Source organism: Peromyscus maniculatus, chromosome 13 (assembly GCF_049852395.1).
Source record: "Peromyscus maniculatus bairdii isolate BWxNUB_F1_BW_parent chromosome 13, HU_Pman_BW_mat_3.1, whole genome shotgun sequence".
Classification (NCBI taxonomy): Eukaryota; Metazoa; Chordata; class Mammalia; order Rodentia; family Cricetidae; genus Peromyscus; species Peromyscus maniculatus.
The window spans coordinates 6,938,402-7,080,901 of NC_134864.1; the positions used below are offsets into that span (position 1 = coordinate 6,938,402).

General features: G+C 50.2%; 1 protein-coding gene and 1 long non-coding RNA gene across 4 annotated transcripts; one reads left to right on the forward strand and one right to left on the reverse strand.

Moving 5' to 3' along the window:
• The first annotated feature begins 12,650 nt into the window (after positions 1-12,650).
• Positions 12,651-93,601, forward strand: Sh3bp4 (SH3 domain binding protein 4). Of its 2 annotated transcripts, none has more exons than XM_006988647.4 (6): positions 12,651-12,909; positions 45,022-45,100; positions 76,330-76,574; positions 82,164-84,517; positions 90,798-90,986; positions 91,682-93,601. In XM_006988647.4, exons 3-6 carry the CDS (start codon positions 76,457-76,459, stop codon positions 91,904-91,906), a joined length of 2,886 nt encoding a protein of 961 aa, XP_006988709.2. In that variant the 5' UTR covers positions 12,651-12,909; positions 45,022-45,100; positions 76,330-76,456; the 3' UTR covers positions 91,907-93,601. The 2 variants fall into 2 exon arrangements, with proteins under 2 accessions (XP_006988709.2, XP_076405675.1); XM_076549560.1 differs by lacking the exon at positions 12,651-12,909 and adding an exon at positions 13,002-13,285.
• A 9,291-nt stretch (positions 93,602-102,892) lies between these two features.
• Positions 102,893-118,532, reverse strand: LOC143268347 (uncharacterized). 2 transcript variants are annotated; one of them, XR_013044202.1, is made up of 4 exons: positions 118,398-118,525; positions 117,249-117,394; positions 106,136-106,234; positions 102,893-104,003 (listed from the first exon to the last, which is right to left on the reverse strand). It is a non-coding gene; the product is annotated as an uncharacterized LOC143268347 (long non-coding RNA). The 2 variants fall into 2 exon arrangements; XR_013044201.1 differs by lacking the exon at positions 117,249-117,394 and having other exon boundaries at positions 118,398-118,532.
• Between the last annotated feature and the right edge of the window lie 23,968 nt (positions 118,533-142,500).

Below are 142,500 nucleotides of genomic sequence, written 5' to 3' on the forward strand. Positions count from 1 at the left end.
ACCCTCACTTCCAGATGTGTGCATCACTGAGCCCCGTGCACCCTCACTTCCAGATGTGTGCATCACTGAGCCCCGTGCACCCTCACTTCCAGATGTGTGCATCACTGAGCCCTGTGCACTTCACTTCCAGATGCATGCATCACTGAGCCCCGTGCACCCTCACTTCCAGATGTGTGCATCACTGAGCCCCATGCACCCTCACTTCCAGATGTGTGTGTCACTGAGCCCCATGCACCCTCACTTCCAGATGTGTGTGTCACTGAGCCCTGTGCACCTTCACTTCCAGATGTGTGCATCACTGAGCCCTGTGCAGTGAGTGTCACAGGCAGGGCAGTTACACCCGGGGTAGTCTCTGGAAAATTGAGAATGATGTGATCAACACATGCGCATGACTCCTGCTCATTAGAAGCCCTGTGGAGCTGTGAGCGAGACTGGCCACAGTGTTTGCACAGAGTGTGCTGTTACGTGGCACTGGTGGCCTCACGCCACTTTCAATTCTCCAGGGATTTGTTCCTGGTGAGAAAACACTTTTGCCCAAGATCACAATAGCGAGGAAGTGCTACTCTGAAAAGTATGTATGTCCCCTGAGACAATGGGGTGGGGGCTGGAGAGACGGCTCCGGAGTTAAGAGCATATACTGCTCTTGCAGAGAATTGGAGTTTGATTCCCAGTTCCCACATCAGGCAGCCCATAGTCACCTGTAACTCCAGCTCCAGGGGATCTGAGGCCTCCAGCCTCCCCAGGCACCAGCAGTCAAGTACACATACTCACACAGACACACACAGACACATTTAATAAAAGTAATAAAATAAATCTTTTTTAAGTCATTTTTAAAAAGGGGGGTGGGGAGCCTGTACATAATGACTTTGTCCTCAGGGGCCTGAGAAGCTGGATCCAGAGGGGACAAACAGCCAGGTAGCTCAGGCTGAGTGGTCCAGCCTCAAGGTACTGGGTACAGTGTCAGAAAGAGGTTTCTGTGGGAACTCCTGAGGGAGACTTGGAGTGCAGAGGCGCCAAGCGTTTAAAACAAGTGTCTCAACAGAGCGTTAGTCAATGGGGCCCTGGGAGCTCTCAGCTGAGAGGTGCAGGTAACCAGGAGAAGAAGACACCCAGAAACTAGCTTCCTACACTTCCACTCCACTGGCCCTACCACGGGGAACTGCAAACCAGCAGCGGACACCTTTTTGTTTGTTTTTGTTTTGTTTTTCGAGACAGGGTTTCTCTGTGTAGCTTTGCGCCTTTCCTGGAACTCACTCTCTAGCCCAGACTGGCCTTGAACTCACAGAGATTTGCCTGCCTCTGCCTCCTGAGTGCTGGGATTAAAGGCCACCATCACCACCCGGCAGCAGACACCTTTTGCTAGGCACACCGATGCACGCTTGTAATCTCAGCACTCAAACGCCAAGACAGGAACATGGCAAGTTTGAGGCAAGCCTGCACTTTGTAGCATGTTCGATGCCAGCTTGTGCTACATTGAAACTGACGAAAAGAAGGCAAGAAAGATTAGCCTTTAAAAACACGCAGTGTGTAATTACATGCTTTTGACACAGTTGTTGTTCGTACTTTGGGAATATAAATTTCTGTTGGTGACTAAAAGATCTTCTCACATGTTAGCTGCACCCCTACTCTATAAGAGTCTAAATTCTGGAATGTCCATCCCGTTTGCCTGGAGTTGGATGTTGTCAGCCTCTCAGAAACACACTCACTAGAATACTTTCTTAATGAGTAATGAGAATAATAACCTGAAAAAAAAGGTTTCTATCAAGGGTGAGACACCCACACCCACCAGAGCCCAGGAGTGCACAGCACCCTTAACTTTTTAGATGTTAAAAAACCACTGGAGGAGTCATGTGTGTGGTAGCTATAATCCTAACACTTGGGAAATGGAGGCAGGAGGATCATTAATTCAAGGTCATCTTTGGATGCAGAGTGGAGGCCAGTCTCAAAAACACAGACTTCTAAACACACACACACACACACACACACACACACACACACACACACACACACACCAAACCAAAGCAATAAGAACAAAACCCACATGCGCTCCAGAATCACCCACAAGAAATGGTCCATTTAACACTAATCTCACATCTGTCTCCCCAAGACTCCACCCAGAATGGGAAATGAAAATATAAACATGGTTTAGGTGGCTGAAAGGTAGAGAAACCTCTTATCACATGAGGGAAAAGGAGGAGGGGCTGCAGGAAAGAGGACCAGTGGGAAGGAGAGGGGGAGCCAGGGATTATGAATATGCGCTTTACAGCGTCATGAGCAGCACCCGTGGAGGGAAGAGCTCCGCCCACCGGGAGGTGGGACAGCAAAACAGAAGAAAACCCTACAGATGGTGTTTGCAGCTCTTTCCTCTGAATTGAAACATTCTCTCCCGGGGGAGGAGAGAGGTTTGTAAGACTGGGGAAGTAAAGAAAACGTGCAAGGCTAGAGAAGCCTCCAAAGCCTCAAGATTCCCAGGCTCCTCTGGGAAGGTGCAGCTGCCTGAAGCTGGTCAGGGAGCTCCAGAGAGGAAGCTTTTGGGAGTGGTCACTCATACTGGGGAGCTTTTCGGAGATGAGCTGCCTTTGAGACACCTGTGCTCCTGGATATAGTTTCAGCAAATTCTTTGGCTCACCAAGCTAGACCTCACTGAATCGCTTCTTTGGCCTGTAATTGGTGCTCTACCTAGGGTGAAAACACGTTTATTTCTCCCAGGGAAAAGCAATTCAACAAGAGGGGGCTGGAGAGATGGCTCAGTGATTATGCACACATGGCTCCTGCAGAAGATTCAAGTTCAGTTCCCAGCACCCACATTGGAAAGTTCACACCTACATGTAACTCCAGCTCCAGGAGATCTAACGCCGTCCTCTGGTCTCTGAAGGTACTGCATCCACATGCATAGGCACACACATACACACACTTTTTTTTTTAATTTGCAGGGGGAAAAAAGTAATGCACCAAGTGAGTTTCTTAAAGAAATTGCATCCAGAGACGTCTGTAGTACTTAATAATGCAAATGGTCTTCCAGTCACAGACAACTACCATTTTAATATAAACTGACAAATTATAATTATATGTATTTATGAGTTACAGATGGATTGCTGGTTGATATATGGATACATATGCAATGAAATCAAGCTAGTTATCATGTTCATCCCAAATTCCCAAATGCTCCTGTGTGTGTGTGTGTGTGTGTGTGTGTGTGTGTGTGTGTGTGTGTGTGGTGAGAATATTTGAAATTGTACTCAGTGATTTTGAAATAGACTAGACAGTGTTATTTACCATCTCTTAGTTACTTTTCCTGTTACAATGACGGAACACTTGGCAAGACCAACTCAAGGGAAGAAGGAGTATTACTGGCTCACACTGAGAGGTGCAGTCCATCATGGCGGGAAAATCTGGGTGGCAGGAACTTGAAGAGGCAGCTTGTCTGTAGTGGGTGGTCATTCCAGCTTTGATCTGGAAGTTCCAACCCGCATTGAGGCTTTGGTAACTGTCACGCCTACAAGTCGGGCCAAGAGAGGACCCTGAAGACCCAAGATCTGGATACCCAAGATCTTTTGGTTCCTGGTCCCTGGACGCTGGAGGTAGACCGAGCAGAGTTCTCCAGAGAACAATGCTGGACTGCGACACACCTTTCCCAGACCCTGTTACCTATCCCTTCACTTGTAAGTTACCCCACAAAATAAACCTCCCTTTTAACTACGTGGAGTGGCCTTAATAATTTCGCCAATACTGGTCCCCATCAAATCTGCACCAAGGAAGCAGAGAGAAGTGAACGCCTTCTGTTCAGCTAGTTTTCTCCTCTTTCCACAGAACAAAATCCCAGGCCAAGGAATAGTGCTGTCTACTTTTAGAGTGGGTCTTCTCACCTCTAACCTAATCAAGATAAATCCAATGGGACATGACCAGAGGCTAACCTAATTAAGAGGTTAGTTAATTACTTACTTAATCACGGGAGGGTTATCTCCTGGGTGTTTTGAGATCAGTCCAAGTTGACAATCAGCTCTAGCCATCAGCAGGGCTGTATTTGCCACACTGTGCAATAGAGCTCGGAAAAGAAAAGCAGCTCAGTGTATTTCTCCAGCCTGAGGTGAGGCTCTCTATCCCTCACATCTCCCTACCCCCACTCCAGTTCCCTAACTGCCATTTTAATCTCTGCGTCTGTTGTTTGGAATTCCATAGATGAGTGAACGCATGTGGTATTTGTCTTTCTGTGCCTGCTTTATTTCACTTAGCATAATCGTGCTCCAGTTTCATCCAGATTGCCAGAAATGACAGAATTTCCTTCTCTGCTAGACCTGGGTAGCGTTCGAGCTGCGCACGTGCCTCTCTCTCCTGCGCTTCGTTTACCTGTAATGAGAACTTGGGCGCCATGGCTCTTCTCACACTGTTTGGCACATGGTAAGCACTCCAGATACAGCCATTGATTGCTAAGTGAATAAAGGAGAGATGTAATAAATATTTAGTTACTTCTAGAAGTTTCCTTAAAGCCTGCATCTTTTCTAGATTTTGTATGGACCTTCTGGATTCTGCATTGAGAGTCTGGTGCTTCATACCCCTCCCCTTTCTCTGTGGTGTGTGTGTGTGTGTGTGTGTGTGTGTGTGTGTGTGTGTGTGTGTGTGTAAGGACAGCCACCAGGACAGATGGACCCTCTATTTTAGAGTTTGAAGAATAAACATTTCCCAGAACGGGAAGCAGGTAACCCATTGTTTTCTGACTAAATCAAATGTTCTTTCCTATAGAAGTGTCCTATGACCGTCTTGGTGAAGTGGTGTTCTCTGAGCTGGTGAGGAAGTGGCGAAGAATGAAGAAGTGTCTGGAGGCCCCACGACTCTTGGTCCCCTTAGAACCTCTCCGACTTCTCATCCTCTCCCACTGTGCTGGTTTCTTTTCGGTTCTGTAATGGTGCACAGTTCTTTCCGGCCTCAGGGTCTCTGCATTTACTGCCCCTGCGTGCCACCCCCTTCCCCACTGTATCTGACCTCACTTCTCTAGGACCTGCTGCAGTTCCAATGCCCAGAACAGTCTCTTTGTTCGTCACAGGTCCTTGGGCTTTCTTTAAAGCATCCACCACGGGTTCTTTCCCTCTCCATCCTAAAATCCCAGTGGTATGAGCCGATCTGCCTGCCTCTCTGGGGCTTGTCCCCTCTCAGGGTCTTGCCCAGGGGTCAGCACATGGTAGGGGGTAAATAAATACTTCCTCAATAGCCCTTGCTGCTCTTTAGAGGGTAGTATTCAGCTGCCCAAGTAAGACATTTTTTTTTTTTCTGGTTTTGTGGAATTTTTTTTTTTTAGAAGGGAGGATATATTTACTTGATTCTGAAATATGCATTTTCCCTTGCATCCCTGGAGTGTAAATAGAATGAGCAAATGTTAAAATCTAATTTACAGGTCAGTGTCTTACTGTTTAATCTGAGAATAAACATACAAAGGAGGGTTCTGGAGGTAGCTCAGTGGTGGAAGGGTTTCTTAGCATGTTGGAGGTCCTGGGTTTGATCCCCAGCGCACACACAATGTGAGAGCGAGAGATTTAAGAAATGAACACATAGTCATAGCAACTTGTTACAAACAGTATGTCTTAGTCTTTCATCCCATGACAATAAAGTATGTAACGTTTTAGGCTGAATTTCATATTGGATTCGTGTTTAAAATATTTATAAAATTTGTTTCCAAAGCGAGAAAAGTTAAGTAGTGTGGGGTAGTGCAGTTTCAGTTCTGAAGTCTGGGAATTCAGCTCTGTTCCTTGGAGTCATATATACGGTTGACCTCACTGCTGTGGCTATTACTTTTTTAGAATCACAGCTGACTTTCATTGTTTTATTTTTGGAAGTGAAGTAGAAGTTTATTAAGAAAAGTTTAGCACAGATTTAAGCGTGGGTGTTGAGAGAGAGAGAGAACGGCTTTTTAAAACACTTTTTTTTTTTTTTTTTTTGAGATAGGGTTTTTCTGTGTAGCCCTGTCTGTCCTAGAACTTGCTCTGTAGACCAAGCTGGTCTCGAACTCAAAGATCTGCCTGCCTTTGCCTCCTGAGTGCTGGGATACAAGGCAGGAGCCACATGCCAATTTCAAAATATTAATGTTTTAATTTTGTCAGCTATTTGCTTATTTATTTATTTATCCCTGCCTGAGATTACAGGCTCCTAGTTTATATGGTGCTGGGAATTGAACCTATGGCTTTGTGCATGTCAGTACTTTACCAACTGAGTTATGTCTCCTAGTCCGTTTACTTGCTTATTTTGTTGAATTTTTAAGGCAAGGACTTGCTGTATAATCCAGGCTGGCCTCAGACTTGAGGTTCTCCAGCTTCAACCCCTGAGTGTTAAGATTACATATGAACTCCAACACACCTAGCTCACAGCTGACTCTTTACAGTAATTAACAAAGGATAAACTACAAACATTAGACTGTCATAAATCTAACTTTCTACTTAAAATATTAAACCTAAGAGTCATGTAGATGCATTTTCAGTTTGAAACAAGCACAAATGAAATAGATGGGATTTCTTGCAGATTCAGTTAAACAGACAGTCTCTTAAAGGTGAATTTTAGGCGGAGGGACATTTGTTACCAATGAAAAGCCAGAGTTTTTAAAAAGAACACTTTGTCTGAAGTGTTCCTTCCCCATGCTGGCTGCAGAATGGATGTGGGGTTCTGCTTGGTGTTCTGGGGTTTTTGAAGGCGGCAATCTCTCTTCACACTCAAAGCCAGAGGCAACAGCTTTGAATTTTTATTTTTTTCAAACACAAAAAACAAAAACAATATTTCTTTTATTTTTAATTATGTGTGTGCACGTGCGCACTTGTGTGAATGTGCATGTTTGTGGGGGGTGCCCATGGAGGCCACATATGTTGGATCCCCTTGAAGCTGGAGTTACAGAGGTTGTGGTCTGTGTGTGTGTGTGTGTGTGTGTGTGTGTGTGTGTGTGTGTGTGTGTGCGCCAGCGCACGCGCACGCTGGTGTGCACATTTGTGGGGGTACCTGTGGAGGAGTTGTAGGGGTTGCATCTGCCTGCTGTGGGTTCTTGGAACTGAACTGTAGTCCTCTGGGAGAGCAGAACATGCTCATGATTGTTGAACCATCTCTCTATCCCCGAATTTGAAGTTCTTTCCATTAATTCAGGTGAATCAATTTATTTTATATGATGGATAACAACTGTAGGCTGTTGTACATATAACTCTCTCCCCAGATATTATTCTACGACTCGTAGTTTCCACTGGAAAAGGATCAGATACTATGTGCCTTCAGCCCATCTTTAATTAGGTTATATATGCATATTTTTATTTATTCTTTGAGAATTTCATACATGTATATAAGGAAATATGATCATATCCATCTCCCATTCCCGTTAACTCTCCTCAGATCTCCCTCCCAACTTCATGCCCTCTGCTTTTGCATTTTCACAAACTCATTAAGTCCAGTGTACAGTACGGTACGGGGTCATCCAGTGAGAAAGGGGCAACCTACCAGCGGTTAGGTAACTCCCCCCAAGCAGAATGACTGACTCATCCTTCCCTAGCAGCTCTCAATACCCTGTTTTCTGTTACCCTGTTTTCTGATACCCTGTTTTCTCCTCCCCAGCACTGTTTTGGTCCTTATCGATTTCGGTCCTCTAAGGAAATATTATCCTTTTTATTTCATGGCTGAGCATGTCTCCTAGTAGATGGAGAGATGCTTTATTGATGGGCCTGCTTCTGATTCCTGAGCAGTCGGTCCTTTGTGTGAAGTGCGTTTTACAGGTGGCCAGAGTGTGATGGCATCCTAGAGTGTCTGCAGAGTTCAGGGCAGGAAGAGCCGCTTAGCGCTGCCCTTGTCTGAGCAGGCGTTCCTGGGAGTGCATTAGTTGCTTTGCCGATTGCTGAGTACTTAGCATGGGGCACAGACAGCCGTGTCTGGAGCAGATGGGACACTGCTGGGCTAGTAATAGGCATTCTATGTCGAGTGTCTTTTCTCCGCATCTCACTTCCCTGGACCCAGAAGTCAGAAGCCAGTTACTTGCTAATCCAAAACACCTAATGGGGAGAATGAGTGATTAGGGGAAAGGTTAAGTTTGACTCACTGTTTCAGAGGGTTTCAGTTCAAAAAGGGGGTGCAGCTTAGCTCCTGGTGGAGGGTCTATGGGAGAGGCTTGTTAACATCATGTGTGGTCAGGAACCAGAGCAGAAGACGAGAACGTGGGGCCAGGCTCTCATAGGGAAAGCCCCATCCTTAATGACCTACTTCTACCAGCTAGACCATAGCTCTTAAAGATTCCATAGCTTTCCAAAAATAGTACCAGTAAGCCTGAGAACAAGGGCTCAAAATGTGATTCTGTGGGGTAAATTTCAGACTCAAAACTTAACGACATATGAGACATCCCTGAAAGGCAGTTTTCTCAGCACACCGAGTACGTGTCTGCAGGAACCCATGCAGAACTCACTCAAGTCACTGTCTTGGACAGTGGCACTGACTTGTTTCCTAAAAGCAACAAGGGCATCCCTTTGAAAAGGACATTTCTGTTTGGAGTTTATTTAAGAACAAGACTCATTCACTTGGATTTAGTGTGAACCAAAGAATCATTTGTCAGAATACATGTATGCAAATAAGAGGCTGTATCTGTAAGTGATGTACTGTGTGTCTGCACTGTGCTAAGCGATATCCACACGTTATCTCAATTAGTCCTTTCAAGCATCACTATCTACACTCTGTCATCGATCTCTATTTTTCTCAATTACTTATTTATTTATGGGAAGAGCGCTATGGAGGTGTCACAGCATAAGTATAGAGGTCAGAGGTCAGCTCCTTCCGCCATGTGGGTTCCTGGGATTGAACTCAAGCTGTCAAGCTTTGCATAACAAGTGTTTCTCTCTGCTGAGCCATTTCCCTGCCCAATGGCGCCTATCCTAAGATAAGAAAATGGGCACAGGATGGCACGGCTTCATGGTACCAAGGCATCAGGCGGTCAAGTTGGCGTTTGAGTCCAGACAATCAGATTTTTCAGTCCACCACTCTGTCATTCAGTACATGTTTTATGAATACATCTGTGTAATATTCCTTTACACTGTGTGAATATATGCCACTAACTGGCCAATAACTGGGCAGGATAAGGTTAGGTGGGAGATCCAGACTTAAGGACACTGGGAAGAAGACAAGCAGAGTCAGAAGAGTTGCCAGCAAGGAAGCACAGAGAGGAAACAGGAGGTGCGAGATGAAAGAGAGGTAATTCCACGTGATGGAATGAAGATTAATAAGGATGGGCTAATTTAAGTTGTAAGAGCTAATTAATGACAAGCCTAAGCTATTGGATAAGCATTTATAATTAATATTAAGTCTATGTGCATTTGTTTTGGAGCCAGTGGTCCCAACAAAAACTCTGCCTACACACATCTATAAATATAAGTAAATATATCAAATTCATATATATGCATGTATATGCATGTGCAAAGTCTTAATCCACATCCAAAGCTTACAATGAGCTTCTACAGACAAGCAATTCACCTCCATCACGAGACTTTAAGAGATTTCGGATCAATGATTACATTTATGCCACACTGCTCTCTAATGCTTTTTGCTTTTGTTTGTGTTTTGAGAAAAGGTCTCATGAAGTCCAAGCTGGCCCGGAACCCACTCTTTAAGAGAAGCTGACCTTGAACTCTTCTTGATCCTCCCGGCTCTATCTTCCAACTGATGGGACTATAGGTGTTTGGCATTGTGCCCAGCTCTTGAAATTCTCTAATTCATGAGACAAACAATCACTATTCTTGTACTGAGACACTCAAGTTACCGACTCGTGCGGTTCCATTTGCACCAGTAACGCTCGACGAACACTTGAACATGGTGACTGCTCAGGGTAGCTCATTCTCCCTTCCATTTGTCTTAGAGATCTTAAAATAAGGGCAAGTCACAAAAAATGGCGGAAGCACAAAGCATCAGTCCAGCAGGAAGCATATCTTGAGGCCTCATTCCTTCCAGAACACACAATGCTTCACAGATGACTTGACCTAAACACAGTGTTCCCTCTCCCAGGTTTAAGTCTCCCAAAGTCAAATCTAATTCATGGCAGGAAGAAACGCGCTTCTCTCTCTCTCTTCCTTATTTTGCCTCAAGACCCTGGATTCAGTCCACTCCTCACCCAGGAGGCTGGCAGGCTGGAAGTCTGTCCACATACTCTGTCTGGACGGACGGACACACACGCTCTGCAGTGTTCAGTTCATTCATGTTGCAGTGTGAATTTCCGCCCAGCTCCATCCTCTGGCGGTGTATCTCGGACCTTCGTTCCCAGTGGCAGAGCACTGCCCGGGTCACACTTGGGCTTCCTCACCTCACTGCTCCTTCGGACCCACTGAGCTTTTTCATCACGAACCTGAGGGGCCTTTCACATGTTGGAACATTTGCAGCGTTTCAGGACTCATCTTTTTATACCTTTGATCATTTACAGCTCCCCTGTGTTTCTCAATGTTTTTATAAGCATTTCTTCTTTGGAAACAGAGTCAGTCTTGCTATGGATCCTAAGCTGTCTTTGAATTCACAATCTTCCTGCCTCACCTTTTCAAATACTGGGATACCAGTTAGGTATGTGACACCTACCCCAAAAGATCTCTCCCCCCAAGACAGGATCTTTTTTTTTTTTTTTTAAGATTTATTTATTTTCATTTTATGTAAATGATGTTTTACCTGAATGTATGTCTGCGTACCACTCCTGTGCCTGGTGCCCATGGAAACCAGAAGAGGGCATCGGAGCCTCTGGAACTCCAGTTACATATGGTTCTAAGCAAGCACGAGGGGGCTGGGAATTGAAGCTCAGCCCTCTGGAGGAGCAACCCGTGTTCTTAACCTCTGATCCATCTTTCCAGCCCCCAAGACAGGCTCTGATGCGCCACAGAGTGACCTTGAGTTTACTATTTGTGGAGTATGACCTTCAGCTTTTGATCCTCCTGCCTCCACCTTCCTTGAACTTCAATCCTTGAGTGCAGCCTTGATCCACCACACCATCCCTGTTTATTTAGTGTCGAGGATGAATGCAGGGCTTTGCGCATGTTGGGCCAGCGCTCTAACTGAGCTTTATCCCCAGCCCACATTCATTCATATCCTCCCTCCCTTAGTCATTTGGAGTAGCAGCAATGCAAGTGGCTAACATTTAGTGACTGCTGCTTGAGATTTGTGCTCTGTGTTTAATTTTCACACTCATATAGGTGAGTCACAGAGAAGCCTAACCTTACCGGCATAGCAGGCTGGTTCCTGACATGCCCTCCACAGTCTGGATGCTTTTGTCCCCTCCCCCTCCATCCAGGCTAAGCTAGGCTTTATCTGAACCTTCAGGAGACTGCTTCCTTTTAAGGTCTACGGCTACATTTCAGGAGTAATTGTAATCATTTCCATGTTCTAACAGAATACTAAATTCCACCCTCTGAGCCCTAGATTGACCCGTCTGTCTATCCGAATCCACCAGGACTGTACCTGGAGTGGGAAAGGACTTAATTCCTCTCAAGGGAGGCTTCCAGATCCGAGTGCAAGGGCTGAGAGTAAGGGGAGCATAAAGAGCATGGATGAGATGCAAAACTCCTGCCTGGAATTCCCGGCTCCGATGCACCCCATGTGATCTTGACAGATACGACAATCTGCGTTAACATCTGAAGTGGCTAGCCTGGTCTACAGAGCGAGATCCAGGACAGGCACCAAAACTACACAGGGAAACCCTGTCTTGAAAAAACAAAACAAACAAACAACCCAGTATCTGTCGCCGGCGATGGATTCAGTGGGTTACTGAATTTGGATTTGTGGCATTTAAGACGTGCTTGCTCAAGGCCTCCAAGTTGCAGCTTCCAATCCCTGCCACTGATCACTGCGACCAAAGGCTGGTTCGACCTCACTGAGGCAACCAATTCTACAAGCCACTGTCCACTCTCGTGAGATGACTCACGAGAGCAGCCAAGCGTTGGCTTTTGCTCTGTTGCCTCGCAGTGCGTTCATTCACTGAGCTCGCATCGTGCGTCTACTTCTGCGCCAGGGGAGCCTGGGCAGAGGAAGTGTAAATATGCTGACACGAAGTTTGCAGTAAGCCTAGCGGGCAGCTCTCCTCCCTTTGTGGTTGTTCCCTAAGCCGAGTTTTTTCTCCGTCTAACTGCTTAACCACTGCCTTCAATAAGCGTGATTCTGGGCTGGAGGATTGGAGGCTCCCCCAAAACCGAGCACCGAATGTCTCCATCAGAAAGTCGTTTGGGCATCCTCTGGGTCCAGGGGCAAAGCCCCCTGAAGCCCCAACCCCGTTTCCTTAGCTGGCGTTGTTAAGGAGGAAGACAAGGAAGAGCGTTGGCGGGAAGCGCACCCGGGCAGTGGAGGCGCCAAGCCGCCAAGGCGCCTCTCTCAGCGATCAGCGGCTCGGTTGGCCCCGCCCCTCCACGATGCCCCGCCCCCTGGAGCCAGGCCCCGCCTTTGCGAAATACCGCCCTCCCCCCAGCTCCAGGCTCAGCCCCTACTCGCTCCAGCCTCGCATTGGCCACGCCCCTCCCAGCACGCCCCGCCCACGTCAGCTCCAGCTTCACCTAGGCCCCGCCCCTCCGCCCGAGACTCGCCCCTAGCGTGAAGTTCCGCCCCGGGTCTTCTACGCCCCAGCCTGGGCTTGATCCCGCCTCTCGCTCCCGCTCCGCCCCCAGCCTTGGCCCCAACCCTCCCGCGGTCTCGGCTTGCGCTCCGCCCTCCTCGCGCCCGCTGTCTGCGACCAGGACCCGCCCGCACTCGCGCCCCGCCCCGGCCCAGACCACCTCTGCGCCCGCAGGCGGGGTCCAAGCGCTCGGAGCTGTCGCGGCGTCCGGGCACCTCACCACCTCCGCCCCTCGATCTCCACCGCCGTGGTTCCCGGAGTCGCGCGCGCCCCCGGCCGGGCGAGCCCCACACGACGAGGGAGCCGCAGGACCCGCCGGGCGCCATGCGAGCCAGGTAGGCGCGGCGAGAAGCCCGGGGCCGGACGGAGCACCCTACCCCAGCGCGCGGGGTGGCTTCGGGCTGCATCCCAGGCGCAGGGGCTTGGCCAGCCCTGAGCAGCTCCGAACCCCTAGAGCTCCGTGGGTCCTGCCCTCTGTGGTCTCGGCCCGGCCCGGGCTGCCGACTGTGGTCGCTAGGGCCTGGGGCACAGGGAGGGCTGAGAGGGGTCGCGGCGCCACCCGCGCAGTTCTGGGGAGGAGCGAAGGGCGCGCGGCTCCCGGTTAAACTTGGTGACAATGCACATTTCAACTACTTCGGAGAGTCCTCCCGGAGGATGAAATTGAAAACTCCGATTTCTGTCTTGGAGATCGAGTGACCGAGCACCCTCGAGGTGACAGCGCCAGGGTGCACGGGTGGGAGCGGCTCGGATAGAGGAGCGTTGTTCTGCAAGTACTGTTTACCGGGAAGCCGCCCTGCGCCCCCGAGTGTTTCTTTCTAGAGGGTCCCAGTTTAGGTGCCAGGAGGCTCCTAGCTGGGATTGGAAGTGCAGTGTACAGGTTTGGGGGGCTTCGCGGTGTGGACTGGGGGGCTGACTGGTGCTGGCCCTTTTCGGGTGTGTGGGGCGCCAGCAGATGCCGCACGGGAGGAGCAGTGGAGAGCTGGCTGGCTGGCCGCTCTGTGTGCGCAGAAGGTTGTGGAGCCTCGTGGATCAATGAGATTTGAAAGGGAATACCGTGCTGGGTTTGATTCATGTTTATTCTTCCCTTGCTAGCGCAGCTGATTGGTGTTCTGTGATTTAGCAGCAGAAATAAAGTTCGCATAACTTTTGCTCTGATTATAAAAGCAATGAGTGTCCAGAGCAGAAATAAACAAACAAGAGACCCACGCTGATCTCATGTTCGGGGGTGGGGGTGTCACAGCCTTGTAGATTTAATCATTGAATTATACCTGGCACCTTCTTGCATAATCCCGAAAAAACCCTTGTAGGAAACCATCCCCTTCCCACCCTTCTGATTGTCTCTCCAGTGTCCAAAGTTTAGATTTTTTTGGCGTGCCTCACCACAGAGGTTGTTTGTGATAGTCACGAGTCCCCCTTTTGATGTGCTGGGGTTTTCCATGAGATGGTGGGTCCAGATGGAGAGAAGGGGAGACCCGGTACCTCAGCCCTGTCTGTGGTTTTGGTGCCGAGCCTTGTAAAAATGATAGTAATGATTCTCAATCTGCTTCCTAGGCCACCATAAAAAATAATGGGTGGTTTGCGGAGCGTTTTGGCATCCTTAGATGGACAGCGGCTGTATTTCAATGTGCTGGGGAGCATTTAGCTGTTCCACGATGTCATCCAGTAAAACAGGCTACCTAGAGCTTGGCTACCCTGCCCTGGAAGCAAGATCCAGGCAGGCCCCAGGGATCCCAGAACACACTCCTATTTCCCTGTTGGTGCAGGCCAAGTCCTTCAAAGTGGGAAGCTTGGGAGTAGCTGGGGTTCTCCAGGCTGCTTCCCTGCAGCTCCTTCTGGACTTGGGAGGACGGGTGGGTGTCCTGAAGTCAGGGGGCATTGGTGCCTGGTGCATGCCCAGGGCATCCTCCAAGAGAGAACAGTTGGTTCTGGGAGGACGCATGAAGTGAACAACCTGGTTTCCCAGCGATTTGTTTCATGTCTCACGTGTTTACCGACTGAACAATGACCAGCTCCGAGGCTGGCTGCAGAAATGCCAGCGAGGTCTCTGAGGACTTTCCTTTCTTTCCTGTTGTCCCCAGGTCCTGGCACCAGGCTTTAATGTTCTTAAAGAACAATTACTAGGGACCCAGACAGAGAGGTGAGGCACAGGCTGCCTTTTGTCCTCACCCTGTCTCCCCGCCAAGAGCCGGGCTGGAAGCTTCTCTTCATGTTACTGGTGACCCTCTGATAGTTTCGTTTTTAATGGTTGCTCCCCCTAGCACTTTGATGTGGCCTGGGTCTGGTTGCAGATGGGAGCTCAGGCGGGGGCTTGGAAGGGTCCAGAAACCTGGCTGGATTAAATTGTTGATAAGACATCCTCCATTCCTGCCATTGTTAATAGAAGTTGTGCTGTTAATTTTCTGGGCAGAGGTAGAAGTGGGGGGGGGGGCACGGCGAAGCGGGGGTCCTCCTGGAATTTCTCCTTTGCTGTTTGCTAATCCAGCAGCAGGCTGGAATTATTCCCCTCCAGGCTGTTTGCATAGACTTTCTTTTTATTCTCGTGTTGGTTTCTAGTCTGATAATGAGGAAAGGAGAATGAATGATGAATGGGGTTTACGCCCTTGATTCCTGGGAGGCCTCCTGGGTTTGAGTCCTCTGTTCCCAGCCAATTAAGAGCCCTTGGCTCTCTGAAACCATGTGGGAGGGTGTGTGTGTGTGTGTGTGTGTGTGTGTGTGTGTGTGTGTGCACGTGCACCTCCTGGGGGAGAAGGCCATTGGTGTTTCTCTGAGAGCCCTTGACCGGAAGGAGGCCAGAGCCACTGTGTTCCAGGGCACCGTAACTCGCTGTTGGAATCAGCAAGCGGACAGCCTTCCTCCCCACTGCTCTGTTATGTGCAGGCTTGACACCTGCATGGGTCTGTGTCACCGGCTTTCTCCTGAGACTTGGAACCAGATCTCTGGGACATTTCCCAGGGCCCTAGAGATAAGCCCCAAGGTTCCCTTGCCCCAAGGTTACAATCTGACAGCCAGGGATGAGGATAACCAGCACATAGCCGTGCTCACCACAAGTGGACTGGCTCCCGCAGCCCTGGGCCACCCCACTTCCAGCACAGCTTCTGGTGGCTTCAGGTAGGTCCTGGCTCCGCAAAGATTTGCACAACACACGCTGCCCCTCTTTGAGAAGTGACGGGGAAAATTATTGACCAAACCCCAAGACACCCAGGGAACAATGCATGTGCTTTCAGTGTCCTCCAAGAAGCCTTGGCCAGCTACTCAGCAGGCCCCAGGACATCTGTGTTGCATAACTCCACACCCCAGGCTTGGAGGCCAGCTCCTGGGAGAAGAAGTGAGCCTCTAGAGGACAGAGATTGCACAGTGTTTCAGAAGTGAAGCGTTTGGGGTTGAGTTTTAAGGAGGGAGAGGTGACATCCTGTAGACCATCTGGTCTCTTGGCCACCTACCAGGTACTCTGCCCTTTCAACTGTCACTGAGCTATGATGCCACTCAAGAGAACTAGACATCTGTTGTGTTAAGTTTCCTCCATTGCATCCTGCAGGGAAGCTCCTTAAACACGAAGGTAAGCAACTCCAAATAGCTTCAGGAAGTCCCTGAAACTGATCAGATTTACTAGACCCTTTCCAGACTAAGCAGTAAAAGGTGAGGGTCACAAAGGAGATCAGACCAGCTGCTTGGAAGAAATAGAAACCACCCTCGCTGCCTGGAAGAGGTTTAGACCAACTGAGTCACTTAGAAAGGACACTCTCCAGCCTGCTGAGCTGCCTGCGGGCTGTGCAGTGTGCTCCAGGTCCCCAGCTTTTGTGAGCTTCACCCGTGCTGGGACGGACTTTGGTGATGCAGCTGTCTTTGAATCATTTCTTCTCTTGCAAGTAATCCTACACCCACACTCCTGTAAGCAGCCCCAATAAAACTCATTGGTTTGCCAAGTCGGACTTTGGTGGTATTTGTACTTTGGTCTCTTGTGGGCTTCCTATCTGGGGTGAGTGGACGTGTGTAGTGTCTCCCCAGGAAAAGTCTTGTCACACAACAACATCACACTGAGAACTCCAGTGACACTTCCTGTGTCTTTTTGGAGTCTTCCTGTATGCACTCCAGGGAGCCTGCACAAATAACCTTTGTTGACTGGAAGGCTGGCCACAGAGTTTTGCTAACTCTTCCACATGCATGCCTGATGTGTGATTGAGCTGGGATTTGAACCTGGATCTGTGTATCCCAGAGGCTTCCATCACCCCCACAGAGTCCTGAAATTAAAGAAGCAAACACTCCCAGTCATGCATTCAGGGAGTGTTAAGAAACAGGCATGGAAATAGCTGGATGCTGTTTTTCTTACACAGTTACAAACTAGCTCACACTCTGAAGGTGGTGAAAGCTCAGCCTCATGGAAGGCAGCCAGTGTACACCTTCACTTCTGTAGCGGATGTCCTCACTGCCTGTCTGCAGGGCAGAGCTTGATGTATCTGGAAGATCTGGGTTCTGCAGTTGAGCTAAGTCAGAGTCGACCAGAAGCCTGCCCTTGTACCACTGAGAGAGGTGTTCTGGGATGATGGTGTCACCAGAATTAAGTTTATAGGAAGGCTGTTAAGCAAACGTAAGATAAGGATTCCACCTTCCTTTTTACAGCCAAGTAAATGACACACTAATGAGATTATTCTTATCTGCTCAGTAGATACTTGTCCCAGGAGAACTTTGTGGATGTCGGTTAGCCCAACTCTTCTGAACTGATTGAGCAAAAAAAGAAAGAAGGGAGGGAGGGAGGGAGGGGGGGAGGGAGGGAGGGAGGAAGGAAAAAGAAAAAATCCTTTCTTTGAGAGATTTTTTTTCCCCCCACACAGAGTTTCTCTGTGTCGCAGCTCTGGCTGTCCTGGAACCCACTTTGTAGATCCGCCTGCCTCTGCCTCCCAAGTGCTGAGATTAAAGGTATTTGCCACCACAAGAGAATTTTATGATTCCAAACTCCTCCAGTCTTCTCCTGGCCACCCTGAAGATGTCAGCTCTCAGGACCCTCCTGAAATCTGAGGGCCTGTTTACCCAGCCTCCGATGTAGGAGGCTGGGAGCCAGGTGTGTGCTGGGAACCTGCTCCAGGGGAGAAAACAAAGGATTTGGATGGCACCATCTGCCAATTTGTGTGGTGTAAACACTCCCACCCTGGCTGATTTTAAGCTCCCAGCGTGGGCTGGCAAAATTCCTACACATTTAACCATATGTAGGAGCCGGAGGGGAAAAAAAAGAAAGAAAGAAAGAAAGAAAGAAAGAAAGAAAGAAAGAAAGAAAGAAAGAAAGAAAGAAAGAAAGAAAGAAAGAAAGAAAAAGAAAAGCCCGGTTCCAGCTCACCTTGCATGTGCCGAACCCCCCACCAACCCTTTTAGCGAGGTGACATAGTTGCCCAGCTTGGGCAGGGTCTGCCTAGAAGCAAACATTGCAAAGGGTTTTGGGGGACACTGTGCAACCTAATTTGACCAGCAAGGGGGCTTCAAAACCCAGACTGCCTTAAAGTCACTTGGGAGCTTAAAAATTTTCTTTCCACTCCCACCACTAAACCCAGTAGTTACCTCTCTGGGTGTGGGCCTCCAGGCCTCCAGAGTTTGGTGTGTGTGTATGTACACGTGTGTGCATGTTTGTGAGTGTGCACATGTGAGTATTATACAAGTGGAGGCCAGGCAGAGATCAACCTTGCTGTAATTTGAAGGAGTTACCCGCTTTTTAAAAATTGTAAATTATTAATTTTGCCTGCATGCATGTATGTGCACCACATGTGTGCCTGGTTCCCAAGGATGTCAGGAGAGAGGGTGTCTGATTCTCTCAAGAGTGGAGCTACAGGTGGAACCACCCCGTGGATGCTGGGAAGTGAACCCAGGTCCTCTGCAAGAGCAACAGGTGCTCTTACTGCTGAGCCATCTCTCCAGTTCTCCTCCTTACATCTTAAGACAGGGTCTCTCGCTGGCCTCAGACTCACCAAGTAGGCTGGCCTGGTTGGCCAGTGGGCTTCCCTGGCCCTGGGATTGTGAACGTGCACCACTGTGATGCTCTTTTTTGTGGGTTGTGAGGACTGAATCCAGGTCCTCCTGCTTTCCAAGGCAAGCACTTTACCTCCTGAGCCGTCTCCCCCACCCATCTGTAGCTTTCAGAAACTCCCAGGTGATGCTCACATGAACCCAGGCCTCGGCACCACTGATGTAATACAATGAGGAATTTGTGGGAGAAGAGAATTGAGCAGGAAGCTTAGGGTGAGGCATGGCCAAAACCCTGAATTTGCGTTGTCTGTGTGCGTGGGGTGGGGCAAGTTGATGTTTCCCCTGGTGTAGAAGATTATTCAGGGAAGGGCTGTGGTCTTGCGGGAGGCAGGCAGAGGCCAGTTTCCCCAGCTGCCTCTTGCTGTCTCAAGTGGCCGTTCACAACCCGGTAATGGTAGACCTTCTTGTTTGGTCTTGGTTGCTTCTTCTGGCTTGGAAGAAGAAGAAGACTGGAAGATTGGGTCTTTGGGTGTGTGTGATGAGGGGATCTTGCACGTGAAAGCAGAGGCAGAGAGACTCAGCAGCCTTCCCTGGGCCATGTTGGTAAAGGAGAAAGCCCAAGGGTCTTTTTTGAATTGTTGGGCTTAGCACATATGTAAGGGGCCTATATTTTCTCCACCACCATTAACAGTATAATTATTGTAAAACCTAATAGCTTTCTTTAGTAACATTATGTACACGGGAGAGAAGTGTCCTTCAACCTCGGCTAGCTATGGTTAGCAAGACATCTTCAGCCCCTGCCAGCTGTGATTAGCAAGACATCTTCAGCCCCAGCCAGCTAAGGTTAGCAGGTCTGGTTGGGAAGAGGCATTGGAGTCCCCTGGGTGTAGTAGTGAAGGAGACACCAGGTCACAAGCAGGGGAGAGAAGGACACAGGAGAGGGGACAGGCCGGGGCTCTTCTCTGCTTTGTAGGAAGAAGGGCTCAGGAGACTTACTTATAAAGCTGCTGCCTTGGGTCACTGGTGAAGGTGGACAGGTAGGCTAAGGGTATGCGTATGCAGAAGCAGGTGGGGATCAGGTGCTATGTGGGAAAAGGGGACTGAGAGTCCCAGGATGAAGGCCTGGAAGTGTCTGGGTTAGGCCTGAAGGAGCTGTGCTAGTTAGATAGACTGGAAACTTACAGCACAAAGGAGAACAATACTAGCCTTAAGAGAAGCAGGACCATCATCACTCCAGGGTGAGCTGATGGACGGAATGGCAGGAGCCAGAGGTGGGCCAAAGGGCTCTCAGATGTTCAGGGGCTGGCATCACAGGGGTGCTAGGATTGAGGGCCCCAGGGAAGGAGGGAGAGATGCTCTTTGGGAGCAGCAGGCTAAGAACAACCCCCCAGTACCGGCGCAGGTATTACATCTGCAGCTTTTTTTGCATAACCTTTTGTGGGGGGCTGGCAGGGAGCTCCTGTTCTAAAGACATCATTCATGGGATACCTCCGTCCCCAAGGTCCAGTCCAGCTTCCTTGAAGAGAGCTCCCCTGGCTTCCTGAGGTCAAGAGCTGCCCTGTACTGTTACCTGCCTCTGTCCAGTGTCCTTTTGCCTTCATGTGTATGTGACTTGGGGGGGCGGGGAGTAACGTACCTATGTGTGGGTGGGTGCACATCTCTGTACAAGTGACCATGCATGTGTATGTGGAAGCCAGAAGACAGTCTTGGGTATTATTCCTTGGTTTTAGTTTTCTGAGACATTATTACCTCTCACCAGCCTGGAACTCAGCAGTAGGCTCACTCTGCCTCTGGCTGCCCAGTACTGCCATTACGAGTGTGTCCTTGACGGACGGAGCTTCTTCCTTGCCCTCCTTACCTCTTCCGTGTACAGTAGGTTTTCAGTCACAGTGTGTGTGTGTGTGTGTGTGTGTGTGTGTGTGTGTGTGTGTGTGTGTGTGTGTGTGTACTGGCCAAGTGAAGCACAGTGGTGATTTTGTCCCACCAGGCAGTGACAAGCCTAATTTTCTCTTCTTAGGCATCTTGGCACTCTAAAACTTAGAATATATGACCAGAGTAATTTCTGGCTTTAGTATTCCAGCTTATGAATAATAGCTTACTTATAAATGCTGTCGAGTAGTGGTCCCAAAGTTGTATGCAATTTAATTTTTAATCCAGACAGGCGTACCTTGCCTTTGTTTACCCGTGTTACATTGTTGCTCTTTCGTAAAGTGATCTGACTGTTCAGTCGCTTTAGGATACAAAGCGGTCAGAGGAATACCCTAAAAAAATCCAAGTGCATTTGATCATTTGAAATTCACCAAGAATTATGTCCGGAGAGGCAGCCTCGTCAAGAGTTAACATGTGGCCCGCGCATAACAGGAAAGTCAAGGTACTATGTAACGATCTGGCAGAAAACAATTCATGAGTGCCAATGTAGTGCATATAAAAAATTCATGCAGCGTGCTGGCCCACAGCGTCCCCGTGCAGTCCAGTGGTGCTTAGAGGGTGAGCAGGACACAGCCCTGGAGTCCTGGCTACTACAGTTTGCCCTTAGCCTCGTTTCTCTCTGGCATCCTCTCACAAAACTGGTGTTTTCTTGTTGCTGTGTTTCATTTCAGAAATCTGTCCGTAAGGCCTTTGCAAGAACAGCTCTATTCCTGGCAGGTGCTGGGGAGCCATACCTTTAAGGGGGTGGTGCCAGGAAATGCCATTTTTGAATTTGTTACCTCTCCAAGCCCATAGTGGAGGTAAGGCTGTGGACAACATCAGGACCCATCCCCGACAGCCATCAGCCACTGCAGATCCTCGCTGTTCACGCCTGCACACCTAGTTTCTCTCATGTTTTTATCAGAGTTGTTCGGATAGAAGCAGAGGATATGTCACTGTTTGGCGACACCATTACACCCACTTGAAATAACTGTGTGTTTCAACATAAGAGTTTTTCTGTGGTTTCAGATTCTTCTGAATTTATTGGGCTTTTCCCTCTGCTGGGCATTGCGACATGTCAGTCAGTAGCTGTTTCTTTGTGGTCAGTCAAACCTGAAACAGGCTAGTTTGCATCACCTGAAGTCATCCAGGAAGATCCCAAAGATCCCGGCTGGGCTGGGAATTCAGTAACTGACTACCTATCAGGTTCCCCTCGCAGGCGGCGTTTGCACCAGGCCATTGTGGCAAACAATAGCTGAAGCGAGACGTTGGTGAGCTAGAATTTGAGAAGTTCCTTTTCCCGAGGGGCCTCTCCAGTGGCCTTTCGCGGGGCCTGTTTCATTTTGAGGAGTGTCACAGCGCAGAAGAACCTGGGCTTTGGCCCCATCACAAACCTGCAGGCTTCCTTTTGTCTGTAAGTGGTGACCTCAAGTGCTGACCTCCTGCTGTTGGGATTTTTGAATGAGATCACGAGAAATGTCCACACACTATCTGAGGTAGATTTGGGGTTCCTTCTGGTTTAGAGGAGGGGGGGTCTCTCGTGAGTCTTGTGTGCACACTGGAGTTGGTTCATAAATATTGAGTGAATAGAGTGTCTTTTTTTTTTTTTTTTTTTTTTTTTTTGGTTTTTCGAGACAGGGTTTCTCTGTGTAGCTTTGCGCCTTTCCTGGAACTCACTTGGTAGCCCAGGCTGGCCTCGAACTCACAGAGATCCGCCTGGCTCTGCCTCCCGAGTGCTGGGATTAAAGGCGTGCGCCACCACCGCCCGGCTCGAGTGAATAGAGTGTCTTATGGCCAGGGAAGTGACTTGGTTCAGGGTGACTTGGTCAGGGATGTCCCGTCATCAAAACTGAGTGCTGGGTTTTGATTCTTTGGGCATTCCGTCTGACCTTTAAAGAGCAATCATGTTTGCCTTGCCCTTTGTTCAATGTTCTGGGAGGAGGAGGAAGAGAAGGAGCAGGGTCGAGGTAGAGGAGGGGATAGGAAGAGGAAGAAGAGAGATGAGATACTGCAGCTTGCAGCTTGCTCTCCGGGCCCTAGCCAATAGGTGGGTCTGGTCAGATAGTAAGAGCCCAGGAAGAGGGAAGCACCTTGCTAGAGGCTTCTGTGCTTTGTTGGGTGGGGGGTTGGGAAGCATCCTGTGCCACTGTGAATATGTTATGAGTTGTTGACAAAATAGATGATTTACTTTTCTAAAGATTATCACAAAAAAACAAAACCTGTTTCTGCATTGAATTACTCAACAATTGCATGCTCCCGTTAGGATAAAGTATTCAAGGGGAGGGTGTCAGGTTAGCACGGTCACACACCCGATGATGGAGCCATTCACGTTTTTATGTGAGTGATAGGCTGGGGGGGGCACTCCATGGTGCATCTGGCACACAGGGATTTTAAAAAACAAACACTTAAAAAAAAACTGCTTGTCTGAAGTTGATGTTTTCAGGTTAATAAACAGGATTTGTATTCCTGCTTTTGACATCAGGTCTGTATTGAGTTTACCGTATACATTTTGTTTTATTTTATCGAGACAGCCCTGGCTCTAGCCTAAAATTTGCTGGATAGACCAAGTTGGTCTTGAACTCATGGGAGATCGTCTTGCCACAGTCTCCAGAGTACTGAGTGCTGGTATTAAAGGCACGCTTACCATGTGACCACACGGTTCATAGTTGCCCTGATTATAAGCTGCATTTCAAGGAACATCTCATAAACATAATGTAAGCATGTGTCTCTCAGTATAAACCTCTCTTAGGATGACTTTTATTTTGTTCAAAGTCTACAAAGTACTTCTCAGCCATCTTGACTGTTGGTGACTGTCAACCCTGTACAGTAAGCCCCTCAGCAGGTAATGCCACTGGGGGCAGTTTCTGGTTGCTCTAAAAGCAGCCTCCCTCCTCCTCTCAGGGGTTAATTCCCAAGGTGCATTGCTCTTAGAAGTAAGTTGTGCTTTTGTTGGAACCTAGGGGTGGGGTTGGGGGGGCACTGCACCTAGGAAGGGGCCAGGTGACTTCCATGTGTTCAGTCAGCTTCGAGAGCCGAGGCCCTGGGCTCTTCAGGTCATGCCCTCGTGTCTGGGGGCGTTTATGGGCTTTTGATTGGAGACTGCATCATGAATGGTGCTGACTTGACTTTGGGAGCCTCTGAGTTCATTGAGAGAAGTTCCTTGCAGCCTACAGTTCTGCCTCCAGACTGCGGTCTGGTGTCACAGGACTGCTCCAGTCTGGCAAGACAGGAAAACCAATTTATAGGTGGAATATTTTTTTGGCCTGTCTCCTGAAAGTGGTTTTGGCACTGCCTGTCTGTGTGACTCATCTACCTATTGGTAACATGAAGCAGCATTTTGGGGGCCTTGGAAAACCCTAAGGAGGGTCACGGACTGACTTGGCTGGCAGTCCGGAACGCTCAGGGCTCATTAGCTTTGTTATTTGGTTCTGAGTGCCAGGTGCTCCCTCCACGGCTGGGTTTGACATTAACTCACTCACTGCCTGACTAGGTAGGTGGAGGAGGTGTCCGGACCCCAGAGACGGCTCTCACTGGGTGTCTACCCATCACTGGAGAGTGCGTTAAAGTACACAGTGGGGCTCACAGTTTAAAGCTGGGGCAGGAGAAGATTCCCAAAGGACGTTTGTGACAAGAAGGAATGAGTAGGCAGGATAGGCATCTCGGGGGCAGTGGATAGTCAGGTTCCAGGCTTGGAGAATCCAAAGAACGGAGAGGGATACAGCGGTGACAGGGTTTCCAGAGTACCTGGGAAGGATGCCAGAGGAAGGTGCCTGGCCAGAGAGTCCCTTCTGGACTTCCATCCCCTTTGGATTTTATTTGAGGACACTGGGGAAATTTGATTAGATGTGTGAGCGTGATTTGAAAGGGCAGAGGGCAAGCTGCCCAGGAGGTAAGCAGTCCAGGGGGCGACATAGCTTCGGAGGTGACCTGGCAAAGGACTGAGCCCATCGGTCCCTTCTCACCCTGGGTCCCTGCACCACAGCCTGTGTTACGGAGGAGTTTGGCTCCCTGACTGCAACCTCACATGGATGCCACACAAGTGGTACATTTCCCTCCAGCCCAGTTCCCTTGTGAGATTTTCATAAAATGACCCTCTGTTGAGGAAGAGCCTTTCCCGACAGTTCTACATTTTATAGCCCGATTGCCTCTGCTGACAGGAATAGCTTCGCTGAGTCTGTGTGAACTGGCCTATGTGAAGTTGATCAGGCAGATGGCCAGTCTGGTAGAAAGAACATCTTTTCTACACCCAACTTTACCGTTCACTGGTAGTTCACGGACTACCGGAGTATTATCTGTTTAATACACATACACCTAGATACTCTTGAGTCTTGTTTGGGAATCTCGAATACAGCCTGCTCCAAGAAAGCCGTGGTCTTACGCATCCCTGGGGTAAAATTGTAATGTTTCTAGGGTTCAGGGGATGCTGCCATGAAACCGGAGAAAGATGTCATAAAAGCCTTTTTAAAAACTCATCTGGAAATTGACTGCTTGCTGAGCGTGAGTTTGATTCTCACAGTGGAGAGAAGGAATGATTTCCTCTGAGCAGGACGGGAATGAGAATGGCGGCGATTAGTTCTACAGTCAGGGCTGTGCCTGGAGGCTGAGCAACAAACAGGTGACTGACACAGACGAGCAAAATACCGATTGACTGCTTAGCAGAGGATGGGAAGCTGGGCATCATGGGAAACTCTTGGGCGCCCGAGACTTTGAGATTGTTCATTTGTTTGCGGTTGTCTTTTGCCTCAGTTGGTGCTGCTGGCACCACAGAGCTCGCAAACATGGCCTGGAAAGGAACATGCAAAACATGGGTTTGGTGTGAGCTTTGACATGGAGGCATTGGGTCGCTCCTCCTGCTATTTAAGGAAACAAAGCAAAGCGTGCCATTGAAATGGGAGCAGAGAGGGTCAGGGAAGCGCTGGCTGGTATTTGCAAGGTCTTGCCAGGCCGTGACTACAGCCGGATCTTTGATTTATTCAGTCTCCAGGGACACTCACAGGGCTAACTGGTCCTGACCCTGGTTTATTGAGAAAGAACTGAAGCCAGATGATGATGCAGGAACCTAGAGCGTTGTGCCTGAAAACACCAGGCAGTCATGGCTAACCTCGGTGCCTGCATCTTGTGCCTAACCTCCCTGCCGTTCTCTGCCTCTCACAACCGGCTTCTGAGGTGCCCTGAGCTGTGGTACTGTTTGAATTTCTTGTCTTCCATTGGATTTCAAGGTTCAGCGGAAACTTTAGACATTAAGTCATTTGCGTGGATGGCAGGGTCTTTGATACCGACCAGTGTATCAGAGAATACGAAGCTTTGCTTCGCTAAGTTAGCTTTCCACTTGAGAGCAGAACCGTTGGAAACCGTGGTCCCACTGTGCTGCGAGGCCAAGCTTGTGTGTCTTCCCCTCCTGATTCTTGGGTGTTTGTGACCTCCTTGTCTCTACTGTGCCTGGATAACTGTAGTGACAGACAGGGCCCCTGACGTTTCTGACAGGCTGTCCAGTGTCTTCGGTGTTTTGCTTGGAAACTATTTTTCTGACCCAGTTGAGGGAGTGGAGGCTCTTAACTGCATTTGTATAACGGAGAAGGTAAGTCACAGGGTCAAGGGAGCTAATCGTTGGAGCTGAGGTGTGCAGAAGCCAGCAGTGAAGGCCAGGCTGTCCTCATCCGATTTGTCTGCCCGGTCTGGGCACCACCCCTCCAGATTCCAGGGTGAACAGGCCATTACTGGAACCAGCCTGAGGAGCACTGTCTGAGTGAGGGTTACTATTGCTGTGAAGACACACTATGGCCATGATGACTCTTATACGGGGAAACATTTATTTGTGGTGGCTCGCTTACAGTTCAGAGGTTCAGCCCATTATCATCAGTGTGGGTGACCCCAGCCACCTGCTTCTCTTCACCAGTCTTCAGTGGAAGGAGTGAAGAGTGGGGCCTGTTTGGACTGTGGCCTACCAGAGACTCGCTCTCAACTTAGCCAAATGATAATAGTGATGCCTGACAGAATGTTCTAGAATGACCTTTCTTCTTCTACCCCAATGGTGATGGCTGGTGGAATGTTCTGGATATTTTTTTAAACTCTGCTCAGAGAGGGTATTTGGGGTTGACGATGTTTGTGGTTATTCTTGGGCACATGTAAAGCAGTTGCGTTGCCTCTGTGATGGGTAACAGCGTAGAGCAGTTGAATTGGTGCTGTGCTGCATGTTGTGTGCTGAGCATCCTTGTCGGGCACCCCCCCCCCCCCAGTATTGACAGAGGGGCCTGTGTGGCTGGTAGCTGTATTTCACACCTTGGTGGCAGTTTCCTCCCTCGTTCTTTTGAAAGGTAGACCAGATGCCCTGGTGCTAGTCTGTGTAGTCCAGGGATAGTTTTCTAGTCTCCTTTGTGTTGGTGTGATAAGCAGTGTGACCAAATGCAGCACGGGGGAGGGAAGGCTGTTTCTTTTCATACTTCCAGATCCCAGTCCATCATCGAGGGAAACCAGCACAGGAGCTCAAAGTAGGAACCGGGAAGCGGAGACTGGAGGATGCTGTTTGTTGGCTTGCTCTCCGACTTACTCTCAGCTAGTTTTCTCATATAGCCCAGACCACCTCTTCGTAGGGATTGTGATGCCCCCGGTGGGCTGGGCCTTCCCACATCAATCAATCAAGATGGTGTCTCCCAGACAAGGCCACAGGCCGATCTGATCTGGGTAATTACTTGAGGTTCCGTCTTCCCAGATGACTCTAGGTTGTGTCAGACCGACAATGAAAAACGAGCCAGGATAGGAGTGACGCTTGCTGCAGCCCAGGGTTGCACCCCGGACCCCTTCCCCTCTTCCCAGTGGCCCTTGCGGGTAGTTTTCATTTGATAGTGTTGTGTCTGCTAGTGTCGGGAGGTGTTTTCTTGTTAGAAACATCTAGTTTGCCGTGTTTTGTGTGTGGTTTTCATGTTGTGTGTTCATTCTTGATCCGTGAGTGCCTCTGGAGTATGACAGTCTTCCTACCTCCGTGCACCTCTGTCTTCACTGAAGCTTGGAGATGGCGTCTTAGCACAATTGCTGATGGCTTTGCTAGGGCCTTGCAGCCCTGCTCCAACCTCCTGTGAGCCGCAGTGTGACCAGCGAGAGAGTCGGGTGTCTCTGAGCCGCAGCTGCAGCTGCTTTTACTTCCTGGATTCACCCAGCAGACACTCAGTACCCTCCCCATGTGGACATTTCGTGGCGGTCTTCGCCCTTTTCCAAGAGCCAAGAAGATGGATCCGGTAGTGTCTCCTCCTGACCTGCAGGTGGCTGAGGGCCTCCTAGTGTCTCAAGTGAGCCCAGACTTCTAGGCTGGCATGCCGAGTCTGCAGCTGGCTTTCCAGCTCTAGCCTGCCTTCCCTGCAGCCTCCATATAGACACAACGTTCCATGGAAGGTTGGAACAAACTTCCTTCCAGACCACCTGGAACCCTTGCACATTGGGGTTTTGTTGTTGTTTGTTGATACAGGAGCTCATGTAGCCCAACTCACCATGTGGCTGAGGATGACTTTGAACTCCTGAGCCTTCAGCATCTCCCTCGAAAGTGCTGGAATTTCAGGCCTGAGCCATTGTTCAGGGCCAACATGGATGGTGTGGTGGACAGCACGTAGGACATATAGACATGGGCGCTCAGACCCAAGATCTGAGAACACGAGGCTCTGGGTGGTGTGAAGCACAGCGACACGCTGTGTTTGTTTGAGTGATCTAAACTCACTGTAGAAGATTTACAAAACACAAGTTGGCAGAAGGAATTGAAAATCTATAACTATTGCCGCGAGATAAATCACATAGGCATTATTTTCAAAATGGAGTCCTTTGTGATCAGTTTTACAACCTGCTATTTTTTCTGGCCAGGGTACAAGGACAGTATCCACTAGGGACACTGAGGTCACCTGCAGGCCATCCAGCTGTGCAGCTGTTGGGGGGGGTCATCTTCTGAGCACCACCAAGGCTCTTCATTTGGCTTAGAACACCAGGTTGCCTTGCCCCTGTATGCTCTGGGTAGTGTCAGTTTCAGCCCTTCCTTCCTCTTCAGGGTTGGAATAGGCACAGAGCTGCACCACTCTGCCTGGTCGCTTTCACAGAGGCAGAATTGTGACCAAAGCCTCTTCATTTCTGGGGAAGATGGACAGACACCCCTGCCCTTGATTGGACAACAGAGCTCTTCACGCCTTCTCACTGTCCTACCCGCCTTTCTCCAGCCTGGGGTCTGGGGACCACATTGCAGACAGGGACTACATCCCTGAGTGGTTTCCCAGGTCGGCTGGGGCTTCAGATTTTCAGCAGCTTCTCGCCGGCCTAGGGGACACAGCCCTAGGATAAAGAAGAACATTCAAAGTCCCATCCCCTGTTGTGTGGGACCCTTATAGAAACCCAGGGAACTATGTGGGATTTTAGCTTCTGACTTAGAGATGGGCTCGTGCAGCCCCACGGGGACTTACTTTATGATTTGGTGATCTGGGGTGTGGATAGGGGCTCTATTCCTTGTGTTTTTTTACAGTATCACTTAGCTGCTGCCCACAGCCCATGGCAAGCTTCATAACGTGGGGAAAGTATGGGGTCCATCCTCGGACTGTTCCCTGGCTAGGACTGAGGAGAGGGAGGAATCTGAGCCGGTGTGCCTCTCACACTGAGGTGGAGTTTTATGACAACAGGCCCTGCCTGCTCATGGCATGAGGCAGTTTGTCATGGGGATGGTGATTTGTAACGGGGATCATAAGAAAGCACCCGGATTAGAAGTGGTGTGGGGTGTGCCTAGCACGAGCCCTAGTCCTGCCCCTGGGAGCTCGCTGTGCCCAATCGCTCAAGCAGCTGCCTTTTTTCCAGGAGCTCAGGAACTGGCAAGAGAAGGTGGTGGCCAGGGAGTCTCAGCAGTCAGTGTGTGCGGGAATGGAGTATTCCTGGGGTGTGTGTGTGTGTGTGTGTGTGTGTGTGTGTGTGTGTGTGTGTGCGCGTGCGTGCATATTCCTGGGTGTGTGTGTGTGTGCATATTTCTGGGGGGGGGGGTGTGTGCATATTCCTGGGTGTGTGTGTGTGTGCATTCGAGAGCTCCTTAGAAGGCAGGTGTTACTGTGGGTTGGATTGTTATCATGAAATGGAATTGGTTCCCTGCCTCTAAAACCCCCGCGGCAGCTGCCAGGCGACTTGAAGGCCTCTGGACGCTGCCTCACTGCCTCACTACCCCTTCCGCAAGGCCCAGCGCCTTTCAGCCCCCACTGAAGTCACAGCAGCAGCACATGGAGCCCAGAACCCTGGCTGCACCTGAGTGCGGTGTCCTTTACCTCCCCCACCTGGAACCCACTGTCACTGGTCTCTCGCTGACTGCCCGGGGTCTCTCCTAATTCTAAAGTCTGACATGCAAGGCATCTGCATCACGTAGCATGGGGAGAAACTGAGACCCTAGGCAGTTTGCCCACGCCTTGACAGTCAGCAGCTGGATGCAGGACGTTTGCCCTGGACCCGGGAGATCCTGCTACCTGAGTCTTCCTAGCTGCGGTGTGTGGGAGAGTGTGTGGTCTGTTCTGCTCCTCACTCCGTCGTCGTCTTCATCCTCAGCACAGTCCATCCCCAGAGGAGCTGCTCTCTGAACCCTGAACCTTGTTCCCACAGCCCAGGGGCCTTCAGCAGAGTCCAGGGCCCCAGAGGGTCGGTGGTTGGCAGTGTCTTCTAGTGGTTAGGGTCCCAGTTTACCCCTGTAAAGGTTACCTGCAGATTTAAAGCTCCACTAATGACCGTCTCAGGCTGAGCAGGTATCAGGGAACGGCTAGTTTAATTGTCAGTGCTGCACAATCATCAGAGAAGAGAATCTCAGTGGGGACTCCTCTAGATCTGTTGGCCTGTGGGCATGGCTGTGGGTGATGCCTCGATTGCCTTAGCCGATAGGGGAAGGCCAGCCTGGGCTGGAACTCTAGACTTTAAAAGAGTAGGGGAAGCTAGGTGAGCCCCAAGCACGCATGTGTCGATTGCTCTCTGCTCTCGATGGTTGAGGTGATGATGTGACTCACCACTTCAAGTCCCTGCTGCTTCGACCTCACCGCTAGGATGGACCGTAACCTGGAACTGTGAGCTAAAATAGACCCCTTCTACCCTGAGTGACGTGTTGTCAGGGCATTTTTATCAGCAGCAGGAATGAAATGAGAACACCCCCATATTACCCACTTGGTTAGGTTGATGTGAACGGGTCTGGTGAAGGCAGGTGGTGTTCAAGCCCCTCTTCCAGAAGTTGTCTTGTGATCAGCACAGGCCAGATTGTCTCCTTTAGCCATTTCCCCCACCACTTCCACTGAGGTGACAGTGAGCTCGCAGCCCACTCCAATGTACTGAGTAGCTACCTCCAGTGCATCCAGATGTCAGGGCAGGTGCGCGGGAACTAAAGGTCTCACATATATTACGCCTGCGGTTCAGCCAGGGCTTCCACCCTCTGGGTTTGTGCTTCCTGCTGCATAATCCACGTGAGACCTGGGACTTGGGCCCCTCGGGCTGGCAGTGGCCCAGGGACGTCTGTGAGCACAGAGGAGTAGGAGCCAGAGAGGGACAGGGGCTTGGAGAAGGGGTTGAGAGACGCTGGGCAGGTGTCCACAGTCCGCCTAGCAGTGCTAAATCCTGCCGACCGTCCGAGATGACAGTGGAGATGACAGTGGACGCCTCCCCTGGGGGATGATGATCCTGCCGATGACACATAACCTTTGAAGAAAACACAAGACGAGTCCCAGCTGCAAAGAGGCTTCTAAAGCACCCTGCTGGTCCTCAGACCTGTCAAGGTCACCTAGCAGCAGTGTGTGAGGGAAATTCCAGTCAAGAGGAACCTAAAAAGATGTGACAGCAAGATGGTGTGTGGTATCCCGGATGAGACCCTGGAGCAGACCAAGGGACAGTGGGGAGGTCCAGCGTCTCCTCTGCAGAGCCGTGCTCAGTCAGCCTGGCCCCTCCATGCTGGGCCTCAGGCCTCTTCCCATCGGAAGCTTCTTTGTCTCCCCCTGACCTGGACATTTAGGGGTGGGCACTCTTCTCAGCAATGATGGGGCCTCTGAAGCAGCAACGCACAGGTTATCTGTTTGCAGAGCGAACTTGAGAAAGGCAGAGGGGTGGTGAAGACAATAGCCATTAATAAACTGCTCGGAAATTCGGAGCCCGGGGCACCAGGCCTCGGAGTGCATTGGTGGGTGTATTGGGAATCTGTCAGGTTCTCACAAATCCTACCAGGGTTAGGGGTGGGAGGATGGAGAGCGAGCCGGATGGGATTAGCTCTCCTGCAGAGTCGATCGGCTAAACTTTGCCCAGATACTGAGGCACATCGAGGCACCTGTTGAGTTAAATGGGGTTGGTCAGTGTACAGAGTGAGCTCAGGTCTTGGGAGTGTTGGTGAGCTGTGTGCGTGCGTGTATGAGACAGGACCTTGCACTTCAGGTCCTGGTCTCAGGAAGACTGCTTCCTTTAGGACCCAGCTCACACATGCTGGAATCCTCCAGCCCAGCACTTTTCACTCTTGCCTGCCCAGAAATGACCTAGGTGATATTGTCAAAATGCAGCATCTAGCCCAGCAGGTCTTGGATGGGGGACAGCAAAAAACACTTACATGCGCTGACTGTGGACTGTGCAGAGTTCTGAGTACCTCTCAGGTGTTCCCCATCCATAGTAACCTTGCAAGGTGAGATAGTGTCTGCGCTTTTAGGAGCTGAAGAATTGCTGGGCAGGCCTGTGGCTTGTGGGAGGTTCCCTAGGGAGGGAGAGGTGGTACTGGGTTCTGATCCTGGACAGATCTGTTCTGACCTCCACATCTGAAGCTTCTCAGATGGGACAGGCAGCAGACAGCCCATAGCTCCCATGGTCACACTGACATCTTTGCTGGGTGAGAACAAGTCAGGATGGTTAGCCACCTGTCTTGGGCCTTTCAGATGTTGCAGTTGGGGTGCGGGGATCAGTAGATAGACACCCCAGTGGCCTTCCTGTGACTCCTCGGTGTATACTGGGCGCTGGCCTTGCTAGAGGAGAGCCCACAGAATAGAATGTCACACAAAGGGGAGCTGACTGCAGTTCCGTCATTGGGTTCCCCAGAGGCACTGTGACAGATGTGCATCTGGACTTGTCAACCCCTGGTCTTCCTTCTTTTCCAGGCTGGAGCCCCAGGCATTGTTGTCCCGGGACCACTGTTGTACTGGCTGCACCCCAACTTCTCATTCACCCCACCCCTGAAGGCTCCTCTCAGAGCCCTCACATCACATTTCATCTCTCCTGCCGACACACTGCTCTCTGAGCTTACGTTTACATTTGAGGTCCCGTCAGTTAGAATTCCTGTTCCCACCCCACTTACCTGCTGTGCCCTTTAGGGACAGCCTGGAGGTTGTGGAGCACTTTTTAAGAGAAGGATGGGGTGTAGGGGTGGGGACCCCCGGGGGTTTCCACTCCCTGGGCTGCCATGCACCGTGGTCCCAGAGGTTTAGTGCTCCAGCTCCCCACAGCAGTTCCTTCTCTGGTCTGTGTGTACACCACCCTCTTCAGCCACCCAGAGAAGGACCACATTCATCTGCTTGTTGGCTCGGCTGGTATCTGATGATGCCGAGGTGTGGAGCAGGCAGGCACAATTGCCCCTCAGTGCAGGGACCAAACCCTCTGTCCTTTCACAGTAGAGAGTCCCAAGCCCATCACCGGGTTCATAGTCCTCACTGGTGAACCCTGCATCTCCTTCCTCGATGCAGACTGGTGTCTCTCCTCAAGCCTGTTTTGGGAGGCAGTACGGGCATGATTGACTCCATACTCTTCCAAACAGATGCAGCCTTGTGTGACTCCAGCTTCCGACAGTTGCCAGAGAGGTACATACACTCCAGCAGTAGAATGCTTCAGGGTCTCGGGGTAGCCCTGAACCAATGAAAAGCTGAGTTTTAAAGCTATGGCACCTGTATTTAATAGACAGTCAAAAGCTGGGGTGATCTTTGAGTACCCTAATCCTGCATGGGAGGAGCAACCTCACCTCAGAGTAGAATCTGAGGCCACTGTTGAGGGGGCAAAGAGGATTTCCAGGCAGTGCCATGGGCTAGAGCTGGCTTGATTCTTTTCTGAGCAATATGAACAGGAATCAGCTGGCTTGATTCTTTTCTGAGCAAAATGAACAGGAATCAGGGATGCCCAGCAGGGGCAAGCTGAGTTTTTTGAGGCTCTCAGTGTGCTCAGTACCTGTTGTCACTTCCATGGGGTTCAAGGGACCAAGACAGGTGATTCCTTAAACTGTGTGTGTGTGTGTGTGTGTGTGTGTGTGTGTGTGTAAATATTGGCATGGTCATTGAAGACTCACAACAAAGAACTCCTGTGGCCACTGCCAGGCCAGACCGAGAACTTCAAGCCTAACTTTGACAGGCCCCATTGTCCTCCCGGTCTCAGCTGTTTTATTTGTTTATTTTCAAAACAGTTTAAAAATTTTTAATTTCTTTTATGCCTATGAGTGTTTTTGCCTGCATGTATGTATGCCATGTGTGTGCCTGGTGTCCATGGAGGCCAAAAGGGGTGTCAGATTACCTGAAGTGAGCATTACAGATGCCATGTAGGTCCCGGGAGTTGAACCCTGGTCCCCTGGAACAGCATCAAGTGCTCTTAACCACTGAGCCATCTCCCCAGCCTCAGTCAGTTTCTAACCTGGTGGATCTTAAGTTAGCGCCGAGCTCTCCCTTCCTGGGCTGTGTGACTCTCCTCTGCTTGTTCGCAGTTGTACCACGTGGAGTTCAGTCTGCTGTTTCGTCCTGTTTCTGGCTGGCCTCCATTCTGCCTCTAATAAAGTTCACCAGAGTGATAATGCTCCACACTGCAGCTCTGCTGGTGGAGTACTCGCCCAGCATGGGCAAGTCCTGGGTTCCATCTTGAACCATTAGGCCAAGCACGGTGGTGCATGCCCGTAATCCCAGCACCCTGGGTAAAAGTGGGAAGAATAGTTCAAGGTCATCCTAAGCCATATAGGGAGTTTGAGGCCAGCCTGGGCTATATGAATCTCTGTCTCAGCTAAAACAAAGGACAAAAGGTCTATGTCCCTTCTGTGATTAGGTGTGTCAGCTTGCTTGATAACGTGTTGGCTTTGTTCACAAACTGCCCTGTGTTTGGGATGAGGGTGGCCTCACCCTATCAGCCAGCAGGGAAGCCACTAGCCATGGTCTGCTCCAACCAGGTGATCTGGGAAGTTAACTCCTCCCTGTTGATCCTTGATGAGACCTTGGCCTTGATTGAGAGGCTGAGACCCCAAAAGCAGAGGGTCTCTTCACTCAGCTGAACCAGCCCTGACTCCCGAGCCGTTGAAAGAGAGACGATCAGCCTGTTGTCCGTGGTCCTTTGCTCTGTTGGGTTCCTTTTGGCCCACCAGCCTGCCCGTGGGGTTCACATGTGCATAACTGAGTTTCCACCTTCACTGCGGGTGCTTTTGTGACGCACCTGGTCCCTGATTGACTTCTCCTAAAGGATGGGGGGCTTTGTCCCGTCTTCCACTGCAGCATGCAAACTGCCAGTGGAAATCGGATCCTCCGCGCCCCACCCCCAACCCCCAGCCGCTCCTCTGCACAGAGCTGCACACTGACCACCTTGTGATACTAGAGCTGGTCTGCCCAGGGCGATGTGTATCTGATAGGCTTTCAATGCAGGTACACCTGCCACCCCTCCCCCAAACTCAGGTTATTATTCTGGCTTTTTCCAACCAGAAGGTTCTTTGCGTGTTTTTTGGCCCACTTGTCTCATTGAACCCTACAAAGCCTTAGAATTTTCTAGAACATGGCAAATACTGGCTCTTCATCTGTCTTTCACTGGAGGGATCCCCACCCCACCCCCACCCCCTATGGAGGGCTTTAAAACTGACTGACGCTCATTGGAATCCTCTCCCAGGGGACAGTTGGCAGGATTGTTTTTCCTGAGTGCTCAGGTCCTGGACTCCGCTTTCTGAGCACAGCTCTGTCGTGGGGTTTGTGGCACCCCCGCCCCTCAGAGCTCTGCTTGAGAGCTGCTTTTTCTCTGGGCTCTCTGGAGGTGGCTGCAAAGGAATGTGCGCCCCTGGCTGAGTGTTCAGAACACACACATTCCTGGAGCGAGTTAAAATTAGAAAAAAACCTGCCACATTTCCTGCCATTCAGGCACGGTCTCTGGTGTTTGTTTGCACAAAGGTTCTTCGGTAACAATCTGGAGTGGCTTTGGGAGGAATGGGAGGTGAAGTCATGATTTTCAGGAGGGAGGTGAGCGGTTTCCATGGCGACTTTTGTTGTGGGCGTCTCCCGCTTTGAGCCCTTGCAGAATGATACTGGAATGGAAAAATGCTGTCAACTCCTTTTGATAGGTCCCAAGAAAAATTCAATTTTTTTTTCTAGAAGGTAGCTATAAAGGGAAGTGATTGTAGCAGAGCGCCTCTCTTTTAAAATGACTCTTTAAGTCTGACTACTGACCTCCACTTTCTACCTATTCTAAGAGGGGGCCACCCCTAACACACTCATCAGCCAGAGTTCTCAGGTACCAGGTGGAGTGGAGGACTTCTCAGTCTGTTGTCCATATATGTGCATTGTGAATAGTCTAGAATCATCCATACAACACAGAGTTACTGAGTCCCTGCCAGGACCCAGGAGGTTCCCAGTGCTCAAGTGAACAGGCAGGACAAAGGTCTTGTCTTCATAGAGCGTTTATTCTGGAGATGGGGGAGGGGGCAGGGGAAGATGTGTGTACCAGGAGAGGCAGACGAAGCTGGGTGGGGGTGGGGCAGGTAAAGTATACAGTGTTTGATAGAGTGTGTGTCCCGAAAGATACCCAGACCCTGGTATACATGATTGTAACCTGAAAGGGCAAAGGGGCCTCTGCAGATCGAAGGAGCCTGAAGTTTCAGGATTTCTTGGTGTTTTACTTGGTAAAGAAGAGATTCAAGAGCCCCCACACACACACTAGCATCTACGGCACAGTTTGGAGCATGGCACCACGATAGGACCTTGTGAGGTGGTGAGATCACTGGGAGAGACAGGAAACTAGGGAGTCTAGGATAGGATGAGGCTTGTTCTTTTTAGGGGTGCCCCTACCGCTCCATGGCCTTCTGTTAGGCCCTGTCTCTTAATGCTTTTACCGTTTCTCAGCATCTCCAGTCTGGGAGACTAGGGTTTCAGGACTCAAACTGTACCCAAACCATAGCATGTGGGGTTCCTACCTCCGTCTTAAATGCAAACACACACGTGTCTTTGTAAGAGGTGGTGCCCAGAGGTGTGACCACAGGCACTGATGACAGACACAGGCTAAACTGGGATGCTTTGGGTACGGAGGCAGTGACACCGGCAAATACTGGGAACTGAAAAGAGGCGTTGCTAGCTCCAGCCTGCTGACCCCAGCTCCTTGGCTTTAACCCAGGGCCTGGGTTTCTAGCCCCTGGAACGGCATCAAATCCATCTGTGCCTTAAGCTGTGATCTGTAGAACTGTGTTGCAGCTGTAAGAGGAGAGATGGTATCTGGGAACCCAAGGAAGTGACCTCTGAACAGAGCCCTGCTGTCTTTCAGCCCAGGGCGGGCTTCCCTGCTGACTGGCCTGGGACCAGGGCACCTGCATTAGTACCCAGCCCCAGCCGAGAGCCCCAGTCCCATGACCTCTGTTCAGCCTGGGAGCAATCCATAGCGATTTTATGTAGTACTGATGCAAAACCCTCTCCTGGAGGACAAATGTCCTTTGCCCTCCTCTTCAGATGTAGCTGGGTGTCAGTGCATCATGGTGATGGGACAGAATGTTTGCTTGGCTTTCTAAACTGGAATTTTCTGTGCCCACAATGCCAAGTCGCCCTCCAGCTCTGACCAGAACCAACCAGGAGTAGAGGCCCCTGTCTGTCCTTCAGCCTCCTGTTAGCGTCTCGGCAAAAGGCCAAGCCAGTGACCGAGAGCCACCTATACATGGTCCCATCTGTTCCGCGCTGTGACCCCCAAAGGCAGAGCCTTCATTTTAGATGGTGACTGCTCTCAGGAGCAGGATTTGGGGTACCAGGTGGAGAGCTGAGGAGAGAAAAAAACCAGCAATGGGTGAACTGTAGAAGGGACGACATTGGTGACTACTGAGGCTGCGCAGTATGGGGGACCTTCTTGAGGTGTGGTGGTATTGTGTTCCCCAAAATATTGTGTACCCTAATAAATTTATCTGGGGTCAGAGAACAGCCATTAGATACAAAGGCTAAAAAATGATGGCACTCACACCTTTAATCCTAGTACTCCAGTGGTAGAAATCCCTCTGGATCTCTGAGTTCAAGGCCACATTGGAAACAGCCAAGCATGGTGACACATGCCTTTAATCCCAGAGAATGGTGGTAGAAAGCAGAAAGATATATAAGGCGTGAGGACCAGAAACTAGAAGCATTTGGCTGGCTAAACTTCTAGCTGGTTAAGCTTCAGGCTTTTGAGCAGCAGTTCAGCTGAGAGCCATTGGGATGAGGACACAGAAGCTTCCAGTCTGAGGAAACAAGACCAGCTGAGAAGTTGACCAGGTGAGGTTAGCTGTGGCTTGTTCTCTGATCTTCCAGTGTTCACCCCAATACCTGGCTCCAGGTTTGATTTTATTAATAAGAACTTTTAGATTCCTTCTACATTGAGGAGCTATGAGAACATGCCTTGGAATTGTCCCTAGGGGCAAAGAGCATGGATCCTAGGGTTGCCTTGGGGTATCTACCGAGACTGGTGTGCTGCAGTGGGGAGCACCTTTTATAGGGAGCACCCAGCATCTGGAATTATCCTGGCAGCCCCCTGAAAGGGATCTGTCTTTTATAGTGTGGTATCTATTATAGCATGGTGTCTCTTGTAGCATGGACTTCTGTAAGGCTTTTTTTTTTCTTTCTAATCTCTGAGGGTTACAAGAAAGGGAAGTGTAATTAGTCAGGGTTTTCTAGAGAAACAGAACTGATAGAATGAATATGGGATTTATTAGAGTGGCTTATAGGTTATAGTCTGACTCTTCCAACAATGGCTGTCTCCCGATGCAAAGTCCAAGAACCCAGGGATTTTTCATTCCATGAGGCTGGATGTCTCATCTGGTCTTCAGTATACTCTGGAATCCCAAAGAAGTAGGCTCTAATGCCAGTGAAGGGATGGACCTGCTGTCGAGAGTGAGGGCAAGCCGGTAAAGAGAGTGCACCTTCTTCCATGTTCTTTAGATAGGCTGCCAGCAGAATGTGTGGTCCAGATTGAAGGAAGAGCTTCCCACCTCAAAGGATCCAGATTTAGGGTGGGTCTTCCCACTTCAAACAATTCAATCCAGAAGAACCCCTTACAGTAGTACCCAGGTACTTGGGTTTTAGTTAATTCCAGATGTAGTCAAGTTGACAACCTAGAATCGCCAGCACAGGACATATTTCTGCTCCATCCAATAAGCTTGGAGACAGGTGACTACAAACTACCGCTGTGACAATATTGAGAAGAACATGGGGAGAGTTGAAGTGTGCCGAGGCTCACAGGAGCCTGCTGGTCACATGGTCCTTGTCAGGCCAGGCTGGGGTGCCATTCTGCCTTGTGCTAACGCATGCAGGCAACTCTCATCTTCTATGTTCAGCCTCATCTCTCCCTGATTTCTAGCTCGCTTCTTTATCTTGCCAAATTGCTGCTTCACGGAGGCAAGGAGGAAAGCGAGCTGATGGGGACGGCGAGGTGACACGGAGAGCTGATGGCATCCTAACGTCACATGAGCCCTAGCTATGGAGGGCGGGAACTGGGTTTACAGCTTGCTAACCTTTCATGCCTAATTAATGGGGTTAGTGAGGGAGGAAGACGGGAATGAACAGATGCGTACAACAGTAGAACAGCCGTGGGATGGAGATTGAGGCAGAGTCCATCTTCATATCTACACAGCCTCTCTGGGCAGATGTGTGCTGGATGAGACCCTGTCTGTGTTTGCTTCACCTTGACCAAAGCCAGGAGGCTGTGAGATCAAGACCACCCGGCACAGCCTTGTGTCACAGATTGAAAGACCTCCTCAAATGCATTACAGTCCGACAGAGTGGCAGTCATATTGACTGTGTTTCAAGTTTGCGTTATTTTTTTATTTAAAACTATGTGTGCTTAAAAATAAGACATTGCCCGGTACGTTGGCACACACCTCTAATCCCAACACTCCAGAGGGTGGAGATAAGGAAGATTTCAAATATGAGGTTAAAAAAAATACAAATGAAAACAAGGTATTTTCTACAGACTGGAGGGACAGTTTAGTCTTTAAAATACATAGACTATAAGTCTGGGAACCTGAGTAGAGTCCACAGCACCCATGTTTAAAAGGTGGGTGTGGTGTGTGGGGAGGTGGAGATCCACAGATATCTGGGGCTCACTGGCCAGTCAGCCTGTCCTCATTGATGGGCCTCAGGTCCCTGTGAGAAACCCTGCCTCAAAGGGTGGATTTCTGAGGGTTGACCTCTGACCTCCACACACACAGGCACACACACATAATAAACAAGTAAATGAAAGGTGTTTCTTGCGATGGGGGCATTGCTTCATGTTCTGGGTAACGCTGTGGTCATCTCCGAGGGATTTAGACACTGGAGTTTCATTTGGGAGAAATATTGAACACACAGACTAGTGCTATATAAGTTGATGCAGGTTTGGGGTTCCAGCGAACATCCCCCCACTGGCTTTCCTTTCTCGGTTTCCGTATCTGTTGGGGGGGGGGCGTGGTGGATTTGAAAGGAGTGGTCTGAGATAACCCCTCGAATTAGTGAACCACAAGTCCCTAAGAAGTGGGCACCTTCCCCCTACCCGCTCTGCTCGGCTGTCTGTCGGGGCTTTCTCAACTGTGGCTGTCACCCCAGCCCTCTGCCCACCCCCACCCCCACACACAAAGCCGAAGCTGGAAGAGGGCTCTTGGTCCGCAGTGAGTCAGGCATGGAAAGAATTTGGATCTCGTTGAAAGGCTCGGGCCTCTGGCTGCATTTCTCTCTCCTTTGCCTCTTAGACTGTTGCCAAGGTGAGAGGTTGCCAAGGAGTAGGTTTGACCTGTAGGAAGGGGCGCTCGCCCGAGAGGTCAGCTGGCAGCCCCATGCTGGTGGCCCTTGGTCAGCAGGGACAGCTCTCTCTCCCTGTGCCCTGCTGTGCTGCTGGAGGGGGAGCTGTGAAAGGTGGGGCCAGGACTCTGAAGACTGGCTACTGCCGGACGACCAGTGATGTTATCTGACTGCCCCGCCCAGCGTCCGGGAGGCAGGATTTCTCTGTATTCCATGGCAGAGCTGGGATTTGAGTCCCTGTTCGTGGAAAAGCCAAGTCTTCAGCTCCTTCACCTTTTCTCGGTCTCTGCAGCCCCCTCCATGGTCTGTGGAGGCAGGAATTCTCTCAAGACCCCGCCACGGCTGCCTTCATCTGCGGGATATTTAACTTTATCCAACGTTTAGACTTGGGGGGTTTTGTCACCTGTAAGGGACAGAGAAGGAAGGAAGTACAGCATGGGACTGCATTATGTCCCTGCTTGCAGACATCCGGTCTCTACAGCCTGCTTTGTCTAGGGCTGTTGCCTTTACGTTTCGCTCCTCTAATTATCGAGGCTACAGATGCTTGTTTTGTACAGCATTGTACACCATCCCAGCTCTGCTCTTCCCCATCCTGCTCGAGGGGATGAGGTCACTGAGACCTCTCTGGTCTGCCTCCAGTCCTCTTCTGCTCCGTGTGCTGGGGACACCTGTCAAGCTGCCTCTCAGGCTTGCCGAGGACAGTAACTGAGATGACGGATGGAAAAACACAGTTCGGGTTCACTATGCCAGTGACTTCCAAAATGTTGGCTGGGACCCTGTGAGCAGTGTTCATTCTCAGGCTTGCCCTAGACTGCAGAACCAGGAACCTGGGCAGGCTGGGAACAGGAACTGGTCTGTGGTAATCAGTTCCCTGATAGACGCCAGTGTTTGGGAACCCCAGCCTTACTCAGAGGTAAGAAATGATGTTCTAAACACGGGGAGGTTTCTGCTGTGTACTTGGTGCTGTGCTGAGTATTTTCTGTTTCCAAGAAATAAAAGACAAGGTTCATTCTCCCAAGTGGTCTGTGTGGGCCTGTTGAAAAGCCGGGAGGAAACGACTCACGTAGGAGTTTTTCACATGCAATGGAGAGCCTTGTTTTAACAGGCAGGGAAATGGAGGTCCAGAGAAACGAGGTGATGCTAACTAAACCCATCAGGCTTACCTGAATGCACACATACATGTGTGACTGACAGTCACCAGTCCTCTGTCCCAGGTTGTTTACACATGCACACATCAAGTCCTGCAAATGCTCATTCCCGTGGTCCTCATGGGTGGTCCTTCATTGGCTCCCCAGGAAGGTTCCCAGCTCATAATCAGAGCACAAGCTGCACCCTGCCTGAGGAAGTGGCTTTTAGATGGTGGTCACAGATAAAGCAGGTTAAAGACTTCAGTCCCAGGGGAAGGCAGGAAGATTGGGGGTTCAAAACCACCCTTGGCTATATAGCAAACGTAAGACCACCCTGGGATACATGAGCCCCTGTCTCAAGAAACCAAAGATAAATAAGAATTCTGCTAGTAGCATCCAGAGTGGACCAGGGCTTAAGTGCACAGCCAGGCCCTGAGATCTCAAGTCACTCCTGGATGCCACAGGGGCTGGTGGCACTGATCTATCTGCCCTTGGAGGCTTTGGGAGGCACCAGGCCACCGAAGGAGCCAGGACTGCCCGTCTGCTTTGTGAAGGAACCCTGGGGTGCTTTTCCTCTTTCCAGGGTGGAACCAGCTCTTGATAATAACTTTGAAGTTGGACTGGGTCGGTTCTTGTTTCCCTCTGTGGCCACATCCTCATCCTTGCACCTCTCCTGCCCTCCTCGCTGCGCTGGCTGCCCCTGGCACCGCTCCTGGCCTCCAGCCCGCACCTGTGGGTGGGGGCCCACTTGCCTCTGGCTTGAGCCTGCAGCCGCCTGGCTCTGTGCCCGTTGCGCAAGTAGCCTGGCATGGAACGGGGGCTTGTAAACATCTCTGAAAAGCCAGGAAACAGGTCTTTCAGCTTTGTGGGCCAGAAGGTCTCTGAAGCTGCCTCGTGGTTTAGCCCAGCAGCCCTAGAGGAGACATTAGCTGACACGTTGGCTTATTCAGTAAGACGTCAGAGTAAGGACACGGAGATTTGAATTTCATGTAATGCCCACCCACCTCATGAGATGCTGGTCTTTCGATTTATTCCACTCCATCCCCCAACTATTTAAACACACAGAAACTCTGCTTTTGTGGGTCCTACAGAGGCAGATGACCACACTGGGTTCAGCCCACAGGCTAATCGTTTGCTTCTGGTGTAGGGCAAGGATTCACCTGTTTCTGTCTTGTGTGTTCACTCTGGAATCTCAGCACTTGCCCATGGGAGGGCTGGATGCGCAGGTATGAGACTTACTTGGATCCATAGCTGTCTGCTGGAGCGCTATCTCAGAGTGTTGAGACAGAGTACAGACTTTGGGGTATTGGCTGGAATAGAGAGCCCTGTGGGGCCTTTTCTGAAGACTTGTAATAGGTAAGGTGGGTGGGGACATTAGCCATCTCAAGTCTGTCTCCCTCAGCAGCATCCAGAATGGCAAGGCCCTGAGACTCACTCTCCTTTTTTGGCAGATTAGAGTGTGAGATGTAGTGGATTATTTGATGGGCAGTTCTAACACAGAACCACAATTATGTTTCTTGCAGTTCTGGTACCTGGAGTCCAGCATGGGTGTGGAGTGGAGGCAGAGGAGGTTCCCTCAGGGGTCACTGTAGGGGGGCTGCCCCCTGGCCCCGCCCCAGCCCTGGTGGCTACTGGAGGCCTTTGGCCATTCCCGGCATCACGACTATCTGTTGTAATGGTCGCAGGGCCTCTCCATATTATCCATTTTAGCAAATCACCTGGTTTTACTAGATTTGAGCCTTAATCTCTTTTTACCTCCTTAGAGATTCTCCCTCCAGATGAGGTCATGTTCTGAGATACTGAAGCCTATGAATTTGGTGGGGAGGTCATCTAAGAACGTTGGAAACAGGGACTTGCTAAGCGTCCTGGAATGGGGTGTGGACAGTCTGTCTCTCTGTAGTTTACTGTTTGAAATTGGTGGGATGGTGGACATGAGTCTTTACCCAGCTTTCTAGCACTCAGCTAGGGTCAAGCTGTGAGATTTCATGTCCTCCAGGACCATGAGAGATGACCAGGGTGGCCCAGACACCCTCTTGTTCAGCAGCTTAAGGAAATACTGATCCTTTGAGACTGCTGAAAACAAGGTAATGTTGTCCTCTCTGCACTGGATTTATAGGGAGTTCCCCAGATTCTTCCCGAGGATGACAATGGTGTTTCTTGAGTCTACTGGAGATATAGAATCTTCTGGATTTTATGATGACTCCATCCACTCAGTATGGTTATCCTTGAGTCATGACTACTGATGGGCCCTGGCTCCCTAGTCACACCTTCTCTTTCATTATGCAGAGACCTTGGGAGAGTTAGAGCAGGAAGATGGACGGGTCACCTGGTCCTGTCAGATTGGCGCCCAGCACAGCCACCTCTCCCCGCTTTCCTCAGCACCACAATGGCAGATGGTTAGTGGAGTACCTGAGTCAGCCTGGTTCTGCTGTGCTCACGGTCTTTTTCCCCTTTTGACACGAGCTTCCGGATTGTGGAGTCCTGTAAGCACTCTGACAGGGTTCACCCAGTTCTGAGGACTTGTGTGACCTAAGAACAGTATGGCTGGCTGTTCTCCAGCAAGCCTGATGGCTGGATCGTGGTGCCTGCTCCGGGGCCTGCATGGCCCTTCCCGTGGGTCCCCTTTAGGATTGCGGTCTCTCTTGTTTATGAACACGTCTTCTTACACTGTCCTTTGTGAGTGATATTTTTCTGGTGCCGCCATGTCAAACACTGCCTGTGTGTTTACATGGCCCATCTGTTTCCGCGCATGGCATTTTTCTGGGGTGCTTTAGCTTTCCTCTGCTTCCTACCTTTTGGAACATCTGGGGTTTGTATTTCTGTTGAAGCCCTCATGGGTGAGGTCTGTGCTCTGAAATCTCAGCATGTGCCCTGGCTACATAGGGAGGGGTTGTATGTTACATAGATGTGGGTCAGGGACACAGATGCTAGTCCGTTAAGGTATGGGGCATGGATATGAGTCTGTATGCGTGAGCGCTGTTGCAGATGGAGTAGCTTTTGAAGTAGGAAGTAGGTGTCCAGAATGGACTCTTCTCTTCCTGCCCTGCCCAGGCCTGCATTCCTATAAATGCCCACAGCAGTACAACCACCTCAGGTCTTGAACGTTGCCCTGGGGTGGATGGCGCCAGGGACTCGAGCCTTTAGCCCCCCCACTGTATCTTACTGGTGGTCAAGTCTACTCTTGCTGGTGGTCATTCTGTGGCTGTCTCACTGTGTCACCAAGATGCCCCCTCCTCTCCACTATGTCAGGAGGGACCACACTGCTCCATTGGGTTAGAATCTGCCTGGGTTTGACTGCTGATAATAGCCAGTGGCTAGAGCAGAAGCAAGGGCAGGCTAGCCCAGAGGCAGGCTAGCCCAGAGGGGGCTGCTGTGATCTTCCAGCAGGGCAGCTCTGGGAGGCCCACAGGGAAGGATCTGCAGTCTAAGTGTCTATCTCCCCATCTCACCCCTGCAAAGATGCTTACAACAGAGCCCACCCTCAGAACCTTCTCACACAGCCCTTTCTGTCTTGCAGGGCATCCCTCTTCTCGGGAATGGAAGGTCAGGTCTCGGAGTTCTTCCTCTGACATCAGGAGGCCAACATCCCCCAGCAGGTAAGCAGGCCCTGGATGAAGTTGCTACCTTTCCCCCGCTGCCCAGCAGCAGCATTTGGTGCCTGAGATGCCCAGACCAGTGAGTGTATGTCAGGGGTAGAGAGGCAGGAAGGCTCCCAGCACACAAAGCCTCACCAGAGCAAGGAGCAATAACTTCCAGAAGTTACCGTCAGCTCACAGCGTGGCCAGCTGGGAAAGGTCAGGTGTCTGAAGCTGGCATCTGTGTGTTTCCAGGATGGCCACGTTCCCGTTTACTTTCTGTGAATTCCCATTCATGTCCTGTGGACGGACCAGTGGAGCAACTTTTTCCCTGGTGACAGACAGCAGAGGGCGGGGCCGGTCGCCTGTCCTGCCTTTGCACAAAGGGGCTGTTATTCTGACAGGAGTTTCCTAAGCCCAGGGTGAGCAGTTGGTTCCACTGGCCCTCAGGTTATAGATCACCCCTCCACCCCCTTTCCAGGGGTGTCAGGAGGAAGAGGATTAGTGGGTGCTTGGATTAGTTCCTGTTTGTTCACATCTTTCCCTTCTGGCTCTCAGTAGGACCGCTGCCCCCAGTAGAGTCGGGGGAGGGGGGGATTTCCATAGGATACGGAGGTACCTTGTGTCTTCTTGCCCGGTGGGAAACATTGGCTACCACTGAGCACAAGACTGCTGCCCTGAAGACTGAAAAGGGAGCTTGAGGAACAGCTGCTGGGTCATGTCATCTTCCATTCGGGAGCATGTATGGGTTTAAATAAAGCCTCCCGCTGACCACAGGGCTTGGTCGGGGGCTCTCTTTAAATCCACAGTGCCTCTGTGATGGAGCCAAGTAAGCTGCTGGGTTTTTTCTGGGTTTCTCCCTGTCATTTTTGTCTTATCTCTGTTCAAGTCCGCAAGTGCACTAGAGCAAGGAGACTGCCTGGGCGTCCCGGGATACCACAAAGTATGCAGGCGCCGTCAGTCCCAGGGTCAGTGTTCAGGCTCCTGAGGCCTGAGGTTTTAATGCCCAGGAAGTGGCCGGCAGCAAGACTTTTCCTTATAAGTGCAGCTCCTTGCCCTGTAGGCGTTGATCTGTTTGGGTTGTGGAAACAAGCTGAGAGCCATCCACATTCCACACGTTCTTTTGGCCTGGCATTGGCCAGAGGGGGGCCAGAGCTTGAAATTACTATCGGTCGCTGCCCCGTGATTCTCTGTGGATGAACCTTGGGGATTCCAGGGGGTTGTGCAGCAGGAAATGGGGGAGGGGGCTGCCTCTCTCCTCCTCCACCTCAGACTGACTGGTCTTGGCTATAGGGAAGAGCTTGGCTGAGCAGGCCCCATCCTGATCTGTGTTAGAGGAGATGAAAGAGACTGCTCTTTGGCCGCCTTGTGAGAGGCCGACACCATAGCACCCAGCTCTGCCCTGGGTGGCATTTGTATGGTTTGCTTTTTCTGGCACTCTGCCAGATTCACTGGGCCAGCAAGATGTCAGGGAAGAGGAAATTGGAGGAGCAGTGCCCTAGGGTGGCTTTGCCATCTCAAATGAGCCACAGGGACTTGGTGTCTCCCACCTGGGAACTCAGTGAGGTGAGGCGGGCTCTCTTTGCTCACCCTGAGGTCATACATCTTTGGGTGAAGTTCAGGGACTAGATGCCAGTTGTCACATCACTCAAAGAGCCCAGCACCTGGTGGCTGTGATACCTTGGGGTCAGTTCCTGTGATTTTTTTTTTCCAGGAAAACAAATGTCCCATATCCGTGGTCTTTAAATTCATAACATGATCAGCCTGGAGGTCGCTGTGATAGAGAGCTTCCCAGGATTTCTATGTCCAGAGCTCTGCTGGTGGCCATTTCTGTGGTTTGCTTGGAGCACCTGAAATATAGTTTCAAAAGCTTAGCCTGGAAATATTATGCCCTATTCCCATGCGTGTTGCTATTCAAAATGATGGACCGTGTGAGGGCGTGCAGGGGTCTGGTCATCTTTGAGACCAGTGTGACTGGCCCGTGTACCTGTGATACAGTGTAGGGGTCTTGCTTGATAAGTGCTCTACCAGTTAAAGAACTAAAAGGCAGGAAAAGTCTTGAGCACCACAAGTTGCATGGGAGAAATCTCAAGCACCAAAAACAGGAGCAGACAGAATCAACAGTTGAAAGGCGTTTGTTGAGGGTTTGAACACACCCAGACACACAGGGAAAAGGGCCCTCTGCGAAGCATAGGCAAAGGTGGGTCTTTTTAGGGCTGGGTTGTTTTTTGTTTGTTTGTTTGTTTGTTGTTGTTGTTTTTTTAGTCTCTGAATTTTTTCTCCCCTGATTTCGAGTTAGTCAGTTTGAAGAAAGCTAGCGTGGTTTATAGGTCCACAGCTGTTGTGTAGCATGTCCTGATCCAGCCTTGGACTTGTTGAGCCAGACCATCAGCAGGGGGCCCAGGGAGACAAAAGCCCGCCAGGCCTTTGTTTTAGGCTGCCAGGCCCTTGTCTCAAGTCAGGAGGGGGAGGAAGAAGCCAGAGATTCACCACCTTTATTACCTACCAGGGTCCCTCCCCCGTCTGTCCACAGGGCGTCTGTTGAACTCCTAGTCTCTCACCTAAGACAGTTAAGAGTGCAGCCCAGCAGCTAAGAGGGAGCCCGAGGTCACCGCGAGCCTGAGCTCTTTGTCCTGAGTGTCCTGCCCCCAGGCTCCAAGCCTGAGAGGGCTCCAGCACACAGCAGTGTCCACAATCACCAACTGTTCTCACGTTGTCCTAGGGCCCGGGAGCACTCTGTAGCCTCTGAGAGGACCTCATTCAGATTTAGCCCAGAGGCTTATTATAGGACAGCAAAGCCAAGGCCTAGAATTCCACCAGGTTTGTGTGCCCTCCGATCCACCTCCTGCTGACTCATTCCTCAGCTGGTACCTGGGAGGGCACATGAGCCAATGGGCATGTGCCATATCCCCGATCCCTTCACTGACCTCTAGGGAGAACCACAAACATGAGCCGCAAAGTAGAAATTAATGGGCAAACTTCATGTTAGGGTGATGAGTTTCTTTCAAAATCAAATATACAATTAACAAATTAAATGGTCTAAAAGGAGGGTTTTATCAATCTGTGGTGGTGAGACATTTTCTTTAGGGGGCCAGGTGGAGCCATTCTGTGCAGTTACCACCTGCCTGGGTACTGTAGGGTGTCACTAACACATTTAGGCTGCGTTACCTTAGATCTTGAATACCCCTGAGAGGCCATCATCCTGGGGTGCCACTGGAAGGCAACAGAACTTTTAGGAGGCTTTATGGGAGGAAGTTAGGGGCCCACTATTGAGCGGTGAATTAGGATCAAGTCACACACAGGACCACAGACACTGGCTTGCAGACTGAGTCATGGTAACTAATGCCCACAGCCTGACTAGCCTGGAACCCCTGCTGCCTAGGAGACATTCAAGTGCTGAGTCTCTCCCTGGGTGCCTGTGGGTCTGCCTGTCTGGGCTCAAGTGTTATCTCATAGTTTCTGGCCGGTGATTGAGGAGGCTAATGGCCCACAGTGGCTACAAGAGGCTGTTCTTGGCATCTTCCGAAACCTCTGCCTTGAAATAGCCATGAAGTCTGTGCATCTTCATTCAAGAAAGGGCTTCAGCCGAAGTTCAGGGCAAGTTCAGCAGCAGTGAAGGGGGCCTGGGGAGCCAGGACAGAGAAAGGAAGGAGCCTGAACCTGCTCATGGTTTTTAAGTGGCCTCTTTATCTTCCTTCAAGCGGGTGTGGCCCTGGGGACAGGTAAGACATTCTCATCATACTTGAGGCTTTGTGGGGGCGGGGGCAGGTTGTAAATGAAGAAAAATTCCAGCGTTGTTTATATTGAGGGCTTCAGAATGCCTTAATGAAATACACTTGGATTTGGAAGACCCTTCCTGTCCAATCAGAAGCTCACTCACTCCCCAGCCCCGTGCCTAGAGTCCCCTCAAGCAGACTGACATTTAGGAAAAGCACATGGACAGTATGCACAGCTCCCCTGGTAGTCACAGGGATGGGGAATGAGACCCAGGATCCCCTCAGGCTATCCAGTCCTGTACCTCAGTACCATATTTACTATATAACCTACCCACATCTGCCTACGTACTCCACAGCAGCCGTGCGTGGCTGATGCAGGCTGATGCCGTCTGGTTTACACAGTGTATTCTCGAGGGAGCAACAGTGAAGACAAACTCTGTACGTGTTTGGTGCAGACATGATTTTTAAAAAGGATTTATTTTACTTTGAATTATAGTAAATAATTGTGTGTAGGTAGATACAAATGTGAGTGCAGGTGCCTTTGGAATCCAGAAGAGGATGCTGGCTGGGTTCCCCTGGAGCTGCAGCTGTAAGGGGTTATGAGCCATCTGGCCTGTGTGTTGGGAACTGAACTCAGGTCTTATGGGCTCCTAACCACTCTCTAGCCCCTGACATACTTTTAAAATATTTCATTTGTTCTCTGAGAACTGTGTGTGTGTGTATAGTGTATTTTGATCACCTCTACTCCTTCCAGGTCCCCTTGGACCACCAACACCACATCCTCTTTCCAACGTCAAGTCCTCTTCTTTTTTTTTATAACCTACTGAGCCCAGTTAGTGCTGCCCTATATGCACGTGAGTGTGAGGCCAGCCCCTGGGGCACGTCCAGCCTATCAGTAGAGGTAACCGTAACTTCTGTGAACCCCTGGGTGCACTGAGTGATGCCCCGAAAGCAGCATTTCGCGGTACCCCACTCCATTCCCCTCCTCCTACATTCTTTCCGCCCCTCTCTTCGGTGCTTTTTCCGGACTTGGGCAAGACTGATCGAAGTGGGTGTTTCTCGTAGCCAGTTACTCTCAGCCCATTGACCAGTTATGAGTCACTGAATTAACCTCCGCCCCAGACATTATTTTTTGTCTAAATATTTTTATCTGTGGTTGTTTGGATTCATGGATGCGGGAGCTCCGGTAAGAAAGACAGACTGTATTTATTTGCTTAGATAGGGCCTCACATAGTTCAGGTTAGCTCTGAACTGGCTGTGTAGCCAAGGATGACTTCGAACTCCCCATTCTCCTGCCTCCACCCCCAGCATGCTGTGTTGATAGTCATGTGGGTCTGTGATTGAACCCAGGGCTTTGTGCATGCAAGACAAACACTCCACCTGCTGAGCTCATACTCAGCCCTGTGTCTCATTCATGAGCTCTTAAAATTATTGATGTAAAGAGTTTATAATTGATCTTCTCAAAGCTGGGTGTGATGGCACGTACCTATGCTCTCAGCACTTAGTAGACTGAGGCAGGAGGATCGCTACAAATTCAGGCCAGGTATGGTTACGTAATAAGACTCTGTCTCCAAAACAGAACAAAACAAACTATCCTCTAAGCACAGGCATTTTTTGGTTCTAGCCACAATAGCATTTGCATAAATTAGTATGGATTTACGTAGATTAATTTAGCATTTGCATAGACTAGTTTCCATACACATTTGTTTCCACATCAGTAAACATGAAGCCAGGGTCTCGGAAGATTCTCAAGGACTTCAGGGGGATTGAATGTGTGCTCAGACTTGATGGAGAAGAAAGAGACTAGGCAATTGGTATGATCCAGTCTTAACATAGCAGGTCCTGGGCACCAGACCTTGAGAAGGGAGTTTGACCTTCAGGAATTGCAGAATCCTATGTCCACCCTTGCCTGTGCATCCTGCCTGTCCCCACATCTCTCTTCTCACTCAAGGAACGCCTGACCCAGGGATGGATGGCTGCCAGCCCTTGCACAGCAATTCTTTGTGGGACGTGGCCCTGGCCACTGGGGATTTCCCGGTTCCCTGAGGAAGCTGCGGAGGCTTATAAGTAAGGGACAAACTTGGACCGTCTGTCCCTGCGGTGTAGTCTGCTGTCCTGGTGTGCGGCACCCGGGTGTGACTGGCATGTTCCCTTGGGCAGAGGCAGGTCGTGGAGCCCGGCGTGAGATGTGCTGCAGAGGCCACAGAGCCACACTGCACTTGGCAGTGGAAGGAGCAGAGATTTGGAGATTGGTGGCTTGTCCACAGTCTCACTGCGGGGTCACCTCTCCTGTCCCTGTCCAGTGTTGCCAGCAGCCCTGGATTGTACACTCAGTGAACACACCTTGGGTCTGTTCCTTCTCCCTTGACATTGCCCACACTGTCCACGCAGAGAACATGCGGTGTGCCCTGGGCTCAGGACCCCCTAGGGTGGTTCACAGAGGGTTCGAAACATTGCTGTTCCTGCACACCGTCACAGGTACAGTGATTTCCTACACACCTTTACAAGATTCTTTAAAAAAACAGTTTAAACTTGTATTTTATTATTTGTGTGTGTGTGTGTGGCTGTTTTGCCTGAATGTGTGTCTGCACAGCATGTAAGTGCAGAACCCCGTGGCCAGATGAGGATGTCAAACAGATCTCCTTGGACTGGAGGAGTTACAGATGGTTGTGAGCTGCCATGTGGTGCTGGAAACTAAACCTGGGCCCTCTGGAAGAGCAGCCAGTACTCTTAGCTACTGAGCCATCTCTCCGGCCCCCTTTACCAGATTCTTGAAGGATTGGCTGTAAAAGTAGCTAAAAGCCTGGTCTCGGAAGGAGGCCTCCCAGGCAGGACTATGGAACTTAGCTGAGCATGATCCAGCCCCCTCGAAGGGATTGCATGTCTCCAGAAGCCACCGACAGAAGCCCTCACCAAGCTTGTGTCCTTGGTAGATTTTATGTCTTTGGCATTTTAAAGCGCACATGTTAATTTGCTCACTTTTGGAACCACCTGCCTTGTGCATCCCTGTGGAGAGCTGTTGAACTTAGTTGTACTCGAATGTGGAGGTGCTTGCCAGTGATGAATGCAGACCCGGGGAGCAGGTCCGGGAGCCGCTGCTTACTAGAAGGTGGCTCCTGGACAGGTGACAGGCAGAGGTTCCTCTGAGCTGACTGAGCTCTTGGTGCTGAGGTGGTGGGGTGTCATTTGAGGAGTTGTGAGGAGACTTGCCAAGGAGGTGAGTTTAAGTGATGCCCTCTACAGACTGACAGGCGGAACGTGGAAGGCCAGCCTGGGTCTGTTCAGGGTTGGGAAAGTCCTCTGCCGCTGGTTTATGATTAAGCTTGCCACTGTGCTTTCCAATAGATTGTCTCCCTTGGTCTTCTCCAGGCCGGGTGGCTTGGATCTAGCATTCATTCATTCATTTGGCATAGGAGGAACTTGTTCCTTCGGGTTGAACAGCAAGCAGTTAGACCAAGGTCAGCGGCTGAGAGAGATCCATCCAGACTGAGTCATCAGAGCTCAGCACCGTTACCCAGGATCCCCCAAATAGCCGTGACCTCAGATGTTACAGAGCCAGAGAAGGTTCTAGAATGGCCCAGCACAGGAAGAAATTGTCTGCCGATAGCAGAATGCAGAGAGGGTGTGCACCAGCCCCTGACTGTGGTGGGATGCTGACACCTCACTCTTGCGTGTCTTTGATCCTTGGTCTCAGAAGAGCTTGGCATCCTCTGCAGGGCAGGCTGCATACAAGTCACTGCGGAGTCCTTGACCCAACCTAGGCGCTAAGTTTCGGTGGATTGTTGAACTTGGCCTTACTCCAGATAACACCTGGAAATTCTTCGGGTGCTACATATGGGTGGGCTTCAAATTGAGCACCCCAAGGGTCTTTTGAACACCCACCTCCCTCTGGACAGCCCGAGGCTGCCCCGTGGTCTTGCTCTGTCTTCAGTAGTGGTCCAGGAAGCACCCGGGGGCCAAGGATAGCTGACTAGCCTAACTGTGCTCTGGCTGGGACCTTCAGAGCCTGGCATTCTACAGACTCGGGCCACAGAGGTCAGAGTATTACCTGATGGACGGGGCAGAATCCCCACTGAGCAGCTGGGTGCGTGGTACATGCCGTCTTTATCTGCTGAGAAAGACCCCTCCCCTCCAACCCCACTTCCCACGACTATTTTATGAGGACCTTTCTCCTACCCACCGAGTGGTTCTGGGGGTGAGGCCTAGGTCTGAATTCAGATCTTGGCCTCCGACACTGAGTGGTCCCACTGACTTGCTCTGCCTTCATTTGCTCCTCTAGTACAGGAGCGAGAAGCTCAGCTCAGAGCCCAGGTGAGATGAACCTCGAGTAAAAAGACATTGAACCCCCAGTGGGGTAACAAGACGCTAGAGGCTGCCACTCTTAAATGTCTGTGTCCAGGTGGCTCTGGGCCAGATTCTGGTCCTTCTCTTAGCTGGGTCAGGGTTTGCTCAGCCTTGGAATTGGTTGTGTAGGATCCTGGAAAGCAAGTGCAGAAACTGCGGGAATCTGCCTCTCTTCATAGTGTGTTGTTCCGCGGACACCGCTAGACCCTGTGGCTCCTGGTCAGTGTCTCTCACCAGTTGCTGCTTGCTGGGGACACCCTAGGGACACTTGCCTTGACCTCTCGCATCCAGCATTTTCTCTTTGTAGGACCTGTTAGGATTCTGCCACTCCAGCTGTAAGACTGCACATGCGCAGTTCAGTAGCTGAGCAGGGGGTCTTATGTCTCACGTCATCAGTGCGCTGCGTGATTGCGCAGTTGTGTGCGGCACGGTCACGCAATCAGTGCATGCGTGGCGTAGCTCCGTAAGCCCACCTGCGCATGTGCGGGGGGGAATCCTTAAAAAGCCGGACACAGACCCCTCCCTCCTCTTCTGCTCGTCCTCCTTCCCTCCCCCACCATTCTCTCTCCCCTGCACGCGTCTCTGCCCAGGCCTGGCCACGCTCTCTTCTGCCCCCCCCCCCCCCAATAAAGCTCTGTTACTGGGTTTTGTCGTGCCTTGTGCCTAGTGACCTTTCTCGACAGTGTATTTTTTAAAACCAACAGGGCCCACCTCTGTATCTGGCCACAGGTTTTCTTTCTGCCCATGGGTGCCTCAAATCCTGATCTCTCACGGCACACGCTTCTCATTCCCGGCGACTTTTCAGACCGTTCTTCGTGTGTGTGCCTCGTGGACAGACAGTCGCTAACCCATCACCGTCCTGGTGGCACTGTACCTCCTGAGAGTCACAGAGTCGCCCCTGCCTCAGTTTCCCCCCAACGCGTTTTCCATGCACTCCTGAAGGGGGTGCGGTAGGCGCTCGCACTCTTCGGGATCCTGCTTGGTCTGATGAGCCCCATCTCACCACGTTGTGTTAGGACTTCTCAGCTCCGTGATGTGTTTATGGTACTCACCCCCTTGTAAGCTGCTAAAGGTGTATAGCTTTAGAACGGTTCGCTCCTGTTTGCAGCCCACACTGGGTGTTTCAGGACAGCCTAGGTCCAGGGACATATGAGAATATGTTCTGCCACAGCCTGCAACTTTGGGTGAGTGGATTCTTCCACTTAGCCTGACTTTTCGGGGTTCAGTTATATTGTGGTGTGCGTGAACGCTCCATTTCTTTCCGCAGCTGTATGATAGAGTTGTTGGTCTGTTCGTTCTGCCGTGGTCAGCGGGTCGTTTTCAGCTAATGGCAGTGGCGAATGATGTGGAATATGTTGTTTTCATTTTCTTTTTGAAGAGCTGACTTCTCACGTCCAAGGTCTCTCAGATCCTTAGCCATTGACCCTTGTGTCCTCCCCCTCCCCCAGGCCTGACCCTAGTCTGTCCTGAATCCCCAGGTCCTAAGGCTTGGTCTGCTGGTCCAGCTGTCCTGTGACCCACGTGGGTCAGTCACACATCCTTCACCGTTGTCCTCAGTGTACTGTGTGCGTCACAGTAGTGTCCAGCCATCTCCTACTGAGCCTGGGGGGGAGGGGGTGTCAGGACAACCCGAGACCAGGTGTGCCATCAAGGTGAATCACACAGGAAGCTGCGAGGAAAATTTCCTGGACATCCTTTGAGCTGTGACATCTGAGTCTACCCTGCTCCGGCTGTGGGCCCATTTGAGAAGACTTCCCAGGCTGCTCAGTGGGTAGAGGGAGGAAGGGATGAAGGAATCTGGTGGCCTCCCTTCAGGCACACCAGGGGCTACCCAGGTTTCTCTCCTGGGGGTCCCTGTCTCCTGTAGCTAATTCCCCTTCTCCCTGTCCCTTCCATGGTCCCCCTCCCACAGCTCCTTCCACCCCACCCACAGCTTGTTGTAAGTCATTCCTGTTGGGCCTCGATGATGGCTGTCCTTATCCTTACTGGATAAAGTCCCCCAAGGTGGCGCTGAGAGTCTGTCTGCCACCCTGGGCTCCTCAGCAGGCCAGGCCAGCCTTCTGCCTAAGTGTTGAGGCTTCAGAGGTTGACACACACTTTCTAGCAGGGAGGAAGAAGAGAGGGTGAGTGTGTTATGGGGGGAAAGATGAGCCCATCTCTGGTACCGGTCGGCACGGGACATCTAGGACCTCCCGACAGGGTCCTCTCATGCAGACATCCCACTTCTTCGCAGCGTCTGTTGCCGGAATCCCACCGTCGTCTGCCCACCCTGTGCTCCTGGCCGTCGAGGCGCCTCCGGTGCCGGAGAAGCAGACTCCAGCCTTTGCAGCTGTTTAGCTCTGGACTCCCGGCTCCATGGCTAATCCTGGCTGCAGCCACCTGTCCTGGCCCTGGGCTAGGCCGGCTGGTGCGCAGGAAAGCCGAATGTGGTGCTGTGTCTGTGCCCAGAGCACGTGCTGGCCCCAGCCTATCCTGTTTATATGTATGGTGCAAAAGAGAAAAAGGACAGCGGGAACAGATGGGTGGGGAGCCCCCCGGTGTCCCGCCTGACCTCCAGGGCACGCGCCTGTGTTCAGGAAACCTTAGGGCTGCTTGCTTCCCAGCTGTGATCCAGCCCCCAGTGAGGAGACAGGCTGGACCAGGATGGACATGGGTTTGGAACTCTTGAAGGCAGGCAGGAGAGGGAAGTCACCAAAGGCAGATGAGGGGTCCCCAGGAAGGGTCCTGGGGAGACACTTGTGAGATGAACTCTCAAAACAACAGCGAGAGGAGCAGAGGGAGGCCACTGCATGGCTTGGAGGTCATGTGGGCCCCAGGAAGCGCACCGGGAAGATGTCCTTGAACTTCCAAATGTCCCCTGACTCTCCTCTCCAGTCTCATGAGGCCTGAGGTGGACACTTGGTTCAGAAAGGCAGGAAAGAGGATGTTTGTGAGCCCGGAGGAAGGAGATTTCCAGTCAGTGTGCTAGACTACAGGGCCAGGCCGGCCAGCCCAGCCGGTGAGAGGGAGGCCCGCAGGAGCTGGCAAGCTTCCAGCTACAGCTACCCCGAGGGCCCAAGGGGAGGGTCCAAAGGACGGAGGAGCAGCCGCCAGGGGTGGAGCCACTTCTAAGTGTTGCTCCTTTGGGGACTGCATCTCTGCTGGACCCATTGCCGCCCCTCTTGTGGATATCCCTGTTCCTCAGGCACTTTAAAGCTATAAAGAAGCTTCCCTGTGCCCTCTGGCTCTGGGTCACCCTGGCCCTAGTCCCGGGAACCTCTCCCCTTGTTCCTTTCCATAAGAGTTGTAAGAAAACAAGTCAGGATTCCCAGAAGGCCCCGGGCCTGGCTGGGCCCATTGTCCCGGGAAAACCTGTCGGATAGGTTGCCCATTGCTTACCTCTGCTGGGTTCCAGCCGGTGGCAGAGGTTCCCCTGAAAAGCAGGCAGTTTCCCACAGGGATCACTTTGTGCCTTGACTCTAAGGAGAGAAGATAAGGCAGGAAGGTATCTGTCTGTTTACCAAGTGTCTTGTTAGCGCCCCTGTACCAACACAGCCCTGGGGTCCCAGTCCTGGTCGCAACAAAGCCCTTCACCCAGTGAGGTAGGGACCGTTGGATGGAGCAGCTTGAATTTATCCTCCAGGACTGGAAGCCATCCGATTTGCATGAGATTTTCGTTCCCATAGCTGAGAGCTCAAGTCTTCACAACTGACCTTTTGCTGCGTTTGTTTAAACAGCAGCGGATACGGTTCCTTTACCATCTCTAGAGTGTTTTAAGACCTGAGCCTGCTTGTGGGAGAGGGGAGGGGACAGGCGGACGGACGGACGGACGGACGGACCCGTAGAGGGTTGCCTGGCCCTTCAACCACAATGGCCCTTCAGCCACATGACATGGAATGCTCCTGTAGGCTGCCCTTTCTGTGGAGGCAGCCACCAGGCCAGGCTCCCTGCTTGCTATTGCTCAGCATGGCCTGCTGCTGTACGAATGGGATGGGGGAGCGGGGTCCCAGTAGTGGGTCCTGCAGTGCCTTGTCCATGCCTCACTGAGGCTGCCAGACCTTGGCCAGGTGGCCTGGCTCTTCTGCACCTCCATTTCCTCATCTGTGGATGTGGAGTGAGTCTGTGGTATAGGGTGGCCGTGGTGTTTATGCAAATTAGCACACAGCAGCAGGTCGGGGAGAGTCCAATGCACACCCACCCTGCAGGTGGTTGCTCCAGCAGTTAGTTGTAGTTGGAGTGCGGATCAGTTGTAGGATGCTTGAGCTAGTAGTAAATGCAAGGTGCTAGGTTCCATCTCTAGTTCTAGAAAAAAAAAATTACTCTCCTGTTTTATTCTAGTCTGTAGATCCAGTTGACCTCAGAGTAAATATTCTGGGAAAAAAATTATACTGTGCTGAGTTTTAGCCTGGTCATTATTCCCTGAATAATATAACATAACAACATTTAAAGGGTACTAGAAGATATGTAGAGCTTGTATGTAAACATTATGTTCTTTTATATACCCTTTTATAGAGGGGCCTTGAGTGTCTGACAGGTCCTGAGACCGGTACCCTAGGATGCCAAGGGAAGACTTAAGCCACGGCAGAAATGCATTCTCTCATCATCTAGTGCCTGGACATATACATTGGAGATGTTGACAGGGTCCCCCTCCCTCTCAGGAATCCTGGGGAGCCTCTGTACCTCTGCCTCTTCCTGGCTTCTGCTGGCGGCAGGTGATGGCCCCAGTGGCCTCCAGGTCTTGTGGCTGCATCCCTCCAATTCCTGTCTCCACCCTCACATTGTGATCCCCTTTCTCTCTCTCTCTGCATCTCAGCCTCTTTTCCTTAAAGGGGTGTCCATGAGTGGATGGAGGTTCCACCCTGACTCGGTATGCGCTTGCCTGAATTTGACCAAGACATGATTCCAAGTAGGCTCACGTGCACAGCCCACAGAGGACTTGGGCCTGTTGGTGAGAGGCACAGAGCAGCTTCTGAGCATGACCCTGCTCCTTGGTATCACCTGTATTGTGGCTTCTACCAAGAGGGGAGAAGTCACAGCTTTGCTTCTCTCTGTGTGTCTGGTGGATGCCCAGCCCAACTGCTGTGACTTCAGTGAGCCCCCGACAGCCTTTGTGTCTTTAGATCTGGAGCCTGTACCACACAGGAGCCTGTCAGCTGGGCACACAAGCACTCCTGATCTGAGCAGGTGTTAGGATCACCCACGGCGCCAGACTTGCATGTGCTGTTGACTGGCAGATTACGCTGAGTCCCAGTTGCTGTGGTGGGTGCTAGAGACGGGAGAGCAGACATATCCTGCTGTGGCCAGAGAGACCTGGAGTGAAATCAGCAGGTCCAATGAGCTTCACAGCAGAGCACAGGGCCCTGGGGCAGGTGACCACAGCCTCAGTGTCAACCCAGAGCAGCTTGAAAGATGTTCCATGCACCCTGGCACTTTCCCCTCCGCTGCAGTGAGAGTGTCACGGGGTGCTGACTGCTGCTTGGAGCACTCTGGGGACAGCTGGCCAGGAGGAGGTATGAATGGCCCTGGACCTTCTCGGACAGGTTCCCAGGGTTCCTCTTATATTCAGCGGCGGTCAGCGGTAGACGGTCCCGCTGAGCACTCTGCATGCACGGTAGAGAACACCGGGGAGAACTAGCTCTGTTCCGCCAAGTGCTGTGAGGGGGAGCAGAGCCGCCGCCACTTCCCTCCTCGTGATTGTTTCCTCACGCACTCATGTCTACCAAGAGACAGCCTGGGAGAGTCCACACCTCAGTGTGTGAGAGGAGACCATATCCCTGAGCATGGTGACGGAGCACCTGTGAGTCCACAGCCTTGCTCTTACCAGTTTCCTCCGCCCCCCTGGCTCACTGGGATGTGTTCACACGCAAGTCAACTCCCAACTCCCACACTTCTTTTTCTTACCAAGCCACCTCTCCACCTTGGTCCCCACTAGAGCCTGAGGAAGACCCTAGTGGTAGTTTACATCCCACTGGCCATCAGGTGAAGAAGCCAAGGACCATGCAAAAAGACCGTGCTGGCCTTGGGACAGAATGGACCCTGATGGGTCTAGACCATGATGCTGGGGGGGCCGGGCTGAGTATGTAGGGTCTTGCCTTTTTCTTAGAGTGGTGGTGACGTAGTCTGCTTGTCACACAGGAGGCTTCAGACACAACCAGACAAGAGGTGTATGCTTGTAGCCAGCTCCCCCATTCTCTGGTCTCCCCGAATTTCTGTCTCTCGAACAGTAGTGAGACTCAGTTTATACCAGGAGGCATATGTTAAGACCCTGAGTGTCCACTGTAGGACATGACTAGCCAGGTTGGGATGGGACGAGTTTTTCCCTGTCCATGTGGCTTCTTCTCCAGCCTGTGCATTGGTTCCTTTTGTGGGTCTGTCTGTACATGCTCCAGTGCAGCACCTATGTGGGAGTCCCTTTACATGGCTCTGTTGGTCAGCGACTGCCCTGCTACAGCTGGCTGGGACCTACAGGACTTCTGGTAAAAGAATACCTTCTAGCTATTCCTGCAGGGTTTGGGGAACCTCATTCTCTAGTCCTATTACTCCCCCTTCCATCCTAATTTCTAGTAGAGTGGTATGTTCCTAATGAATCACCGCATGCAGCCAATATCTTCCCATAGCCATCCTCAGAGGCCCAGTTAACTTGCTTACCATCACATGCCTTCTGTGACTCTTGAGGTAACATAGCAAGATATTTTAAATCCTACTCCAAGCCTAGAAGTGTAATTACTGGATCCCTTCCTGTGTGAGACTCATCCCTCAAGAATGTGCCAAGCAGGACCAGGCAGTGGCTGGTGGTTTTGGAAAATATACTCAGAAAGTATGGGCAAGGAGAAGTTTTACTCTCCACGTGGGGGTTATGTGTCTGGGAGACTCTGCTGAATTAATCGTGACTGACAGAGAGGAGCTTGCTGGGGAGCAGGGCCACCCAGGGTCCCAGAAATGGAATATGGAATGTAGTTCTGCAGACACGTTATAGATTTTAGCCCTGAGCAGGCTGTGCTGGCTCCCTGAACTGCACAGGAATAGCCAGGCACAGGTTGCTTAACAAGGAGGTGGTTCTGCAAAGTGTAACAACTTGTGTGAATGTGGTCGAGTGTGTGTCCATGAATTAGGCCATCTATGTATAGGTAATATGTTTTTTCTTTCTTTGTTTAAATTTTTTTTTAATATGTGAGTGCTCTGTCTGCATGTACATCTGCATACCAGAAGAGTGTACCAGTTCCCATTACAGATGGTTGTGAGCCACATGTGGTTGCTGGGAATTGAACTCAGGACCTCTGGAAGAGCAGTCGGTGCTCTTCACCACCAAGCCATCTCACCAGCCCTTATGAGATCACTATCACATGTGCAGTCCTTCATTGACCCCAAAATGTTGCATGACGTGTGGTCATAGCACATGATGGCTTTTAACCAGTACAAGAGTGTTCTCTGAATCCAGGGGCCTCAGAAGTTCAAAGCCCAGTGCCAGCAAAGTTGGTTGCCTGGCAACTGAGGAAGAGAGCCTTCCCACATCTCCAGCTCTAGTATCGTGGCATCATTGGCACTCGGAGGGAGGTTTCCTGACTCAACTGGATTTTTTTTCTCTTCCTCCTTGTGTGTGTCCACATCTGCCTCTTTTTTATAAACAAGGATTGCCCATCATACTGGATTAGGGCCACCCTGATGACATCGTCACTTGGTTCTCACAAGGAAGCTTGTGTTAGGCCTCAGAACAATGTGCGGTTGCTAGTCTCTCCACACTTGCTCTGGAGTTTAGATTTTGGCCAGAGCTGCTGTTTCTGTTAAATCTGAAGCCCTCTCAGCCAGTTCTTAAACATCCCAAGCAGCTAAGAAGAGGGCGGGCACACTGAGTATCTTTAAACCCTCAGTGCATGCAGCCTGCCCTGGCAGAAAGGCCACAGGAGGTCACACTTAGAAAGTGACTAATGCTTTATGAAGTCAGTCTGCCTGTTTAATGGAAGCATCCAGAAACCCCAGTCAGTTTAAATCCTTTGTGTTCAAACCACAGTGGGGCGAGGCCGTTGGGAGGTAGCAGGACCCTGCAAAGCAGTCCACAGCACCCGGGAATACCCTGTAAAGCAGTCCTCAGCACCTGGGGGTACCCTGTAAAGCAGTCTACAACACCTGGAGATACCCTGTAAAGCAGTCCTCACCACCTGGGGGTACCCTGTAAAGCAGTCTACAACACCTGGGGGTACCCTGTAAAGCAGTCCACAGCACCCGGGAATACCCTGTAAAGCAGTCCTCAGCACCTGGGGGTACCCTGTAAAGCAGTCCACAGCACCTGGAGGTACCCTGTAAAGCAGTCTACAACACCTGGGGGTACCCTGTAAAGCAGTCTGCAGCACTTGGGCATGGGAGAAAGCAAAAGGCCCATCCATAATTTTTGTCCTACTGACGGGCCCTGCCCTCTGCAGAGGCTCACGGTCCTGGCCTGAGCTTAACTCCAGGCTCCGTTTTCAGGTGTTGAACCTGTCTTCTCTTGTTCCACCCATGGCTCATATGAGACCCTGGGGCACTGGGGTCTGCCTGTCTCTCGGGCCACACAGCTAAGACTTAAAGAGCATGAACTTGGCCTGAGTTTGTAGTAAATGTGATGCATCCTGGGGGTTCTTTCTGGGGTACTCCAGGGGATGAGGGGGTGATTTGAAGCCCATCTCAAGCTGCAGCACTTCCCGTGAGCCTCTCTTGAGTCCCTGGGCCCAGGCAGACCTCCTGAAGAGTGCTGCAAGGAGAGACCACGCCATGGAACCTCATGGTGTCATTTTGGCAGAGCTCAGGGCTGTGGGAGATGCAGGCGGGCAGCTTCATGGGCTTCTCACACTGGCAAGCATCAGTCCTGGTTTTATTGAGGACACTTGTCGGGCTTAGAATTTACTTTTGCAACACTGGTGTCCTCACACCTAGAGGTGAGGGGGGAAGATTGCTGGCATCTGGAGGGTGGGGAGCAAAGGTGTGGCAGAGCTCCCTAGCTGCTGAGGCTAGCCCCTGGCAGAAGCCCCGAATGTGGGGGTCGTTTCAAGGTAGGGCAGCCTGGACCCTCGAGGTTGCAGGCCTGGGAGGAAGCCAGTAAGGAGGAATGCACATGCCCTGACATGTCTTGGGAGCTGGAGATAAGATTTGCCCTGGATGTTGCTTTGTGTCTTAGAAGTCAAGGTCATTCGTGAGGATAAGAGAGTTTTCCTGCTAAGAGTAGGAGCAGCTTGTTCTGACCCAAGGTTCCAGGAGGGCTGCAGACCTTGTGGGGCCAAGGCTGGCCTGTCCGCAGCCCCCCAGCAGACATTGCCATTTCAGCACGACCACAAACAGCACTTGTGATTCTGGGGAGCGGCACATGGGCCTCTTCCTAGAGTAAAGCACAAGGATGTGGACTTGGGGGACACAGAGAAATGACAGTCACCCGGAGCCCACTTCTGTGGCCTTCTCTGTCTTCCATTGGATAAAATGCACAAGAAGGAAATACAGACCATCTTAGATAAGATAGCCGACATCTAAATTCTTAACATATCTCACGTGGGAAAGGGGGAGAGAAAACTCAGGCCGTCTGTCTGGATGCTTTGGTACCAAACCCTAGGGGTAGAGATGGGAATGGATAAAAGATAATCGTGCAGTGGGGGTCTTCCACAAGAAGCCGTGGGGGCTTTCATGAACAAGGCGTGCATCTAGGAGTTAGGGTGGGAATGCAGAATCGACAACATGCCCTCCTGATTCTGTCAGAGAATGAGCTACAACCTCCCAGGTTCCTCCTCTGCACTGGTGGGGACACTTCCAGAAACTGTTGCTGCCCTGAACTGTCACTTGACAAGAATTTCCTCCTCCAACCTCTCATGGTCTTGGCAAGGAAAAGCTCCTGGGGTTTGTGAGCCATGCTCTTAATGGGAGTGGCTCGGGTACCTTTCCAAGTTTCTACCACAGAGTACCTCCAGGCCGCAGAGGCTCTGGCGTCCCCAGGTTGGGGGTAGGGCGCTGTCTTCAGGTGGAGGAACCTGGAGGTTATAGCTTGTTCTCGGGCACTGGACTGCATGTTGTCGTTCCCCGCCCCCCCGCCCCCCCCCCCCCACCTTCGTTAGCTTGTTCTCTTGAGTGGCGGGTAACTCGGCACCGTTCTGGGAGGCAGGGGTATCAGGAGCAGGGGTTGCTCCAAGCACTCTGGGGGAGCTAGGAAACAAGCCAGACTGACGAAGGTGATAGAAAGGAAACACCCAAGTGGAGTGAGCGAGCGCAGCTGCCTTGGCGGGAGGTTGAGGGATCTTCCTAGATGAGCATCGAATTGAGGTTCATACACAGAAACTGAGGCGAGTGAGTTTGTGTGAGGCAGAGCTTGCCTGCCAGAGGGAACTGCCAGTGCGTAGTTCCCGGGGCAGAAAGAAGTTAAACTGCACCAAGGAGAGCATGGGGTGTTGTGGCCGGGTGGGGGAGGGGTAGCGGTCTCCGTTCAAAGCACAGCGAGGTGTCTCTGTGCTCAAAGGAGACTGGTTTCGAAGTGAGTCCGAGGACAGGGGATTGGCGGAGAGAGAGCAGATGAGAGGTCCCGACTGTGAGGCCAGGTAGAGCCGGGTACTTTGTCAGGTTCAGGGATCCATAGAAAGCAGGTCAGGTGGAGGTTGCAGCCTGACCAGGGCTGTATCTGAGGCCCCGGAGAGGGAGGAACTCGGGGAATTGTTGGAGCACGTGGCGCTGCCGGCAGGCAGGGCAGAACTTACTGTCACCCCCCCCAGACCTACTGTTGCCAGTAGGAAGAGGCTGGTCCCCAAGTGTGCCGGGAATCACATCCTGCAGAATTGTGTTCCAGGTGAGCAGTCTGAGGCCCAGGCTGCATCCCTGCTCCCTAGGGAAGAGGGGCTGCCCTGAGTCTAAAGATTTAGTGTTAGAAGGAGGTCAGCCCTGCCCCTCCTCCACTCACCCAGTGTTCAACAACACATTACTCCTGGGGGTCAGAGGACACGGTGCCGGAGTTGCCTCCGTCCTTTACCCTGTGAACCCGGGATCTATCTCAGGTTGTCCACTGAGACATCTCACTGGCCTAAGAATGAGAGTCTCAGTTTTTGGTTTTGCCGTTGTTTTAATATGTAAGCATATATGGGCCTGTGTGTGTATATGTGCACCGTGTGTGTGCAGTGTCTGTGGAGGCCAGAGAAGGCAACACAGCCTTTAAAACTAGAGTCACAGCTGATTGTGAGCTGCCACGTGGGCCCTGGGAGCCAGACCACACCCAAACCCACGTTCTCTGGAAGAGCGGTGAGCTCTCCTCAACTCTAAGTCATTTCTGCAGCCCCAAGGGAATTTTCAAAAGAAAGAATGGCAAATTAAAGTTTCTGTTTAGAAATGTGGGACATGATACCCGGACATGCATATATTTTGTTTGTTTGCGCTGGGTTTTGAGACAGGGAAACGGGAACTCACCGTGTAACCCCAGCTGATAACACACTCGCCCTGCCTCATCTCCCAAGTGCTAGCGTTCCATTCATGAGTCACCACCCCCAGCTTCAAATGTAACATTTTAAATCAGTTATTGACTAGACTATGAGAGAGAAAGCTGAGGTGAATCAGTGTGCCTGGGAAGAGGCTGACTGTGATGGATGAGGAAATAAAGGGAGGGTGGCCATGCCATTCGGGACAGGCGGGCAGGCCAGGGCACCGAGCCTGGGTCTGCAAAAGTTGCTCCTGTACACCGGTTTCTCTAAAGCAGGGTTTCAGCTAGAGCATTCAAAGTGGGTAGATATAGAAGTCAGTGACTTTCCAGAAACACCCCCCAGAATATACAAGAGAAAAGAACTGTGCTCAACAGTGGCAAACACACCAGAACCCAGTTTAAACTGTTCCTGAGATGTTTTCTGGACAGGTCTCGTGTAGCTCAGGCTAGCCCCACTTGCTGTTCAGGCAAGGCTGGCCTTGATTTCTAGACCCTTTAACACACCCAGCCAAGGACTGATGTCTGGTGAGTACCAGGCTCTGAAGCCTGACTTTAGCAGAGAACACACTGTGACCTGCCGTGTATGTATTAGTAATAAGACTTTATTGGAACAGAGTCACAGATGTTTGCTTTGTGTTGTTTGTGATTCTTTTTGGACCCAAAGAGCAGAATTGAGTCTTTGTAACAATATGTGGTCCCCAAAGTTCAATTTATGCTCTGCCCCTTTACAGAAAATTAAATAAATGGAGACCCACTGCACCTTTAGATGAAAAGATGAAATACAGAAAGATGTTAATTCTCATCAGTGTAATGTCAAGCAAATCCTGCTGGGTTTCTCTTTTTGAGGGAATTAAGTGGTAAAGAAACATTTTATTAAATTATTCTGAAGTTCATAGGAGGAAAAAATAGGTTTAAAAAAACAAACATAGGATTTTGCAGGAGGATGGCCCCTGGAAGTGCCATCACAATTACATCAGAGGGAATTATCACAAAAATTGGCAGGCTGCTGACACACAAGGGCTCCAGTGCAGACCTTCATGTCTGTGTGCATTAAAGTGTGTGACGGTGACATTGGATTAGTCAGTAGGGGACATGTTGTTCAGGAACACCATGTAGAAGTAATTACTCGGTTCTTTGCTAATTAATTTTGTGACATTCCTCACCGAGAAGCAAAATAAATTCTTTGTACATTAATGTCAGTACACAAACCAATTTTTTAAGTAAAGGGAAGTAGATGGAAGTGCTCATCAAATTTTTCATTAAGAGGGGCCGTGCAGTGCATCCAGGGAAAGATTGATATGTTTGCATAATTCAGACTTCAAGCCAGCCAACGGGTGAAGCTCGAGTGAGCAGGAGGGAGAGTGGGAGAGATATCGGCAACAGACTGAGCAAAGGATTGTGAGAGAGCCCTTGGGGCGGGAAATAGGTTCAGAGAGATGGCTCAGAGGCTAAGAGGCTGTTCTTACAGAGGACCTGGGTTCAGTTCACAGCACCATGTGGCAGATCTCTGTAATTCCAGTTCTGAGTATCTGACACCCTCTTCTGGATTCCTCAGGTACTGCATGCATGGGATGCACATACATACATACATACATACATACATACGTGCAGGCAAACACACACATAAATAAATCTTAGAAAGGGGAGGCTGCCACATGACAGGGTCTGTTCTGAGACATACAACATAAGACTAACCTGTCACTGTTCAAACAGAACAGTGACAGAAACCTGATGTTATAGTGTCACCAGATGCCACTGTCACAGGTCGTGACACTGAGTTCTGGGGGGTGGTGAAGGAAAGTGGCTCAAACTTGAATATTCTGTTCCTACTTAGTAAGTCACAGTGTCTCTTCAACTGCTGCAGAAGGGCAAGAAATGAACTCCCACTGCCGTTGAGAGGTTGAATTTCCAGAACCTTCCAGCGAAGCAAGTCTTCGTTGTTCTTATCTAGAAAATTGTCCTAAGGAAATCATTTAGAAGCCGGGTGTGCTGGTACACAACTGTCATCCCAGCAATAGGGAAGTGGAGGCAGGAGGATGACCATGTGTTCAAGAACAGCTGGGGCTACAGAATGGGATCCTGTAAACCCCCCCCCCCACACACACACACACACACAGAGGAAGAAAATAATTCAGAATGGAGTAAGATTAGTTGTCGGGGCCACTGCAGGAGTTGGAGGTGAGTGGAAGGTTCATGGCCACGAGAGCCAGGCCTCTGCAGACCCGGAGAGGAGGCTGTGGGCCTGGTCAGCCTGGCTTGTTTCTGACACTTTTGTCAGCGTTGGCTTTAACCTTGCCCTCTTCTCTCAGGGAGCCCCGCCACCTGAGTAGTGGGTCTGCAAGGAAAAGGGAGTGGAAACAAAATGTCGTACTGACTCACCCCTGGTCACAGGGTCGGAACTGGGTACCTCAGGTTCCCGCCACTGGGCTCAGCTCCCTCCACACGTGTCAGGAGAGTTTGAAATGCTGTGGGCCCACTCACTGGTCAGACTGCCGTCCTCTCTGTTGAGAGAGTGGCTTGGCCAAGTTACAGAAGGCCTGCAGAAGCCAAGGCTTGATAAAGCGGCTGGGAGTGGGACTTAATAAAGTGTGTCTTTAAATGATCAAAAACAAGAAAACAGGGACGTTTAACATTGTAAAAGGAAAAGGTCCCTTACTGCCAAAGGTCAACATTTTCCTTTTCTGTCAAACGTACGCCTCTGAAAATGAAGTGGATTAGGATCTTACCATTAAATTGACTGATTTGGTTTATTTCCAAATCCATTGTATGGATTTTCTGTTCTTTGAGCAATCCTAAGGAGATGCAGGCTAAGGGTGCCTTTAAAGAGATATGCTACCCCCTAGTTCTGTTTCCACAGCATCATGGACATTTTGTCTGTATCCTTAATTTCCTGAGGACAAATAGGCAGGAAGAACAGTAGAATGTCTGGAGGGACAAGAGCTCTGTGCTCCTCAGTTTCCCCCAGTAAGCCTTGGCAAAGCTGTTTCTGATTGGTACATTGCTCTAGCTATCTGGTCAGTGATTCATGGGCACTTGTTCTCCGGGAAAGAAATGTGCTTTCATCCCAGGAATTTTAAATGTCTTTCTCAGACAGGGTCTTACTCTGTATCACAGGCTGACCTCTGCACTTGAGGTAATTCTCCTGCCTCAGCCTCCCTGGTGCTGTAAATTCAGGCATAGAGACCTAGCTCGGTATTAGCTACTTAGTAAAGCTGGTAGGTGACATGTTGGCTGGAGGCCTTCTGGCCAGGAGGCCGACACTAATTTAGGAATAACTGAGACTAAGGAGGGAGCCCTTGGGCATTCTCTGGCCTTGCCGGAGCAGCATCTTAGTGGGCATGCTGTTAAGCACTGGGCAGTGTGGCCCATGTTGAATGGTTCTCATACTCTGTTTGGTGGGCACAGCTCTGCTGTCTGCCCTGGTTTTTTGCAGGGACTGTAAGGGGCTGCTGTGAATCTGCTTGGGTTGTAGTGACTTTGTGTCCCTGGAATTAAATGTCTATCCTGAACCTGAGTCTCAAACATGGCACATGTGGACCTCTCTTGAAGACACGCAGGAGACTGAGGGCTGCTTAAAGTAGCTGCCGTTAGCTTCAGGGACATCCTTTCCAATATGGCCGAGCCTGGGCTCCCTCACTTGTGGAGTGAACAGACTGGCCATTCCTGAGCTTTCAAGAGTAATGTCCAAGACTGTCCTAAGAATCCCACGACCAATGGGTAGTAGGAAAGATGCTTTCAGTCTGCCTTGGTAGACTCAGAAAGTGTCCTTAAAACAAAGCCAGCTGTCGGGTGGGTTTTTGTTTTGTTTTGTTTTGTTTTAATTTTAACATTTTTAAAAAATTTTTATTTATGTGTATGTGCATGGTCTGTGAGAGAATACCACATGTGTGTGGTTGCCCACAGAGGCCTGAAGGAGGTGTTACAGGTTGAAGCTGACATTACAGGTGCTTATAGGTGAACTGAACCCGGGTCCTCTGCTAGAGCAGCAAGCTCTCTAACCACTGAGCCACTCCTCTAGCCCAAGTGGATCGATGTATTTAAAGAGTGCTATTAAATTACACATATGGGGTGGGCTGTCTGATTTTTTGTTTTTGCAGCAAAAAAGGCTGAGGTCAACCTTGGACTTGAAATCCTGTCTCAGCCTCCCAATGTCTTTAATCCAGCTATTTCGTTTGTTTGGTTGGCTCATTGATTGGCTTTTCACTTGTTTTCCAGTATGTGACTAGTGTTGGAAATCATACATCCTGCTGGCTTGCGGTCTTTAGTAATGTGTCCGATGGAGTCTGGACTCAAGTTAGATGAATGAACCTCTTTCTTTCTGGATGCTGTAGCCACATTTCAGAGATAATTGTGCCTTTTCTTCCTTGTCACTGAATGGAGATCAGAGCTTGGAAGTATACGCAGTCTTCCTCATCCCCCATCAGCTACACCACACTCCGGCTTGGTCTCCCGAGTGGTACAGTAGAGCAGACCACAGACTTGGTTATGATGAGTGGCTCTGAGGTTATAGGAGACAGGCATTGCCGTATTCTCATTGGCTGGGCTCCAAACTCTGAGGTTTTCAGCAGCATGGGGCACAGGGAGTGCTCTGTCCACTGTAGAACAATCAATGTGACTAGAAAGCACTCTTGATCCCTACCACAGCCCTCTGCTCTCCCAACTCAATTTTCTGTATTTTTGTCACTGACCCAGCTCATTCTTGCCTGCTTGATCTCCATTGCTGTGAGCAAGCAAGACTTCCCAGCTGTCGCTGGTCCCTGGGCTCCCCTTCAAGTCTCTGGTGAATCCTACAGCATTGCAGGAGTGATCCTTTGCTGTGAAATGTTATTTTAAGATGTGTTACATATGTTTATGCTGTGGAATAGTTGTTTAATGGTGCAAAGATGTGTTGTATTCTTTTGTGTTGCATTTGTTTAACTCTGGGAAGCTATGTTACTGTCCCTGTTTAAAACACCTGATGGTCTAATAAAGGGCTGAATGGCCAATAGCAAGGCAAGAGAAAGGATAAGTGGGGCTACCAGGCAGAGAGAATAAATAGGGGGAGAAACCTGGGGAAAAAAGGATCAAGGAACGAGAAGAGGAGGAAGAGAGGAGGACTCCAGGGGCCAGCCACCCAACCAGCAACTAAGAAAGAAAGAAAAAAATACAGAAATAGAGAAAGGTAAAAGCCCAGAGGCAAAAGGTAGATGGGGTAATTTAAGAAAAGCTGGCAAGAAACAAGCCAAGCTAAGGCCAGGCATTTATAAGTAAGAATTAAGTCTCCATGTATGATTTATTTGGGAGCTGGTTGGCAGGCCCCCCAAAGAGCTAAGAAAGTAAAAGAGTAAAAACAGCTAATTACAGTCCTTGAGTGTTTTCAAGTTACTACCTCATCCCCAAGGGACACAGTTCTCCTCTGAGTCTTAGGACCCTTTTTTCTAGAAGCTGATGCTGAGTGGTGTCTACTGTGGTGACTTTGTGCCATGGTTGAGGAGGACACGAGAAGGACATCCCATCTTTAGATCTTGAGACAGAGTCTGTTTGGCGTACGTGCCTCGCTCTTTCGACCCGTCCCCTCTCCCTCGGTGGCAGAGCGCAGGCTTCCTGGAGCTGCTGTCTACTGCACTGACTCACGTGTTCCTAAAACACAGCACACAGGCGCTGGCACAGGAGTCCAATCCTCGGATCCCCGTTGGAAGCCACAGAGCAGCGCTTTGCTTTATCTACAGGTAGCAGGTGGGAACAGAAGCCTGTCTGCCAAGCTGTAGGCAGAGTTTCCATCCTCCTGGGCAGAGCTGAACCCCTCCGGAGTCAGGAGGAGACGTCTGAGTATGTTCTCCTCACCTGCTGCCATCGGAAGCCCTTCCTTGGAGGCTTGCTGTCTCTACTTGGGACAGTGCCTAGGCCAGTCTGCTCGAGGCTTGCGGGCAAATTCCCATGGCTTGCCTTCCTTGTGAGTTCAGGTGCTAGGGTACTAAGGCCGTAGTAGTCTTCTAGTCTCAGGGTGACTCCTAGGAAACCAAGCGACCTCCCAGTACAACTGTTTCTTGGGGGAACCAGAACGGGGGCCAATGAGACCTTTGTATGCAGGCTGGGGATGGGAGTCACAGGGACAGGTCAGAACTCTTACGTTTGTTGTTGTTTAAACCTGGAAGAAATAGATAAAAACCAGTCCAGTACTCCACAGACTGTGGGTAGATGTCAAAGGTGGGTCGCCTCAATCCAACCGGAATTGGTAAGGGAGGTGCCTCTAGCATTCACGCCCTGGTCTCCTCTGGCCTTGACTCCCTCTCTCTTCGACTCCTGGTTCCTGCCCAAGTCACACACAGTTCTATGAACCCAAGACACTCCCCATCTTGGTGCCTTTTTCTGGATTGGGTTGTTTCATTGTTCCTGGAGGCAGGGTGTTGGCAGAAAGAACGCCACATGCTAATCCCGTGACTGGGAGGTGCAGGGAAGCAGGCTGGCAGCAGCAGGGAGGGCAGCGAGCGCCTGAGGCTGCCAGCGGCATCTGTCAGCGGGTCTGTCTGTGCAGAGTGCTCGCCAGCCTCCCAGCTCCCGGGGTCTTGTCTCTGAACAAGTCAGCCTTGACACACAGAAAAGGAAAACTCTTTTAGGAGTGAGACTCACCAAGGGGTGGATGCCTCCTTGCCCAAGCACTGCCTGCCCCTCTCAATGTCCTGAGACTCACCTAGAGGGTAGGCAGCCACAGGCTGCCCTGGAGAAGGATGGCTGGGAGCCTGGGAAACGGAGGCCTCTTTCTTTGGAGAAATGTGGATGTCTTCTTTTGCTCAGCCTGGTTGCCTGAGTATGTCTGAGGTGCCCACCCAGGCAGTCTGCCAGTGTTTAGGGGGAAAGTCAACAGGGTGGTACAGGGTGGAACAGGTGGGTTCCCCAAGTTCAACATGCTGTGTGTCATCAAATCACAGCAGCCTCTGGGCTCTAGAAAGATCATTCAGGATACCTATCAAATACCTCTGACCCATCATCTCAGAAATCCCTAACTTCCTGCCTTCTTGCACAGCAGGAACAGGAAGAGGCTGAGTAAGCTTATGTTCCATGGGCATCTTGCTTTGAGAGAGTAGAACTTTAGTGGTGATGAGAAAAGTCCAGGACAAGTGTGCGGTGAAGATGTCCCTCTTGCTATGCATCGGATGTTACACATGAGTGGGTGGGTGGGTGGATGGATTCGTGGGTGGGTGGGTGGGTGGATGGATTCGTGGGTGGGTGGGTGGGTGGGTGGGTGGGTGGATGGATGGATGGATGGATGGATGGATGGATGCGTGGGTGGGTGGGTGGATGGATGCATGGGTGAGTGGGTGGATGGATGCATGGGTGAGTGGGTGGATGGGTGGGTGGATGGATGGGGGGGGATAGAGTCTAGTGAATGCCTGGGAGAACCCTCCAGGCCACCCACCAAAACAGCACATGCTGGCGTGCTGGGTCCTGTTGTGGGAAGGACTGTGGAGGCAGGTGGGAGGAGAGCAAGACATACAGGAAACTGACCCGAGAGACAGCAGGGCGGGTAGTACAGTGCCTGGAGGTAGTGTAAACACTCCCGAGAGTGCAGAAGGGTGGGTGGAGAGGCCTGGCAGCCTCCCACTGCTGATTGAGGTGTGGACTACAGGATGCGAGCAGCCTGGCGGGAAGGCGCCAATTTCTGTAATTGAGCTGAGCTGAGGTGATGTGCTGAGAAAGGTCAGGTGGAGGTGAGTCTGATGGTGGAGGGGTGTGTGTGTGTGCGCGTGAGTGTGTGTGTGAGTGGTGTGTGTGTGTGTGTGTGTGTTCGAGAGAGAGAGAGAGAGAGAGAGAGAGAGAGAGAGAGAGAGAGAGAGAGAGAGAGAGAGAGAGATATTAAGGGATATAGGGGGCCCTCTGGATGTTTGGCTGGTCGAATGGAGCTGCCTGCCTTTCTCTCTCTCTCTCTGTTTGTGGGGGGGGGGAGGTGTTGGGTTGGATTTAGACCCGGGAAACCCTGGCACCTTTGTGGTCCTGTATCCAAGATGGGTGGGTATTGAATGGGAGCCTAGCCGTGTCCACCTGAGCCTTGAGGGACCCAGAGTGCAATAAACAGTTCAAAAACATGCTAGTAACTGGGGATGAGAGTTCTGGAGACATTGGTTAACCGAGTTGATCTGATGAGAGCTAGAGCCCATGAGTCACCTAGAACTTGCAGAACCCCGGGAAGTGGGTGGAGCCGAGAGGGAGGGGATGCTGAGAAGCCTGGCTTCTCGGAAGCCCAGGTGAGCCTTTATGGTTTTCATTTGGGCCTGGAATGAAAAATGAAATTGCAGGCCTGAGAATCAGCAGTGCAAATGTAGTCGTCGGGACGGGCAGGCACGCAGCAGAGGGAGACGGGGCCACGCACCTGGAGGCGAGGCGGAGCTCAGCCACGAGGGCTCCGCACACATGCGGGGCTCGGAAAGCTGACTTGGCCTCCTTAGAGACTAGAAATAACCCCCAGCAGTTCGAGGGAACGAGATGGTGTGACCTTGGAGAAAACGAGGCGCTCACCAGCCGATAGTGGAAGAATCGGTGAGCTCACAGCACTGGCTGCGAGGTTCGGGAAGAAAGGGTCAGCCTCGAGGCTGTCACACGGCCTCCCGAGACCAGTGGCCTCCACAAGGTGGCTGAGAGCCTGGGGGTTGGTACCCGTGCCTTGTCAGCAGAGTTGGAGGGTCAGGCCAGGCCAGTGAGAGGCCCAGGTAAGGGGAAGCCTTCTGGGTGAGGGTACAGAGTGCGGGGCACCGGGCACAGAGCGATGGAGCATCCGTAGGTGGTGATTTACTTGTCTCTTGAATGTCGCCTCTGAGGGTGTCCTTATTTATCCTGCTGGTCTCTGTGTAACCCCGCCACCCCATTTGTCCCTCCCCTGGCTCAGGGCAGTAGCTGTGTCCCCTCCACAAGAGACAACCGTGTTTCATCTTCTTAGAGTTAATTCTGTGCCCACTCCTGAGGCCTGGATCCGACCTAGGTCTCGTGGTCATGAGAGGGTCCGGGACCACCTTTCTATATTGATGGCTTGTGTTCCCCACGACCTCTGAGTCCTTTGTGGTGATTATGGGGAAGCTGCAGAGCCTCAGTCCTGCAGATGGTACGCACCGGTGTCCACCCCTGGCCCGCCCCGATAAAGCTGCCCACTTAGAAATCTCCCAGTACCTCTGCGTGAGTTGGCCCTCTGTTGAAGATTTGAGGGGAGGAGAAGTCATTCGGCTGGTCCCTCAATATTGTCATCTGCCCCTGCACCTGGCCAGCAGCATCCAGCTTTCCTACCCCCCCCCCCCCCCCAGTAACCATTCTCAAAGGAAAGAGTGTTTTTCTCAACTACATCACGTGATGGTTCCCAGCCAGGAGTATTAGTTACTTTTCTGTGACTGTGATAAAACACCACAAGCAAAAGCAGCAAATGGAAGAAATGATGTATTTGGACTTACGGTTCCAGAGGGATGAGAGTTCATCGCGGCAGGGAGGCAGGACAGTAAACATCAGGCATGGTAGCAGGTGCTCACACACTGAACCAGAAGCACCGAGGCAGAGAGTGACCCGGATGTATCATGATCCTTTTAATCTCAAACCCACCCTTGGTGATTGATGTACTCCTGCGGCAAAACTGCACCACCTAAAACTCCCCAAACATGGCCACCGACTGGGGACCAAGTATTCATGTACCGGGGCCTATGGGAGACATTTCTCATTCAAACCCCAAAAGTCCTCGGGGAAAGATGTAACTGACCCGTCCAGCCCCGGTCCCCAGTCACTAGGCTCTCCAGGACCTACCCCTGTTACAGTACCAGGCTCAGGTACCTTGAGCGGGGCTGTACTGAACTCCAGCTCCTGTGGTCCATCACATCCCAGGCCGTTTACGTGGAAGCCTGGACAAGGCTCTGCCCATAGCTTTCCAAAGCCAAGAGGTTGCCTCGGAGCTCAGCACTAATGCCCCCTTTTCATGCCTTTTGGGCTTTGGCTCTTTTACCTTCTATAAAGTCCTTGTGGCTAAGAGTGGAACAGTCCATCAGACGCCTTCCTTGAAGGAGTAAGCGGGGAGGGATGGCAGAGGTGACTGATTCATTTCTGTTGTTGGAGGGACACATTAGACACAAGAGGAAGGCGGGCACAGTAGTGAATAGCTGTGTCCCCAGAGCAGATGGAGAACCAAAGCAGACCCTTCCTTTGCATGGGGTCCCCAGAGCAGCTCTGGGCAGCACCAGCAGTAGACATCCCCGGACCTCACCTTCCCTTCCACATCGGCTGCACAATCTGCTGCCTGGCCTTGGGCACCCCAGCCTTAGAGTCTCAGGGCACACTTGGCGTTGCGCGGTTGGAAACCCCCCACCCCCCCACCCCACACCGCAAGCTCAGGTTATGTATGTATGGGCTCCAAACCATGCCTGGGGTGACATTCCCCCTTCCACTCTCAAGCCTGTGTTTGCTCTGCCATGATTCTCCCCGTGTCCATAAATGACAGAGTCGTTGGCGTAGAGAGCTTGCAGAGAGTGATCCTCTGGAGTCTTAAGATGGGTGGGTAGGAAGCCTTTCTTGGACCTCTTCCCACTGGTCACTGGAGCCGGGACTGGCCTCTGATGCTTGGTGGTGATAACTGTTGTTCATGGAAACCTCGCCTCATGTTCTAGCTCATTCCATGTGAAGCATCATGCATATGCCTTAAAAAGAGAAAAAAAATCAAGTCTAGTTAATGGGGTTTTAACCCCAGGTGATAGACACAAACACTAGGGCTGCATAGGATTCAGGTTGTCATCAGGAGATAGGTGCGGAGCCTGCTCATTTACTGCATGGGACCTTTGAGCTGGGGATGCAGAGCCTGGGGCTAGTGAGCATGAGGTACCACCCTCTCATAGAGAGTGGTGTGAGGACCTCACACACCTGCGTCAGAGGCCACATTCCCACTCATGTTCTAGATGGAGTGTTGAGCCATAAGGAACTCAGGTCATGTTATAAGAGCCCGGTTGTGTGGGGATGAAATCTGGCTATCGCCTCTTCCAGTATGGTAGGCCAGCTGTGGCTGATGGCGACCAGCGGAGGCAGTGTCTATTGGTTTCTACTGCGAAATTCACACGCTGAAACCAACGCTTTGCTGTTGCTATTTCTTGTCCGTCAGTCCCGGGTTGGGGTCTGCTCCAAACCAATGACACCCACCCCCATCTCACCACAGGTGCTTAAGCCCTGCCTCTCTCCCTCCCTCCCCACGCAGAGCAAACCTCATTCACGGTAACGTCCTCCACGCCTGCCTAGTTGTAGCAGTTCAGTAGTGGGCCCAGTTTCACATGGATTACATCAAATCCCTGGTGGCCCCCGAGGGCTGGTTTATGATGTCTGTTCGCGGTCCAGTGGGGACTATGGATATGCGCAGGTGGGGAGCAGCCCCCCAAGCCACCGTGGAAAGGCCTCGAGAACAAACGGTGCCCCTGGCTCACTGTTGCCTCTGCCAAGGCTCCCACAGTTGCCCCTCCCCCAGTGGGCTGTCCCCCACTCTGGGCAGACAGAGGCCGTTTTCTTCCTGAGTCCTGGAAGTGGCAGTGTGCTCCACAGACCCAGGCTGGCCTCTCTGACTGCACTGAATAGCCATCCAGGTGCTGGGACACATTTCACAGACCCCATTGTGCCCTAGGAAGAGCGTCTCTGCGTGCTCGCTGGGCACAGAGTCCGGGCAGCATGCCGCTTCTGCCCCCAAGCCAGAGCGATGAATTGCTCCTCTCTTCCCTGGAATGATCTGGAAGAAAGAGGATTCCCTCCTCCTGTCAGATTGCCCTCAAAGCCATGCTCCACTTGCTCTGAGGAAATGATTTCTTCTCTCTGTCCAGGAAGAAGCACACTGCCAAGTTGACCCTCCCGTGCAGCGTGACTGTATGAGACAGCAGCTGCTGTCCCTGCTGGAACTGGGGGAGAAGACATGAGACCATAGGGCCACATCCACCCAACAGTTTCAACATGGCGGCCCAGCGCATCCGGGCGGCCAACTCCAGTGGCCTCCCTCGGTGCAAGTCAGAGGGGACTCTGATTGACCTGAGCGAGGGCTTCTCAGAGACAAGCTTTAATGATGTCAAAGGTAAGATCCTAGCCAATCCCTGGCTGAGGGGACAGTGGGATATTGATGTCGCCCTAACCCTGGAGCTTCTTGGGTGTACGGGCAGCCAGTTTTGTATCCGGCCCTCCAACCCTTACCATGCTATTGGTTCCTCCCCGAAACAATGTCATTTATCTGGATTTTGGGTGTATAGGAAGAAGGTTGTGTGCGCACCCATGCACATACTTATTTATAGGGGCAGGGATGCACATGGGTCGGGATACACATGGACGCAAGTTCACTTGGAGGCCACATGACACTCAGCTGCCACCCACCTTGGTTTCTGAGACAGGGTATCTTCCTGAGCCTGGAACTTACCACGTGCACCAGGCTGGCTGGCTAGCTCACAGAATCAGGCTGGTGAGATACACACATGGAGACCAGGATGCCATGTGATTCCTGAAAATCTACTCAGACCTTGCTGGACCAAAGCTAGTCACTTGTGCCTTGGGGTGCATCACGGTCCGCTGTGTCGCTGCGGTCAGCCTTCTTATAGCATTGGCAGTTCACTGCTGGTGTCACACACACACACACACACACACACACACACACACACACCTTCTTATAGCATTGGCAGTTCACTGCTGGTGTCACACACACACACACACACACACACACACACACACACACACACACACACCATCTTATAGCATTGGCAGTTCACTGCTGGTGTCACACACACACACACACACACACACGCACGCACGCGCATGCACGCACGTCCTTGGAGATAACAGTGACAGCCTACTCTGAAGTCACTCCTTGTCCCCTCTCAGGCTGGGCACTCACAACTTTATCTCTGTTCCTTCTCCCTTGGCAAACTCAGAACTAAGTGATGCTGGACTGAAGCCACAGGCCCCGAGTCTTCTTCCTTTGTATCAGTCACCTGCTCCCCAGCCCTGGCTTATGCCCTGGGCTCCATTACACGTGTTCTTTGAAAGAAAGGGAACGAACTGGAAGGTGTTATAGCAACAGAGTTAGTGGGTATTGCTATAAATAACAGAACATTTTTTTTTCCAGTCGGGTAATGGGCAACATGTTCTTATTTCTAGCTTTGTGGGGCGGGGAGGTGGGGGGTGGGGGGTGGGGGCTGGAAGAGGTGAGCAGAACCTGCGTGGTTTGTGCTCAAAACACAGACATGAGAACTGAGTGCTTAAAAATAACAGTAATGACCCGAAAGCAAACAAGCTTGAAGAGCGTGCAGAGCCAGTGTGGTTCAGAGAGGGCGTCTGAGAATCCAGAGTCACGCAGGACTGAGGAGTCTCAGTCTGGTCTGCACAGGTGATCCCTGGGCCTCGGTGCTGGACTGCCCCGGCCGGCCGGCAGCATCACACTCGGTTTCTGACTGTGCATCAGAGGGCAAGTGGGTCTCGTCCCAACCCCCACTGCAGACTCTTCTACTGTTTGCACAGAGTCTTAGGCCAGGGGATAGCAAATGTACTGTTCAGAACCCCGAGGTTGCAGACACCCAGGGAATGTTTTTCTTTTTGTTGTAACCAAGGTGGTTGTCAGTCTGGACAGAACTCCCCATATCTCATTAGGAGCAGATTCGATGAAGATTTGGTGAGGTAGATCTCTGTCCCCACCCCACCTCTTGTTCCCTCCCCGTGCTTGGTGTCACCAGTTGAGGAGATGATGTAGACTTGTCCTCCTGAAGGGAATTGATGACACACTCCACCATGGTGGATCCCCAAGGGATGGAAGACTGCTGCCCCTTGGAGGAGGCAGATCTTCAAGTGAAATATATCTTCATATCTCCTCGAAGGAGGGTGCTCAGAATGTTAAGTAAAACTGTTCTTATTCTTCAGCCTGGTAAACCTAAAGTGATAATTTGTGTGGATGTGTTTCAGACTGTATACAAAGCATCCTTCAGTGCTTTGGCTTTTTTTAAAGCTTAAAATATTGCTGTACAGGAGTTAATTATTTGAAGGGAACACAACAGCAAATAACTTGGGAGGGATTTCGACAAGGTTTTAACGCTGGCACACGCTATTTAATTTTCACTTGGTTTTGGTTTGGGGGGTTTCTTTTTGTGGTTATTTGGTTTTGTCTTTTATTTTTGTATATGCGTCGGAGAAGAAAATGTGTGTTCTGTGACTAGAGGACATGCCTGGCCACAGAGGTGGGGGAGCAGGGCTTCTGTGACTTCTAACCCTGCCCGGCTCACCTTTCCTTTCCCCACTTCTCCTCCAGAGCTTCTTGGGGTCCAGAACGAGTCCTCAGAAGCACAGTGTGACCTGCTCTCCTGTCTCCACCCCTCCTTGACACATCAAGGAAAGACTTCCTCCCAGATGGCCAGGGAAAGCTCTGAGCCGGCCAGAACGCCAACTGTCCCACCTAAGCTCCCTGAGTCCCTGCTTCTAGTCAGTGAGGGAATTCAGACACTTGTTCCAGAGCAGCCTTGCCCCACCCCTCAGGGAGAGGGGAAACCCAGAAGTTAGGAAGAACAGGAACAGACGGGCCTTGCTAGGGCCTAGCCCTCTCTGGCTCATACCCTTCTCGTCCTGTGGCATCTCTCAGCGTGGCCACCCAGGGTTATGCAGTTATTGTTTCCCTGGGGCGGGGGCTCTTCAGCCTGACGGCTTTGTGTGATTTCTCATCTTCATGTGGAACGGTGCACTCCCGTCCTGCTCGCCTGCCCTTTGCCTGTGGCCTGCCGCACTCACCTAGCACACCTCCAGAGAGGAAGCTGGCCTGTCCCTGCCGCGCCTTTATTCATTCCCGTCCTTCCAGTGGCAGGATTTGTGTGGTGGTTAATATTTTCAGCTTGACAGAGCCAAGACTCAACCTAGGAGACAGATTTAGCCAGGGAGGCAGTTCCCAGACTGGGTTAATTGAGTTAGATGTGAGGAGCCCCGTCCCAGGGACTGGATAATGCAGGAGAAAAGGAGGAAGCCAGCCCAGCCTCAGCATTCGCCTCTCCCTGCTTCCTGGGGGCAGACCAGCCTCCTCACACTCTGCTAGCCCTGCGATCTCTGCCATGCTTCCCTCAAACTGTGAGCCGAACCCCCCCCCCCCCCCCCCCCGCTTTGCTTAGGCGTCAGAGGCCTTGTCACTGTTGTGATTTGGTGGCAGAAGGGCACAGGCGGGGGAATTGTGACGCATCAGCCAGCTCCGTGGTTCGGTGGTTCTAGTCCCAATGTGTGACTGTCAGCTCATGAGCATCCCCTGCCCACTTACTGTGTGCCAGGCTCCTGCGGCACTTACCATTCCTCTGAGGGGTGAAGACTTCCACCCTTGCAGACGTGGCCTCTTTAACAAAGACAGATTAACAAGCAGAATGCACACAGGCCGATCGCATGTATGCCGTCATGACACGGGAGCCTTTTGAAAGGAAGTGAAGACCCCAAATTCAAGGCTAAACTTGAATGTTCCTAGGCAGGTTTGACGATGCGTGAGGAGTCGTAGGGAAAGGCAGCAGGTATGAGCTAAGTGTACTGAAGCCCAACTGCGTGAGTCCCCTGTCTCCCGCCACATTTGCCTCAGGCACAAGGAGGACGCCTCCTGGGACTCGACACCTGATGCTCTCTCCTTACATTCCTGACTTCAGATGGTACACCATCAGGCCTCACCACAGCCTACTAAGAAAGATGCCTTTTCTCCATGGGGAAGAATAGGCGGCCCCATGCTTACATGGCTCCAAAAGGCGATTCAGCATAGGTCTGGCCCGCCCGCAGCAGCGGGGTACCACAGCAGGGCTTTGCATCTTTTTAAACAAGGGGGAGCGTGGGTTCCAGGACCCGAGGAGGCCAAGAGCTCCTCTGCCAGCTGTGAGTGTAAATGAAGCGATTCCTTGTCTGCTTCCCAAGCTTGGCCAAGGACATAGACTTTGAGCTGCCGTGTCCCCTTTCAAAGAGAAAGGAGCCTGGCAGGAAATGGTGTCTGTGTAGCCAGTGTGATAGATGATGACCCAGTGGCCGTAGGTTTCATCCTGTATTGAGCGGCTGTCAAGCGGGTTTAGCTGGGAAGTTTTTAGTCCTTTTGCTTGTTCCTGCGTACACTTGGTTTTGGAAATAGTTTTTATTTGAGCTGGCAAGATGATTCTGTGGATAAGAAAGCTTGTTCCTTAAGCCTGAGAACATGAGATCAATTTCTGGATCTCACAGTGGAAGGAGAGAACCTAGTCCTAAAAGTGACTGTCTGTTCTCCACATCTATGCTGTGCACACCAGTGTGTATGTGTGTGTACACTCGTGCAAGCATGCACGGTTTAATTTCATTTAAAAGGAAAGAATGTTTCTTTCTGTTTGCTACAGAGACATGATATCTACAGACTAAATAAGCAAGGCCATGGTGGAGGGCTTGCCCAGGGGATGTACCATGTCTGCCTCCATCAGGAAGAGTGTTCTCTCCCTTGACAATTGTCTCGCCGGGGGCTGGCTCATGTGGGAGCTGAACACATCCATTATTTTTCCAAGCGTACTCTGCTTAGATGACTTATTTTGTCTGTTCCAGGTATTGTCTGTGGTACTCACAGGCATGTGATGTGATGGGGAGAATCATGCTTGACCCTGATTTGTTTTTAAAGTGATGGCTTTTCAAGCTGTGTTCAAATAATTATTGGGTAGTAACACAATGCATGGCTAGACAAACCTTTGATTATCAAGGTGTGGGGGTTCTATGCTTCAAATAATATTTAAAATGGTTCAACACACACACACACATCACTGTCAGCTGAAGAGGAGTGAGGAATGGGTTGGATTTTGAAACTGAACTAGTCCTGGTTATCAACGACCTGTCCCTCCTTTTCTGTCTTCCATACCAAAAGAGAACAAGGACTCCATGATCTATCGCTGGAATCTGAGCGTTCCTCATTCCCAGTTATACATGCAGCATGCCACTGTCTAGCCCATAGCATCCCTGGGCCACTGTCTAGCCTGTAGCATCCCTGAGCCACTGCCTAGCCTATAGTCTCAGTATGCTCTCCAGCATTTTACATTTGTCCTCCCTTTCATAACAGTGACAGAGCCAGGCGGTGGTGGTGCACGCCTTTAATCCCAGCACTCGGGAGGCAGAGGCAGGCGGATCTCTGTGAGTTCGAGGCCAGCCTGGTCTACAAAGCAAGTTCCAGGAAAGGTGCAAAGCTGCACAGAGAAACCCTGTCTCGGGGAAAAAGAAAAGAAAAGAAAAGAAAAGAAAACATAACAGTGACAGTCCTGGTCAGAAATTAGATTTAAAAATTTTTTTATCAAAATGAGGTGTTCAGAACACAGCGGCATGTCCACTTCCTATCATGTGATCTGCCTTTCTAGGGTGGTTTCGGGACATTCTTCTGGGTCCTTTGCCTCAGTTAGAAGGTTGAATTGGAAAGTGGCCGAGTGGCAGAGCACCTGAGCACTCCTGAGTCAATGCATGGGCTACGTGGGTCTCACATGAATCTGTACCCGGATAGTTTCTGTTGTTTCCTGGCTGGGTTGGTAGCCACCCAACTGGGATGGTACATCATGGCACCATCCATTTCTAACCCACCCCACTCCTCATCCACCCACCCTACCCTCAGTTTGGAAGTGTCTCCTGGGCCTGTAGGCCTGCCCTCACACACTCTCTCTCTTTCTCTCTGTGTTTTGCGCAGTGCCTTCCCCCAGTGCCTTGCTGGTAGACAACCCCACGCCTTTTGGAAACGCAAAGGAGGTGATCGCGATCAAAGACTATTGCCCAAACAACTTCACCACCCTCAAGTTCTCCAAGGGCGACCACCTCTACGTCCTGGACACGTCTGGCGGAGAGTGGTGGTATGCCCACAACACCACTGAGATGGGCTACATCCCGTCCTCCTACGTGCAGCCACTCAACTACCGGAATTCTACCCTGAGTGACAGTGGCATGATCGACAATCTCCCAGATAGCCCCGAGGAGGTCGCCAAGGAGCTGGATCTGCTAGGGGGCTGGACAGATGACCAGAAAGAATCTGGCAGGCCCTATAGTAACAACCCTTTCTGGAATGGAGTCCGAACGAACCCATTTCTGAACGGGAACGCACAGCCCAGCCTGGATGAGCTGAACCCCAAGAGCACTGTGGATTTGCTCCTCTTTGATACGGGCACATCTTCCTTCACTGAATCCAGCTCGGCAACCACCAACAGCACCGGCAACATCTTTGACGAGCTCCCAGCCACCAACGGACTCCACATGGAGCAGCCGGTTAAGCGGGACAATCCCTTCTTCAGAAGTAAGCGTTCCTACAGCCTTTCGGAACTCTCCGTCCTACAAGCCAAATCGGATGCTCCCACGACATCCAGTTTCTTCACAGGCTTGAAGTCACCTGCCCCAGAACAGTTTCAAAGCCGCGAAGATTTCCGAACCGCCTGGCTGAATCACCGGAAGCTGGCCCGATCCTGCCATGACTTGGACCTGCTCGGCCAAAGCCCAGGTTGGGGCCAGACCCAAGCAGTGGAAACAAACATCGTGTGCAAGCTGGATAGTTCCGGGGGCTCTGTGCAGCTCCCTGACACCAACATCAGCATCCACGTGCCCGAGGGCCATGTAGCCCCTGGGGAGACACAGCAGATCTCCATGAAAGCCCTGCTGGACCCTCCACTGGAGCTCAACAGTGATAGATCCAGCAGCATCAGCCCCGTGGTAGAGGTGAAGCTGAGCAACCTGGAGGTGAGTACCTTTATCATCCTGGAGATGAAGGTCTCTGCCGAGGTGAAGGCCGACATCTTCAGCAAAAGTACAGTGGTCCTGCAGTGCCTCAGAAGTGACTCCAAGGAGGGGCCTTATGTCCCCATCCCCCTCGCCTACAGCTATGGGGACACGATACAGGTACAGCTGGACAACCTAGAACCCTGCATGTACCTAGCTATTGTTGCCCAGGGCCCCAACATCCTCTACCCTTCCACCGTGTGGGACTTCATCAATAAGAGGGTCACTGTGGGTCTCTATGGTCCCAAACACATCCATCCATCCTTCAAGACAGTGGTGACCATATTTGGACATGATTGTGCCCCCAAGACCCTCTTGGTCAGCGAGGTTACTCGGCAGGCTCCTGGTCCTGCCCCGGTGGCCCTCCAGCTCTGGGGCAAGCACCAGTTCGTCTTGTCCAGACCCCAGGATCTCAAAGTGTGTATGTTCTCTAATATGACCAACTATGAGGTCAAGGCCAGCGAGCAAGCCAAGGTGGTGAGAGGCTTCCAGATGAAACTCGGGAAGGTTAGCCGCCTCATCTACTCCGTCATCTCCCAGAACCCCAACGAGCTGTCCGACTTCACACTGAGGGTACAGGTCAAGGACGATCAGGACACCATCCTCACCCAGTTTTGTGTCCAGACTCCGCAGCCACCCCCCAAAAGCGCCATTAAGCCGTCTGGGCAGAGGCGGTTCCTTAAGAAGAACGAGGTCGGGAAGATCATCTTGTCCCCGTTCGTGGTCACCACCAAGTACCCGACGTTCCAGGACCGCCCCGTGTCCAGTCTCAAGTTCGGCAAGCTGCTGAAGACCGTGGTGCGGCAGAACAAGAGCCATTACCTGCTGGAGTACAAGAAGGGGGACGCCGTGGCGCTGCTCAGTGAGGAGCGCATCCGCCTCAAGGGACAGCTGTGGACCAAGGAGTGGTACATCGGCTACTATCAGGGCAAGGTGGGCTTGGTGCACACCAAGAACGTGCTGGTCGTGGGCAAAGCCCGGCCCAGCCTGCTCTCGGGGCCCGAGCTGAGCACGTCGGTGCTGCTGGAGCAGATCCTCCGGCCCTGCAAGTTCCTCACCTACATCTACGCTTCGGTGCGGACCTTGCTGATGGAGAACATCAGCAGCTGGCGGGCCTTCGCCGACGCCCTGGGGTACGGGAACCTGCCGCTCACCTTCTTCTGCCGGGCAGAGCTGGACAGCGAGGCGGAGCGGGTGGCGTCTGTTCTGGAAAAGCTGAAGGAAGACTGTAACAACCCTGACAACAAGGACCGGAAGTCCTTCCAGAAGGAGCTGGTCATGGTGAGTGCTCGGCAGGTGCCCAAGCCTGGGGGTGAGCTTCCTGAGGCAGACAAGCGTGGGTCGAATGGGGGGGGCAGCTCACGGCGGGGGGGGGGCAGTGTTGGAAGGGTAGCTGTCCACTTAAGGAGCCCCAAGGAAGGTGTCTCTCCCCTCTTGTACATGTATGAGCCTCTCCGTGGTCTTGGGTGGACCTGTGTTCGCTGATCAGTTTTTGCCAACCTGACACCAACTGGAGTCCCCCAGGAAGAGGAAGCCTCAATTGAGAAATCGCCTCCATCAGATTGGCTTCAGAGCAAGTCTATGGGGGCATTTCCTTGATTAATGATTGGTGTGGGAGGGCCTGGCCTACTGTGGGGAGCGCTCCTCCTGTCCGTCTGTCCTGGGTTGTATGAGAAAGCCAACTGAGCAAGCCCATGAGCAGCACTGCTCCGTGGTTCCCAACTCTGCTCCCGCTTGAGTTCCTGCCCTGACTTCCTTCAGTGATGGCTGTGATCAGGATGTGTAAGCCAAATAAACCCTTTCTCCCTTCCCCCGCCCCTCTGGGGCGGGTGTGTGTGTGTGTGTGTGTGTGTGTGTGTGTGTGTGTGATGTGCTTTCGGTCATGAGGTTTATCACAGCAGTGGAAAGCAAACCAGGACACCGAGGGGAGAAGGCAGCAGGGCTGTGATCCAGAAGCCTCTGTTTGCATCTTTGGAGGGGACCCGTGTGTCCTTGGGTCCGCAGCAAGCTCTGGGACTTAGTGGCAAAAGCCTGGTCTGCTTTGATGTGAGTTCTTGCTCTGTATTACCTGGCGCCTCCGACATCTGTCTCTACTGCGATACCTGCTCCCTGCCTGGGGTTCATTTGAGTCCACAGGGGACAGGCTCTTGACCGCTATAAAACGAACAGGCATTCTAAGAAATGCTTGGGAAAGAAGTTCAATGTTGGTTCTGAGGCACACTGATCACAGGCCAGCTAGGAACATTTTTTGAGGCCTTCCGGTTCTTCCAACAACCTGGGCTTTGGAGGATAAGGCAGTGGAACAGGCCCATGGTTTCCCACAGGCAACCCACCCCAGTTGTGTGGTTCTGGTGATCACTGTTGCCAATGGAAACCCTTGGTGACCTCTTCCTGACCCCTCCTGCTCCTCCTGTCCTCAGCTCTTTGGCTCCTACTTCACATCCCATCCCCACCTACCCCTCTGGATGACATTGTCCAGCATCTCTCTGAGTAACATGCTGGCACAGCATGGGACCGACAGGCCTGAGACCCCCCAGAAAGGGAGATGGCAGTGTGAATTGCAGTGTGAATTAGGAGGGCCCTTGACAGTTAGGCCCCAGTAGGCCTTGGTGGCTGTTTCCCTGGGAAAGAAGCCAGAAGTGAGTGGGACGATGCGGGCCCTGCATGTAGGTCACCCCCAGGGGTCAAACAGGTCTCCCCCCTCAGCTGTCGCCATGTGAAACAGGTCTCCTGAAGGTCATGGAGAGCCTGCTTGCCCTGGCCTTCCTGGATGACTGGAGCTCCCCAGGGCAGGAGCATGTGTTTCCTGGAAGCCCTCCGTCAGCATCCTTCATTGACTGCAGAACCAGAGGCTTCCATGGAACGTAAACCGCATGGTTTGTCCCTTCCATGGACTGTCCCTCCGACGACCGCTGAAGGACGCTTACCTGGACCAGGCTCAGCTCCTTCCTCTGTGGGCAAACCTCTTGAATGGGGGCTTCATGCCCGTTTCCTATTTACTGTTCACGGTCAGGTTCTTATTCAGCATGGCAAGTTTGGAGAGGAGTTTTGTTTCTTTGGTCCGTGGGAGGGGTCAGGAGGGTCCTGTGTACCTCTGGGTCCCCTCTGCCTTCCTGTCTGGAGGAGATGCAGTTGGACCTTGGCTGAGAGTTGGCCCTGGGGCAAAGGCAATGTTGTAATAAAAAAGAAAACAGGTTCCTCCGTGTTCTGTTCTCCCCAGCTATCTTGGGCATTGCCTCCTGAATAGCTGAATTTTAATGGCTGGCCAACCCTCAAAAACCCACGGCTGGCTAACCCCAGCATCGGCAACCTGCTTCGTTTTCATGGATTCATGACCGAGGGTCAGTGGGGTTTCTTCTAGCCTTGGCCCCAGCTTTCCCCTGCCTCACCTAGCAGGGCACGGCTAGACCAGCGCCCCCTTCTGTTTGCAAGCTGCCTTTGCACCATCAACATCCCTGCTCTGGCAACTATAACTGGAGGAAGTGGGGAGGTTTGAGACAGCCACTGTGCAGATTGGAAGGGAAGGGTCTCGCGAAGGTCTGGGGCTCCTCCCCTGCACCTCAGGCCTGTGGCAGGTGCCTCTGCCTGTGGGCTTTTCTCTGTGTCCTGCATGCACCAGCTGCCCCCTCGCCATGTCCCACAGCTGGTGCCCCTCCTGCCCGGAGCTCCTGGTGATGCGTTCTCTCAGATGCCCATTCTGATGTCGCTTCCAGCCCTTGATGAAACAAGCTTGTGCTCCTGGACCTCCACAGTGCTTGCTCGAGTCAGGATTGGCGCACACTTGCTTCTTATGACTGTCCTCCATTAGATCTACACTCCATGGTGGAAGGAGGGCATGGAGGAGACCCTAGAAGAAGGAGGGGGGAGGGAGGGAGGAAGGGAGGGAAGGGGGATGCGGAGGAAGTGGGGAGAGAGAGGTGAATGAATGAATGAATGGGTGTGTGAGCAATGGCCTGAGCTCATAAGATCTGAGCCTTCTGTGCTCTCGGGGGTCACACTATTATTTCTTTCTCTGCTGCCGTCCATTCTCTCCCTGTGTGTGACAAGATCTAGCAGCCTATGCCACTCAGGGCCTCCTGTGTCCCTCTTGCCAATGGGTAGGATTTTATGGTGGGTGTTTCACAGTTGGCTTTTCTGGGGCAGCCTGCACTCTGGTACCTTTGCTTATTTGATTGGCGGCACTGGCGGTTTTGATGACCACTGAAGTTCGAGACCCTCGGTAAAACCTGTCTGTCATACTCACAGGCTCTTTCCAGAGAGCAGGAAGTACCATTGGACACACAGATAGCGAGTGTCGCTTTGGGTCAGCTGACTGCAGGGTGACAGGAGACATGCACTGTCCCTGAAGCCATTGGCCCAGTGCCTGCAGGGGTGGGGGACTTGATTTGTAGCCTGGGGTTTGGTGTGGATGTGTGTGGGGTGGGGGTGGGGGGTCCTGAAGGGGAGGAATTGCAGAATGTGTTCTGGTTTTGGGGCCTTGGAATCCTGTGCATCTTCTGTTGTGCTGTGTGGGCCGTGGAAGGAGGATGTTCTAAGTGTATTTGAAAGCTCGGGTGGAAACATGGTCATATATAGTCTGACTTACAGAAACACCGAGTGAGGGGAAGGATCTGACTGCAGGTCCGTGTGCGCCTTCTAAATCTGTCGTCTCGTGAGCATACGTTTGAAGTGGCCTAGGGAGAAAGAGTCATAGGCAGGACCCCACGGAACCAGCTCTTTAGGGACTGTGATGGGTTTAACCCAGTCATATGCTTTTTAGCTTAAGTCAGTACACTTAAAAAAAAGAATAGATTTTTTTTTTTACCACATGCTCTGGTATCCCTCGAGGCCAAAGGAGGGCCTCAAATCCATCGGAGATGGAGTGACAGGCGTTTGCGAGCGACCTGATGTGGGTGCTGGGATCTGAAGTCTGCTCTTCGTGACAGAGCTGCAATGTTCTCAGCTACCGAGCCGTCTCTTCAGTCCCAGACAGCAGCACGCCATTGGTGTAAGACGCTGTTTCCCGATTTGAGGACCCCACCCTGAATGGGCCCTGTGGTCTCTGTTCCTGTGGGGAGGGAGAAGTCATTGGCTGGAAATGAAAGAGCAAAAGAGATTTTTAGAAACAGCCATGGGAGCCTCACTAAATCACTGGGAAGACTGTGAAAGCCCCGCCCAGCTGTCTCTTCTGGTCCTGGAGCTACCACAAGAACCAGGCCTCCAATAGTCCCCTGGGTCACAGCGTGGGACTTACGGAACGTGGGCTACAGTGGGCCCCTTGGAGGAGTCTGCATGAGAAAGAAGGGAAGTGGGGTTTGTAGGGTGCAAGCCAGGAAGGCAGCTGTCTCTAGGAGGGGAGTGGATCGAGGTGCCCCCAAGACACCAAGGTGGGCGGCCAGCAAGAAGACAGAAGAGTCTAGACTGGAAGGGTGGCAAGGGGGCTCAGAACGGATCAGGAGAAAACCCACCTTATCCCACAGGCCAGGAGACCACAGCGAGAGAGCCGCCACAACAGCAAAAGCCCAAATACTAGCTTACTGTATTTTCCTAAGAGCTTGTAAAAACGGGTTAGCAGCCACACAGCCTGTTACTGGCCACCTGTCACTGTAAATAGGGACACAGCCATGTCCCTTCACCTCCCGGTTGTCTACAGTTGCTGTGACGGTTAATTTTAAAGTCAGCTTACCATAACCTAAAATTACCTATAAAGAAGATTTCAACTGAAGAATTGTTTGGATCAGGTTGGCCTGATCATGTCTGCAGGGGACTGTCTTGATGATAATATAGGAAGACCCAGCCCACTGTGGGTGGTGCCACTCTCTAGGCACGGGACCCCGAACTTTGTAAAACAGTAGAAAGCAGCAAGCAGACAGGATGGGCACATCTGATTCTCTCTGCTGTTGACTGTGTGATGTCACTAGCCGGCTGAGCGCCTCCCTTGACTTCCCAACTCAATGATGGGCTGTAACCTGGAGTTGTAATCCCCCTTTCCTCCCATGTGGCTTTTGCTCGGGGTGCTTATCACAGCAACAGGAATAAAACCAGAAGAGCTGCCTTTAGGCAGGGTCTTTCTCCCCTCGCACCCCTACCTTCCACCCCCACCCGAGAAGTTGGGACAGAAACCATGTAACCTACAAGCCACAATTTAAATCTGTCCTTTCACATGTATTAGTAAGATTCTATCTGAAATCTGGATTGTGTTTTATTTCCTTCAGTATTTTCCAGTACACCTGTATATCCCTGAGTAAGCTGTCTACACAAGGGTTGGGAATCCCCAGAGCTGGAATCCTGAGGTGTACTTCCCGTTGCTAGAACTTACATGTATCCAAAGTTCACCCTTTTGGAGAAGGCGCTGTGTGCTCATACTCTGTGTGGTATGAGCAGCTGGGTAACAGACAGAGCCAGTGCTGGGCTCAGAAGTGGTGTGAGGAAGCTGAGTGGAGCGCAGGAGAGATGAGACTCCTTTGTTCCTGGCATCAGCAGTCCCAGAAATGGACCCTCAGCTGCCCTGGACCTGGCCATGTGCTCTCCTGGTCAGCAGTGGCCCATCAGAGGCCAGAGAGTGGCCTGAATGTCCCAGGACCTTTGTAGTCTATGCCTGGGGCCCCTGGGGAGAGAACGGATTAGCTGACTCCTGCCAAGAGTGACTTGAATCCAAAGCAGGTGATTTTGACGCACACTGTTACCTAGAACACGAGGCCACCTCAGAGCCAGGCAGCCAAGTGCACAGACACCAGGGTTTGTTTGCTATGATTGAGTGACTCGCTGTTAAACCCTGTGCTCATTCACATTCTCATCCAGGACAACACATAGAGCTGAGGGGACCCTTCCTGCCTCAGTTTATCCCTAAGCTCACAGCACATCAAACAAAGCTTAAACCTGACACCCGCTCCCACACACACATGACTACCTACATGATCATGTCTTTTTCTTCTGCCACATAAACACATATTTAGCTTTCTTAAAAACTAAAGTTTCTTTCCTCATATCAAAATCCAAATTATAACCAACCACTTTGTGAATGAAATCCGTTAAGTAGTTGAAATGACACTGTGTTTGGTTCAACTCCTGGAGCCGTGTGCCCAGCAGCATGGGAAGAGCCTCCAGAAGCTGGGGCTACCTCTGTCTCTGCCGTCTCTGGCCGAGGGGCTCTGGACATAGCTGCTCCGTGTCTCCCAGTGTGTGTTGCTGTCTGTGCAACAGATGTGCTTGGCCAGCTTGAGCTAGGCCTTCCCTGGCTGGGAGCACCACTCACCTTCCCTCAGGAGAGACTATCAGTCCAGCCCTGCTCCGTAAGTGGGTGGCCTGCCACGGCCTTGCTTGTCATGGTACATGTGAAAAGGTCCCTTTCCGAGCTAGGTCACTTCTGGGGTCCTGGACATGGGTTTTAGAGATGGTGCCAACGCATCCGCCCTGTCAGCCATCTCTTTCCTCTTGTGCATGGATGGTGCTAGCGTGCTAGGTAAGGGGCCCTGGACACTGCGTAGGCCCTGAACTCATGGGGTAAAGAGCATCACCTGCAGGTTGACCTCCCCCAAAAGCCGAGCCTACCCTGGCCTCACACTCTGCCTCATCTTCCCAGGCTTTGCTGAAAATGGACTGTCAGGGCCTGGTGGTCAGACTCATCCAGGACTTTGTGCTCCTGACCACCGCTGTTGAGGTGGCCCAGCGCTGGAGGGAACTGGCTGAGAAGCTGGCCAAGGTCTCCAAGCAACAGATGGACGCGTATGAGTCTCCCCACCGAGACAGGAATGGGGTGGTGGACAGTGAGGTGAGTGGGGCTCCAACCCCTTGGTTACTGAAATTACTTTGCCCCTCGGTTCCTGGGACCCGTGGGGTACAGTAATAAACCATGGACATTCTAGCACTCTAGGAGGGTAAGGATCCTGCCTTGAGAACCTGCGGGAGAAGTCATCAGGGCCGCTCTGCAACAAGCTGGGAAGGGTGGCTGCCCTCCCTTGCTAATTTGACTTTAAAATGGCCTCTTGTAAGGTCAATAAATGTATCAACAGAACCGGGGGGGGGGGGGGGAGCAGGGGCTCCCTGTATCGTCCGCTGGGCTACCTAACTTAGGCCAAGGTGGGTCTGGTGGAGTCCTGCCCAAGGACTGGCTGCCTACTTGTGGAGGATGACTGTGGTGTGTGTTCCTGGAAGCTGATTCAGACTCACAAGACAGGGAAGGCCCAAGCATGAAGGTGTTCTTTCTTTGCATGATCAGTTTCTAATACACGGCGGCGGTGGCATGGGTGAAAGCGGGTGCTGTAAGGAAGGAGAGCTTCTGTTCGGTGACCCAGAATCACGAGGACACTACACTGTTTGCCCACTGTAGGCTGACCAACGCAGCTGGCTCCACCTGCTGCTGTGACTGTAACCTGAGCGTCACAGGACTGACTGACTGACTGACTGACTGACGGAGCTCGCGGTCCTCTGACCTTACCTTCTCTTTTTGGTAACTCCATCACCCAGGCCATGTGGAAACCCGCCTATGACTTCTTACTCACCTGGAGCCACCAGATTGGGGACAGCTACCGAGATGTCATCCAGGAGCTGCACATAGGCCTGGACAAGATGAAGAACCCCATCACCAGGCGCTGGAAGCACCTCACGGGGACCCTGATCCTGGTGAACTCGCTGGACATCCTGAGGGCAGCGGCCTTCAGCCCCGCGGACCATGATGACTTTGTGATCTGAGTGGGGGGCCCCTGCCCGACGGCTTGCCAGAGCTGGACCCCCCCACACACCATCTCTCCACAGTGGGGGCCGAGCCATCACGGGGGGGGGGGGGGATGCAGGAGGGATGGCTGCTCAGGTAGAGGCCCATCTGCCAGCCACGCCCAGGAGGGACTGAGGACCTTTCCTCTCCGCCCCTCCCCTCATCCAGGGGCAGGCCCCAGGGACTTTCTACTTCTGGTTGTTGCCAATGGTGTTACCTTCTCTTTGTTGAAATGTATGTTTAAATTTAAAATCACTTTTTTAACAAAGGACTAGAGAGGACATAAGAAAGGTGGTATCTAATTTTTTAATGGACTGTAAAAGTTATTTAAAAAAAAATCTCCTTGGTAAAGGCAAATGCTGTTGAGGTTTTTATGTTCTCTAAAGGCCTTTTTAAATTATGTTCCAGGTGTATATAGATATTTAAAGGCCACCGGTGTTTCTGAGTCCCAGGCACACTTTGCATTTAGACGCAAGGAGTTTGCTCCATGCGGACATTTTCCACTCGTCGCCTGTGAGAAGGCGAGTCCATGGGCCTGGTGGCTTTCAGTAGATGGACCCTGGGGAGGCCCACAGTCCCAGCCTTCCTTTCTTCTCCTACCTTGCTGTCATCAGTGGCCATCCACAGGATCTGTTGGTCTGTGTGCTTTGGTGAACAGTGAAGCCCCGGTGTGGCAGCTCAGTGCCATTGAGATTCTGCCAACAAACAAGAAATCCCTGGGGGTCCCTGTCACCCCTGGGTGTATGCGGTCACCATTCAGAAAACCAGTGCTCCCTTGAGAATAAGGTGGTCCCTGCCACGCCGGGCACTGAGTGCTGTCTCCCTCAGGGTGGCTCTGCTGCCTCCGTTGTAGGTGGGAGGAAAGCCACACCACCCAGCCAGAGCCTGGTGGCCCATGACTCTTCCTATGCCCATCACGGTCACCTTCCCGGCGATGTCACGTGCTGGCGTGCCAAAGTGCCATCTGCGGTTGCCAAACTCCACACTTCACCTCTCACATTTAACCTTCTCCTCCCTGGGGCGCTCCGTCTCCTTGGGAATGGGGACTAACTGGTTATCCGACAGCATAAATATTAGCACGGGCAGCGTTTCCCTAAGTGATGCCCTGTGGAAAGGTGGGAGTTTCCAGAGGACTGAATTCAGCTTCAGGGTGGTGGGTCACACAGTAGTGGTGGCCTTTGGGGAGGAAACAGGAAATAGAACTCATGCCAGATAGATCAGCGGTTAAGTGAGCCCGGCAATGGGCGGCACTCAGGCCGTCTGTCTCCAGGGGCAGTTCCAGACCCTGGGGCAGCCCTCCATCTGCTTTCCTGGCACAGTTAATGACTTCATTTGTGACCAATGTACCAACCCTGCATTGAGCTGAAATGTCCCCTGGCTTCTGACTCAGACACTGCAGACCAACAGACTTAAAAGTAAACAGTAGGTACTCACGCCACAAGAACCAAGTCACACGAATCCCCATCGACACTGACATGCGTCATTCTGCACCTTCGTTTTACCTAGAGAACATCTCTTTACCTTTTTCCCCAAAGAAGAAACAAAACTAGTTGCACCTTAAACCAGGGATATTTTTTCCTCAGGGCCTTTGGATAGTTTCCTATGCAACAAGTCTTAAAGCACACAAATGAAATTATCCACAAGTTGCAGTAAATTTTATTTGGATATTTTAACTGGTTAGTGTGTGTGTATGTGTCTTTCTGTGCCTAGACAGACTGTAAATGAAACCCAGCATGAAGATCAGTGACTAGTTTCCTGTCAGTCACCCTGAGTGACGGGGTGGCAGTTAGTGTAGGGGATTTTTTTTTTCTCTTGCTGTTAATTTAATTGCTCTTGAGGGGGTAGATCATTCATGACAACCAAATGGGAGTCAGTGTCACCCAGGGCACCCAAAGGAAGCAGGCAGGTCTCTATATCTCTCCTTGTTCCTGGTCTCTACCACCTGGAACTACTACCACCATCCCCCAGCATGGAGTTCAAGACCCAGCAGTTTCCAGATGTGCTGGGCATCTTCTTGGGCCTCCTGATGGGAGCAAGCAGTGGCTGCCTCGGGGTGTATCCTTCCTATTGTCAGAAAAAAATGGAGGAAGAAGTGTCGATACTGCCCGGTTGACCAACCCCAGCTGGAGGAGGTGGGGAGGAGCCTGGCCCATGGGGAGGCTGCTTGAGAGACTGTAATCAATCGACAGGCTGAATAGGAGCCAGCTGGACCAAAGACAGGCCAGACCTGGGTACAGTGTCTATAGCATTGACACCTGGGCAGCACAGACAGGGAGGCCTCGTCTGCACAGCCTGGGCTTGTCACACGGGCCAGAGTCCCCTGTGAGCCCGACCCCCTCCACCTTCTTCACCTATGTTCATTCTGGACCCTGAGTGTCCCCCTGAGGCCCTGGAGTTTAAGGCTTCGTCTCCAGCTGGGCACAATGAGGGTGGGACCTTTAAGAGATGGGGAGGCTAGGTTACTGGGAGTGTGCCCTTGATGAGAGTCCGGGAACAGACTCTTCCTCTTGGTTTTGTACTTGGCCATGAGGTGAATGGCCTCTTCTATGCATTCCCTACTGTAGATGAGATGTTGGTTTCCCCAGGCTCCGTAGCAGCAGGATCAGTCAGCCCTGGACGTCAAATGCCTAATTCATGAGCTCAGAGAACCCTGTTCCTATTTTAGGATGATTTGATGACTACTCACTTATTTTGTAGTTGAAGACATAGTCTCATATGGCCCCATAACTTACCCGTTACACATGGCTAATAGGAAAATGGATTTTTCTCCTAGTGCTAAGCAAGGGAATTACCAGGGCCTTTATTATGCCAGGCAAGTGTTGTGCTGCAGAACCATGCCCCTGCTCCCCACCCCCCAGCCCAGAAGCAGCCGTAACAATCAGCTGAACTTGAAAAGTGCATTCTCTCGCCATTATGGAGGCCAGAAGTCTAAAATGAAGGTATCGAATGACCTAACTAGTCCATTCGCGCATTATTAGGACACCGGTCGCCGGATTTAGGTCCCACAATAATCTAATGTGGTTTCATCTATACTAACTCTAATTCAGCTAACTCCCAGGCTGCAGGACTTCAGTTCACCTTTTGGACACCCGCACAACCCAGCATGCCGTCTCCCTCCTTCCAAGCTGCTCGTTGAAAAGCAGTGTTTTATTTTAGTCCAGCTGTTGACACGCACTTTGGAAACTGGTGTCCTCTGGGACCAAACACTAAGCAGAGAAGATGTAAAAATTAGGCATCAGGCATGATGGCACACACCTTTAATTACAGCACCTGGGAGGCAGAGGCAGGTGAGTTTGAGTTCAAGGCCAGCCTGGTCTACATGGTAAGACCCTATCTCAAAACAGCAACAAAGCAGTGTGGGTGGGGTTGCTGGAGAGATCCTCAGTTCCTAAGAGTGTGGACTGCTCTTGCAGATCAGAGTTCACTTCCCAGCACCCAAATTGGGCCGCTCACTGCTGCTGCCTGTAACTCCAGCTCTAGGGAATCGAACACTTTTGGCATCTATGGGCTCTTGCATTCACACACACACATATACACACATGCACAATTATAAATAAAATAATAAAGCTTCTTTAAAAATAGGCTCTGATTTCCAAGAAGAAAAAGATGATTTTTTTCTACGTTATTTTGGGGGGGTCGTGGTGGTGGTAGTTGAGGGGTAGGGGTGTTTTAAGACAGGGTTTCTCTGTGTAACGGCTCCGGCTGTTCGGGAACTCACTCTGTAGACCAGGCTGGCCTCGAACTCACAGCGATCTAGCTGCCTCTGCCTCCCGAGTGCTGGGATTAAAGGTGTGCACCACCACGGGCTCAGAGTAAATTCTTGCTTTGGCCTCTGCCCGGCTGCCACTGTCACCTCCGGTGGGACGCGCACTGAGTCATTTCTTTTGAAATTCTTTTCTCACCCATTTCAAGTGCTTACCACCTGGCCACAGCACCCAGACTCAAACTGGGTCATAGAACCTTCCTGACTAGTTCTCACCAGGTCCTGCAAGCCAAGCAGTGTGGCCAGAAGTGAGATCTTTGCTCTCACCTCCGTCCCCATCTCCCCTCTCCTCCAAATCCTCCAAATCCTCTTCCTCTACACTTCCTACCACTTCTGCCCTCCCCGATGGAACACGGAAGTCTTCCTTGTTTGGGGGAGTTGCTGAGATCAAACCTTGACCCTCACACATGCTAGGCCTGAGCATTCTACCACTGAGCTAATACCTCTGCTCTCCACTTTTTGAGATGAGTCAGTCTAACTTGCCCGGGTCCTCCTGGAATTCCCTGTGGAGCCAAGGCTTTGCCCTTCCTGCATTCCTCTGCCCATAGCTGGGCCCCCTGGACTGGCAGGGGTCCTTGCTGCCCAGCCTCCCCCTTCCCTCCTCCCTGGCGGGGTCACACACTGACTCGTGATGGAAGCGGCCCTGCCGTCTCTGAACCCCAGGATGCTTGTTGTGTGAGGGAGTCGTCCTATCTACAGCAGAAATGCACTTTAAGCTGAGGTGGATGGGGTGTTGGAGTGGACAGTGGGGGCTTCACGCCATGTTTACCACCAGCGTAAAAGCAAGTGGAAACCTGAATCATGAATGCATCAGAACCGGCTCAGATCGGAAGAGGTCAAAAAACCTTGCAGGAATGGACCTCGGCGAAGTGCATCCCAAGAAGAGTCGCACAAAGGAAACATTTTCATTCTGTACCTGATGCTGTCACAAAATTTGATGGTTTGCAAACTGGCTTGAAAGGAACTCAATTAGCTCTTTGTGCCATGGAACCTTTGACAATTTGATGAAGGCAAGAGACGCCTCAGAATTATATAAATGTGTAAAAGAAAACCTGGGAGAACAAAGAAAGGCATTCTTTACATGTAAGTACCAAAGATTACAGTCGAGGAGTTTAAGCATGCTTCTTTATCCATTAAATAGCACCACCTAGTGAGAGCATGCATCTACACCAGACGCTAACCACGGTGATTGGAGGTCTCAGAACCACACCCAGCAACACCCAGTGGTTGTCTAACCCAACCAGACACACAACGATGGAAGTCTCGACAGCACCAGACACTCAACACACTGATGAAGGGAGGTCTCACCTAATCAGACATTCCAAACAGTAATGGAAGGTCTCATCCACACTAGACAACACGCTGATGGAGGCTTTATCCAATCAGACAAAAAATAATGGGGGTCGCATCCCACCAGACTCTCAATGTAGTGATAAGCATTTAGACATCTACAAAAACATTCACAGCCATAAAAGTCTGAGAATTCTCTGGAGTGTCCAAAACATTAGTTTCTTGCCTATATAAACTCTTCACGGAAATGCAGAAGATAATGAAAATAAAAATGCAATTTTCCCCCTCATAAACAAAAATCCCACTCATTCTAAAGAAGCCAGCCTCCCACATATTAGCTATTCACTTTATTTTAAAATCTCTTACCTTAGTATTTTTTTGCTCCAGGCTAGGAAGGGTGATGTTTTTAAATTTTTGATAAATGTAATTTAATATTCTGTCTAATAGGAGAGAGAAGAAGACCTAAAGAAATTAATTAGTGTGCAAGGTGACATTTTAAGTATCTAAAGTCATTTTTCTTAATTTTCCACTTTAATTGATTTGTCTTAAAAATATCTATACACTCATGTGTGCACACATATATGTGTGTACATACATTGTGTGTGTGTGTGTGTGTGTGTGTGTGTGTGTGTAGTGTTGAATGTATTTTTCATTTCAGAAGGCATCCGAGAACTTCTCAGAGAGCATCACATGGTCCTGTGAGCTCTGAGGGTAGATGGAGTCCATATGTGTCAAACGGTGCCCGTCACCAACACAGGGTTCAAGGGCGTCCCAGCAGGGGACAGTCAGATCTTTGGGGGGAGATCTTACACAGGAGCGAAGTTCAAAGGGGCTGGCATGCTGCCGTCAGAGCGGGCAGAGAAGGCAGAGGGTGGGAGGGGCCCACTGAAGAGGCCTCTCCACAGAGAAGCAGGGAAGAGGCACCCATCGAGGTGCATCCCTGTGCCTCTACTGAGAGAGGGGGTGTGGGGGAGCCCAGGGAGGAGATGTAAGGCAGAGGGCTCTCCCCAGGGCTCTAAAGGGAGAGGTGCTTTAGTGACGGGCACTGAGTAACTTCTGCCATTTGCTAGGTACTGCTCTAGACCTGAGAGGTGTGCTGTCCCCAGGGAGCCCACAAGCCGGTAGGGAGCTGGAGTCTATCAGATCAATATCCAGGGTCAGGTCAGAAAGAAGCCAGCGCTGAAGACAGAGACCCCAACCCAGGGCAAGAATAGAGGGGGTAGGCCTCTGAGGAGGCGCTGTGTGAGGAACAGTGGTTACAGATGGCTCTAGACACACCCGTACCCACAGGCACACATGACAAAATAGATAAGTGTAATTCTAAAATTAAAAAGAAATAGAATACCATGCCGTTTTGATAAATGTCTACACTGCATTGTTGAATCAGTTAAGTGTTTATCTCAAACATCTTTCTCTTGAGACAGGCTCTCATGTACCCCAGGCTGGCCTTGAACTCACTGTGTAGCCAGGAAATGCCTGGGCTCACCTGACCTTCTTGCCTCTACCGTCAGCTGTTGGGATTGACAGTGTGCACCCCCTCACCCAGCTTTCACACAAACTACGCTATGGCGAAAATTCTCCAAGTCCTTCCAGCTTTTTGGTGTGTGTGTGTGTTGGTTAGAAAGAAAAAGGCCCCCAAAGGCAGTGTCACTATTAAGAAGTGTGGCCTTGTTGCAGGAAGCGTGTCACTGTGGGGGCGGGTTTTGAGGTCTCTTCGCTCAAGCGTCCCCCAGTGTGACAGTCAGCTGACTTCCTGACTCTCAGCTACTCCACACCACGTCTGCCTGTGCCATGCCGTGCTCCCTGTCATGATGATAATGGACTGAACCTCTGAACGGCATGCGAGCCACCCCAATTCAAGTTTTTCTTTCTAAGAGTTGCCATGGTCATGGTGTCTCTTCACAGCAATAAAAACCCTAACTAAGACAGTGTGTGTAGCGTATATGTGTGTGAGGTATATGGGTGTGTGTGTGTGTGTTTCCTTGTCAGTGGATATATGTGTTGTGGCTTAAGTGTGGACATCAGAAGACAACTTGTAGAATATGGGTCTTTCTTGCCCCCATGGGGGTCCAGGGGATCGAACTCAGGTCATCAGGCATGACGGCAAGCACCTTTACTCATTGGGGCAACTCATTGGCCCCTCCCTAGGCCTTTAATTTTCTTGTTTTGAGACAGGGTATCACTAGATTACCCAGGCTGGCCTGGGTTTCTGGTCCTCCTGGCCTGGTTTCCTGAGCAACTAGGATTACTGATCCATTATGCAGAAGAGACCTGGGTCTGAGTGTTGTCAGATTCTGGAGCTAGCCCCCTGCAGATACTGAGAGGTAACTATGCAAAAGTCACCTGAAAAAGAACTCCAAATGCTTGAAAATGACAATATACCATTTAAACCTCTGGGTCAAAAAAGAAGTTTCAACTCGGGAGACAGAGGCAGGCGGATCTCTGTGAGTTCGAGGCCAGCCTAGTCTTCATAGCCAGTTCCAGGACAGCCAAGACTGCTCCATAGAGAACATAGAGTATGCGTAGGGGGGGGGGGGCGTGGATTCCCCAGAGTCCAGGCTGGAGAAACGGCTCAGCCATTAACAGCTAGGCTCACAACCAAAAATGTAAGAATTCCTCGAGCCCATGTAAATCTGTGTGCAGTAACATGTCGGTTATCCAGATGTTCCTAGAGTGAGACGAGAGGTGCAGAATGCACGGACGCTCATGCCCCAGCTAGCCTGGCCTTCTCAGCAGTGCACAGCAAAGAGGCCCTGTTCAAACAAGAGGAAGGTAAAGCCACCTGAGACTGTCCTTTATTGTCCACCCAGCAGCAGCCACATGCCAGAATTCACACACACACACACACACACACACACACACACACACACACACACACACGTCAAAAACCAAGTCAGTAAATGGCCAAGTGGAAACCAGGTGTGATGCGCTATGATTTGAAGGCATTGCTCAAATGTCCAACAGTCAGCCAAGTGCTGTGGTCCGTGTCCGTGATTTTAGTGTTCAGAAAGCTGAGGAGGGGGAGTCATGGACCTGGGGCTGGTGTGGGCTACATAATGAAACCCCATCTCAATAAAATGTTCTGCTTCGTTTTTTAATTCAGGTACGGGGCTGAAGAGATGGCCTTCTGGCTTAGAATGAATATTGCTTTTGCAAAGGACCCAAGTTCAGTTCCCAGCACCCACAGTAGGCAGCTCACAAACACCTGCAACTTCAGTTCCAGGGGATCTGGTATCCTCTTCCGTACTCCATGGGCACTGACACACACACACACACACACACACACACACACACACACACACACACACACACACACACAATTAAAAATAATAAATTAAAAAAACAGATGCGAAATATAATGGCCAATGTAATGGTATTAATCATCTTTAAGAAGTGCTGGATCATGAGAGCATCTCACATAACCTTCATCTCACTTGCTCCTCTGTCTTCAGTTCCTCTGCAGGACACAGTGCTCCTGGCTCCATTCTGGAAGCAAAGACCAGATCTTCTCCTTAACCTTCAACTTCTGTCTCCAGAATTGTGAGGAAGTCTTCAGTATTTTGTCATAGCTGTCCCCCAAAGAGTAAAGTCTGCCAGATGAACATCTGGAAGTAGTGAATGACCTCCCACATCAGATGCAGATGCCCAGCATCTGCTCACAGGGAGAGGCAGCCATGGGGCTATGAAAGGAGGACCTGGTTTGGGCAGAGAGGCGCCGGAACAGGAGAGCCACAGAGGATGTGGGAGGAGAATCCACTCCATCTTTGCTCCATTAGACAGACGGCTGTGGACCTCTGAAAGAGTGGCAGAGTCCCAGGACCTGGGGGCCCAGCATCAATGCAGAGTTTCCTGGAAAGCAGGGGAGCAAGGCCAGAGGCAGTGGCTGGGGAGGAAATCCGGCTGAGATGTAAACATGAGGGATGTCATGTATCTGGAACTTCAGCTCCACTTTGAAAGACTGAAGGCGGCAAAGCTGGAAGACTTTAGACCCGAAAGAAAGCCTGTAACCCTGAGCAGGAAGTAGCGTGCAGGACTCTCTTGTCACTACTACTACAGTGGCTGTCAAGCTTCAAAATCAGCTACTGTTCTTTCTGCTCTCTCTCAGCTACCACATCTTCCCTGTGGCCGTCACCCTAGCCCTGTCCCCTCAGCTCATTCTCTAACAGGATGGTCCTCCTGAAAATCAGCCTGTGTTCCTCTGCCTCTTTTTGCTTCCTTGTCTCCAGCAGAGGAGCTGGTGGCTCAGAGTGACTTCCACCTGCGCATATAAAATGAGAGATTTTGAACATCACACTGTAATTTTCACCGAAACACATTTTGGCAAATTGGTCCTAATCCTGAGATGCAGCCTTTTGTTTGTTTACTTTTGGTGATGGCATGCCTTTTATCTGGGGACTGACGTTGGTTGACAGTGGGTGGCAGTGATGGCAGTTGTTTTGATGCCTTGCATCTTGCCAACACTCTTACTCTATCTAGAACCCTCAAAATGACTCTCGGCTTCCCTTGCAGCTAAATACATCTCCCAACCAGCTTCCACTGTGTGGAGCTCTGATTTGGAAGCCAGAAATCAGGAGCAGGCAAGTGAACTGGCAGAAGTGTCTGGCTTCCCAGCAGGGGTGAGGCGACTCTGCCATGGTGTCACAGGAGACTATGGCAGTTTACCGTTTTTTCCCAGTGCTTGGCAGGCCTGCTCGAGAAGTACATTCCTCCCGAGGACAGTTACGGACATTTCCTGGGCATTTAACACTGGATGAGGCGGGGTATGTCCTTTCAGGAGGTCCAGTGTGAGTCAATCCCTGCCACTAGGGTCGCCCGTGGATTGTGGGCTTCCAGCTGGGCCCTGCTGGTCAGGCTCCTCTGAGGGCACCTTCTGTGGTGCCCTTTCCAGGCTAAAGTTCCTTCCTTTGTTTTCCACAGCCTTTTTGCCTCTGTTCCACAGAAACCTGGTGGGACCCACATTGTGAGTGGGACAGCCAGAACATCTAAACACACATGTGGTCAGTTCTTGGAGGGTTGAACAGCCACAGCAGGCAACTGCTCTGAGGAAAAGTGAGGCTAGATACTGATGCGTAAATCTAATTAATCTTATCAAATGAATAAAATAAAAATCTTATCATGCCTCTGGGACCTTTGGGTACACCTGGTGGTACTTTTTGTTTTGTTAAATGGGTGTAAGTTTTTCTTGGGGGGGGGGCGGGGGCAGATAACTAGGCAGTTTCTAGAAAGTTCTGTGTCTGCTTGTCTTGGTTCCCTGGTCCTTCCGCTGTAATACTGCATATGCTCAGTGCAGCTGAGGTTCGCACGATGGGATAGCAAGTGTTTGCTTTAGTTTTCACACACCCACATAGTTTTCTGCACTCCTAGTGCAGAGTCAGCTCACACCCAGGCTGCAGATCATCCTTCCGGGGTGTGAACAGCAGGTGTGATTACTCTGGTAAGCCCCTGCGACTCAGGTCAGCTCTGAGTGGCCAAACCCTATCTGAGCATTGACCCCTCACATCCAAGCAATCAGGAGATAGGGGTGGGGTGGGGTGGGAATGCAGGTAGTTGCCTAGCAACCCCAGCATGGCTGCCTGCTTTCTTGTCTATGACAAAAAGAGAGCTAGAGAACTTAGTCTCTTTCCTGTTTCATTCCTGGTTGGAAAAAAAACGATACAGGATAAATTTGTGGTGAAGCCCACACTGAGAAGTCAGCCTCACAACTTGTGACATTGACGTCTACACACGAACCCCTGTGCACGAGAATCAAAGTGTTTTATGGAGGCGGATTCTTCGAACAGCCAGTGAAATCCTAGGAATGTAATTATGCATTAAAAACTTAAGAAGATCAGACTACCCTTCTCTGAGGCATTTTCACAACACCTGTATGTAGCCCTAATTATCACATTCTCCATGTGACAGATGAGTTGAGAAATTGAAGGCAGAAGGGGTGATGAATGTGTGCCACAGACTCCGGAGTACTTGACCTAGTTAAAAAATAATTCACACAGACCTGGGGATTTATGGACGATTTCCAGGACATGGGAGACACTATCGTTCCTCAAATATCAGGTTTGTACGAAATAAATGGAGATGTTCTGATGGCCGGCATCACTTTGCTATGTGCACGGTATCCTGAGCTACCAAACAAGAGTAAATGTGTTCTGCATGAGGCCTCCAGCATCTTTTGCAGGACAGAGGCCTTTTGTTACCTCCTCCCCTGTCCGTTGTTTTAGTTAGGGTTCCTATTGCATGATAAAGCACCATGACCAAGGGCAATGTGGGGAGGAAAGGGTTTATTCTGTTTACACGTCCAAATAACAGTTCTCTGCTGAGGGAAATCAAGGCAGAGACAATGGAGACCAAAGACCACATATGTGCAGGTGGTTGCTCTTCAGGTTTCACTGTTTTTCAAGAAAAACAAGAGAATGGATAGTTTACTAAGAGCCTGAGGCTTGTGAGAGGGAGGATCTCCAGCCCAGGTGTCCCTTAGCGCTTTGACGAGACTGTTGGTTGAGAATGGATATTTCACATGCAAAAGCGCTCCAATTCCAAAGTCAGAGCAGGAACTCAAGCAGGGAGCAGCCCAGAGGCAGGAGCTGATGCACAGGCCACAGCGGGGTGCTGCTTACGGGATTGTTTCTCAAGGCTTGTTCAGCTTGCTTTTTAAGACACTGCCCACAGTGGGCTGGGCCATCCCACAACAATCATCAATCAGGAAAATTCCCCACAGGCCAATCCGGCAGAAACCTCCTTTGAGGTTTCTTCTTCCAAAACGACTCTAGCTTGTGTTAGGTTGACATAAAACTAGCCAGTACATTAATCATAGCTGTTTTTCTCTGGTGCCAAATGAGGCTTGATAGTGACCCTGACCATGAAGCCTCAGGGACGATGGAGACCACAGACCATGCGTATGCAGGCAGTTGCTCTTTGGGTTTCCTTGTTTTTCAAGAAAATCAAGAGAGTGCGTCTTTTCCCGAGAACCCGAGGCTTGCTGGAGGGAGGGTCTCCGGCAGAGACGCCCCCTTAGCACTCTGCCGAGCCTGTGGATGAGAATGAATACTTCAGATATAAAAGCTCTCAAAATCAAAACCAGAAATTGACACTAGTCAAAGGAACTCAGTTTTGTCAGGCATGCACTATATTCCAGAATTCTGCTTGAAATATTACTGGGTGACTTTGAGATGGTCGAAGTGGTGAGCTTTGCCTTGTGCTCATGTGGTACTTCAAACAGGCAGCTCTTTTCTGTAGTTATTGATAGGATAATCTTCGAGATGCAGTCAGCACACACTACCTCTCTTTGCACTGTTTGAATACTTACAAAGGCCTGCATATAAGGCCAGACACGAGGGTTTAATCCCGGCACTCTGGAAGGCAGGGGCGGGTGCATGTCTGGAAGTTCAAGGCCAGTGTGGTAGGAGTTCCAGGACACCCAGGGCTACATCCAGAGACCCCGTCTCAAAAGCAAACAAAATCCGCTTACAATATCTGATCTTACTTTGCTAGACATTCAGTTGACAACAGATCTCTGGCTAAATATAAATATTTAAAATATATTTATGACAGCTTCTTCTCACCACTGTGGGAGGAGTCAGGTTTGGGCACCAGTCTGGTAACCTGGAGAAGACAAAGGGACTCCAACCAAGACCGTTATCTTTCTTTTTAATGGAGCAGTGCAGATCACGGATGGCCATTAGACCCACAAGGAGGTACATCAGAAGAAGCAATGACGTTGGAGTCTGGCGGGGGGTGGGGGGACCTGCAGTGGGCAAGCTTTCCATCACATTCTTAGGAGCACTGAGGGTGAGGACAGGTTTGGTTTTAACTCAGTACTAAGACACTGGGTGGAAAAGCAGGCCAGAGAGTACATTTCTAGGTGGGAGTGGGAAACGCTCTGTTGTGATTCCTGGTTCAGCCACAGCCCTTGCGGCTCCCTCTCCCCGTCCCACTTACAGCCGCTGTCTCTGAGCTTTAATTACACCCAGGACATTGTTTTCTGGGAGTTTCCTCTGATACAAACTACATAACCGTGCCCTGGGGGCTGCCCCCGCATGAGGGAGAGATGGCCCCAGTGCTTGGCAACAGGGCCTTTATCACCTTTGCTGGTGACTCCCATCAGCACAGTGAGCGTCCAGCCAAGCCAGGGGAGGAGAGAGGCCATCTCAGGGTGTGAACACAGGACTGACAGACAGGCAGGCTGTTTTCGGGAACAGAGGCCTCTCACTAGATTCCCAGTGTGAGCAGCTCTGCAGGTCTAGAAATTGATGTGGACCAGTCTGCAAGTGGGACTCTGTGGAAGGAAGGACTTCCCCACAGTGGGGCAGGCTCAGCAAGCCTTTGGTTTCAGGAAGGAAGTGGTCTATGCATCTCTGCAGGACGACATATCAAGGCAAGCTGACTTCTTACTGTGGGCAACACACTTGCTTCAGAAGGGCATCCCCCGACAAGACAGCAACGCCCGTGGGTTGGTAAAGAGCAAGGAGATGACCCACTCCAGAGATGGTTTAGGGGACCAGCATCCTCCTTATTTCACACGAGCAGCTACTTATATAGTGGACGCCTATCGACTGTCATTGGTGAGCACGTTACCTCAGACTGGACAGTGAGCGCTCATCCGACCAGGGTCTCTATGTGGAAGAAACACATTAAGGGAGATGTGGAGAGTGCAGACTCATCCTCAGGCCAGCTACCAGCCACTTACACTATTTCAGAATTCAGTGTTCCAACGTCAGGGGCACGGTGTGCCACGCTTCTTCTTTAGAAGCACAGTGTGCCAAGTAGGCCAGCTGCCAGGCCATGCCTGCATTTTCTCCTACATTCTCCCCTATACCCCCCTGAGTTTTATTCACAGGCACCAAGACTAATAAAAATTTGTCTAGTATTTACTTAACGCCCATCCTTGGTCATGGCACTTCAGAGACATTAGCTGATTGGATCCTAACAATGTCCTATGTGGTAGGCACAATTATTGTCCGTGTTTCATAAATAAGAAAGGAAACAGAGATTAAGCAATTTTCCCAAGCTCACACAGCTAGAAAGTATAGTTCAAACGTGGACAGCCTGCTCCCACAGCATGCTGCATTCCTTTCTCAGTCAGTTGTTCTGTTGCGGTAAAGAGACACAATGACCACGGCAACACCCATAAAAGGAAGCATTTAATTGGGAGCTTGCTTACTGTTTCAGAGGTTTAGTCCATTGTCATCATAGCAGGGAGCATGGCGGCGTGCAGGCAGACGTGGTGCTGGAGAAGGAGCTGAGAGTTCTACATCCTGATCTGCAGGCAGAGAGAGAGATACTGGGCCTGGCTTAGGCTTTGGAAACCTCACAGCCCACCCCTAGATCAGCTTCCTCCAACAAGGCCACACCTCCTAATCCTTGCAATCCTTTCAAACAGTTCCACTCCCTGGTGACTAGGCATTGGAATATATGAGCCTGCAGGGGCCATTCTTATTCAAACCACTACAGCCAGCGTGCTCAGGCCGTGGTTTTTGGTGACTCAGAAGCCCTCGGCTTAAAGAGATTGCCCACTGAGCAAAGTGCTTCCCACACAAGCCGGAAGACTGGAGTTGGCTCTCCAGTACTCCCATAAAAAGCTGGGAGGGCATGGCTGTTCACCTGGCCTCTCCCTTCAACGGATGTGGAAACAGGGAATGCCTGGAGCAGGCTGGCTAGCAGGACTGGCTGAGCCCTGGGTTCAAATGAAAGACCCTGCCTGAGTCAATATGGAAGGTGGAAAGTGACAGAGGAAGGCACCTAACACCAACCTCAAGACACATCCACACAAGTGCACACACACATGTGCACACAGACAGACACACAGACACATGCACACACACACAGACACACCACACAAACACACAGACGACACACACAGGCACACACACACATAGGCACACAGGCACATAGACACAGACACACATACACAAACACACAGACGACACACACAGGCACACACACGCAAGCAGACACATACACACAGACACAGTCACAAAACCAAAAAAAAGTGCTTCATGCAAAGGCAAAGGCAAGGTAGATGACAAATGGCAACATCCATCTTTGGCATGCTTCATGTGAAGGGTAAGCAGAGCAGGGTTTTAAGTTTCTATTTAATATTGGGATGTGTGTGCACGCACGCACATGCATCACCGTCATGTGGGCTCCTGGGAATCAAGCCCAGGTTGCCAGACTTACACAGTGAGAACCTTTACTTACTAAATCATCTAGGTCAGCCCCAAAGAAGGGTTTACCATAGGCTTTTTAATTTAATTTTATTTTTTTTATTTTACTGTGTTTTGCCTGCATATGTGCCTGAGCCACACGTGTGCCTGGTGCTGAGGGAGGTCGGAAGAGGGCATTGGATCCCCTGGACCTGGAGTTACGGACAGCTGTGAGCCATCATGGGGTGCTGGGAATCAAACATCAGTCCTCTGCTAGAGCAGCAAGCACTCTTAACCGCTCAGGCATCTCTCCAGGCCCCCGGCTTTTTGACTTTCATTTCCTCTGAGGGGGCAGATTTAATGCCTCGTCACACACTCTGGTGGCTGACAAGGAGACAGCCATAAGGCTGCCGGAGCTGAGGGGACTTCCTAGGACTTGGGGAGCGTGCCATCCACCCACAACTGGGCAAGAAAATTGGCTGTAGCACATTTGTGCCACAGAACAGTTTGGCCATGACCAGGGAAAGGGTGTGGGGTCAATGCTCACCAAGATGCAGTAGAGGAACTAATCCAGCGGTAAGTATAGAACTCCCGCTTACAGGAAAAGGAACACACATGGCCCTGAGCCTCTGCGGTACTCGGCCCTGGTGGGAGACTAGCATCTTGAGGGGAGCCAGCCTCCTTTGTCCCTCCTTTGTGCTCCTTAGTGTCTTACTCTGAGCCAATGCTAGTTCCCTAATCCTACAGATATGGCAGATAGTAATTTATGAAATGACAGCAATTTGGAATTGGCTGTAAGTACCTAGGAAATAAAATGAATACCCCAATTTGCAAAATTAAAAATCAAAGTATCTAATTTACATGCTGCTAATCATCCAAGCGGGCAGCTATCCACAGATAATCAAAATCAAGTGTATTCGCCTAGAACATGGTTTTTTGTTCCTTATCTAGGGCTCATGCATGGCTTTCAGGGGTCTGCAAAACCCCAAATGGTGTGCACATTTTATGTTACATTGGTCTCTGTCTTCTGAGGATACTCACAGCTTTTTAGAGACACAAAGAGATTCAGCATCCACAAAAACTTAGCTGCTAGCCGAGGGCTGGGGAAGAGGCAGGGGTGTTGGGAGGAAAGCTCCCGTCTCCCTGGTCGCACTGCCAGCTGAAGTTAGAAGCATCTAGGGTTCATGATGGCTGAGTCCACCTGCACCCCTGACTTTCCAGCCATACATCTGTGTCCCCTGCCCATGGAGAACACCCTCTGCCAGCTGTCAGGATGGCACTGGTACCCAGAGCAGCTGTGTGAATGAAAGGACTCATTTTTCTCAACTAACTGGTTGTCTCTGAGGGTGAGTGGTCTGGACTAAGGGACCAGCCTTCTGTTTCTCCCCGCATGCTCGTTCAACCACAGGCTATGGCTTCCTTCCACGGTGGAGGTGGCTGGGCACCTCCAGACAGGAGCCCCATCTGCCCTTCCCAAGGAAGCAAGGACTGTGCCACAGAGGCTCTGCCAGGGCCCTGTGGCATCGCAGCTGGCAGGGCCATGCAGTGGGCAGCTGGGGTTGTCAGAGCTTCTCAGGCAGGAGCACAGGTTCAGAATGTCACCACAAACTACTAGAGATTCAGCATGTGTGGAAGGGAAGACTGGCGGGGAGGGGGCGGTGCAGGGGACGGCAGGACAAATCGGCTTCCCCAGCCAATCAGGGAAGAAAAGAGTTCACATGTTTGGGAAGCATGAACCAGAAGATGAACGAGGTCTGAAAACTGAATCCAAGTGTGGCCAGAGGTCAGAACTCAGGTTTTCACTCGTGACTGTTGAGAACAATACGTGACTTTTAACTGTGCCTGTCCAGTTCACACAAAAAGAAAAGAGGAACCTGAGACATCCTAAGGGATTCCCAATGAAAGCAAAATACGTTTTTTACTTTTATTTTATTCCATGTCTATTCACTCGTTTCTTTGTTCATTTGTTTATTTGAGACGGCATGTCACTGTGTTACCCAGGCTGGTCTCCCTCTTCTCAGCTTAAGCAATTCTCCTGCCTCAGGTTCCCTGAGTGCTGCATCTATAGGCAAGCTCCACCCTGCCTAGTACACAAATGGGGTAAAAAAAAGACTTTTTAGATACTAATGTGTATTTTAAAATTTTAATTAATTAATCTAGAGGGCTTGTGTCATATCACACACATGGAGAACACAGGACAATTTTCAGAAGTCTGTTCTCGCCTTCCAGCACATGAGTTCCAAGGACCAATGCCAGGTTGTCAGGCTTGATGACAAGTGCCTTTACCTGTCATCTTGCCAGCCCCGAAATGTATTAAAAACAAAAACCCAAGACACAAGAGAAGAACATATACAATAACCAAATGTGCTCGGTCCGTTAGCAGGCTGCCAAAGTCCCAGTCGTGGGCACAGCCTGTCTTTGCCATCAACAAACAGCTCCAAAAACGTGTCCCCAGGCAGAGCTCGCTCTGCTCCTGTTCTTCATGGCACGGGGAGCCAGGGGGTCTTTCTTCAAGTCCTTTACTGGGTGCCCTCGGGGTCCGAGAACGCACGCTGGATTGTCTGTCTCCTAACTAGGTACTCCAGCGGGGGAGAAGGCCCCCTCCCGGGCAGTAGGGCAGCTGGGAAAACTCTCCAAGTGACTAAACAGGTGTCTGAGGCACACAGGACGTAGTCACAACCCCCTCCATTGACATCCAGTCTGTGAGGGAGGCTGCTTCCTGTCCCCAGGACGCTCTCAGCTCCCACTGCAGCCCCTCTTTGGGACAGCAGCCAGCCTTTTAAGATCCCAGCACTTCCGTCACCTCAGACACAAACTGCCCGTGAACTTCTCTGCTGGGCCACTCTCTGAAGAAGGCTTTAGGGATACTTTCTGGGGAGATTTGTCTAATGTGACAATTTCCCAAAGACCAAGCAACTGTTAACTAATAGACATTTCAACAGAAATTTTCTATTTTTATTGCCCCAGGCATCCTTGACTCTCAGCCATCCCTCTGCCTCAGCCTCTCGAGGGCTGGGATTACAATCTCGTGCCAGCAGGCCCGGCTAAACTATTTAAAACATGAACTTAAAAGCATTCTCCCCACCTCCCTTCCATGTTCTTTACATTAACTACGGAATCTTAATTGGAAGATCTTTAGTCTTAAGGAGATATAGCTGGACACTGCAGCCTTCAAATGTCCCCTTATTACAATATAATGCCTGTCCTGAGCACACTGGAGATCATCCAGCCTGGGCTATAATGTACGAGGGGAAAATTATTGCCTTTACCTTTGGAAAAATACAGTCTAAAAAAGAGTAAAATTTCCTGTTTCTGAGAGAAGAAACTCAAAATGCATGATTCCTGGCTCAGTCTTTCATTAGGAATTATTAGAGAATAGTTTCGGGCCCAGCATCCCTTTCAGGACTGCAGAAGACAGTATTTTTTAAATCATCCAAAGTACTTTTGATCTACGTTTTCTGCACCGCCAAGGGGACAGCTGTGCGCTTTTGAAGAGCTGTAACTCTGGGACTTGTCAGCCTTTCATTAAGGCTCTGAGGGTGAATGGGAATCCGGATCTCTCTTACACAAATCTTTATCGCGGCTCTAATCTATCTTAAAGGAGGTATATTTCATGTAGCGTGAGTCTTTAGAATACACTAGGCTTTCCACCAACGACTTGTGAAGCTTAAAGAATCTGACGGGGATGCATCAAAAGTTAGCTGGGCTGTGTAAGGGTCCTCGCGCCTCTGTGGAGGTCGGCCTACATACAGTCCGGCATGGTGCCTGGACGGACTCCAGCCACTCAGTAAGAAGTGTCCCGAATCTGTTATCAAATAACTCAGAAATCAAAGGCATGTCTGTCATCCAGCATGCCTCTTCCAGAGCAGGGCCTCCTCGGGACCAGGTGAAGCCCCAAGAGTCACAGTTGAGAGCTAAGAACGCCAAGTCCGGAAGCCGTTCTCTGGCCTCAGACTCCACCCTGAAGGAGGCAGTCACCTCCACAAAGATGGCTCTTCTTCCGTCTACTCCCACCCTCCTGTGGGTGACTTCTCCTACAGCTCCCTAGGGTACCTCACCAGCCTTGGCTTTGGTCAACTCTGCTTGTGAAACCCTCCTAGCCCCATGGGAAGTGATCTCACTTTCTGGTTAATGTCTCTTACACAAGGGCTGTCACCTTAAATTGTCTTCCCAGAAGACTCTGGGTGAGGCTCTGTCTGGCTCTGCTACCCATCACATCCCTGGTGGCCATTCGAAGGGGCAGGAGTGGGCACACTAGACATGGCATTGGGCAGGGTGTGAATAGGAAGAAAGGGAAGTGGAAGGGAAGAAAGGAGAAAGGAGTAAGGGAGGATGGCAGAACACACGGCTGGGCTGTCTGCACTGAGAGGTCTCAACAGTGGCTATGGTCTAAAGCAGTGGCTCTCCACCTTCCTCATGCTGCCACCCTTTAACACAGCTCCTCATGCTGTGGTGACCCCAACCATACAATAATTTTCATTGCTACTTCACAACTGTAATTTTGCTACTGTTAAAATCATAATGTAAATATCTGTGTTTTCCGGCCCTGGTGAAAAGGGCCAACACCCCCCACCCCAGGGTCTTGACCCACAGCTTGAGAACCACTGTTCTAATGTGAAGAACTGGCCACAGCCAGTGCTGACTGGCCAGAGAGTTTCTTCTTCCAGAGAACTTGGCCAGCCCTCTACCACCTCTTCACCTCTTTCATCATTTTAAATTGTTGTATGGATGGATGTTTTGCCTGCATGCGTGTTTAGGTACTACATGTGTGTAGTGTCTGCAGAGGCCAGAAGAGAGCATCTGAACCCCCTGGAACTGGAGTTAGAAATGGTTGTGGGCTGCTGTGTGGCCCCCGAGCCAGGACGAGCAGAGCTCTTAACTGCTGAGCTGTCTCTGCAGGCCTCTGTTTACATTATTAATGTCCTTTAAAGCAGCGGCAGCAGCAATGCTTAGCACTTAGCAGAGGATCAAAACAGCCATCATATTTTATATATATTATATATATAATCTCATACCCCAGCGCTGAATGTCTGGTTTGGTACAGAAAATTGCAAGAGTCTGGCATCGCTCCCTGCAGCTTTATTGTCCAAGCGAAGGGCTTATGGGCCCACAGGTACTTGGGCCATACCGTCACTGTGCTGGATAGCCCAGGATCTACGGGGAGGGAAGAACTCTGTGGCAGTCAGTATGTTGGACAGTTGCTAGAACACAAGGTTCTGCCCAGCCAGGGGGAAGACCTCACCAAGCTGACAGGGCATTCAGTAAACAGTTCAGAAGGTTCTACCTTAGTCACAGGCAAGAACCATGCCAGGAGCTAAGGCTGTGCTACACCTACCCTGAAAAATGTTAAGACGAGTCTCAACTAGATCAGCCTGATTCAAAAGTAGTTTAATGCCAGCTACAAATGCTGAGTCACTACCTAAAGGAAGACAACAGAAGGTAGACCCTCGACAATGTCCAATTCACAATGTCCTGCGTCCAACCTGAGGAGGGGAGAGAAGGTGATACAGAGCTACAGGAACAGATAGCCTCATTTTCTTTTCCTGTTGTTGTGATAAAAGTGACCAGTCACAAGCAATGTAAGAAAGGGTTTGTGCTACCTCATTGTCTGAAGGGAATTTGAAGGAGGTCGAGGTGGCAGGAATTGAAGCAGGTGGTCACATTAAGTTGGCTATTTGAGGACAGTAATAAACGCTTGCTAATGCCAGCTTGGTTTCTCTACTTTATACAGTCTCAGATTCCAAGCCTAGGGAATGGTGGTGCCACCCACAGTAGGTAGGTCTTCCCACCTCAATGAATGTGATCAAGAAGATCCCCTACAGGCATGCACTGAGGCCTGGCTGCCAGGTGATCCTAGAGTCTGTCAGGTTGACAGTTAACACTAAGCATCACACATAACTAGGAAAGAAATAAATGATGGAGCAAGTGTGGATTTTACAGAGAAAGACTTTAAAAACAGATGTTATGGGGCTAGAGAGATGGCTCAATGATTAAGAGCACTTGTTCTTCTAGAGGATCTGAGTTCAATTCTCAGCACCCACATCAGGCTTACAACTGTCTGTAACTCCAGTTCCAGAGGACAAAACACCCTCTTCTGGCCTCCTCTGGCACTGCATTCACATGATACAGACACATGCATGGATACAAAACACACACACACATACATACATACATACATACATAAAGTAAATAAATCCTCTTTATCACTGCATTCACATGATGCAGATGCATGCATACAAAACACCCATACATACATAAAGTAAATAAATCTTTTAAAAAGGAATTCTGTGGAGAACAATAGTGAGAAATGAATTGAAAAGTAGTAGGAGAGTGGAGGATAGAATGAGAACAGGAAACAGACTCAAGGGAACTGTGAGAGCAAGAAAATACAGTGCTTGAAACAGAAAATGATGGCTTTATAGTCAGAGTGGATGCCAGGGGAGAAAAGATTAATGAGCTTAAAGATAGAGAGGAATGACCCAAATGGAGACCAGGCCGGGGAAACTGTTTTAGTGAGCCCTCGAACAGGGCTGAGCAGTCCAGTGCACACACAAACAAAGCTCAGTGAGAGGACTCTATGAGAGGTGGGCAGGGAAGTCTCTGAGGAGATGATGGCTGGGATGCTCTCAAACAGAGCCAAGAAACACAATGGCTCTCAGTCGTGAAAAACAACAAAAAGAGTATCAAAGCCCACAAAGGCCAGGCTGCATCTGGGACACTCTTACCTCTGTAGCTACACTTACATCAAACCCATGTGACTCTGTCTATGTTTGCAGTGAGCCGCAATAATATATTATAGAGATTCAGCTGTATGTAATAAGCTATATCTTGACCGACCAAGGAGTCCTTCAAGAGGAAGCCATTTCTCAAGGAATATTTGGTGTTATTTAGCTTATTAATATACATCAGCTGTCTTCTGAGATGAAATTCTTGTGTGCCCATATGCTACTAGGCCATATGGCAAACAGTTAAGCTTCTCAGACCTACTGCTGATCCACTAGGTAACACCCATACAGGGCCTAGGAGACAGGTAGACTGTAGATGTATAGCTTTGTTTCTTGTGCAAATGAAACTCAGACCTCCCTCCCCCTGACAGAGAAAACAGCATTGCAGAGCAATTTACTCAGAACAAAGGAGGTTTTTGCATATCCAGGTGGAGTGAAGGGTGGGGCAGGATTCCTGGCCAGAGCAGAGTCGTGTAGCTGGGAGAAAGAGAACAAGGCAGTTTCTATAGAGAATAGACAAGAGCTGCATGGCCAGAGAGAAGAGAAAAAGGCAGAGATTCTGTAGATGGTAAGGCAGATATTCTGTAGAGTTTTCTCACAGCAGGGGTAAGGAACAAGGGAGGAATGATGGAGGACGAAGGAACAGAGGACGGAGATGAGGGCGGAAAGCACAGGAGCCCTGTCAGGACTGTGACAGGCAGGGCAGGCCCAGCAGGCACGGAGAGGAGCTGAGTGTGAGGACGGAGCTGAAGCTGTGTAGATAGAATTTTGTCTTAGAGAAATAAAGTAAATGGATGAAAGAGCATGGTGTACACAGATTCTTTTCCCTCTGATAACCCCCCACCAGACGTAGTGTCTTTGCCAGGACCTGGGAGAGATTTTCTCAGGGCAGGCCCTTGGGAAGATTCTGTTATATGTTTATATGACAATAATGAAAGTAGACGATTAAAAAAAAAAAAAAACTAACTTAAAAACATCCCGGTATGAATGTACACGCCTTTAATCCCTACACTCAGGAGGCAGAAGCAGGCAGATTTCTTTGAGTTCCAGGCCAGCCAGGGCAACACAGTAAAACACTGTCAAGAGGGGAAAGAAGGGACTTAGAACTGACCAGAGAAATTAAGACAACCACCATTCAGGTAGGAGTTATGTCTAGAATATACAGCTGGGGGCTGGAGAGGTGGTGCAGAGGTTGCTCCTGCAGAGGATTTGAGTTCATGCCCAGCACCCACATGGTGGCTCACAACCATCTCTAACTCCAGCACCAGGGGATCTGAAGGCCTCTTCTGGCCACCCTGGGCACAATGTGTGCACATGGTACACAGACATACCTGCAGGCAAAACATTCATGGGCACAAAAATAAAGTTAAAAATGTTTAAAAAGGAATATACAGTTGCTGTATTGTTTGGAGATCTGAAGGGCAATGGATCATATATGCAAGATAAGGGAAAATGTCAACAGCCACAACAGAAGAATCTGACAAAATTTGACATCAACTGCCGAGGAGAACACTCGATACTGGAAACAGTGGAATATTCTTCAAATCAGTGAAAAAGATCCCTGCGAAAATGAGCATCAAACTTAAAGAAAAGACTGAGTTGTCCTCCCGGGATTGGAAACAAGGCAAGGATATATATAGAGATATCTGGATATATATATCCAGAGAGATGTCTGTGGGTAAATCCCTAGAACTCAAGGTGGAAGGAGAAAGTCAGCTCCATAAAGCTGTCCTCTGGCCTCCACACATACACCACAGCATGAGCATACATACACATGCACACACGCACATGCACACACACCACAGCATGAGCACACATGCACGCACGCACACACACTACACACACACCACAGCATGAGCACACACACACACACACACACACACACACACACACACACACTGCACACATGCATGCATGCACATTTAATCATAATAACAATTAAAATTTTAAAAACTTTATAAAAAAGAAAAATCAGAGAGAGGAGGAAGGTAAGCAGGCAGCAGGCAAGCTGCTGTTATTCTCAGGTGACAGACTTCTCTGCAGGGCACATCCCAGGGAATTTATTAAATCAATTATTTGACCTCAAGAGTGAGTTTCTAAAAGCTGCTTGGTATTAGGTTAATTTGCTGAAAGGCCCACCATCTTATGGGTAGTGGCAAGCAATTAGAAAGTTAAAAAACAGATCCTGTTTATGGTACCACAAACACCATAAAACACCAGGAATAAACCAAGGAAAACGTTATATCGAAAGTAAAAAGCTCAGGCTGGTGATATATCTCAGCAAGTTAAGCTGAACCTTTGCCCGGGAGGACTATTGTTTTTACCTTTTAATAGGGAAAAAAAACCCATAGAAATGTACACAAAAGTATAGACTATTAAGAATTCCCAGTACCGTATCCCACTCCACCGGTCACACACACTCTAATCTTTCCACTTCCTCTGTTTTCCTAAAACTGAGTTTCATTTGTTTGAAACACTTAAGACAAATGATGTCAGTTCATCTTATAAAAAAAAAAAATTTAAGGACTTACATCTAACCAATAAGTGATTAAAGGTTCCATACACACACAATACTAATGTCATAGCTAAGAGATTAGCAGCAGTTCCTTAACACTCTCTAATAACCCACCTCTGTTCATTTTTCCTGATTGTCCCCATTGACTCTGCTGCTCCTGAATTTGGCTGGTTGAGTGGCTGGGGGTGATCTCAGGCTTGTCTTGCCCCCCTATGTCCTGTGGCAGAGGGTTGGATCTAGAGAGGCCCGTGGGCTTAGGCTGTGCCTCACAGTCCTGCAGCTGTCAGGGGCCATGAATTCAGGATTTCTCACCTTTCATAGGTGTGTTAGCCAGCTTTTTGTCACTGTAACAAAACCCCTGACTCGGGCTAATTACGAGGAAATGGGGTTTATTTAGCTCATGGTTTCAGAACTTTGAAGTCCAAATTTCTATTGGTCTATCCCCTGGTAAATTTACATCACGGCGGAAGCAAGTGGTCACTTCTGGAACAGGAGTTGTGTGGAGGGAGGGGGTCATGGGGTATGGGAGAAGCTTTTATGACATGCTTCTTTGAAGAACCGCCATTGGGGTTGCACAAGAGAGTCCTCATACCCCAGTGACCTAAAGACGTCTGTGCACACCCATCTCCCCACAGTACCACTCTGGAGACCAAGCCTTTGATCACAGTGGACCCTAGGGGGTGTAAGTCATATCCAAGCACAGCAGTGAGGCTGCTAAGATAAAAGAGAGGCGGCCAGCCTGATCCGTCTATTACTTAGCTTCCCATCAATTTGTCATCTAATTTCCTCAGAATTATAACACATCTTTGCTGACACTTCCTAGCTGAGAAATTACATTGTTTGTTTGTTGGCTGGCTTGTTCATTCATTGTGAGTTGGTGTTTCTCTGTACCTTGTCGTCATCCCAGGGGATTCCTCCGTGATGCAGCTTCCTCCTTATGAGGACTTTGCACTGTATCTCAGTCTCTAGTTTGCTCCATGAAAACAGTCTGATGGGGTAGGGGTTGGTATAGGGAAGGGAGAATTTTGGGACAGACTCTGCGAGGAGGCAAGATGGAAGATGATGAAGTGTCACACAAGCCTCGCTCCTTGGAGTGAGAATTACCCTCCTCCCCCATGCAGAGAAGCCTCACTACTGCTAGGGTGCTATATTCCTATGCGGCTCAGCCTCAAAAAACAACATATGAAATAAGAGAAGCATGGGTCCCATGTGTGACCTGAGACACCGGCCCCATACCTGCTCATCTTTCAAACCTGCACATGTGCACACAGAATGCATCTTTTCATTTGGAGGGTGTGCTGGCTAGTTTTATGTCAACTTGAGACAAGCTAAAGTCAGGAGAGGAAGGAACCTCAATTAAGAAAATGCCTCCATAAGATCGGGCTGTAGTGAAGCCTTTGGAACATTTTTATAATTAGATCAATGAAGGAGGATCCAGCCCATTGTGTGTGGTGCCATCCCTGGGCTGGTGGTCCTGGGTTGTATAAGAAAGCTGGCCGAGCAAGCCATGGGGGGAGGGACTAGTAAGCATCCCTCCCCAGCCTCTAGATTCCTGCCCTGTGTTAGTTCCTGTCCTGACATCCTTCAACGATGGACTACAATGTGGAAGTGTGAGCCAAATAAACCCCCTTCTCCCCAACTTGCTTTTTTGGTCATGGTGTTTCATTGCAGCAGTCGAAACCCTAACTAAGACAGAGGAATTTTAGGAGCCTGATCCCAAGTCCTGGGCCTGCAATATAACACAGTTATATTGTTCTTCAAGTCTGCTCATTTTCTCCTTGATCTTGGATAACTACAAGACACAGACTGGAATAGGGCCAGAGAGACAGACAGACAGACAGACAGAGAGACAGAGAGAGACAGAGAAGTTAGGCAGAGACAAAAACCCAAGTGCTACACACTGCGAGGCCACGTGTTTCCCCAAAGTTTCTGTCTTTAGTTGTTTTGGAGGAAGTGGAAAATGAGGGCACAGCCTTTGGCCCTGTACATTAAACAAAAGGAGGGCAGAGGCTGAACTCCACTTTGCAAGGCTGGACCTACCTGAGGGTCCACATCCCCTGCGGGGAGCTTGTCTTGGAGATCCAGTTTTGCTGGTGGCGTGGGAGACTCCATTCTTTCCCCTCCGGCAGCCAAAAAGAGAACCATGTTTCCTCAGCAACCATGGAAACATCTCCAGAGAACAGTTATATTGTTTTGAAGTGTTTTGAAATCTTATCAATGGTTTCCAAGGAAACACGAGATGATGAATAGTGGCCTTGCTAGGTAGGTTCAAGAAGCAGGGGGGTGCAGGGGCAACAGACTGAATCCACAGGACACAGGCTGTTGACAGAGCTGGAGAGACACTTTAGCTCAGATGTTTTCATGTTGTTGCCCAATCAGCTTTAAACACAGCCACTGCTCAGGGAGGAGGTAGCATTATTTGAATCTCAATTAAAGAAATCTTACGGTGTTTGAAAATGGTGGGACTTGGGTCTGGAGAGATGGCTCATTAGCAGTTAAGAGCATGTACTGCTCCAACAGAGGACCCACATCAGGTGGCTCACAGCCACCTGTAACTCCAGCTCCAGGGGATCCTATCCTTCTGACCTCCAAAGACACTAGCACTCACGTGCACAGACACACATAACTTAAAATAAGATCTTTTTTACAATAGCAGGATTGACATAATGTTAATTGATCTTGTGCGTTATTACATTTGGAGAAAACAGAGATTAAAGTGGCAACCCAGCTGCCGAACTTGGGTTACAATAATTTGCCAACCACACACAGCTGCAGAGTCCGCATGGGATAAAGACAATCATCCCAGAGAGAAATAGCCAAAGCCTGGAAGCTTCTGACAGCCCCCACTCATCAGGCACAGTGCCTGTAGTCACCACTTTAAAAGGCTTGGGGACACTGGCTTTGGCATCATTTGGATATATGTCCCTGAGAGGCTGGGTGCTTCAGGCTTCTTCCTGTGTGGGGGCTTCAGTGGTGAAACATTTAAGACATGGGAACTAGTGAAAGGTAATTAGGTCATGGCCTCTCTAGCTTCATGAATGGATTAAGTCTGTCTGTTGAACTGGATTAGTTCTGGAGAAAAATGGTTGATATAATCAAGTTTGGCACCTGCCCTGAATCCCTTTTCCAAACATATTCCCACAACCACAGGACCATCTGTCATGAGGCCATCTGCTATGGCCCTGCCATAGCCAACCAGATGCTGTCACTCTGCTCTGGAAACTTCAGAACAGTGAGCCAAATAAGCCTGTTTTCTGTAAAGTACCTAGCCTCAGGGACTTTGTTACAGCGACAGAAAACTTACCCATACCTGTACTTTCTATCACTGTGATAAAGTGTCTGAGAACAACTTAAGGGAGAAGGATTTGTTTTGACTCATGGTCTCAAAGGTTTCAATCCGTGATCTCTTGCTCTTGTTTCTGGACCCGCCATGGTGAGGCAGAGCTCCATGCCCAGGAGGCCATAGTAGAGCAAAGCAACCCATCTTATGGTGGCCTGGAGACAGACAGCGACAGGAAGGGCTAGGATAAAACACACCCAACACATATCCCAGTGACCCAGTTCCTCTGACCAAAGACACCGCCCAGTTTCCATCACTCCATGAGAGGACCCAAATTCATGTCTCAGCACCCACATTGGGTGGCTCATACCACCTAGAATTTCTGTTCAAGTGTGATCTACACCCTTTTCTGGCCTCTGAGGGTACCTGTACACACACACACACACACACACACACACACACACACACACACACACACAGAGAGAGAGACAGAGAGAGAGAGAGAGAGAGAGAGAGAGAGAGAGAGAGAGAGAGAGAGAGAGCCTCAGTAGTCCTTCACTTCCCTCAAAGCCCGCCATTTGTCAAGCAAGTCCTCAGCCCTCCACACACTCAATCGGGACACTCAGTGTTCCTTTTGTATTTTGATCTATTGACCTCACGATGTCACCACCCCTTTACCAGACAACATTTTTACTTTCTCAGTTCACCCAGAACCTATCTCAGGGTTCACCTCCACTCTTTTTAAAGACTGCTTAGAAGAACAATGAAGAAAAATTCAAGAACTTGCACTCTGGAAGTTTACATTGCATCTATCTTTCCAGCTGAAACTAAATCTCTAATATCCTGGGAAATAGTCCCCGTCTTTTCGAAACTCTCCACATGCTTTCTGCAAAGACACTTTCTTCCATTTTTATTTATTTGTTACCTTGTGTTTACGTATTTTCTTTTGATCACAAGCAGGTGGGGTGGAGGAAGGTAGCTTTCTGTCATATTGGTATCACCCCACAGGCACATAAGCAATTCAACAGGCTTTTGAGGTTTGCTCTGGACTCTTCTTAGCGAGATAAATCTTAAGACAAGGGAGCTGCAAAGACATGTTGAGTGTTGCTTGATGTCTTTGTTTTCAGAAGCAGTAGCAGACTGGCTTGTTGTATGTTGCTGTTGTAAGAACGGGTGACTGCATACATCTATAGGTGTTGGGAAATGTCAGGATGGGAGAAGAGAAATGAACTGGGGGTGTGGGGATGTGAGGAAGACCCCACAGGTACTGGATTGGAGGAGGTAAGGACATCACCAGGTAGACACATAATAAAAAGCAGTTCTCGTCTCCCCAGTGACACCAGACAGTAATGAGTACACAGGCACCCCCAGTCTGAGTTCTAAACACAGATCCAGACCAACTCGAGAGATGTGACAAAGTCAGCTTGAAGTGTCTTCCAGTCTCAGAATTAGGATGTGCCCAAAGAGGATGTGGAAGCAAGCAAAAATGGCTGATAAGAAGGGGCTCCTGCTGGCTACCTGTGGGGCAATTTGAACGTGTGCACAGCTGTAAAGTAGTACCTTAGACAGAGGGTGGAGAGGCGGGCCGTCTTTGTGAAATGGTACCAACTGACAAAAACAAGGAGAGACCTCAGACAGTCACATTTCATCAAGGCAGGGCAGCCACTCTTCAGGTGAGGATGGAAAGCTGTTGGGAGCCACTTCTGAACGTCTGATTGCTCAAGAGGGTGGGGAAGCCCACCTTTATTAACACTAACAGTGTCACCATTGGTGGCATGAACTCTCGTTTGTCCACAGCAAGTGTCCTCCAGGCCCAGCAGAGCCAGGCACTTATCTCCCAGGATTTTTTGCTACTCTCTTGTGGCTGAAGACCCGCTTATGAAGACTTCCCAGATGGGTTACTTGACGTCACCCACTGGCCCCTTTCTCCTCCCCCAGGCCACAAGGAGGCTGCTGGCCCTGGAGGAGGGAATCGTATGTGACCTCCAGACCTCTGCAGCAACTTTCTTAATTGCTGGCTTTTGCTTCTTGTGCTGTTCAGACATGGCTGCTGGCCTTCTGGGATGATACTGAGGACCACATGAAATAAGAGACTTGTGAGTTCTGGAGAGCACACTGGAACCGAGCATGTGTCCTAGAGAAAGTGATCCGGTGATCCGGTGTGTGTTACTTCTGGTTCAAGACTTGCCAGAGCTCCTGGGATTTGCAGTAAAGAATTATGTGGAGTTAAGCTACCCAACCCAGAGCAGTCGCTATCAGGCTTCTGCTTTTCCTGCTCATCACCCTTCCCAACCCACTTCTCTACCCAGGAATTTGTGTGTGACCCCAGATATTTAGATACACATGCTTAGTTGTACACATCACACACTTACTAATAATGTCTCATAAAGAAGTTTAGTATCTGGGCATGATGGTGCACACCTTTAATCTCAGCACTTGGGAGGCAGAGGCAGGTGGATTCCTCTGAATTCAAGGCCAGTCTACTCTATATAGTGAGTTTCATGCCAGCCAGGGCTACATAATGAGACTCTGTCTCAAAATAAAAATAAAGAAAAAAAAATGAAATGAGTATCTTTGTTTTTACTTTGTTACCTGTCCCTCTGAGCATAAATAAAGTGTTGGTGATTTATGTGGTGAGGGATATGTGACTAACCAGATCAGTATTTTGTAGTGGAGGCAGCCTGTCTGGAAAGCACCTCAGTGGAAAATATGCCCGAACCACAAAGGGCTGTACTCTCCCTGTGTGGGACTCGATCCCACGCTGTCCCAACCCTGGACACATGCAAACATAACCTGTTCCTAAATGCCTCCCCCGTCGGCTCCATGGACTTGTAACTATCCATTTCTTTCTCAAACATGCCTTCACTTTGTCCCCTCAACTCTGCCAGCGGAGCGGGGAGGAAGAACAGCAGGAAGGCCGTACCGAGTTACACGACCCAAACATGCTTTTGCTCTGTTCCGTCAAACCCTCAGGCTAGCCTGGGGCTCCTGAGGAAGCAAAATACAAAAATAAAATAAATCACAGGGAAGGCTGGATTGATTATCAAAAGTCAGCACAGAGCAACTGTGAGTATCTGTGGACAAAAAAAAAAAAAAAAAAAAAAAAAATCAGACCTGCGCCTCACACTACATACAACCAATCAAGCAGCTCATGGGCTTGAATATCAAACAGGAGTCTTTCAGATGAAAGAAGGAGAGGAAAGAAGCTTTAGGGTAGGGGGCTGGTCAGAGATGTCGTCTTAGACCTGACACGCAAAGCAGATGCAGAAAAGGGTAAATCCACCCACTCAAAAACAAAGAGCATTGCTTTTATTTGGGGCTAATTAGGATTGCAGTGGAGGAAAACACAGGCTCCAGCAGCCTAGAAAAGGACGCCCTGTGTTTAGCTTTGAACCTCAAAGGGGTTGGCAATGACATCATCCATTAGTCAGGAATTTGAAGTTAAGCTGTTAAGAAGGGCTTGGGGATGGCTTAGCCTCTGGCTCACTTGGTGGGTGGAAGTGCATGGGAGGGGCATGGGGGATGTCAGCGGTGGTGAGCTTGCTTCTGGGTGGGTGTGCCTGATGGCCTCCTGACACCTGGTTAAGTGCTTGAACCAAAGCGCTTCCATTTTGAATTCTTCTTTCTAGAGATTCTTTCACAGACAGGCTTCTTCTGTTCCATCATCTATCTGGTATATGGAATGTGGACTGCCAGCCTGGCGGTTCAGGCCTGTCATCCTAGCAATTTGGGAAGCTGAGATAAGAGGAGGATCATGAGTTCAAAACCAGCCCAGGTTTCAGGGCGAGTTCAAGGCCAGCCTGGACAGTCTCTGGAGACCCCATCTTGAGATTTTTAAAAAGGGAAAAAAGAGTGTGCTGGCTAGTTTTATGTCAACTTGATATAAGCTACAGTCATTTTGGAAGAAGGAAGATCCACTGAGAAAATGCCTCTACCACATTAGCCTGTTGGCAAGCCTGGGATGTATTTTTTTGATTGACAACTGAAATGGGAGGGCCCAGCTCACTTATATAAATAAGCACACTGAGCAAACCACCAGGAACAGTAAGCAGCATTCTTCCACGGCCTCTGCTTCAGCTCCTGCCTCCAGGTTCCTGCTTTGAGTTCCCGCCCCGATTTCCCTGGATGATGAACTACAAGCTGTAAGCTGAAATAAATCTTTTTCTCCCCACATTGCTTTTGGTCATAGCAGTAGAAAACTTAACTAAGACAGAGAGGCAGGGCACTGCTCAGTAATACAGTGCTTGCCTCAGATTCTCCGTGCCCTAGGTTCAATCCCTAATCCCGCAAAGAATACAACATGTAAATAAATAGATTAAATGAAATAAGAAATGGCCCATGCCAGATCCCAAGTTTAGGTGTTATGATCTCAGCCCTTAGGAGAAACTGACATCTTGTGTTTAGTTCCCAATATCTAGAAGAAAGTCCCCAATTTTCCAACTCAGTGGAGCCAGGTGACATCCCTGCAGAACCAGAGGAGTGATCACTTTGTACAAGAAGCCAGCACACCTACCTTAGTGTAAAAGCCAGTTTAAGGAGTCCATTGTGGGCTACGCAGACCCCCTGGAATGCCTTTATCACACAAGTCCTTCAATCCCTCCTGATCAGCTTAACAAACATTCATGTCAGGGCTACCCACACATTCTCTGTCAGAAAGGGAGTAGTCCACATTTCCAGCAGTCACACTGAACAAAGATTTTTCAACGGCAGGAGCGGAAACAAACCTCTGGATTAGCTTTATGTATCCAGAAAATTAAATTAACGAAAGCATTGGCCCCTGAGGCAGCCGGAGAATCAGTTTCATTTTGTAAATCCAGATCTGCAAAAGCAAAAAGCACGCTCTGTGAATTGAGCCCTGAGACTCCCTCCCAATCCCTTAAGCCTCCTAAAATCATTATTTATTACACTGATAAAATAATTTACCTGGGGCTAGTTCACAGTGGAAGGGTATCTCAGTCCTCAGCGCACGGTCATTTTCTTAGAATAAAGTACCCTTTCTTCTTAAAGACAACGCAATAGTCCAGGCAAAAGTATATGGGGTAATTTATCACCCTTTCTGCCGTCAGGGAGGCTCGCCTAACCAGTGGATCATGTGCTCAAGGTCAGATGACCAAGACCTTGAGTTGCAGAGGGAACCAAGCCAGCCAGGTGCTAAGCTTCAAAGCGCAGTCTTGGAAACTAGAAGGCAGGAAAGGGGGCTTCTCGTGTGTAATATTCCTTGGGAAGGATTTCCGGTCTTGTAAGAGCACTTATGTGGCCAGATCACTGGCACCATACATGTCCATGCTAAATAAATAAACGAACCTCAGAACATCTGCTTCCTGGATTTGGAACTTATTATTGACTTAATCCCACAGTTTGGCCCCCCGGGGTGGGTTTTCATTAATTAAAAGCTGACCTCCATAGTCTTTCACCATGGAATTTTCAAAACATCAAAGTACACAAAGAAGTTTCTAGAATCACTTTGATTCTTATGCTCCCTCCCCCACCCCCAGGGCATTCAGCGTTGAAGGAGGCCAGAGGTCACTCCGGGAGGAGGGACCCAGAAGCAACAGGTTGAGCCGGGAAGAGCGGTGGGCGGGCTACCAGCAAGTGCGGCATTAGAAAGGCTTTGAAAAGTTTCTGGAACCCTTCAGCCTCGATACTGCCTGGGCAGCTGGGGAGGAGGTTGATAAGGTGAAATCACATTCCAAGCATGCCATTCCTGAAGGAGGGTAAATATGCTTAGCAAAGCCAGCTTCAAAGAGGAGTCTGCGCCATGTCTGGATGAGAGAGATCAATCTCGAAGAGCTGTGGGGCCGCTAAAAGCCTAAGTCTTTACGGATTCTCCACCAAAAACATTAAAAAAAAAAAAAAAAAAAAAAGAAAGAAATCACGTAAAGATTCACTACAAAAAAAAATTATTGTTGAAAGTAAATGGAGGGGTTGGAGAGATGGCTGCCTGGTTAAGAGCACTTACTGCTCTTATGGAGGACTCCACTTGGCTTCCAGCACTTCCAATGGTGCCTCACAACCATCCCTAACCCCAGCTCTGAGGGATCTGGTGCCCTCTTCTGGCCTCTGCCAGCACTGCACACACACACACACACACACACACACACACACACACACACACACACACTTTCATACATACATGCACTCAAACATGCATGCATACAGGGCTGGAGAGAGGGTTTAGTGGTTAAGAGCACTGGCTGTTCTTTCAGATGACCTAGGTTTAATCCCAACACCCACGTGGCAGCTCACAACCACCTATAACTCCAGTTCCAAGGAATCTGACTCCCCCTTCTGGTCTCTGTGGGTACCAAGGAGGAACATACATATAGGCAAACATACCTACATACATAAAAAAAAAAAAATCACATTCATGAAATAGTAAATCTTAAAAGAAACGAATGGTGTATTAGCAGACTCTAGGTGGTTCCAGAGTACTCTGTCACAGCAGACAAGTGGTGTTGAGTGCCTTCTCCTTGGGAGCTCAGGGGCAAAGAGCACTATTCCCAGATTAGGTTAATTTTGTAAGATGCAGTGTCTAGGGGATCTTGAAGAGCCACAGTTCCATGGTGTCATCAGAAGGTCGGCCACATGCCTGGGCCTCAAAAAAGTTCTGTAGGAGCTAAGAGTGGACCTAGGAGAAAGTTCTGTAGGAGCTAAGAGTGGACCTAGGAGAAAGTTCTGCAGCTGCAGGGGAGCCCTCACCTGGCTTCAAGGCAGGGAAAATCAAGGGTTCCATTCTGTTCTCGGAGACATTGCCACCTGAATGTGTGTCTCCTAGAAGACTCTAAAGACCAGATCCTCTCTGGAGACAAGGCGCTTCACCCAGGAATTTTCCAGAGCGGGTTCTCTGAGCAGGAAATATCTGTGGTGGAGAGTTTGCCTCCAGCCAGTCTTCTCTGTTTGCAGCAGACTAAGACCTGAGATCTAATCAGATCTTATAAGATCTAATCAAGGCATTTTAAGTAGCGGGAAAGGATGTCACATACAGTAGGACTTGGGACCTGACTTTCCGAAACTGAAGATAAAAGATTCAACCAGTCCCACTGAGGCTGGGCCCCTGGGGATCCGGGCTTCTGCTCAGGGGTGGGGCTGGGTGAAGCTGGCAGTCACTGGGGGAAAAGGAAGACCGTACACTAAGCGTACTCCCGAGGAAGCGGCTTATGACCAGGAGGTGGTGCGGCCCCAGGGGACTGGCAGCAGTCAGAACATGTCACCTGCCGGCCAGCCCCAGACAGTGCCTCTGCAGAGGTGTCAGCCTGGGTCCCTCGCTCAGCTGCTTAAACTATGGGAATCCAATACACTCCTCTTTGCTGTGTTCACAACTGCTTGCTTGCCCAAGGGTATTGCTCCTCCACAAACCGTCCACCTACTTACTAGGCCTTTGAGATTCTTCCTAGCTTTTCCTTCTTTTAACCAATTTTCGAAGGATACGTATTGGATACCCAGTGCCCCGAGTAGCTCGTACTGCACACTTGAAATGTGAGCATATCAGCTAAGCACTCAGGGACCCAGGCCTGTGACACCACAGGTGCACGTCCTTCCCATGCCATAGGGTGGCGATGTTTCAAATCCAGTATCTCATTGGAGGTCTGGCCCCTAAAAATGCTAACATTTGCATTTGGGCCCCACAGCTCGTTAGAAATAAGGAGCTAGAACCTCTTCTCAGCAATGTTTCTTTCTTCTCTTTCTCTTTCTGTTCTTTCCATTAGTCCATGCTTTGTTTTGCTGTTTTGAGACAAAATCTCATGCAGTGCAGGCTGGCCTTGACCCCACGAAGGGTGGAACTGATCCTTCTGCCTCTACCTCCCAAATGTTGAGAGTAGAGGTATGTGCCTCCACAACACCCAGATATCTAAGCAACGTTTCAAGATTCCCAGAGGTCCTAAATTGCCCTTTTTTGCATTTATAATGACTCCTTTAAGTGATTTCTAAATAAAATCAGTCTCCAATGAAAGAATTAAGCAGCGCCCACCCACACCTCAAGGATGTGAATTTCATGAAAATGAACAGCTTTCAACTCCAAATAGCAGTGGGAGTGGGCGGGTGGAGGAGGGGCGGCTGGTGGTGATGAGAAATGGGTGGTCTCCATGGAGAAGGTGACACTAGAAAAACAGCGCTTTGAACAAACGAAACTTGCCTGTGAAGTAAGCCCAATCCAAAAGAGAAGACGGAGAAAATCAGTTACGGCCCAACCCTACACCCCCATCCCCCCAAACACACATCCTGCCGTCCCTCTCCTCGTGCGGCTGGAATCTATTTAGAGAAAAAGGCTCTCGGGGAAAATGGGGAGATTTTGTAGGTCTTGATCACTTTAGAAATACCATTCATTATTTTATCATCCGTCATCAGTATCCATAAACTCTTCCCCTCGCCCCTGCCCGCTGGTGTCCCCACCGTGGTCCCCAAGACCTGTGGCTCTGGGATATTTCATGGCAAAAGGAATTTGGTGAGTGCAGTTGAGATGACAGAATTTAAAATAGGGAGGTGAGCCTAACCTGGTCACCCTGAGAGGCATAAAGCCTCCCTAGCTGCAGTGATAAGATACCGCAGATCAAAATGTAGCAGAAGGAGGAGCAGAGGAGAGACCCACCCGCTGCCGCTGGAGGGAACCCAGAAAAGGGGAAAGAGCGTGAGTGGCCAATGGGAATGGAGTTCCTCCTTGGCACCCACAAATCTTCTGCCCCGGCTTCCAGGGGGTTGGGACACCGACCCCTGGGACTATGAGATTTGTGATGTTTGCTGTCACGTGCTCCGGGGCTGAACAAGGGAAGCCTCGAGCGTGCACTTGACGCCTGCACAGCCGGATGGCCTCACCTAAAATACTGACATTAAAACTAACTTGTGGGTGGTGACAAGACCAGGCCATCACACCACGAGCATGGCCAGCCCAATCTGCAGGGCCACGGAGACCAAACAGTTCCCATGGTGCTCCTGGAAAAGGCCAGGTCAGAAGAGGGGCACAGATCGAAGGGTGGCTGGGGGCTCCCAGAGGTCAAAGCTGCTGGGCAGATGTTTTCAGCTCAGGCCAGAGTTTGTTTTAGGAAGGGCTGACGGAGACTGTGTCTTGTCAGCTCCACATTCAGCCTTTTACCCCAGAAACTGACGCCTTTGTCCTTGTCGGCTTGTGGTTATTGTCCATTTCCTGGTCGTTGCCTACCAGCATTCAGGTTATGGCTGGGTAGCAGGATGTGGTTGGATCTGAGCTCTAATGTCACCTGGACAGTGTAACCAAGTCTTTGGACTTGGTGTCCTCACTTGTCAAATATGGTGATGGTACAACAGCCTCCCACGGACCTGAAGTTTTTCTTTCTGGGGTTTCAGTGAACCATGGTTGGCTGAGGTCCAAAAGCATTAAATGGAAAACTATAGAAACAAACACCTTCTAGGCTTCCAGTTGTAAGCTCCCTCAGTTGTGTGAGGAGATCTCATATCTAACTAACCCAGCTCTCACAGGATGTGGCTTCAACCACTGCCCACCTTCTAATCAGCCAACAGTTGTCTCAGGTAAAGGCCTCACAGTGCTGTGTTGGAGTAACCCCTGCTTTTCTTAATAAGGACTCCACATCTCAAGAGTGATGATACTGACGATTCAGATAGGACAGCTGCTGGTGAGTGACTCTGGGGGAAACCCCTGGCTCAGGACCCAGGCTCTTTCATGGGACTTGAGGACCATCTTGTTCTAGAGGTTTTTTGGATCATCCTTCTAGAATAGGTAAACTTTGACCTGGACTCCAAACCCCAAATACAGCATCCCGCTCTCAATTGCTCTCCCCTCCCATTAAAATGGAGGTTTTCAAGCTAGGTGGTGGTGGCGCACGCCTTTAATCCAAGCACTTGGGAGGCAGAGACAGGGGGATCTCTTTGAGTTCGAGTCCAGCCTGCTCTACAGAGAGAGCTCCAGGATGGCAAGGGCTACACAGAGAAACCTTGTCTTGAAAACCAAAGAGAGACAGGGAGAGAGAGAGAGAGAGAGAGAGAGAGAGAGAGAGAGAGAGAGAGAGAGAGAATGGAGGTTTTTCTTTTTTTTCCTCTAGTGCTAAAGATCAAATGCGAAGCCTTGAGAATGCTAGGTAAGAAGCATTCTACACTGAACTGGACCCCCAGCAACATGGAGGATTAAAAAACATATGTATGTATGTATTTATGTTTATTTTATGTGTATGAGTGTTTTGCCCATATGTGTGTCTGCATACCACCTGTGTGCAGGGCCCACCGAGGCCAAAGTTGGAGTCAGATCCCCTAGAACTGGAGTTACAGACAGTTATGAGCTACCATGTGGGTGCTGGGAACTGAACCCGAGTCCTCTGTAAAAACAGGCGCCCCTTCCAGGAGTCCTGTGGAGGGAAGGAAGGAAGGACTGGAGGAACCAGAGGGGTTGGGGCTACCAAGAGAACATGAACCACAAAATCAATTGACTAGGACCCATAGGGGCTCGCAAAGATAAGAGAGTCTGTAGGGGTCTGACCTACATCCTCTGCTTATGTTATGGCTGAGAAGCTTGGTGTTCTTGTGGGATTCCTAACTGTACCAGGCTTTTTCTTTTGGGGCAGCTTCCAAATCCTGACAGTGAGACTTATTATTAGTTTCGAATACTTGGCCTAACTGAGGCACAATTCTGGCTAGCTCTTTTAACTTAAATTAACCTGCTTTGCCCCGGGGCTTTTGCTTTTTCTTACTTTCTATCTGTCTCTGTATCTGGCTGGTTGGTAGCTGCCTGGCTTCTGGCCCTGGGCGTCTGCTCTCTTCTTCTCTCATCCTTCCTTTTCCTGAGCCTAGATTTCTCTTCCTACTTGTTCTCTCTGCCTGCTAGCCCCGCCTACTCTTTCTCTTCCTGCCTTGCTATTGGCCATTCAGCTCTTCATTAGACCAATCAGGTGCCTTAGGCAGGCAAGGTGCAACAAATGCAACACATCTACATGAGTAAACAAATGCAGCACAAACAAATGTAACACATCTTTGCCTGGTTAAAATATTCCACAACACCTAACAGTGTGTGTGTGGGGGTGGGTGTTGGTCATTGACTCTTTTACCTACTTATGGGACCCTTTTCCTCCTCCTCCGTGGCCTTGTCCAGCCTTGATGTGATAATATGTGCCTGGTCTTATTGTAGCATTTTATGCCATGTTTGGTTGATGTCCCTGGGAGGCCTGCTCTTTTCTGAGCAAAGACAGAAAAGGGTCATGAATCTGAGGGAGAGGGGAGATGGGAGAGAGACTGGGTGCAGGGGAAGGAGGGGGAACTGTGGTTGGGATGTAATATATGAGATAATAATAAAATAAAAACAGGTGCTCTTAAGGGCTGAGCCACCTCTCTGGCTCCAAATGGAAGTTTTAAAAATGCTTTTCTCCTGTATCTCCAGGAGAAGCCTCAGGGAGGGTCCACTGTGGGCCCCTGATGGCACTGGGATTCTCCAGCTTGGTCTCCCAGCACCTCTTCCTGGAGCTGCCCAGACTTTGGGGACGGGAGTTCAGCAAGGACGGTGGTCTTGCTGTGTCGCTCAGCAGGGGGTCAGGCAGCTGCAACCCTGTCAGCCAGGGTTGCAATGTGACTTAGATTTGAGCCAATGTTTGGACAGTGAAACACACACACACACACACACACACACACACACACACACACACACACACACACACACACACACCCCTCACCAAGATCACAGGGCTGTCCTTTCGTACCTGCTGTGGTCAGCCACTGTTTAGCTGGAAATCGAGCGCCCCCTGCTGGCCCAGAGCGCCATATCTGTGTGTGTTTCTATGGTTAAGGACCGGACCTCCAAATAACTCCACTCCCATCCAGAAAGAACTCCCCAAACATCTTGTTCTCAGCAATGCTGCCAATTGGTTCTGTCTTTTATGTAGACAAAAGGACTCTGCCCTTGGACAAGCTTTAGAATATCAAAATCATTATAAACACCACCTCCCAGGAAACATGGCAAAGCCCACATGGACTCCAGCACAGAGTGGCCCTAACGCTAAACCTCTCCCCCGGGGAATGCTACTGCACTGGTCCCAAGGAAAGGCTCCTCCACAGAGCTGTGGCCTTGAGACTGGAGGCTTCACCCCAGAGCTGATAAGGTTTGAAGGCTGTTCAGCTGAATGTGCTGGGAAAGGAGACGCTTGAAAACAGTCTGTTTATTAAACTCCTCTTTACAGAGCTCAGCACCCATTTCCTATTCGTGAGTCTAGAAAATCCCGGAAAGAAACAGGCCACTCGTGGCACCCGCCTCTGGTGTCTAAAAAGCGCTTTTCAATGGTAAGCTGTTGGTGCCACTGTAAAGGATTTTGGTTTGGGTTTTTTTTTCTTATTATTATATTTCATTTTGTTGGTACATCCATGCCACAGTTGTCCTGTGGAGGTCAGAGTACAGCTCTGAGATGTTAGGCTCTCCTTCCATCCTGTGGGTCCGGGACATCAGACCCAGGCTTCCCAGCAAGTGTCTTTTCCAGTTGGGCCACCTCGGTGGCCTGCTTGGGTCACCTTAAAATTGTGCACATGGATCTACGGTCCTGTGAGAACATGTGCAAAGCGACAACCAATTCTTCCATTTCGCTAGAAAATTCTGGCACTGCTACCTGGTTCTGATTTGGTTTTTGAAACAGGGTCTTGTAATACAGCCCACACTGGCCTCAAACTCACAATCCTCCTGGCTCACAATCCTCCTGCCTCAGTCCCCCACATAGTGGCATCTCCTGTGAGTGCCACCGTACCCAGCTCCAGGTAGCTTCAAGGAGCCGTGAAAAGCACGCAAACAGCAACAGTTTCAATGATAAAACCGAAACACTTTCTTTATTTTATGCTAATCTCTTTTATGGAAACTTCTTACCATGTTAATTAACATGTGTGGATTTCTGGTACAATTCAAGACGGGCCTTGACTGTTTTAATCGTTTGATTGGTGTTTCTTTTTTTTTTTTTTTTTTTTCTGGTTTTTCGAGACAGGGTTTCTCTGTGTAGCTTTGCGCCTTTCGTGGGACTCACTTGGTAGTCCAGGCTGGCCTCGAACTCACAGAGATCCACCTGGCTCTGCCTCCCGAGTGCTGGGATTAAAGGCGTGCGCCACCACCGCCCGGCTGATTGGTGTTTCTTAAAGATGAATCTTGTGCAGAACAAGCTGGGAAGCCAATGGCCCTAGCAGTCCGGCATGGCTGTGGTTACCATCCACAGAAAGGACTGGATCACAGCGTCGACTGTAGCAGCATAGGCAATGTTTCTGTTAAAATGAAGAAAAGACAAATAGTAAGGTTAACAGGAGCCTGAATTTCATATACTGTCACCTCGTGGCTTGTTCCCCAGCCTATGGAAGGGACATTCAGGCGTGGGCATCATTAAGTCAGCACAGATGTCTCAGCACTTGGTCAACTTGCAGTCATTTTAAACAACAGCTTTTCAGATATTGCTCTGTCTGGGGTGTTATGAAGATACTTTAAAAATGATTTCAAAAAGGTTTATTTTTTAAACTATCTTTATCTTTTCAAATGACTCTGCCATATCCATCTACACACACACACACACACACACACACACACACACACACACACACACACACACACACACACACTGAATAGTTCCTCTGTGGAGTTAGTTGTCTCAGGCCCCATGGACATTAGGGAACTATTACTGTTGAGTTTTATGAAGAGTACACTTATTTAAACTGGCTGTAGACGGCATTCCGGTTCACAGAAGGGTTGGGGGAAATGTTCAGATTATCAAAGTGCTGAGTTGGGGATTGGCTCTAAAGGGAACTCTCTGACTTGGGCACAAGGAGGACAAAATGGCCAGCTTGGCATCTCAGACAGGGCTAGTGACATCCAGATCAAGAGAGTGAGGCCTGGAGAAGAGGAAGTGGACTTGACAGAGGGGTCTGGATTAAATTTAAGAACCCCTAGGGCAGCTTCCTGGAAACTCCCACCCAGGCCCCAGCAGAAATGAGGAAACAGAGCTGCCCCTGTGACCGCCTCAGGCTCTCCAGACAAACTGTCCCAAAGAACTAAACTTTCCCCAGGATCCCACTGCAACCTCCCCTCATCCATCAGGCTATGGAAACAAAGGGGCCCAAAGAATTAAAATCTCCCCGGGAATCCCATGTTGGGGGCAGGGAAGGGCTTTGCCCCTGGTACCCGCTGTAGGAGGAACTTGCCTCCCAGAAGAGATTTCCCACAGTGTTGACATCTTTAATCAACGACACTTCCTAGCTTTGGTTTAACCTTTTCTATAAAATGTTGGCTCTGCTGTAGGAAAAGCAGAGACATGTAGATCTCACTGCGCTCTGCCCTAGGCTAGTCCACAGTCTACCAAAGGGTGGTTTTGTAGGGTGGTCTGCCTCCCTGAGAAGCCCCGTTTTCCATGCAGAGTTTGTTTTGTTTGTTTTTTGTTTTGTTTTAAAGATAGGGTCTCACGTAGCCCAGGCTGGCCTGGAGCTCACAGGAATCCACCTGCCTCTGTCTCCTTAGTGCTAGGATTAAAGGTGTGTGCCATTATGCCTGGTGTGTGCAGCTTTTGACTCCATTAAAAAATTATTTCTTTTTATTTTGTGTTTGACCGTTTTGCCTGCCTGTGTGTGCATGCAACTCATGCGTGCCTGCTGCCCTTAGAGGCACCAGAAGAGGGAATTTGATCCTTGGAACTGGATTTACAGATGTTTGTGAGCCATCATGGGGGTGCAAGGAACTGAACCCAGGTCCTCTGCAAGAGCAACAAGCGCCCTCCTCTTGATAGGCAAGACGACTCTGCCTTGGTGGGCACACCAACACCACCATATGTCCAGTGCCACCCATGAGACACTAACAAGTCACTTATGCCTAAAAGTAGAAAAAGGGCTGCTCTATAAATACTTCAGAGGAAATTTGGACCATATGGGCTCATGGGTGTATTAAAATCCCACCAGGAAAACCAGACCCCAGAGCTGACCAGATGCACCAGACCAAAAAAAGGTGCTGCCCCCTCACCTGGGCCCATGAAGAAGAGGACACTCAACACTCATGGCTATGGCCCCCTGACCTGTCATCTGATATCTGGAGCATGTGGCAAGGGACCAAGAGGCAGAGAACATCCGACCCTTCCAGAGGCTAACTCAAATGCATTGTCTGTCTGCCTGTTGTCTGTTTGTCTGGATCTGGTCCTGTCCTTTCTCTGTGGCTTCCAAGACTCCATATCTTACCTTTGCACCTCAACTAAAACCTGAGACTTGGATGAAGCCCGTGTCCCGTGTCTTCGGGCTGCAGAGGTGTCTCCAGCAAGTTCCTCCTCTGACCCAGCGCCCTCTTCCGCAGACATCCTCTTTGCCATCCTATCAGCTCCCGTGTCTGCCCCCCTACAAGCTTCCTCGAACTCCGTTGCAGCCTCTTTAGCCTTGTGTAGCCATTCTGTAGCCGATAATAATACAAAAAGTCATTAAGACAGCATAAAACATTTGATATTCATTTTTTTTGTTTGGTTTTTTTTTGTTTTGTTTTTCGAGACAGGGTTTCTCTGCATAGCTTTGCGCCTTTCCTGGAGCTCACTTGGTAGCCCAGGCTGGCCTCGAACTCACAGAGATCCGCCTGGTTTTGCCTCCCGAGTGCTAGGATTAAAGGCGTGCGCCACCACCGCCCGGCTTGATATTCATTTTATAATGAGTAAAAAATAAATTCTCACTGATTTCCACATGTTGGCTCCTTCATCAAATGATTTGTTTAAATATATTTTTCTTTCTGTATGTGTGTGTATGTATGTTCATGCATGTATGTAGAGGCCAGAGGATGATGTCAAGTGTCTTCTGCCTTTTGTTTTGAGACAGGGTCTCTCAATGAATCTGAAGCTTGCTGATTGATTAGTCTGGCTGGCCATCAAGCCTCGGGGACCATCTTGTCTCTGTGTCCCCAGTGCCAGGATAGCAGGCACTCACAGACCATTGAGCTGCTTACATGGGTCGTACAGATCTGAGCTCAGGTCTCATATCTGTGCAGAAAGCAGTTTACTGTGGTGGTTAACATTACATTTAGAATTTAGATGTACTATTGAGAGACCAAAAAGCAAAAGAAGAAGAAAATGCCCCTACCACACAGGCCCCTGACTTTTGTACAGGCTGTGCCCCAGCGGCCAGCCCACTTCCCTTTTCCCCAGACACTGAAGGCTATTCTTAAATTAACCGATCTTGTAAAATGTGTTGTTCTTGCAAGACAATAGGTCATAAAACTGCTATTTCTGCTTTTGTAATCAAACTTGCTTCCTCTGCTCAATGACTAGCACATATATGTTAAAATCAGACCCTGCCTACACATAGACAGAATACGTGAACTTTTGTGGGTTTTTTGACTTTATGAGCCTTGGACTGATATGGCGAGGGCCTGCATCTTGGGAGTGCTCTCAGGTGCAGAGCTGGTCCCAATCAACCTGGGTGCCGGTATCTTAAATAAAATCCTCTTCTTATTAAAATTTATTTATGGTCATGGTGAATATCTGAGCGACCTCAGACCCAGAACACTACCACTTGGGCCACACCTCCAGTCCCCCAGTGAGGATTTCATAAGGTTCGCACTGGTGTTAGGGCTGAAGGAGTAGATGAGAGGAAGTACTGTCTTTCTTACTCCCCAGGGTAGAACCATGGAAGGAAGCCCAGCTTGAGACAGGCAAGAGGGTCACAGCCCTGAAGGTTTCCAGATAAAATGGCTTTTCCCAAGATCTAGGAGTAATCACCAGGAGAGCTCCTCTTAGCAATTTAGGCTGGTTTAATATAAATTTAGAATCACCATATGTACTGAGTGGTTTTGTGTGTCAACTTTATACAAGCTAGAGTCATCAGAGGAAGGAGCCTCAGCTAAGTAAAGGCCTTCTTGAGATCCAGCTGTAAAGTCATTTTCTCATTTAGTAATCGATGGGGAGGACCCAGCCCATGGAGGGTGGTGCCATCCCTGGACTTCTGGTCCTGGGTTCTATAAGAAAGCAGGCTGAACAAGCCAGGGGAAGCAAGCCAGTAAGCAGCACCCCTCCATGGCCTCTGCATCCATTCCTGCCTCTGGGATCCTGCCTTGTATGAGCTCCTGTCCTGACTTCCTTCAGTGATGAACAGCAATGCTGAAGTGTAAGCCTAATAAACCCTTTCCTCCCCAACTTGCTCTTTGGTCATGGTGTTTCGCTGCAGCAATAGAAACCCTCACTAAGACACCATATTACTTATTTTTCTTGTTGCTTTGGCCAAGTACCTGATAAGAAGCAGCTGAAGGAAAAAGGGTTTATTTGGCTCACAGTTTGAGGAGACACAGTCCATCATGGTGGGGAAGGCATGCCATCAGGGGGTGGAGGAAGCTGGTCACATGGCATCTGTGTTAGGAAGAAGAGAGCAGAGAAGAAGTAGGGCTGGACTACAAAACCTGAAGTCCCACCTCCAGTGACTTGCTTCCTCTAGAAGATTCCACCTCACCTCCTAAAGGTTCCACAACTTCCCCCAAACAGCGCCACCTGCTGGGAACCAAGGGTTCAAACACAGGAGCCTGTGGGGACCTTTTGAATGGAAGCTACAATCCTGGTGCTGAAGAATGACAGAGGATCCACACAGCGCTGGGCAATGGCTGCTTCCTGCTGAAAAGACATGGGACAGAGCTGGCCTGGCCAGTAGATGGTTGGGTGTGAAGCCATGTCTCTGGTATCTTCCAGTCTCTCCACAAAGCATTCCTTCCTGGGGGTTCCTAAGATTTCCAGGGGAGAAGTGCAGCCCACAAGAGTGACACTAAGAAAGGATTGCCTGTATCACCAGCCATGCAAACCTGAGTGGCCGCCGCATGCTCAGAAGCCAGGAGCCCAGAAGGCCCTTTGAGGTGAAGCTGGCATTTCAATCCTGTCACCAGCATAGATTTGTGACCTTAATAACATTAAGATGGCCTTTGTTCCCTAGAGGAGGCAGCTCTTACAGCATGCAAGATAAAAATGCTAATGAAAGCTTTGCAGCCTCTTAAATAGATCCAGGGGCCTGTGGCTGAGAGATGCTTACCCTGAGCCCACCTGTTCCGGCACTTCCCAAACGCCTTTCCTCCTAAGGGTGAAAAGTGTACACATTCAGACACATTCAGATAGAAGGTATTGTTGGGGAATATTATTTCAAGGTGTGTTACTTTGTTTATGTTGCATTTGTTTAACTCTGTGAAGCTGTGTTACTGTGCCTGTCTAAAATATCTGTCTAATAGTCTAATAAAGAGCTGAATGTCCAATGGTGAGAAAGGATAGGTGGAGCTGGCTGGCAGAGAGGATAAATAGAAGGAGAAATGTGGGAGGGAAGAAGGAAGGAGAGAGAACAAGAGGAGGACTTCAGGAGCCAGCCACCCAGCTACCCAGCCAGACACAGAGTGAGAGGGGAAGAAAAGGTATACAGGAATAGTGAAAGACAAAAGCCCTGAGGCCCAAGAGAGACTGGGTAATTTAAAGTTAAGAAAAGCTGGCTAGAAACAAGCCAAGCTAAGGCCGGGCATTTACAATTAAGGATAAGGTTCTGTGTGTGATTTACTTGGGAGCTGGGTGGTGGGCCCCCCAAAGAGTGAAAAAAAAACCAACGACAAGGCATGGGGAGCGTTGAATCAAAGACGCCATGAAGCAGTGCTAGGGAGAGGGCCCAGTTGGTAACATGCTTGCCATGGGGATCCAAGTTCAGATCCCCAGGACCCAGGTGAGGAAAAAGGGGGTACAGCAGTGTGCACTTATAATCCAGGTGCGGGGAGCTGGAGATGGGAGGATCCCTGGGCCTCATTGGCCAGCCACTCTAATTGAGTCGGTGAGTTCCAGGCTCAGTGAGAGACCCTGCTTCAAACAAATGAGGAGAGCAATGAAGGAAGACACTCAGTGCTCATGTCAGCCCTCCATGTGAATACACACACACATACATACCACCTGCACACACTCACACACGCACACACATACATACATAGCACCTGCACACACACACACACACACATACATACCACCTGCATGCACACACACACACACACACACACACACACACACACACACACACCCCAATATCATAGTGACATGCTTCTATGTGTAGGCTAATTTTGTATAACATCTTGGCTTGACCTGGGCCCAAGTGCCTGGTCAAACATCCTCTCAGGGTTGGGGAGGTCCTTTTTGATATGATCAATACAGAAACCAGTTGCTTTGAAGAGAGCAGCCGACCCTCCAGGTGGAGGGGATGTCTCATCCACTCAGCTGGAGGCCTTGAGGGAAGTCTGAGGTCCCTGAGGTCCCACAAAGAGGAAGAGAATCTACCTGCTAACAGCCATAGGACTGGGGCCAAAAGGGGCCAAAAGAGCAAAGCCTGCTGGGATTTGTAGTCTGCAGCCTGTGGCCTGCCCTGCAGACTTCAGACCTGCCTGTTGCACCACACTTACACCCCAGGAGCCTTCAGGATTTGGCCCTAGGGCCTCCATTCCCTTACATAAAATGTCCTGGTGTCTGCAGAGAACCTTCAAGTGTCCCCTTTGCCTGTGTGAAACCACTTACCGATCACCTCCAATATTAATATGATCAATAAAAATACAATGTAGGTGCTGTGTAAATAGATGGTGTACTGTACTGTCAAAGAAAATTAAGAAAATGAAATCTGTCTGTGTTCAGTACAAATGCTGACAGTTTTTTCCAAACTATGATTGACAGAATCTTCCAATATGCACTATACATGTGTGTACACACTGTATGCATATATATGTGTGTATGTGTGTTCTTTGTTTTGTTTTCCAAGACAGAGTTTCTCTGTGTAACACTCCTGGCTGACCCAGAACTCACTTTGGTTTTGTTTTTTTGTTTTTTTCGAGACAGGGTTTCTCTGTGTAGTTTTGGTGCCTGTCCTGGATCTTCCTCTGTAGATCAGGCTGGCCTCGAACACTCAGAGATCCACCTGGCCCTGCCTCCCAAGTGCTGGGATTAAAGGCGTATGGCACTACTGCCCAGCTCTGGAACCTACTTTGTAGACCAAGCTGACCTCAAACTCACAGGGATCTGCTTGCCTCTGTCTCTCTCCCAAGGGCTGGAATTAAAGGCATGCGCCACCACCGGCCGGCCAATGTTTTGCTTCATTTGATTTTGTTTTGTTTTGTTTTTAACCTCAGCAATGTATAAAAAATGCTAATTAGTATTTGTAAAATACCAGTGAGTCAAACTGATAGATGAAAATGTTTTCCTTTTATTTATTTGTTCTTTGGCATTTTCTTGGGAATAAAATCTGCCTAATATAAATGGTGAATTTTTCAGTTCTCAGTATTTTGGTTGGTTTGTTGTTGTTGTTGTTGTTGTTGTTTTCAAAACCTTGACAGTGTTTGGAAACTGATCATTGGTATTCAAGAAAAAAATTGGATCACACTTGTAGATAAAAATATCTGATCTTGCGGTTGGGGATTTAGCTCAGTGGTAGAGCACTTGCCTAGCAAGCACAAGGCCCTGAGTTCGGTCCTCAGCTCAAAAAAAAAAAAAAGCTGATCTTGTCTATTGGCATTTTATTCACATTTTGGCTTCTTAATTACACATACTTTCTAACAGAGCCTGCTTGCTATAAACAGTGCACTTCTCACTTGGTTGGGTCTCCTCTGGGACTGCAGGATTTTCTCTGCTGTCCGCTAAGTCCTTCTGGGCTTTTCCAAGGGCCTCTTGATGTCCTCCCTCTCTGCCCTTCCCTCCCCTAAGCTCCTCCCTCTCTGCCCTTCCCCTTCCCTTAGCTCCTTCTCTTCCTTGGCTGTCTCTAGACTCCATTCTCTGATCTCCTGGCTGTTTAGTCCTTCCAGTCCCTCCTGGTTCTGTTCTCTGTGGTAGATGCCTTTCTTTCTGTCTGTCTGTTCTCTCTTCCTTCCTGAGGCCTCCTCTCAAGAGGGTGTCCCTCCTGTGGAGGCCTCGGTGCTGGCCAGGTGCCCCTCCCTGTTGAGCGGACTTAGAGCAGCATGGGTCTCATGCCGTATGACAAAGGTGAGGAGCCTTGCCTTGTCTGGTTCCTCCCTGTGACCCCTGTAGACATCACAACACACCTCTGTTCGGATGGTAGGGATCAGGTTTGGTAAGTGTCCGAATTTCTACCAGAAGCCAACCACTGGTGAGGAAGGAGCTCCAGGTGGAGCCAAGACCCTCTTTCCCAGCATGCAGCTGGATGTGTTCCAGCACACTCCTGGACCATGGTCACTGGTGAGAGGTTATAGGATGGTCAGATCAAGACGCCTTCCCTGTGTTCCCTCACACTCCCCTGTGGATCCCTGTCTTAGTTCCCTCTTCTGCATGACCAGGCAGAGCCCTGAAGGCCTAACAGCCCATGTGCTTGGGGCCATTCAAGGGATGTGATGTCAGATGTTCCTGTGTTTTCTCCCCCCACCTCCTCAGGCTGCAGAGGAAAAGCCACCCATGCAGTGTCCTCCTACCTGCTTGAATTATGTGATGTGGAAATGACTGATGGGATGCAAGTGAGATGAAGTCACTTTAAAGAGAGAAAGACATCACTGAGAAATGCAGTCTGTAGTTCAGAGCTGGCAGGCTGTTGGGCCCTGGTCCCCCACTTCTTGAGTAGCTGTTGCCCTGCTTGCTGACCTTGACCAGATGTCCTCCCTATGCTAATTCCCCGCTGGTTTCCTTCCTCCTGAACGCTCATCTCATCAGAGGTTCCTTGTTTGTGTATCCTGTATTTGGTGTAAACAGCTAGAATGCAAGATTGTAAAACATCGGTAGCGAACTTCTGCCCTCCGGGGTTCTCCCACTGTGCTGTGAGCCTGTATATAAGACCTCCTCCCTCCTTCAATAAACAGCATTCTGCTGAGAAAACGGCATTCTGCTGAGAAAACGGCATTCTGCTGAGACGAATGACCTGCTGTTCTTGTTTCTGTTTTTCAATCCTCAGCCCCTCACTTGGACGTGGTGAACAAATGGTGGTAACATGGGTGTCACTGCTGCAGCAGGCAGAGGGAATCCCAAGTGATTTTTCAGGCTATCGTCATACAGCAGGGACCTTTTCACTGCCAACAGAAATTCCTACCCATCTCGCCCAAGAGTTATGTGAAGCACACGGCTGTTCACCTGTACCCAAACTTCCATGAGTGATTACTGTGCCAGGAAAATTGTCTGAGATATTGCCTATCAGATGTGTCTAACCTGTTGTCTACTGGTCACATGCTACCATGATGGCTATGATGTGAACCAACACTTTTGGAGATGACGTCATGTTCAATGCTAATTCTAAACTATTAAAAAGTGGTCACATGATTGATGAAAAATGCAGGTGATGATAATGGGCCATTGGAGGCCAAAGCAACACTATGCTAAGCACTGGTGCTATTTAACGAGAGAACCCTAAAAATATTAAAGACGGATTCTGGAAAAAGCAGAAGCATCACGGAGGTCTGCAAAGCTTGTTTTGGTTGCTTTTCTAATTGTGTGACGTAACTTTAAGGAGGATTGGTTTATTCTGGCTCACACTCTGAGGGGTACAGTCCTTAAAGATGACAGCCAGCGTGGGAAGCTGCAGGTCACACTGCACCTACAGGAAGCACAGAGAGATGCATGCTGGTGCTTAGCTGGCTTTTAGTTTTCGTTTGCTCTATGGGATGGTGCTGTCCACATCAGTGTGGGTAACTCTCTGGAAACAGCCCCAAGAGACACACCGGTGTAGACTGGAGTTTCTCAGTTCCACCTGGTCCCACCTGCGCAGCAGCTGTTTTTATAAAATAATCTTTCGGTGGCTTAATATTAATTACAAACCATTTAATCTATGGCTCAGGCTTATTGCTAACTAGCTCTGACATCCTGAGTTAACTCATTTCTATTCATCTATGTATCGCCACATGTCTCGTGGCTTTACCTGAGTTCTATCTTGCTCCTCCCGCAGCTTGCAGCATCCCCTCTGGCCCCACCTTTCTTCTCCCTGTATCTTGGC

What these genes read in the sequence shown, in the direction of transcription:
- Sh3bp4 (XM_006988647.4), top strand. Translation starts at nt 76,457, where the DNA reads ATGGCGGCCCAGCGCATCCGGGCGGCCAACTCCAGTGGCCTCCCTCGG. An exon ending in TCCAGAAGGAGCTGGTCATG is followed by an intron (nt 84,518 to 90,797) that starts GTGAGTGCTCGG and finishes TCATCTTCCCAG; the next exon opens with GCTTTGCTGAAAATGGACTG. An exon ending in ATGGGGTGGTGGACAGTGAG is followed by an intron (nt 90,987 to 91,681) that starts GTGAGTGGGGCT and finishes TCCATCACCCAG; the next exon opens with GCCATGTGGAAACCCGCCTA.